At 49.1% G+C, this 131,835-nt stretch overlaps 5 protein-coding genes and 1 long non-coding RNA gene across 14 annotated transcripts in view; 4 read left to right on the top strand and 2 right to left on the bottom strand.

Moving 5' to 3' along the window:
• Nucleotides 1–46,810: 46,810 nt before the first annotated feature.
• Nucleotides 46,811–73,579, bottom strand: MFSD11 (major facilitator superfamily domain containing 11). Its single transcript, XM_072781723.1, has 13 exons — nucleotides 73,128–73,579; nucleotides 72,528–72,583; nucleotides 71,333–71,440; nucleotides 69,914–69,993; nucleotides 69,699–69,795; nucleotides 68,444–68,502; nucleotides 67,570–67,714; nucleotides 62,930–62,970; nucleotides 55,772–55,837; nucleotides 54,065–54,190; nucleotides 50,962–51,136; nucleotides 50,152–50,287; nucleotides 46,811–49,523 (listed from the first exon to the last, which is right to left on the bottom strand). Exons 1-13 carry the CDS (start codon nucleotides 73,221–73,223, stop codon nucleotides 49,359–49,361), a joined length of 1,350 nt encoding a protein of 449 aa, XP_072637824.1. The 5' UTR covers nucleotides 73,224–73,579; the 3' UTR covers nucleotides 46,811–49,358.
• Nucleotides 73,580–74,325: 746 nt separating this feature from the next.
• Nucleotides 74,326–78,149, top strand: SRSF2 (serine and arginine rich splicing factor 2). Of its 5 annotated transcripts, XR_012009327.1 has the most exons (5): nucleotides 74,326–74,828; nucleotides 75,042–75,352; nucleotides 75,630–75,733; nucleotides 76,386–76,483; nucleotides 76,988–78,149. XR_012009327.1 is itself a non-coding variant. In XM_072781726.1 (3 exons), the coding sequence occupies exons 1-2, from the start codon at nucleotides 74,467–74,469 to the stop codon at nucleotides 75,343–75,345; spliced, it is 666 nt and encodes a 221-aa protein (XP_072637827.1). In that variant the 5' UTR covers nucleotides 74,326–74,466; the 3' UTR covers nucleotides 75,346–75,352; nucleotides 76,386–77,436. The 5 variants fall into 5 exon arrangements, 2 of the variants coding, with proteins under 2 accessions (XP_072637827.1, XP_072637828.1); XR_012009326.1 differs by lacking the exon at nucleotides 75,630–75,733; XR_012009325.1 differs by having other exon boundaries at nucleotides 76,386–78,149.
• On the bottom strand, nucleotides 77,662–82,822 carry METTL23 (methyltransferase 23, arginine). Of its 3 annotated transcripts, XM_072781730.1 has the most exons (5): nucleotides 82,423–82,822; nucleotides 80,093–80,197; nucleotides 78,436–78,673; nucleotides 78,265–78,349; nucleotides 77,662–78,114 (listed from the first exon to the last, which is right to left on the bottom strand). In XM_072781730.1, the coding sequence occupies exons 2-5, from the start codon at nucleotides 80,174–80,176 to the stop codon at nucleotides 77,949–77,951; spliced, it is 573 nt and encodes a 190-aa protein (XP_072637831.1). In that variant the 5' UTR covers nucleotides 80,177–80,197; nucleotides 82,423–82,822; the 3' UTR covers nucleotides 77,662–77,948. The 3 variants fall into 3 exon arrangements, with proteins under 3 accessions (XP_072637831.1, XP_072637832.1, XP_072637833.1); XM_072781731.1 differs by lacking the exon at nucleotides 82,423–82,822 and having other exon boundaries at nucleotides 78,436–78,579; nucleotides 80,093–80,194; XM_072781732.1 differs by lacking the exon at nucleotides 82,423–82,822 and having other exon boundaries at nucleotides 77,715–78,114; nucleotides 80,110–80,194.
• Nucleotides 82,823–83,063: 241 nt separating this feature from the next.
• On the top strand, nucleotides 83,064–93,901 carry JMJD6 (jumonji domain containing 6, arginine demethylase and lysine hydroxylase). Of its 3 annotated transcripts, none has more exons than XM_072781724.1 (7): nucleotides 83,064–83,362; nucleotides 83,784–84,172; nucleotides 84,846–85,132; nucleotides 86,538–86,673; nucleotides 88,006–88,144; nucleotides 89,013–89,140; nucleotides 90,348–93,901. In XM_072781724.1, exons 1-7 carry the CDS (start codon nucleotides 83,234–83,236, stop codon nucleotides 90,382–90,384), a joined length of 1,245 nt encoding a protein of 414 aa, XP_072637825.1. In that variant the 5' UTR covers nucleotides 83,064–83,233; the 3' UTR covers nucleotides 90,385–93,901. The 3 variants fall into 3 exon arrangements, 2 of the variants coding, with proteins under 2 accessions (XP_072637825.1, XP_072637826.1); XR_012009324.1 differs by lacking the exon at nucleotides 90,348–93,901 and adding an exon at nucleotides 87,140–87,233 and having other exon boundaries at nucleotides 83,097–83,362; nucleotides 89,013–89,429; XM_072781725.1 differs by lacking the exons at nucleotides 89,013–89,140; nucleotides 90,348–93,901 and adding an exon at nucleotides 87,145–87,233 and having other exon boundaries at nucleotides 83,097–83,362.
• Nucleotides 93,902–95,157: 1,256 nt separating this feature from the next.
• MXRA7 (matrix remodeling associated 7) lies at nucleotides 95,158–121,853 on the top strand. The gene is made up of 4 exons (XM_072781729.1): nucleotides 95,158–95,440; nucleotides 109,862–109,979; nucleotides 113,780–113,876; nucleotides 120,794–121,853. The coding sequence occupies exons 1-4, from the start codon at nucleotides 95,159–95,161 to the stop codon at nucleotides 120,906–120,908; spliced, it is 612 nt and encodes a 203-aa protein (XP_072637830.1). The 5' UTR covers nucleotide 95,158; the 3' UTR covers nucleotides 120,909–121,853.
• Nucleotides 121,854–129,621: 7,768 nt separating this feature from the next.
• The window catches only part of LOC140607202 (uncharacterized), a 10,395-nt gene continuing 8,181 nt past the window's right edge, over nucleotides 129,622–131,835 (top strand). The window contains exon 1 of the long non-coding RNA XR_012009323.1: nucleotides 129,622–129,854. This is a non-coding gene — a long non-coding RNA (uncharacterized lncRNA). The remainder of the gene's footprint in view (nucleotides 129,855–131,835) is intronic.

Below are 131,835 nucleotides of genomic sequence, written 5' to 3'. Positions count from 1 at the left end.
TTGGACATGTGTCTGCCACTGCGGAGGGAGGCGGTCAGCGGCTCCTCCCCACGCACCAAGCCAGGGCAGCCACCTGAGCCAGACCCAAAAGAGCACTTGGACAGAAACAGCACCTGCTGGACCCGACATTGACCAACACAGACATGGAAGCAGCTTGCTAGGAAGAGGCCCAGGCTTCAGGCCATGTGTATAAGGACAGGGATGACCCCGAGGATCTTTCCACCCCTGGCAGTGATTCTGCAGCCTGGCTTTGAAGAGGAGAAAACCTTTGTCTTCAGCCACTCGGCCCAGGTCCTGTCCCGCCTGGGGCCCTCACCCGCATCCCCTCTGCTACCCTACCTCCCAGCCCCAAGGCTGAGCCATTTCTCACCAGCGGTGACTCATGCTTCTGCTTTTCTTGCTCCTTCTTCATCAAAATTCACCTGTCCTGTGTTCCATTATCTCGCCTTGCTCTCTGCTAATGTGAAAACCGATGATGAATTGGTGTTGGCGGATTAATGCGTTACTCCGGCTAGGTAACAAATTTGCATTGAACAAGGACATGCTGACTGTGCCTCTGTGCAGAGGAGTGACGAATGGTGGTGGGAAAAGGCACCGTGGCAGGCTGGCCCCGGAGCTCTGCGAGGGCAGGGGTCTCGACCAGGCCCACACACCCGGACACTAATATAAGCCCTGATGTGGAGGTGAAAGCCTTATCTATCTACACTTGGGAATGAAGTGGTCCTTCCCATTGTGTGTCCCCCCCATAAGCTCGGGGCATTTGTGCTTTTGGTACTTCAGGCCAAAGGGGAAGAGAGACCCAGCGCTGTCTGGTTTGGCTCAGAAGGTAGGAGTGGGTCTCCTGCATCCCCTCTGGGCCTTGCCCTCTAGCACGTGGGCTTTGAGGTTGGCAGGGGAAAGTGCCCCCTGCCATTTGATGAGCAGGCTGTGGCCAGGCAGGGACGCGTGGCACAGACAGTGGAAGATTCTCTCCGAGCCAGACCACCCAGCCGCCTCCTCTCAGACTGTCGCCCTCTTGGCGACCTCTCGTCTGCAGGAGAGATCCGCGTAAGTGGTCCTGTTTGCTGTCTGTTGTAGACATGAGGAGGAAGTTTCTGAATCCATAGTCCTGCAACCTCGGATACGCTCTCTTTGTGCCTCAGTTTCCTTGGCAGTCAATCCGGCCCTTAGAGCCTGTCTCCCAGGAGGACGTGAAGATGAGCCTGTTGATGCACATAAGCAGCCCACTGCCTGGTGCCTATGAGCCCTCACGGTGCGGCAGTTATAATTTTTCCTGTTACCGTCTACCTGCAGCGGATGCCACCCTTTCTCTGGGCATCCACCTCTGCAGGCCAAAAGGCAGATTACTGATGATACAGGCAACACTGCCTGAGGCTGTTTCTGGCTGTGGGAATACGCTAGGATACGCAAGAGCAAGACAGAAATGCCAGGAAGCGGTGCTCCAGAAGCAGCCCTCGAGGAATGAACAGATACCCATGTCACTCAGGTGGGATGCCAACATAACCGGCTGGGATGGGGAACCACTGTTCTAGAATAATACCCATGGCCTTCTGAGAAGGAACCAGAGTCACCCTAAGCAAGCTAGAAGAGATCAGGGGAGCAGGAATTGGGGGCATGTTGCTGGGGGGCACATCCAAGGAATGATGCGACAGGTCATACCAGATTCCAGAAACATCCCCTCTCCACTCTTTTTCTCTCTCAGAGGCTACAAACAGAACCATGGGCCAGCCCATTTGGGCATCAGGGCACAGACTGCAGCAGCTTGGGCACTCTGAATGTGGCACTTCCTGGCTCTCAGCCCAAGGCCTGCCCGGAGGCTGAGAAGCCCAGAGCAGCAGGAGGCCCTGACCAGGCTGGAGGGCCTCTGTCCAAAAATGGGGAGTAGGACTCAGGAGGAAGGGATTTGGGGGAAATGGGTGATGCACTCCCTGGCAGGGTGTCATACTCAAAATATCCAGGGATAGGCCAGGCACAGAAGGGAAGGGGCTCTAGTAGTCTCCTAGGCCTAGCACAGGCGGGGCACTTAAAACAAGAACAATTAATTCTCTCCCGGTTCTGGTGGCCAGAAGTTCTCAATCAAGGGTTTGGCAGACTCGGTTCCTTGTGCTGGCCCTGGGGGAGAGTCTGGCCCAGGCCTCTCTCCTGGCATCCGGAGGGGGCCATTGATCCTTGGCTTTCCTTGGCTGGCAGCTGCATTACCCAGTATCTCCTCCATCATCACGTGGCCTTCTCTGTGTGTGTCTCTCTGTGTCTTCTCCTCTTCTTAGAAGGACACCAGTCACTGGATTAGGGTCCACCCCACTCCAATATGTCCTCATCTGAACAAACTACTGCACAGATCCTATTTCCAAACAAGATTATGTTCTGAGGTTCCAGGTGGTCCTGAATTGGGGGTTGGGGGGGGGCAGGGGCACCCTGTTCAGCCTGTTACAGGGACCTAGTGGGAAGGGGCCACAGTGGCCAGGCAGTGCCAAGAACCAGAGGTCCTCAAAGGGGACATGCACCATTGCTTTGTGTGAATACAGGCCCAGTTATTTCAAGAATCAGGAATCTGGACTTCCCACGTGCAGTCACATAATTGTAAAATGTGGACACAATATTTTTAGAACATTATGCAAGACCAATAAAATCCACCAAAGGGCGGCCATCCGGGTCCCCTGGGGTGTCAGCCCAGGGCAAAGCAGGGAGCCCACCAGCCCTGCCCACCCAGCAAGCCCAGCTTCTCTGGGCCAGCCCCCACTGTGAACAACTCCCCCCCACCGCCACCCCACCTCACCCCCGCCAGGAAGATCAACACTCCAGGGTGCCTTCAAGGGCCCCCCCCACAGGGCCCCCACCCCCTCACCAGCCCCCCTGAAGCCTCTTGGGCATCAGAGCCTTGACTGCCATCCCCACCTCCTCAAGGTTCAAGGTTGCTTCTGAAGCTCACAGACAGGGCCTGGGTGGGAAGAGGAAAGAAGGAAACCGTTCACGGTGTTTGAAATCCTCACTTAATGTGCTCCGACTGCCGCCGCAGACAGCACATTAAGAGGCAATAGGCCATTGTCCTTCGCCGGAGTGCGGAGCATTAATAATGTCATAACAGCATTTACTGACACTGGGCACAAATCATCAACGGCCTCACCGGGTGGGAACAAGCAGCCCCACACAGACGCCAGCCGCCTGGAGCCATGCAAGGAGGCCGAGAAGTGGGGAGAGCTGTTTCTCCAATGCATATTTCATGCTTTCTGTTTCACAACATTTAGGCTAATCCTCTGATTGAAAAGCAGCGTCTGGGGTTTATTTTTATTTATGCCAGAAGGCCACTCTGCCACACAGCTTGTGGGAGCTGGAAGCACAGCTATGGTTCTTTCCCTGTTCTGCAGGGAAGTTAGGGGCTAATGTCTGTGTCTGTGTCTGTGTTTTGCATGCATGTGCGTGTGTGAGTGTGTGCGCACGTGTGCGTGGGGGCTGGGAGGCAGAGAAGCCAGGGACAGATGAGACAGGGGACCCTCCCATGTGGCCCCATCCCAGAACTGGGGGCACAGGCGACGTCTTCATTGAACATAGTCATGAGATCTCATTGACTGAACATCTACTATGTGCCAGGAAATGCCCCAGGGATTTTAGATACGTTACTATGTTAAAGTCGCTATTTTACTTAAATTTGTTTTAATAGGGCAACTTGGAAAAAAAAAAAAAAAAGACCCTTTGTCTTTCTAGACAATTTCCCCCTAGACCCCAGATCAGTGCAGGAATATGGGAGCAGCCATGCAGGGTTAGCAGGACCGTGGTCTCCCAAAGATGGTCACGTCCTGATCCCCAGAATCTGTGATTATGTCACATGACAGGGCAGAGGGGGATTTAGATTGCAGATGGAATTAATCAGCTGACCATCCTGGATTATCTGGATGGACCTAATGTAATCAGGGTCCTTAAATATGCAAGGGGGAGGCAGTGTCAGAGTGCTGAAACATGAGAAAGATCGGACTGGCCATTGCTGGTTTTGCAGATGGAGGATGGGACCACGAGCCAAGGGATGCAGGTGACTTCTAGAAGCTTAAAAAAAGCAAGGAAATGGACTCTCCCCAGAGCCCCCACAAAAAAATGTAGCCCTGTCCCAGGTACTCAAAGTACTTTTGTCCTTGGCCAGAGGAGGAGTCAACAAGACCATGGGGCCCCGGGGCTCTAGGGCCATCTGTCCCCCTGAACAGCTAGGACCTAAACCTAGATGGCAGGAGAGCTTCTTGCAGCCAACAGGGTCTGTCCACCTGGCGTTGATGGCCCTGTTCCCCTAATTTGATCCATTTATCAACCAGGTTCAATGTAGTCCTCAAGCCTGACCAATGGAGATGAATATACTCTTTCTTCCTGTCTCTTAGAGAAAGCAGGCACTGAGCCGGGGGACCAGAGGTAGGCTCAGACTTGCAGTGGGCTCCTTGAGCCATGCTGGCACCCCCTCATCTGCGAGCCACCCAGCCTGAAGATGCCGCAAGGCTGAGGTTAATGACAGACCTTGCCGTTTCCTCGCACATTTCGAAAATAGTTATTTGTAGGCATTGTTCAGAGTTTGCCCCTAGGTGCTATTTTTGTTGACTGTGGTGTACCACTAGCCTGCTCGGGGTAGGTGTCCTGTTGACGTTCCCCCCACTTTGCCCCTGGAACCCAGGAAAGCCAGGTCCCCAACGGGCAATGAACAGAGACACGGGACAGCAGCGTGCACTTGGCCAGGGCACCCAGGACTCCTGACCTTCCAGAATCCGCAGTATATGGACAGAGCCCTTCCTGCTGAGCTGGATCTTTCTGGCTTATGTTCTTTTCTTTTTGAAATCAAAGTGAAAATTCACATAATATAAAATCAGCCACTTATAATTGTACCAAATACACAATCCGGTGGCACTTAGCACATGCGCTTTGTTGTGCAAACACCATCTCTGCTTTGTTCCCAAACACTTCATCACCCCAAAACGAGAGGAGAGCCCGTATCCACTAAGCAGTCACTTTCCATCCTGTCCTCCCCCAGCCCTTGGGAGCCACTGATCTGCTTCCTGTCTCCGTGGATTTGCCTATTCTGGATATTTTATATAAGCAGAATCATACAACACGTGGTCTTTGGTGACTGGCTTCTTTTGCTCACCATTTTTTAAAAAATATTTTTTATTTATTCATTTGTGAGAGATGCAGACACACACAGGCAGAGGGAGAAGCAGGCTCCATGCAGGGAGCCTGATGTGGGACGCGATCCCAGGTCTCCAGGATCATGCCGGGGACCAAAGGTGACGCCAAACCGCTGAGCCACCTGGGCTGCCCCACTCACCATGTTTTCAAGATTCATCCATATGGTAGCATGTATTAAAATGCCATTCCTTTTTACGGCTGAAAAATATGCCATTGTGTGGATGGACCACATTTTGCTGATCCATTCATTCGTTGATGGACACTTGGGCTGCTTCCACCTTTTGGCTACTGGGAATAGTGCTGCTCTGGCTCTCCCTCCTCTTCTTCCTCCTCCTCCCCTTCCCCTACTTATTCTCCTCCTCTTTCCTTCCTCCTCTTCCTCTTATTTATTGTACTTAAGATTTTGTTTGGAAAAGTAATATTTGCATGTGGTAAAAAATTTAAAACTATCTCAAAGGCTATATGGTACATCATCTCCTTTCCTCCCCTGCCCCCTAGCCATCCTCTGCCCTCCATGGAGACAACTATGGTTACCAGTTTCTTGTGCCTCCTTCCATTCTGCACAGTGTTTGTAACCACAGCAATAGAAAACAGGCACCTATAACTCTATTTATCTCTGGAAGGTTTGCAGAAGGTAATATTATGGAAGAAGTATTTAGCCAGAAAGGGGGCATTCTCTCACAGGCTAGAACCTCCCTCAAGAAATACTCCAAACCCTGAAAGCAAAGACCCTGTTATGGAGGATTAGTTAGGAAAATGTATCCAGGGTGGTAGAAATGTTATGAATACAGCTGTAAGTTAACAGCCGGCAGAGAAGAGAGAAGAATAACTAGTGGAGGGGGAGCGTGTCGAGGCAGATTCTGCTATCCCCATTCAACAGCTCTGTCTAAAGTACGATGGAAGTTTCTCTGGCAGAGAGCAGGGCAGCCGGGGTCCTGGCTGGTCGAAGAAGAGGGGGAGCTGAGGTTGGGTCAGTTGTTGTTAGGGAAAGAAGACTAGGGCAGGTGACATTAGCCATCTGAGAGGTCTCACTAGGTCCTGGCTGCTATCTCTAGAAAGTCCTGCTTGCAAAGTTGGTTTGGAGCTGGCATCTGGGCACTGAGCCCTTGAACCATTCCTTCCCTAACTCATAAGGATGCTTTAATGTGCCTACACTTGTTTGTACAAACAATGTGGTTTATTTTTTTTTAAGATTTTATTTATTGATTCATGAGAGACACAGAGAGAGAGAGGCAGAGACACAGGCAGACGGAGAACAGGCTCCCCTTGGGAAGCCTGATGCGGAATTCAATTCCAGGACCCTGGAATCATGCCCTGAGCCGAAGGCAGATGCTCAACCACTGAGCCACCCAGGCGTCCCAGACAAGGTGGTTTATCATGAACACCTGCTTTGCTTAAAGGAGCCTGGAATTTTGGCAGTTGCTCAGCAGAGATGCTGACATGACCAGTCCCTGGAGCTGAGTCTTTAATGGGTATCCCTGGGCAGACACATCGCATACATCACTGCGTCCTTTGTTGCTCTGTGCCCCTCACAGGAGCAGGGGAGCATCAGAAGCCCCCACACACATTTCTTGGGACTCTGCCTGCATCTTTTTCCTCTGCTGATGCTGTGGCGTATCCTTTTGCTATAAAAATTCCTTAGCTACAGGTACAACTACGTGCTAAGTCCTGCGAGTCCTTCCAGTGAATCGCCAAATGTGGGGGCAGTCTCAGGGACCCCAAAACCCCAGGGAACTCATGGAGAAAGAAGGAGACTAAATGGGAACCCAATAAAAACTGTCTGGATCCAAAACAGGAATAGGTTTGTGCTATATTTATGGGTTGCCTTGGCTGCCAGTGGTCTGAAAACTTAGAACTCCTTTAGCAGAACCGTCATGGAAACTGGAAGGGGCTGTCCAGGTGAGGGCTGCAACGGCAGAAGGCACAGTAGCACCTCAGAAGGGCATCAGTGGGGCGCCTGGGGGGCTCAGGCGGTTAAGCATCTGCCTTCGGCTCAGGTCATGATCCTGGGGCCCTGGAATCGAGCCCCGTGTGGGGCTCCCTGCTCAACAGGGAATCTGCTTCTCCTTCTCCTCCCGGCTCACGTGCTCTCTCTCTTTCTCTCAAATAAATAAATAAAATAGGGGATCCCTGGGTGGCGCAGCAGTTTGGCGCCTGCCTTTGGCCCAGGGCGCGATCCTGGAGACCCGGGATCGAATCCCACGTCGGGCTCCCGGTGCATGGAGCCTGCTTCTCCCTCTGCCTGTGTCTCTGCCTCTCTCTCTCTCTCTGTGTGTGACTATCATAAATAAATAAAAATTAAAAAAATAATAATAATAAAAATAAATAAATAAATAAAATTAAAAAAAAAAAAAGGAAGGGCATCATAGGGAATCAAGCCCTCACAGCACTGTTCAGTGCCCCAGTGAGTTGTCAGGCATGAGGGAGACAGCCTATTCTTGGGGGACACCCAGCCATTCTCCACTGTTAGGATAGGAATGCCCCAGGGCAGAAATTGTGTCATCCACCCACCCCCCGCATGGTAACTTTGGGCAGCTCCAGGCCACGGGGCCTGACCACAGCCATTCTCTGTAGGCCTTCCCTGCCACCCTCTTCCAGGGCTGTGGATTCCAACCTGTCCCACGGAAGATCTTTCTGGTAATTTGTCTCTGCGGCTGTACCCCTTCCTGCCTCTGTAATATGTTTGGTCACCTGTGATCCCTCTTGAGGGGGACTCCACTGGGTAGTGCACTGTCCAGGGTGAGACTCACCTCCTCTCCTCTTGACCCACAATGCACATAGGGCATCACAACTTGGCAGCGACCTCCAGAAGGTCTCCAACAATGAGAGTACCCGGCAGGCATGACTGTGACCGTGGGGAATGGTGGCCACAGTGTGACTCAGAGTCCCAGAGAGCACCTGGCCTGCGGGGTGCTGGAGCTCGTCCATCCAATCTCTGCTTCCTCACTCTCTCATCACAGCACAGATTGTTTGGGACAGTCACAGGCAAGGAAATGCAAGGAACGCAAGCCAAGCTCGGCCGCTCCGGCCCTGACCAGAGATGGATTGATTTTCTGACATCCCTATAGAATGCCATGCTGTCAGAGCAAAGGCAGCAAAAGCAAAAATAAGCAAGGGCGCCCACAGCAATTCAAACAGCTTCTGCACAGAGAAGGAAACAGTCAACAAAGAGAAAAGACAACCTAGACAATGGGAGAGAATATTTGCAAACCACACATCGGATAAGGAGTTAACATCCAAAATACACAGGGGACTCCGACAACTCAAGAGCAAAAAAGAACATTTTAAAACTCAACTTAAAAATAACACAATTTAAAAATGAGCAAAGGACCCGAACAGACTTTTTTTTTCTTTCAAAGAAGACACACAGATGGCCAACAGGTACATGAAAAGGTGCTCAGCACCCCTCATCATCAAGGAAATGAAAATCAAAACCTCAATGAGACATCGCCTCAGGCCTGTTAGGATGATCAACATCCACAAGACAAGAGATAACAAATGTTGGGCAGGAGGTGGAGAAAAGGAAGCCCTGTGTGCTGCTGGTGGGAATGCCAATTGTGGAAAACAGGATGGAGCGTCCTTAAGAAGTTAAACATTTCTACCACATGATCCAGCATCCCACTTCTGGGTGTCTATCCAAAGAGAATGAAATCGCTGTCTGGAAGAGATAGCTAACCTCCCATGTTCACCGCAGCGCTAATCACAATAGCCAAGGTATGGAAGCAACCTAAGTGTCAATCAGCGGATGAAGAGAAAGAAAATATATCTACACACACAGACACACACACACAATGGAATATGATTCAGCCTTTAAAACAGAAGGAAATCAGGCCATTTGCAACAATATGGATGCACCTACGGGGCGTTACACTAAATGACATAGCAAACAGAGAAAGACAAATACTGCATGGTATCGCTTATATGTAGCATCTAGAAAAGAACAAGCAAGAAATTGAATTCATAGAAAGGGAGAGGGGACAGGTGGATCCCAGAGCCTAGGGCGTGAGGAACAGGGAGAGGTTGGTACAAGGTACAAAGTTCCAGTGGTAAGATGAGTAAGTCATAAGGCCTGAGAATCTAATGTATAACCTGGTGACTATGGTGGATAATACGGTCTTGTGTAGTTGAAATTGCTATGGGAAGATAAAAAGTTAAGGATTCTTACATAAAAAAAGATAAACAGGGGCACCTGACTGGCTCAGTTGGTTAAGCGTCTGCCTTTGGTTCAGGTCATGATCCCGGAGTCATGGGATTGAGCCCCGCATCAGGCTCCCTGCTCAGCGGGGAATCTGCTTCTCTCCCTCTCTCTCTGCCCATCCCCTGTTTGTGCTCTCACTCTCTCTGTCAAATAATTAGATTTTTTTAAAACTTAAAAAAATAAAAATAAAGAAAGTAAACGTGAGGGGATGAATTTGTTAATTAACTGGATAATGAGAAGTCTTTCACAATGTGCACATACATCAAATCACTACACTACACACTCTAAAAATATCACCATTTTATTTGGCAATTATACCTCAATAAGACTAAAAAAATATATATGTATATCTTGATTATGGTGTCAGTGACAAGGCAAATACATTGGTCGACACACTTATAAGTTGTGCATTTTCATTTTGAAAGCTGTATTTCAATAAAGTTGATTTTTTTTTTTAAGAAAGCAAGCAAGAGCATACTGTGTGCTCCATGGGGTGGAGGGGGTGTAATTCAGTCTTAACGCTAAGCCTGATCGATGTTTCCCATTTGTACACATGCCAACATGAGACGCACAAAGGAACACACGCTGTATGAGGATTCCCGCGGGCACACCTCACACCCGCCCGCGTGGACCAGCGGGGCTGCATAACTGAACCTCTCCCCCAGATGCCACTGGATGTTCCAACACTTTAGGCCAGGCCGGAGGAGAAAGCCCAGCTCCATCTGACCACCTGGCCACAGGTGGGTCCTAAAAGCCTGACCCCTCCTGGGCCTGATCCAAGGCTGGATCAGTCTCCTAGGGCCACCCTAACAAAGAATTGCACACAAGGCGGCTTAAATGACAGAAATCTATTTTCTCATACTTCTGGAAGCCAGAGTCTGAAATCAAGGTGTGGTCAGGGTTGGTTTCTTCTGAGGCCTCTGTCCTTGGTTTGTAGGACCTTCCCAGGTTCTGCTCTCTGTGTCTTTGTCCTAATTTCTCTTCTTACAAGGACATGAGTCATATTGGATTAGGGCCCACCCTAATTATCTCATTTTAACTTAATCTCTTCTTTAAAAAAAAAAAAAAAAGCCCATCGCCAAATACAGCCACATCCCCAAGTGCTGGGGGTTAGGGCTTCAATAGGTGAATCGGAGGACGGGCACCATTCAGTCCATAACAGGTGCCCACTCGAGGAAACTCTCCCTCCCCCCACTCAGCTGCAGAGGGTTAAAGTGAGAAGCCAAGGATGGGGGCTAGGGAGGGGGGAGTGTATGCCTGCATTAAGCAGATTAAGGGGGAAATACTGCTCAGAGGCTCAGCTATAATTAGAGAAATTAAAGTCAGGGCTGACGAGAGCAGGCACTCTCTTGCCTTATAATTAGGATGAGGCTGCGCTCACAGAGAAGTCTGGGTTTGCTGCTATGGGGCTCTGTGATAAGGGGAGGGGGCAGCAGAAGTAGGCAGACCCCAGCCAAAGACATTCACATTTGGCTCAGGACAGACCTGGGTCAAGAGGAGACACATCCCGAAGCCCCTGGATGACCCCTGGTCAAAGCATCCTCCTTCCGCCTTCTAACAGAGGAGAGCTGGGCACCAGCTCCAACCTGGTGAGGGTAGGTCAGCCCTGCTCCCCAAGAACAGCTGAATTCACTCCCTGAGCCAGAAGAGGAGGTGTTTGTGTTTTAATTTTTTTAAAATTCAATTAATTAACATATATTATTGGTTTCAGAGGTAGAGTTCAGTGATTCAGCAGATGCATGTAACACCCAGTGCTCATTACATCACGTGGCCTCCTTAACGCCCATCACCCAGTTACCCCGTCCCCCCCCACCCTTCTCCCCTCCAGAGACCCTGTTTGTTTCCTATGGTTAAGAATCCCTTATGGTTTGTCTCCCTGATTTCGTCTTGTTCTATTTTTTCCTCTCTTCCCCTATGATCCTTTAGTTTGAAGAGGAGGCGTTTGAAACCTAAAGATACCAAAGGACGAATCCAGGCACCCTGGACCCCCTGGGTCTAGCAGGAAATACTCCCAAGGATGTGTCTGGTGGGGGGTGGGACCAGGCCAAGTAATCTAGCAGAGTGGGACCCCCTTGCAGGAGCCGGCATGAGCAGCAAGTCCCAACTTCAGCTTGGGACACCCATGATGACATGGACATCTCTCACTCAGGAATCCCAGCCACTGCGCTTCCTCCTACCCTCTGCCCAAAAGAGGGGGAAAAAGGGGGAGTGTCCAGGGGTGGTGAGAGCAGAGCCAAGCCAGCAGGGGTGAGAGTGTGTGAACTGGACCCAAGGCCACTCAAGTATTTTTACTGGGAGCACAAAGATGAGCCAGAGGAGCTCAGGCTTAGGCAGGCAGTGTCCCATCTCAGAGCCCTGTGTGTTCTCTAAAGGCCATAGGCTGTGTTTGGGGGACAAGACCTCCCTGAGGAGGTGAACTCAGACTCAAGTGAGAGGAGGAGACCATGCAAAGGTGGGAGGAGCGTCCTGAGCAGAAGGGGCCCTGGCTGTGAGGCTGAGGCTGGCCCAGAGAGGCTGCAGCACTAGAGGGGGGCTTAAAAGGAGGTGGGGGTGGGGTGAGAAGCAGGCAAGCAGGATCACAGGTGGGGCTTGGAGGCCATGGCCCAAAGGTAGATTTTCTGGGGCCTTTGGAGTTGCAGGGAGCAAGGTTCTAGGATTCTTGCCCTAAATGGATAACTCAGGCTGTTGGGTGGAGGAGAGTATGCAAGAGAGTCGGGGAGACAGGGAGGCCAGCTGAGGTGTCCGGAGGTGTTGCTTGGGGAAATGTCTGGAGGAAAGAGCCCATCTCAGGGCTGAGATGTTTAGAGCAAGAGAAGGAAGGAAGCGAATATGCCTCCTGAGCGTGGGGGCTGAGCAGTACGGTGCTTGGGGTGGCTTATCTGAGACAGGGGACTGAGATCAAGAGTTTTGGCACAGTAAACGGGGTGTGCCTGCCAGGCACCCTGCTGGGCTGCCAGGAAGGCAGCCCGAGATGCTTCTGGAGCCCAGAGCAGGTGTCAGTGCAGGGAGTCGAGATCTCGAAGACAGCAGCAGATGTTTCAAGAGCCCTAGGGTAGCACAGCCCAGAACCAGGGTAGCCACAGCCACGGTGGCTAATTACATTTACATTAATTCAAATGAAATGAGAAGGAAACGTCAGCGGCCGGCCACTCAGCAGGTGCACACGTGGCTCGTGGCTCCCGCACCCCACAGTGTGGACAGAAGACATCTCCTCCCCACCACTGTAGAAAGTTCTATGGGGCAGTGCTGGGAGGCGGAGGGGACAGCCAGGGGCCGAGTCTGGAGCAGCCAGCCCTGGGGACCACGGAAGGAGGGCGTGGCCAGCAAGGGAACCCAGTAAACGTGGTGCCCTGGAGGCAGGAGTCCTTGGGCCAGAGGCCAGCCCCCAAAGCCCAAAGCCGATAGCAGCAGGTTGGGGAGAGAGTGGGAGGTGCAGCAGTGTAGCCAGAAGGGGGAAGAAATGGGCAGAGCACAATGCCAGGAGGCAGGAAGGACGCTCCGGTCAATGTGGTCATTAAGGAGGCAGGACGGGGAGCAGGGACAATGTCCAGCAGCTGACGATGCCTTTTCCCAGGTGTCCTCGAGAGGCTGGGAGTCAGCAAGGGCAGGGGCACCCTGTCCCACTCCCAGGCTGGCTGCCCTGCTCTGCTTTCTGCTGATCCCAGACCCAGGTTTTACTGGCGCACTCCCGAGGCCACGCTGAGCTCTTCAGTGGGGACACAGCTGCTCCCAGGGGTCTAGGCCACCGGAGCCATTTGTGCAAGGTCAGGGCTTGTGGAGGACCCGCTCCCAGCCCCGTGCCTGGCAGGCTCTGAGCTGCTTGAGCTCAGGGCAAAGGGGGGTCCCCAGCCCCCAGCAGGCCGAGCGGAGCGCAGGGGCAAGCCCTGGGCAGGGGTTCTAAGGCCGGGCCCCTGCTGCCTCTTGTGGCATCAGAGCCATCACCCCACAGATCGCCCCGGGGAAGCAGCCCAGGTCAGCCGAAGGCCCCACCGCACTCGTACCCCTGTTCCCACAGTGGGGATCAGGCCCAGTGTGTGAGCTTGCTGGGGCTGCTGCACAAAGTCCTGCGGCCTGGGGATGCCTAACCAGGCCTTGATTCTGTCGAGCTCCTGGAGGCTGCAAGTTCAAGGTCCAGGCGCGGGCAGGGTGTCACCTTCTCACCCCTTGTCGGGGGCTTCCTTTTTCCATCTGTGAAATCAGGATAATACTGCTTCCCAGATAAGTGGCTGGATAATTATATGATATATTATTTTTAAGATTTTATTTATTTATTCATGAGAGACACACAGAGAGAGAGAGAAAGGCAGAGACACAGACAGAGGGAGAAGCAGGCTCCATGCAGGGAGCCCGACGTGGGACTCGATCCCGGGTCTCCAGGATCACACCCTGGGCTGAAGGCAGCACTAAATTGCTGAGCCACCGGGCTGCCCCATAATTATATGATATTATGTCAGCGGTTCTCAACCATTTTGTCCCAGAATCCCTTTTACCTTCTTAAAGATGATTGAAGATCCCAAAGAGCTTTTGTTTATATGCATGATATTGATCAATATTAACTATATAAGAAAATAAAATTGAGAAATTGTGAATTTTTGTCTAACTCAAAAATAGTGAGTGCAATGCAATAAACTAGTGTATGTTACCAAAAGTAACATTTTTTAGTGAAAAAAATTCTAGTTTCCAAAACACAATTTTAGTGAAAAGAAAGGTATTGTTTTACATTTGTGCGATTCCCTTCTATGTCTGGCTTAATGGAAGCCAGGTGGATTCTGGTGTCTCTGCATTTGGCCAGTTTCAAAGGAAGCGTGTAAAGAATGCCTCATGGGTGAGATGCCTGGGTGGCTCAGGGGTTGTGCCTCTGCCTTTGGGCTCAGGGTGTGATCCTGAACCTGGAGTCCCAGGATCAAGTTCCACATCGGGCTCCGTGAGGAGCCTGCTTCTTCCTCTGCCTGTGTCTCTGCCTCTCCCTGTCTCTCATGAATAAATAAATAAAATCTTAAAAAAAAAAAAAAAAAAAAAAGAAAGAAAGAAAAGAAAGAAAGGCTCATGGGGACCCCAGGTTAAGAAGGGCTGGTGCATGAAGGCTCTGGCACCCAATGTCCAGCAAAAACAGGAGCCATGAATAGGCGGGTGCCCTGGGGTTTGGGTCCCTCATGGATACTGACCCTGTTGCTAATTCAGCCGCACAGAGGTGGCCTTATACCAGGTCCCAGAGACAAAGGGAAGTGACAAGATTAGAGACAACGGGAGGGTCGGGAGGTTGATGAGAGAGGATAGAATCGACCTAGAAAAGCAAACTTTGATTTGCTAAAAATATCCATCGGTTAGGCAGCTACCCCCCCCCCCCCCCCCCCGCAGCTGCCCCTCCCAATTCAAATCCACAAAAAAAGCCAAATGCAAGGCGCCAAGCCAGGATTGAGATCGTGCAATTAGACCATTTAAGACAAGCTTTCAAAGCTCAGACTCCCAGACATTTCAAACACACAAAGAAAATGTGTGCTCTGCGGACACAATGAGAGCAAATCCTTTTCCCTTTTTTTTTTTTTTTTTGTTCTCCTTCCCTATCCCTGCTCAGAGGCAAGCAAAGGAAGAAAATAAGTGCAATTCAGCACAGATGAGACAAAAGTTAAGTTTAACAACAAAGAGACTATCTTTTAGGGAGGTGCAGAGATGATTCGGCCACATTGCGGGGAGGGGATAGTTTCCCCCAGGGAGCAGCACCCTGGGGTGCCCACCCGCCTAACCCCTGGGTCCACAAAGGCCATGGGATGACAGAGGCCAGGTGGGGTAGGGGCGTACCTGAAGGCAATGAGCTGGAATCCAACCATTCTCGGGGCGAGGGGTGGTTCTCGCTGCAGCTGCAGGGATCTGTGGGGGCAGCCTCAGGTTAGAGAAGACCCGTTTTTGGTCAGGGATGGGTGACTATCCTCCCAAACCACCCTCAAGATCTCTGCAGGAACAGAATTTGCAACTGGCTATTGGAAGAGCATAATCCAATCACTGCTCAGAGACACTTAGTCTTGCCCTGGCTCAGAATGGACCTGGTGCCTTGCTCTCCATCTTAAGAGGCCACCAAATGTCAATCAGTTACTGTCCCTGCACCACCTCTAACCCCTGTTCAACGACAAACAAATTCTTGTTAAGAAGGATGCTTCTCCTCCATCCAAGACTCTGGGCCCCAGCCTCCAGCGGAAAGGGACATTTTGTAACTACACTGGATGGTAGCTCCCGCCATGCAAGGCAAAAGCTTCCAGAGGGACAGTTTGGAAGGCTCTCTGCTCAGCTGTCATAATAAAATACCACACACTGAGTGGCTTAAACAGAAAGATATTTTCTCACAGTTCTGGAGGCTGGAAGTCTGAGATCAGGGTACCAGCATGGTCAGGTTCTGATGAAAGTCCTCGCCCCGGCTTGTAGACGTCCGCCTTCTCGCTGTCCTCACATGACAGGGGGAGAAAGCAAGCTCCCTGGTATCTCCTTTACAAGGACAGTACTCCCATCATGGAGGGCTCCGTCATCATGACCTCATCTAACTAATTACTTCCCAAAACCCCATCTCCCAATACCGTCACACTGGGGGTTAGCACTTCTCCATGAAATTGGGAGGACACAAGCAGTCCATAACACTCTGTAAGGCTCCTTCTCCACTTCCCCCCCACAGAGGGCCAGGCTCTAAAACTCACTGCAGAGGAATGGACCAGGGCTGTCACCGGGGAGGGGGCTCCATCAATGCAGCAGGCCCCCTGCAACAGGAGGTCCTGACCGTCCTAGGTTCCCTCCCTATCGGGAAGCATTGCTTCGGGGGCTGGGGAAAAGAGAGGAGAGACTTGATATTCCATGTGACCCTGGAGTGTCTGTCATTGTGCCAGCCTCTCTGCATAAATCATTTAATCTTCACACAACCTCACTAGTAGGTGGTATGATCCCTGCTTTATAGACGGGAAAACTGAGTTCTCACAGCTGGGATGTGGGATGTCAAGAAGCCAGGACCCTAAAGGGTCTGTCCTACCCCCAAACCACGTCCTTTCCACCACATCACACTCCCAGAAGAACCAGAGACTTCCCCAGGTTGAGGGGGCTCCCCCAAGGGGCAATAGATTATTGAGGTGGGAGGGGAACAGACGTAGAGTCTGGCTGATGGTCCTGACCAGAAGTGGTCATTCTTGGGGGCGGGGGGGCTTTAGTTAAATTGAATTTAGCACAGCCTGTGAATCCTTTGGATTCTAAGTTGCTTTAAAGTACACACTTGTTGGGCAGCCCCTGTGGCTCAGCGGTTTGGCGCCGCCTGCAGCCCAGGGTGTGATCCTGAAGACCCGGGATTGAGTCCCGCGTAGGGCTCCCTGCGTGGGGCCTGCTTCTCCCTCTGCCTGTGTCTCTGCCTCCCTCTCTCTCTCTCTGTGTCTCTCATGAATAAATAAGTAAAATCTTTAAAAAAAAAAATACATACTTCTTTAGGAAAGAGAAGAGGCCTGATTCCTGCTCACCCTCCCTCAGTGGCCAAAGGAACTGATGTGGGCCGCTTGGTGAGGGTGTCCCCTTGGGCCAGAGCTGAGGCTTGCCACATCGTTTTCACCAGCAGTGGAAGTGGAGAGCACGCTATGTCCTAGGACCTTGATGACACTAGGGGAAGTGTGATCACAAGGCGTTAACGCAGGTCGGGCCCAGCTGCCTCCGAAGACAGTCGCACTCCCCTTGCCTCTCAGGCACAGCCCCCATCTGCAAAGTACAACCACTGGCAAAACATGTTTTCATGCTGACATGATAGAGCTGGCATTTTCATATCCACTCTGCTACCTGCTGTTACATATAGCTGTAATTTGTGGTTTTTAACTGGATGCTCTATCATCGACAGAAGCAAGTTGCTCACAAAGTGTAAAATTTGATAAAGTCAAATAAATTAATAGACCGCAGAGGAGGCCTATCCCTTCCAGATAGCCAGAAAGAGAATGTTCCCGATCTATTAATGTGTGGGTGTTAATAGCTCCCCCGACACGTGCACGTTCCCATAAATAGTGGAGACTCTAGGAAGCCTCCAAGATGGCCCGAGCAACCCTCACCTCTGCGTCCTACTGGGATCTCCTTTGCTTGAGTGTAGGCTGGACCTAATGACCTGCTTCCAACATATGGAATATATGAAAGTGGTGGGATGTCACTCCCAAGACTGGGTTACAAAAAGAATCTGTGGCTTCTGTCTTACCTGATCCTTTCTTGCGCTCTGAGGGAAGCTAGCTGCCGTGTTGGGAGCCGCTCTATGAAAAGGCCCGTGTGTCAGAAAACTGAGGGCAGCTTCTGACCGGTAGCGGGCAAGGAGCTGAATCCTGCAGGCAACCTTGTGAGAGAAGGTTGTGGAAGTGGATCCTCCCCCAGTCTAGCTGTCCGACGAGCAACCAGCCCTAGCCAGCACCCTGCCTGCAGGCTTCATGAGCTAAGCTGTGCCCAGATTTCTGACCTCCAGAAACTGTGAGACAGTGTTTGTTGTTTCAGATCTCTACGTTTTGGGGTAATCTGTTATATAGAGCAGCTATCTAATACACAGATATATGTACGTGCACCACATCACGAGCAAGACATACACTCCCTCCCCCCGCAAAAAAACCCACATATGAGTACAGATGTCTACATCAAATCTTCAGGGTTAATTGTTGCATTGTCATTAATATTAAAACCTTCCAGGGGCAACCGGGTGGCTGAGTCTGTTGAGCGGCTGCCTTCAGCTCAGGTCATGATCCAGGGGTCCTGCTCAGCAGAGAGCCTGCTTCTCCCTCTCCCTCTGCTCTCTCTCTAATAAATAAATAAGATCTTTTAAAAAATTATTAAAACTTTCCAAATTCTTCCAAAGTCAGAGGGAATCACTTGGCCTGAGGCAAGAGGAAAGGAGGGGTAAAGGCAGATATCCTTCACTTTCAGATTTCTGAAGCCAGGAAGCTTGGCTTGTCCAACTCACCTCTGATGACTCTCCGTCTCCTCCCTAAAACTTAGCCTGTCTGGGGGAACTTTAAGTAACAGCCAAAGAGGTCTCTACCCTGCCTACTGTGGGACATATCATTTCTATTTCTAATTTAAGCTTTTAAGGATAATTTGAATTTGAATATCTTAAATGCATGAGAAGAATCAGCCTGCAAAACAGACTCCTCAATATTTCATTAACTCAGATCCAAGCCAAATTACCCTGGACAATGCTTGCCTCCCCTTAGCCAGGCAAGTTGCAGGCATCAACGTGGAGAGGGGAGAGATGACCTCATCCGCTCCGCCCAGACCCAAAGCAATTACCCCTGCACCAGGTCCCACTAGCTTTAGGATTAACTCCATACCTCTGGTGATACATTTGAGTGTTCACTATCCTGAAAGCAATTAAGAAAAAAAAAAAAAGGACAAAAGCATTACCATAACTACAGTTTGTCTTTTTTTTTTTTTTTCTTTTTTTTTAGATTTTACTTATAACAGAGAGACAGAGAAAGCACAGCAGGCAAAGGGAAAAACAGGCTCCAAGCTGAGCAAGGACCTTGATGCGGGGCTTGACCCAAGACCCAAGGATCATGACCCAAGCTGAAGGCAGACACTTAACCCACTGAGCCACCCAGGTGCCCAACTAGAGTTTGTCTTAAAAAGAGCCCCACCATCCAAGGAAAAACCTGTATGGGTGCTGGTTCACCATATGCACCTGGGCTCACCTTGGCTAAGTGTGGATCTCAGACACAGCTTGGAAACTGAGTGTGGGGAAGAGAGCATGAAAACAGTAGACCCTGTTTTTATGAAGGGAGGGCCAGCAGCCTTGAAAGAGAAACTGGCCTCGGCGGAGCCAAGGGTCTGAGAGCCTGGGGAGAAGCTAAAGGGGTGAATGAAGGGGGCACATGAGAGGCGGCCGATTGGGAGGACAGCCCAGCTCATCTGGAGCATCAGTTTCGGGACTGAAGGGGCCACCCTAGAGATTCGGAACCATGTCCCCGGCCCTTCCCAGCACCGACACTGCCTGAAGTGGCCGGCATTGCTGGGGAGGGGGTTGCCCGGCCTGGCCCTGCAGCTCCCACGTACACAGCAGCACAGAAGCACAATGTGGCTGCTCGTGGACGACAGTCACGAAAACTCACGCTGATCCTCCACAGCCAGACGACGGGGCATTGCACAAATGCCCCTGAGCACCCAGGTGCACACGGCCCAGAAGCCCGTGGGGACCCGCACCCACATCCAGATCTGCGCTGGGTGCCCCAGAACCTGGCTGGGGTGACAGCTGAGCCCCCAGGACCTCCCTGGAAAGGTGGGCCCTCTTGGAATAAGACAGAGAGGAACAGGAGGCTCCGTGGGAGGGACTTTCTAAAGAGCTCCCCTGTTGACCGCCCGGGAAGGGCATTTGCCTTCCAGCTTTAAGGATTAAGCACATCTCTGATGATACAAAGGAGTATCCCTGAGGCTTCCCGAAATGAAGCTGTTCAAAGCCTCTGAAGGGACCAGCTCCCCGCCTCCGCCCCCGCCCGACCCCAAACCCCAGGCTTGGAGCAGCACCCCCAAAAGAAAGGCTCTGGGACATCAAGAATAAGAACGTCGCAATGATTGTTTGCTCCCCTGGAAGCTGGTAAATAATTCAGGAGAAATGCTTTCTCCCGTTTTAATTAATCCACACAGAATTTCATCGGCAGACATGCACATTCACCCCGGCCAGGAAACAGCAGGTGCCGAGCCTCATTACCCAGCGCTTGATGCCGGGCTTGCAAATAGAGACTTCACAGGAAGAAACCCTCCATCGCACTGAAAGGATGAGGCTGCCCTGAGCAGGAGATCTGGGGGCTTCAGAAACACTGGGCCTCACTCCCCACCCCACGGTCTCGCCCTCAGAGCAGAGTGGGGAGAGAAGGAAAGTCTCGCTCCCCTTCACCTGGAGGACCCCCCGCCTGCAGAAGAGGCAAGGCGCACCTGCTGGTTCAATCCTCCCACCGCACCCCAGTCTGCGATCGTGGTGCAGCTGAGCCCAGAGAAGACATGCCTCGCTCAACGTCGTTAGGCAGCTAGTAGGGGTAGAGCCAAGACCCACCCAGGTCTGTTTGCCACTGCAGATGTGAGAAAGGATGCCAGGCACTTGGTCAGGCCACCTTTTAGGGATTCCTGGTGATGTGGGACACAAAAGCAGAAGAGAAATTATGAAATTTCCTCACTATCTACAGCCCATGGACAAGTCCTTGAAATAGGCAGAGTGACCTTCCTCTAGGGACTCAGCTGCTTCGATGTTCATACTTTGCTGAGGGCAAACGGCAATCCTAGCCCAACCCCCAGGACCCTGTAAGTCCACTTTAACTTATAAAAATTCCTTTGGAAGCTTCCTTTATCTCTAACCCACCGAGATACACGTTGACAATCATCCCCCAAGCACATGGCCCACCGATGTACATCTGAAGGGTCGCATGACTCTGGTTTTATTAGACGGTAATAAATGACCCTTTCCCCACAGCAGCTTGCCCCCCTCAAGGTCCTGGGAACCTTGCTTCCAAAATTCCTTAAAGGTTTACCCTCTCCCTAACCCCTCCCAACTTGAAAGGATATAATGTTCCACTCCTCACGACCCCAGGGCAACTCTTTCTGCCCACGGGTCTTGTCCCTGTGCTTTAATAAAACCACCTTTTTGTACTAAAGACGTCTCCAGAATTCCTTCCTGGCCGTCGGCATCGAACCCTAACGTCTTCCCTACATCACTGGGAAGGTGCTGGCAAAGGTCATCCAAAAAAGTGACTGCCGAGTAACCCCTGAACTGAACCCAGGCACTCAGAAGCTCCTCCTGCCCCTCCTGTCCATGGAATGTGGGTTCTGCTTCCCTCTCCTGCTCCCAGAGGCTTCTCCAAGGATAGTCTTGAGATCCAGATGTTGAGGACACCTGTACACTATATATGACTGAACCCAGTTTAATATGGCAGGTGGGTACAGGGACCCATTCATCTTGCTGCCACACAAAACAAACCTCTTATGAAGTTCCCTTTGCTTATTAAAACTGCCCCCTACCAACCTGGAGTGGCCTGCTTCTCTTTGGTTCCTCCCTGCCCTCCACATCCAGGATGGCTTCAGATTACACCCCACAAGCTCCCTAGAGGGTTTCAGATCAACAAAGCGAAGGACAGCTCAGAAACAGCAGTGGCTGCTCACCAAGCACATTCACTCTCTGAATGGTGACCTCCCCCAAATGTATCCACTCCCTGAAACCTGTGCATGGATCCTTATTTAGAAAAAGAGTCTTTGCAGATGTCATTAAGCCAAGGTCTCAAGCTAATCCTAAATGATCCAGTTGGGCTTACATCCAAAAAGTGTCCTTATAAGAGAAAGGCAGAGGGAGATTTGGGAGGGAGAAGGAGCCACGAGAAGACAGAGGCAGAGACTGGAGGGACTCAGCCACATGCCAAGGACCCCTGGAGCCACCAGAGGCTGGAAGAAGCAGGAAAGGACCTCCTGGAGTCTTCAGATGAAGCGTGCCTCTACTGGCATGTTGCTTTGATGCCTGCCTTCCAGAACTGTGAGAGAATAAATTGCTGTTTCTTTAGGCTACGCAGGTTGGGGTACTTCCTTATTGCAGCCCCAGGACACTGATGAGCCTCCCAGGCTCAGCCTCCTGAGAGGCCAGGAACGGCTGGACCCATGGCCATCCAATGGCACGGGCGAAGGGCCCGCCTCGGCTGGCCAGCACGGAGAGAGAGGAGCCCACCAAGGGAAGGCAGGTTGGTGCTGAGCTCAGGGAAACAAGAGGAAAGGGGGACCCCTTCGAGGGGGTGCCAGGAGGCTGGAGGCAATGCTGCAGGGAACCGACAGGAACTCAGAAGGGCAGTGAGGCTGGATAAAATTTAGGTGGGGTGGGAGCAAATCAGCCCAATTTCAGGACAGGCTGCTGTTATGCTCCACCATCTGGGAGCCACAGAGAGGGAACAGGAGGGACAGGCAGGTGTGCTCACGCATGCACGCACCTGTGTGACCACCTGCATGTGGGTGCGCACACACATGCAAGGAGGGCAGGGTACAGAATATCAGGGTATTAGGGGAAAGTCACCAAAAGAGTAATTTGACCTTCTTCTGGCACTTGCCAAATGTACTTTATTTTTCTCACATTTTTTTTTTAAGATTTATGTATTTGAGAGAGAGAGATCATGAGCAGGAAAGGGCAGAGGGAGAAGCAGACTCCCCACTGAGCAGGGAGCCAGATGGGGGACTCGATCTCAGGACCCCGGGATCATGACCTGAGCCGAAGGCAGCCGCTTAACTGACCGAGCCCCGCGGGCACCCCTTTGTCATATATTTTTGACAAAATATACAATTTTTGAATACTTTCAAAATTTTCTGAATAGAAATATGCAATTTCAGTCTATGGGAAACATTATGACAGTTCACCCCTAAATATATCAGTGTACAAAATATAAGGACACCTTCATATACGTAATCAATTATAAAGATAGTTTTGTACATAATCAAAACGCTGTAATCATGCATTAGAGGGTTAACAATAATTTCATAATGTCGTCCAACGATCTACCGAATCATCTAATACCTCGTCCATAGCCAAACGTTTAAAATTTCCCAAGAATATCTGTTACAACTACCTATTTTCAAACTGCTGTCTATTCCGGGTTTATGAATTTCATTTGATTACTCTTTAATCTCCTTTAGTCTGTAATAACATCCTCCCGTGTTTAAAAAAAAAATGTTTTTGTTGAGATGCGATTCACACAGCATTAACAATTTTAAAGTGTTCCATCCAGTGACATTTAGTACATTCGCAATACTGTGCAATCATTTGACTTTTAAAATAAAATTTTTTTAATTGAGGGATTTTTTTTCATCTTAAAAGTACTACGTGCTCAATTAAAAATGCAATATATGCAAGCAGTATCAAGGGCAGAGTGTTTGACCCTGAAATCATTGAGACTGGATGCCCCTGGAGCCCCCCCCCAGAAGCCCAGCCCCCCAGAATGTAGACAGCACCGTGCCCTAGATCCTTTCGCCTTCCTCTCTGGAAAACCCACTAGCCTTTGTCCCAAGCCGTGAATGCCACTGGGTAAAGATAGGGTGAAAGAGCTCCTCAAACAACTCACTTAAAATATAAACATCCTCGGGGCACTTGGGTGGCTCAGTGGTTGAGCATCTGTCTTCTGCTCAGGTCGTGATCCCAGGGTCCTGGGATCGAGTCCCACATCCCTGCAGGGAGCCTGCTTCTCCCTCTGCCTGTGTCTCTGCCTCTCTGTGTGTGTCTCTCCTGAATAAATAAATAAATCTTAAAAAAAAAAAATATATATATATATATATAAACGTCCTCAAAAGCCCTTAAGGCATGGAGGTGGGAATTCCAGTTTACCGAAAGCTTTCCAGTCACGTGTCGACACCCACATCCTCTGATGTTCCCTTGTCCTAATATCCAGGCTCATACCCCAGGGCCGATGCCCCCAGCTCTCCTCCATGCTTGCATCCCTAGGACTCAGGACCCAGCTGGTCCTTACCCCAAGCACCAGGTCTGCAGAAGCAAGAAATAGGAGGCTGAAATGGATGGCTTCAAAGGTCCTGTGCAGCTGTGACATAATGTCATCTGGTCTTAGTGAAGTGCCCTGAACACCACGGGGTTTGAACATCGCTGGAAAGGATGCCCTGTGAGGTTTGAACATCCGCTGGGAGGTCTGCTGTTCCCAGCACCAGAAAATGAGGCAGGATAGGGACAGACCTTTTGGCAGCTCACCTGCTGGATCCGGAGCTTGGGGGCCACAGGCCGGGGTGACCCCACCACCTTTCCGATCCTGACCCAGCCCTTCCAGACCCATCATCTCGGGATCCAGTGGCAAAATCCACTGTCAGGAAAGATCAGCAGCGGGTCAGCCTTGGTGTGCATTTACCCACGTGCTCCCTCTCCTGGGAGGGGAAGGCGATTTAGTGCAAAGTGGCCTCACCCCCCACCCATTTCAGTCTCACTAAACAATGGGCATAATGACCCCGTGTAGGGGCCACTCTCTAGCGCTACAGAGAAAACTGAGGCTCCCCTCCCCAAAAGTTAAACTGCTTGCCCAGGATGTCATCTAGGAAGTGGCGGAGTATAATGTGAAGCCAGGTCTGCCTGTGTCTGAGTCCCCACAACCAAGTGGTGGTGAAGGAGGGCATCAGCCACCTCCATTCTGACTTTAGTCTGTATTTTCTGATCAAGTTCTCCTCTCCAGCTGATCTCCTAACTCAGGCAAAAGGCCCTGTGGGCAAAGTATCCAGTGGTGGGAACAGAAACTCAAGCCACAAGGATGGCCCAAGCCAGCAAGACCCCCGTGACTGTCCCCAAGACAACGATCAACCTTTCACCGCCCGCCTGCATGTCCCCACTCACCTTGGTCCCACACTGTCCTTATATAAACCTAGAAGTGTTTTCAGCACTTTGGGCACCGTCTTTGAAATGCTGTGCTCATGTGGGGGAGGCCTCACTGGAATAAATTCCTTTCTTGTTTCCCCACGACTCGACTCGTCTCTCTGCCTGTGGATTTTGTCAGCGGCAAGAGGTGGAGCCCAGTCTGCCTGGGACCCCCCAGGGCCAGGTGCTCATGCTACAGTGGCACAGGGTGAGGATCATCACCTCAGCAGCCCTGAATGGCCACACCCCTTCCCGCCCTGCTCCTGGACAAGGGACCCTCCCCACATCTGCTCCAGCAGCAGGTGTCCCAGGAAACCTGGCACCCCAGGGACTACGGGCCAAATGGTTTGTGCTGGAGAAGCAGCTCTGGAGCAAGTGTAGGCTGGATGTGAGCAAGCTGATTTTCTCAGCTTATTGCTGATTCCATTCTCTCCTTATATCCTTCTGGATGCCCCACTGCCGCCTGCATGTCAGGAACCTGCCCTCCACCTCAATAAAATCAACCCCCATCCTACCAAGTGAGAGAAGTCAGAGAGAGACCATATCCAACAGGACAGTTAATCTTAGAATCTTAAAAAAAAAAAAAAATAATAACTTAGAATCTTGGGTAAAAAGAGTCCGCTGCAAGGTCAGTGCCCCTTACGCCCTCACCCACCCACCTGAGTGCAGACACTGGAGTGTGTTCAGGGAGGAACTGGTCTCCTCTCACTGCAGCGAAGAGAAAGAGACTTCCGGGCGCCGTTGTCTTTCGCATGTGGAGCCAGGGGAAGCTTGGGAGACCGAGGTAGGATGGTAAGCCTCCCAAGACCCTCACCTGGGGCTTTTCAGTCCCCTCTGTCTGGGCCTATCATTCTCCACCCAGAGGAAGCATCTCAGAGCAGAAGGGATCTCTGTTGGCTCAGAACTCGGCCCCAGGTTAGAGCAGAAGAACTGAAGTCTCTCCTTCGGAGCGGGGCTCACCTGTGCCAGCGGACCCCCTGCCAAAGCCAGCCAGCGGCCTGAGGGATGAAGCTGCAGCGGTCACGGTCTCCCACAGGAGGAAGTAGGAGCCCCCAGCCTCTCTCCGTAACAGTCTGGGACCAAGCAGTTCTGCAATTATGGCAAGATGAGAAGTTATCAAAAGATAAAATCTATTCCCAGGAAATCAACAGAGGACTGAGCACCAAGTAGGATCAACGGCACAGAGCCTCGGGGACTCTCCAGCTAATGACATTATGTCATCAGCCCTCGGGGCGTAAGCAGCCCAGTCCAGAGAAGGCGGGAGGAAAGGCCCACACGGGGCCGGGGGTGGTCACCAGAGTGGAGCCGATGCGCAGGCCCACTGCAAGGGCTCGGGGAGAGGTGTATGAATTTTTCCAGGTCAACCATAACAAACTGGAGGGCTTCAAACAACAGAAATGTGTCCTAACAGGGTTCTGGGGGCCGGAAGTCTGAGATCAATGTGTCCACCAGGACCGGTTCCTTTGGAAGCGCCAAGGGAGCATCTCTTCCTGGCCTCTCTCCTGGCTCCTAGACGTCATTGGCAATCCTGGGCGTTTCCGTGGCTTGTGGCTCCATCACTCCCACTCCCACTCCCGTCTCCGTCTTCGCACACCTTTCCCCTCTGTGTCTCCGTCTCAGATTCTCCTCCTTTCCCTTAGAAGAAACAGCCATCGGATTGGTGACCTCATCCTGAGATCCTCAAGTTCATCTGCCAAGACCCTGTTTCCAAGCGAGGTCACATTCACAGCTTCCAGGGGCTAGGATATGGAATATCTGAGGGGGAGGGAGGGACACCATTCAACCCACTACAGAAAGGTAATAGGCTCATCCTAAAAAAGAGAACAGGGAAATTCACCTAAGTCGCAGTGAGGACGGCCCAAGCTGGTTGGCAGCCGAGTCTTTCTGCGGCCAGGTGTTGAGGGAAGCCGTCACGCAGGTGCGGGGAGGGTCAAAGGACCTGGGTTCCCATGCTGTGTTCACGTAAGAAAACCCAGGGGACCTCGGAGAGCACGCAGGGCCAGGAAAAGCCCCTGAATTCCTCCTCGGGCTAAGTGCTCTGCCATATGGGGGGTGGCAGTGGATCAGGGCCCCTCCTTTGAGCCTATGTTTGGCCCTGTCGCCTCCTCGAGGCAACGTGCAGCCATGCTAAACATGCCCAGGCAAAAGTACACACATTCTTGTTCTCCCGTACTTTCTAGGAATAGTAGAGTTCGGGGGAAAACACAGACCCTTGGTTTCAAATGAGTTCGTGTATTGGTTTCAACTGTTACTTTCCAGCCTTCCTGTTTGTGTTTTCTTCTTAGGTCAAGGGCAACAAGAGCTAAATGAATCACCCCTCCTGGAGCTTGTACGTTATTATGTTCTTAGGCAAAACCACTTTCAAAAGAGTAATATCTGGAAAGGTTTTCAATTTTCCACAAATTGAGTTATCAGTGCCTTCCAAGGAGGGAATGAAAGACAATCTGTGAACTCGGGGATTTAAATAGGAACATCTGAAAACGGCCACAAGCCACAGGCCCATGACAGATGCCTCGCACCAGCCCAGAGGAGATCGTGCAGAGGGAGCCAGGAGAGCCCAGCAGAAGATTCGCGGGAAGGCAGAGGGGAAGTTCACGGTGCATTTGCATCTCCTCCCCCAGCTCAATTCCTCTTCCATCCAGGCCCTCAGCACCCGCCACACCAAAGGAGGTACCCACCTCCGGAGCGGACCATCCAGAGCAGGGTGCCAAAGGACAGGAGCCCCATTTCCACACCTGCGCATTTCTTTTCCTGCACGATTGCCAACAGCACAGTAATCCCTACGCACCCCCAAGCTGGAAAGAGACTGGGTCTGCCCGGTGCTTGTTAATTTTGCAAGTAGTGCAGGATTGGAAGGTTGGAGGCCTTGGCTGAAACTTTTGCTCAAGCCTTGGAACTTAATTTGAAGCTACTGGCTAAGGGCTTCTGGTGTTTGGTGACCAGGGACATGGAAACAAACAGAGGTGGGCCTGGTCCAGCGGGGGCCTCCACCTGCAGAGGAATCAGTCTGTCCTGGCTCACAGAAACCCTCCCCACCATCCTGTGCAATCGCACCCTATTTTCAGATGAGGAAATTCGGTCTCAAGAGAGTCCATGTGCTGCTTCCAGGCCCCCAGCAGGGACCAGAGCCCCGGTTCCTCATCTGCCTGTAAGACTAAGCAAAAATCCCAGGAGGAAAGAAAGGAATTAATGAAGAGAGCGCCTGGCTCATGCTCCAGCACCCAGAGCTTTGCCTGGCCTTGGGCGATGTAGGACCTGCTAGATAGGACCTGCACCCCAGCTCTAGCCTCTCCTAAATCCTGTTGGGTTATTAGGCAGATGCCACCTTATTCCACCTCAGCAGACCACATTCATATCCAACATTTGCCAAGCTCCCTGAGGTTCTGAGAGGGCAGGGCTCAACCACCTTTGCTCCCTAATGTATCACAGCTGCTTGGTATTTGCTGAATTTATCCCAGTGAGCGTGCCTTAAACCTATATTCATAGAGTTGAGAGGATTTTCCAATGACCTGGTTGCACTCCTTCACCTGTTCCTCCTTCTAACAAACAATATACATTTAACAGGTAACTGTCCAAAGTTACAGGTGCCAGGTGAGGCTTCATGGGAATGACACCTGATATCTACCAAGCCACATGTCCAGTCTGCGGTCTGCGTTAGAAAGGAACTGTACGATGCCGTGGTGACGGACACGTGCCATTGTGTGTTTGTCCAGACCCACAGATTCTTCAGCACCCAGTGAGCCCTGATGTTAACTGTGGGCTTCAGGCAGTGATGACGAGTCACGGCAGGTTCATCGATTGTAACAGATGTACCCCCAGGTGGGGAGGTTGATGGTGGGGAAGGTTGTGTATGGGAGGGGGGCAGGGCAAGGAATATATAAGAACTCTCCACTCAGGACGCCTGGGTGGCTCAGCAGTTGAGCACCTGTCCCTGGCTCAGGGCATGATCCTCCGTCTCAGGATTGAGTCCCACATCGGGCTCCCTGCCTAGAGCCTGCTTCTCCCTCTGCCTACGTCTCTGCCTTTCTCTGTGTCTTTCATGAATAAATAAATACAATCTTTAAAAAAAAAAAACACTCAATTTTGCTATCAACCTAAACTGCTCCAAAAAATTAACTTTTTTTTAAAGATTGTATTTATTTATTCTTTTTTTTTTAATAGAGAGGATTTTTACCACTTTTTTTTTTTTATGATAGTCACACAGAGAGAGAGAGAGAGAGAGAGGCAGAGGGAGAAGCAGGCTCCATGCACCGGGAGCCCGACATGGGATTCGATCCCGGGTCTCCAGGATCACGCCCTGGGCCAAAGGCAGGGGCCAAACCGCTGCGCCACCCAGGGATCCCTGTATTTATTTATTCATGAGAGAGAGAAAGGCAGAGACATAGGCGGATGGAGGAGAAGCAGGGGCCATGCAAGGAGCCTGATGAGGGACTCGATCCCAGAACCTCGGGATCATGCCCTGAGCCAAAGGCCGATGCTCAACCACTGAGCCACTCAGGCGTCCCATAAAAAATTAACTTGATTAAAATATTTTTTAAATTTTAAAGTAAGGCAGCCCGGGTGGCTCAGCGGTTTAGTGCTGCCTTTAGCCCAGGGTAGGATCCTGGAGACCCGGGATCGAGTCCCACGTCGGGCTCCCTGCATGGAGCTTACTTCTCCCTCTGCCTCTCTCTCTGTGTCTCTCATGAATAAATAAATGAAATCTTTAAAAAAAATTTTAAGTAAAACCTAATAAATTTATGAAATCAGTGAGTTTTTGCACAACCCGATTCTCGTGGTAGATGGGAGGACTCCCACATTTATGCCGTCCAACCTGCATTTGACAGACCCCCATAGCACAAATCCTCAGGAAGAAAAGTCCAAGGGGCTCCAGGAGAGAAGCACTGGGTGCTGGCTGATGGGTGCTCGTGGTCAGGGTGCCAGGAAGGGGGTGCAGGTACAAGGCGGGCTCCCAGGGCCCTTGCATTACTTTGCAGCCTGACTTCCGGTACCACAATCGTATGAGCCAATGGGTTGGAGGTTACATCAAAATCCAGGCCATCAGCTTCACATGGGCCCCTCCGGGAAGGAATTTAGTAGAAAGCCCTGGCTCTGTCAGGACATAACCTCCTCCGCCAACAAACAACTGGGAGGGATGCCAACAACCAGGGCGTGCTCCCACCCTCAGAAGCCACAGTCCAGGGGCGCCTGGGGGGCTCAGTCAGTGAAGCATCTGCCTTCGGCTCCAGTCATGATCCCAGGGTCCTGGGATCGAGTCCCACGTTGGGGGTGGGGGGAGTCCCTGCTCAGCGGGGAGTCTGCTTCTCCCTCTCCCTCTGCCCCCCACTCATGCTCGCTCTGTGTCTCTAGTGCTCTCTCCCTCTCTCTCAAATAAATAAGTAAAATATTTTAAAAAGAAGAAGAAGAAGCCACAGTCCAGCTGAGGAAGAACAAGGAATTCCCACTGGATTCACGTCTAGGGCTGCTGTGACAAACTGCCGCAAACCCACTGGCTTCCAACAACACAGATTTATTCTCCCAGAGCTCCGGTGGTCAGAAGTCTGAAATGGGTTTCACAGGGCTGACTCCAAGGTGTTGGCCGGGCTGTGTTCCTTCTAGAGGCTCTGAGGAGACGGTCTGTTCCTTGCCTTTTCCAGCTTCTAGAGGCCGTTTCTGGGCTCAGGGCCCCTTCTTGCATCTTCAGCATCAGCACTGTGAACTCCTACCCCTCTCCCCGCCCCCTTCCTTGCCTGGCTCTGAGCCTCCTGCCTCCCTCTGACAAGGACCCTGTGATTACGCGGGCCCCACCCAGATCCCCCAGGACGATCTTCAATCTTCGCATCTCAAGATCCTTAACCTCATCACAGCTACGGAATCCCTTTCACAGGTCCTGGGATTTAAGACCACGGACGTTTTGGGGGGCCGTTATTCTGTGTACCACCTCCACCAACCTGACAGATTATATGGAGATGATTAATCTGACCCATTCTCAGCAAGGCCAAAAGGCCTTCAGCCTCAGCTGATTTTTGGCAACTCCTAGAACAGAGGCTCTTAGTGGGAGGGGGTAGGGACCATTTTGCCCCACAGGGGACATGTGACAATGTCTGGAGATACTTTTGGTTGTCACAACTTGGGTTGGGGGCAGTGGGGGTGCTTCTGACACCCAGCAGGGAGAGGCCAGGTATGCTCCAGAACACAGAATGATCCAGCCCAGATGGATCAAAGGGGCCAGGGCTGAGAAAACCTGCTCTAGAATCAAGAAAAGGACACATTTGAGGGCAAGGCTCCAGGCCACGGGAGGGCAAGAGGCATCCCACGGCTCTGGGCCGGCCCCCAGAGCTCCCCTCCCGGGAAGGCACAGTGCTTGCACACTGCAGACACTCAAAGGCACGAAGGTACAAAGGTGCGTTGTTGCTTTGAAAGATTTGTAATCTCGTTTTTTCTTTGCATGAAATGAAATCCACTCTGGAGCACCCTGCTCCTCCTGCCCCTACCCCGGAGTCATTTGTCATCCTCACCCCCTGGGACACTGGCAGGGAGCGCAGTCAGATTTTCCATCAGCAGCCTCTATCATTTTTTCCCCCTGTTTCCAAGTCCAAGTGTTAATACTCGCAGGCTTGACTGGTTTTAAATTGGCTTTACTGTGGATAGCTTGCCGTTTCCAATAACACAGAGAGACAAGTGGTAAAAAAAAAAAAATCTGCACAGAAGACCATAATTTGGGAGATGAAGCTGGACAAGACTTGAGTCAGCACATGTTGGACCTGCAGGCCCTCTGCACCTGCTCAGTGCCCCGGCCCTACACTTAATTTCAGAGGCACCTGGGAAGTTTAAATAATTTACTCCTTCCTCGATGCTTCTGAAAGCTTCCTAGCCCACTCATTTGGTGATTAATATGAATCCCAAATTCTACTGGACCGTCAATAAAACCGGGCTTCACGTGGGGCTATACTCCCCATATCCCAATAAGGCAATGTTTCCACAGGCCTCTCTGAGATGCTAAGTAATTAAATTCTGTTGGACTGGATCAAAGAAAAGAGATGCCATATGCTCTCAATTCAGCTTCTAGAATTCTGGTTAACCCAACAATGGAGTGGGCACCCAGACAAAGGCTATGATGAGAGGTACCCAGGCCAAGCCTACCAGAGAGAAGCCTGTCCTGAACTTGCTGTACCCCTACCTGCCCTCCTCGATGGGAGCCCCCACCTCTCTGTGCTTAGTTCTGATCCATAATATGGGGATACCTATCCCTCTCTCCAAACTCCTGTGCTGAGCTCTTGGGAGGCACATGTCAGAATGCACTGGAAAGGGTCCTACAAATTGAGGTTATATAAATGTGAAGTCTTATTCCATAGATAAGGCAGGGCCTGGGGGCCTGACCCACACAGAATTTTAAGGAGAAAATGCAGCTCAAACCTGAACTTTTTTTTTTTAAGATTTTATTTTTTTATTTACTCATGAGAGACCCACAGAAAGAAGCAGAGACATAGGCAGAGGGAGAAGAAGGCTCCCCACAAGGAGCCCGACGTGGGACTCGATCCCAGGGTCTTGGGATCACAACCTGAGCCAAAGGCAGAGGCTCAATCACTGAGCCATCCAGGTGCCCCTCCTCATTGCAATTTTGTGACTTGCTCTTGACCTGGTATAAAACTTAACCTTGCCATTTTGCATCTTTGCATGATAGCGGGAATAAGCTTTGCTCCTTGGGGTGTGGGAAACAAAGGCAGAAGAGAAATTATGAAATTTCCTTACTACCTACAGCCCATGGACAAGTCCTTGAAAGAGACAGAGTGACTTTCCTCTAGGGACTCAGCTGCCTCGATGTTCATACTTTGCTGAGGGCAAAAGGCAATCCTAGCCCAACCCTCAGGACCCTGTAACCTATAACTTTAACTTTAACCTATAAAAATTCCTTTGGAAACTTCCTTTATCTCTAACCCAAGATACATGTTGACAATCATCCCCCAAGCATTTGACCCCGCATCTGAAGGGTCTCATGACTCCAGTTTTATTAGACGGTAATAAATGACCTTTCCCCAACAGCTCGCCCCCTCAAGGTCCTGGAACCTTGCTTCCAAAATTCCTTAGAGACTTACCCTCTCCCTAACCCCCTCCCAACTTGAAAGGATATTATGGACCACGCCTCACGACCCCAGGGTAACTCTTTCTGCCCATGTTCCTGTCCCTGTGCTTTAATAAAACCACCTTTTTGTACCAAAGAGGTCTCAAGAATTCTTTCTTGGCCATCGACATCGAACCCTAACGTCTTTCCTACGTCACTTGCACTTGGGGTAAGGCACGTGTGTCTTAGCAAAGATAAAGCACAATGCCAATATAAGCAGGAATGTCCCCCATATCTAACCAGTCAAAACCTAAGTCCTGCCACCTTCCCATGTGGCTGTGTGGTGCTCACACTGTAAGGGAGCAACGCCTTACCATCCCTTCATTACCAATATCTGCGCGAGTCAGAGCTGATGTCCAAATTTTCCCCAGGTTACCCTTGGTTGGGATTGGGAAGTGATGCATGTTTACAGGCGTGAGTTTAAACGGGCCAATGAAAAGAAAACAAACCTGAAGATAGGAACAGAGGCTGGACAGGCCCACTATCTTGAAAACAGGTCACATCTGTATTCATAGATCAATACTTAATAGCCCAGCATGAATTCCATCAATAAATGCTGTATTCATTCGCTCCCCGCTGTGCTCCAGGGAATAGATCTTCTCGTGGTGTCCGGAATTTCGTTTCCTGTAAACATTCTAAGACGTAAGACAGGAGTGGCTGTGTAAAACAATCTATCAGTGGCAGTCATGAAAGTATCTCAAATTTCAAAGTTCATCTCTTTTGCATGTGGCTATCCGACTGTCCCAGAGCCACTTGTGGGAAAGACTATCCTTTCCCCGCTTGAATTGTCTTGGTACCTTTGTCAATTGACCATAAATATAAGGATTTTTGGACTCCCTATTTACCATAAAGATAAGGATTTTTGGACTCTCAATTATTTTACATGGATCCACCCTTCTGCCAACGCTGTACTGTCTTGATAACAGTTTCTTCAGTGCTAAGTCTCAAATAAAAAGGCAAAGTACCTCCAACTTTGTTTTCAAAACTGTTTTGCTGATTCCAGGTTCTTTGTATTTCCCTACAAATCTTAAAGTCAACTTGTTGATTTCCACAAAAAATGTCCTGCTGAGATTTTGAGAGTGATTGCACTGAATTTTTAGACCGATGTGGTGAGAGTTGCCTTCTTGATGAGCCCAAATCTTCCAACCCATGAACGTGGAGATTTTTTCCATTTATTTAAACCTTTAATTTCTCTCAAAAACACCTGATAGTTTTCAGCAAATAAGAATTGCATTTTTTGTTAAATATATTACTGTTTTATTTCTTTTGATGGTATTGTGAATGAAATTGTATTACTTTCCTCTGCAGATTGTCCAATATTAGTATACAAAATACATTTAGTTCCTACATAGTGATCTTGTATCCCAACCTTGCTGAATCCATTCATTCTAGTAGGTTTATGTGTCTGTGTGTGTTCTTGGTATTATTTATATATAAGATTATGTTAACTGTGGTAGTTTTGACAATCTGGATGTCCTTTTGGGGGAGAGGTCTTATTGCAGAAATGGCAAAAGTGTACATTTTGCCTTGATCCTAATCTTAGAAAAAGAGCTTTCAATCTTTCGAATTAAGCATGACGTCAGTTGTGGGTTTTTCCATTGATGCCTCTATTAAGTTGAAGACGCTCTCTATTCCTACTTCAATGAAAGTAGTTTAGTTTTTGTCTCTTTGTTTTTAATCATGGTGTTGGATTTTGTCAAGTGCTTTTTATGTAATGTGAATGATCATGCAGTTTCTGTCCTTTATTTCTACGGTGTATTACTGTGGTATAATGAAAAATACATATAGGGGAGGGGGCTCCTGGCTGGCTCAGTTGGTGGAGCATGAAACTCTTGATCTTGGAGTTGTAAATTCAAGCCCCACATTGGGTGCAGAGATTGGTTTAAAATCTTTTTTTTAAAAAGATTTTATTTATTTATGAGAGAGAGAGAGAGAGAGGCAGAGACACAGGCAGAGGGAGAAGCAGGCTCCATGCAGGGAACCCAACATGGGACTCGATCACAGGTCTCCAGGATCAGGCCCTGGGTTGAAGGCAGTGCTAAACCACTGAGCCATCCGGGCTGCCCCTAGTTTAAAAATCTTTTAAAAAATACCTATATAGGTATATACATATACATACATATACATATACATATACATATACATATACATATACACACACACACAGCCTTTGTTCCTTGTTCCCAGCACAGAACTCCTAAAACCCTTGGAATTTCCTGAGTGCTAAGAATGTCTATCATTACCGTAATGAGCCTCTTCAGATCATACCTGACATTATGCTAATGAGGTGACTCTGGGTGGGCCCCTTGCATAGCTTTAAGATGGAGGCTGGTTGCCAGAAGAACCAGCCACTTGATTAGATGATTGGAACTTCAGCCCTACCTCTTGCACCTCCAACAGGGGTAGAGGAGCTGGAGGTTGATTAATCACCAATGCCAGTGACTTAGTCATGTCTACATAATAAAATCTTGATTAAAAACTCTTGTACAAAGTTCAGGGGGCTTCCAGGCTGGTGAACACATTGATGTCTAAGAGGATAGCATGCCCAGGTAGGACATGGAAACTCCAAGCTTCTGTCCCATCTCACTCTTGTACATCGCTCCTATACAGCTATTCCTGAGTTGGGTCCTTTATAATAAAACTGCAATATTAAGTATAGCGTTGTACTGATTTTATGAGTGATTTCTAGTGAATTATCAAATCTGAGGGATGGGTTGTGGGAACCTCTGAATTTGTGCTCAGCGAGGCAGAAGTGTGGGAGCCTTGGGGACAGCCAAGACTTATGGCTGGGATCTGAAGTGGGGGACTGAGCCTTCAACTTACGGGGTCTGTGCTAACTCTGGGTACTTAGAGTCAGAATTGATTTGACTGTATGACATCCAGTTGATGTTGGAAAATTATTAGTGTTGGAAAATGACACACATTGATTTTTGGATGTTAAACTAATCTCGCATTCCTAGGATAAATCCCACTGGCCTATGGTGTGTAATCTTATATGTTTGTTTTACCTGGAGTCAGTCTGTATGTTGGCCTTTATGTTCATGAGGAATACTTGACTATAGTTTTCTTGTGATGTCTTTGGGTTTGGTATCAGGGACATTGCGGCCTCATGGAATGAGTTGGATTCCAAATTATATTCTATTTATATTCTATATTATATTCCAATTTATATTCTATGTTCTAAAATAATTTGATAATTTAAAGAGTTGATAAAATTCACAGATGAAATCGTCTGGGCCTAGAGATTTCTTTGTGGGAAGAGTTTTAATTAATTAAATTTCTTTATTTGCTATTGGTCCTTTCACATTTCCTAATTCTTCTTGAGTCAGTTACAGTGTCTTTCTAGGAGTTTGTTCTTTTTACCTGAGTGGTCAAATTCTCCTTCTCCTTCTAGGGTTAACTTTCATTCATATGCCATATATTTCAGGGGTGCCTGGGTGGCTCAGTGGGTTAGGTGGGTTAAGTGGGACTCTTCCTGAACCTGATGGGTTTTGATTGCTTTCAACTCAAAATAATCTTCATACCAAAGTGGCTCATCTTGGGGAGACCTGCCCTTGGCCCCTACATCTATCACCCTATCATACATTTGAGATGGGTTTGGTATTTATAGAGATACAAATATAGGAAACTCTACGTATGCATACCTTCTGCCCTGGAACATACAACACACTTCAGGTTACCTCACTGCAGTGGATTGGCTCTGTAGCAATAAGAAAAGTTTATAGACAGCTATACATTGCATTCACTGTTCTACAGCCAGAAAACAAATAATGATGTACCACTAATGCACTTTTTTTTTAGATTTATTTATTTATTTATTTATTTATTTATTTATTATAAACATAGAGAGAGAGAGAGAGAGAGAGGCAGAGACACAGGAGGAGGAAGAAGCAGGCTCCACACCGGGAGCCCGACACGGGACTTGATCCTGGGACCCCAGGATCGTGCCCTGGGCCAAGGCAGGCACCAAACTGCTGAGCCACCCAGGGATCCCCCACTAACGTGCTTTTTAAAACAGGTTATTATGTGTGTAATTTTCTTTCTTACAAAAAGGAAAGAAAGAAAGAAAGAAAGAAAGAAAGAAAGAAAGAAAGAAAGAAAGAAAGAAAGGAAGGAAGGAAGGAAGGAAGGAAGGAAGGAAGGAAGGAAGGAAGGAAGAAAGAAAGAAAGAAAGAAAGAAAGAAAGAAAGAAAGAAAGAAAGAAAGAAAGAAAGAAAGAAAAAGAAAGAAAGATGGGCAGCCCCGGTGGCGCAGCGGTTTAGCGCTGCCTGCAGCCCAGGGTGTGATCCTGGAGATCCGGGATCGAGTCCCACATCAGGCTTGTTGCGTGGAGCCTGCTTCTCCTTCTGCCTGTGTCTCTGCCCCTCTCTCTCTCTCTATGAATAAATAAATAAAAATTCTTAAAAAAATAAAAATAAATAAAAAAGAAGAGAAAGAAAGAAAGAAAGAAAGAAAGAAAGAAAGAAAGAAAGAAAGAAAGAAAGAAAGAAAGAAAAGAAAGAAAAAGACTGGGGCACCTGGCTGGTTCAGTCAGTAGAGCACATGACTCTTGCTCTCAGGGCCATGAGTTCAAGCCCCACACTGGTGATAGAGCTTACTTAAAAAAAAATAATAGTGTGAAATTTCATAAAGGGAAACCTCACTAAAATGGAGGAGTCAGGTTGTCCATTGTAGACCCAATAGGAAAGGATGAACAGGAGTGCCAGGGTGGCTCAGTCAGCGAAGCATCTGCCTTCAGCTCAGGTCATGATCTCAGGGTCCTGGGATGGAGCCCTGAATTGGACTCCCTTGCTTGGTGGGGAAGTCCACTTCTCCCTCTGACCCTGGCTCCCCCTTATGCCCTCAATCGCTCTTTCTCAATTACTAAGTAAAATTTAAAAAGAAAAAGAAAGAAAGAAGAAAGAAAAGAAAGAAGAAAGAAAGAAAGAAATTAGAAAGAAAGAAAGAAAGAAAGAAAGAAAGAAAGAAAGAAAGAAAGGAAGGAAGGAAGGAAGGAAGGAAGGAAGGAAGGAAGGAAGGAAGGAAGGAAGGAAGGAAAAAAGGAAAGGAAGAGTAGCGCAAGTCCTCAGAAAAGTTAGCTACTACTTTATCAGGACCAGCAGGAGGAAGGTTTCCTCCTCACCGAGCAACAACTCAGCCAATGAGAGACAGTCACAGCCCAGCCAATGAGAGATCGTCACAGCTCAGCCAATGAGAAGCCCTCATACATCTAATTCCCAGTTTACGCCAATGGACTTTTTGTTTACAACAGCCCTCCCAACGACCCCCTCTCCACTATAAAAGAGCCTCCTCTTCTTCGTTCTGTGGACCTGCCTGGGGCTTGTGTGTCCTGTGAAGCAATTCTTTGCTCTTCCCAAATAAACCTATCTTTTGCTGGTTAAAATGACTGGTTTTATTTATTTTTAAAATTAACAAGAGCAGCAACAATCCATTGTGAGCTGGCTACTACTTATACATGAATGGCCCAGCCGTCCAGAGACCACAGTACAAAGGCTGCTTAATTAGAAAGGATTTCATAGGTGACCATTATCAAGGCAATTCTTCCCTCTCTGTGCCAGAAAGAGTGGTTTCTTACACTTTTAAGTTTTTAAGTGTAAAGCATGCTTTTGGACCTTTTTACCTCCTTTAAGGACATGGCTTCCATCCTTTGATTCCAAGGAAATTCTTTTAGCAAGAAACTTGGCAAGAAGAGAAAACAAAACTTAAGGCTGCAGGAGTGGCTGGAATAGAAAGAAGGCAGGCGAGAGAAATTATGGGATATGGGGTGTGAAATGATGCATCTGATCAGATAATAAAATGGACTGGGGTCCTGTACCCCCAACAGATTTAGGTGAGTTAGCTTTGGGCAGAGTTGGGGTGGGGATCAGTTTGCACCAAGATTTAGGACACAGAGGTGTGTTTCTGTGCTATAATTGGGAATTATGAAGATTTTCCCATCTGTGTCCTGCCTTTTAAATATTCTCTGAGGTTCCCGGCAGCCCAGGTGGTGCAGCAATTTAGCGCCGCCTGCAGCCAAGGGCGTGATCCTGGAGACCCTGGGTCGAGTCCCACATCGGGCTCTCTGCATGGAGCCTGCTTCCTCCTCTGCCTGTGTCTCTGCCTCTCTCTCTCTCTGCATCTCTATGAATAAATAAATAAATCTTTAAAAAAAATAAATAAATATTCTCTGAGGTTCCTTCCATGTCTGCATCTTAGGATTCCAGGGCTGCCCTCTGAATCTGCTGTTTCCATATTTTCAAAAGCATAATAGGACAAGAACTATTCAGTTGCTAACTACTTACCCAGAGTCACCTCATAGCTCAGATCTATACTAGTTGTAATATAATAAGAAATATATTTGGCCTTCCCAGTTTTAACACAGAGCTCGGAGATCCCCTAGGATATCCTGGGTGATAGAAGTGTCTTTTGTTATTCATATGAGCCCCTTTGAGCACTTCTGAGTTTATGGTAATGAGGATAATTAGGATGGGGTCCCTAGGTAGCCTTAGGATAGGCTGCTATCTGAAAGACCAAGTACTTACAACATGTGCCTGGTATGGTTAAGCACTTGGTATATAGTAGCGAAGTCTGTAAACAAAATTAGTCTTGGAAAGTCCAGTCTTGGAGGGCATGATGGCACTGTGTGAACATGCTGGAGCCCATCGAGGATATCAGTATTTAACATGAATAGATGCGAATAATCATGCCCTGTTTTTGCTATTTACCTTTCACTATTTACACTTTCTCTTTCAATGATTACCCTGATGTAAAAAGGAATTAAATGACAAAGCAGATCTCTCAGGAAAGGAAACAGACTGTATACCAAACACAGCAAAACTTATTTATTCTGCAAAGTAACGAGACAGGCCAAAATGGTGCCTAAGTCAGAGAGAGGGTTTGCTGGTGCCAAGGTGATGGCTGTAGAAGCTGCTTTTAGGCAACAGACTTGAGCGTTGTAAAGTTGAACAAGGCAAAAAGACCCATGGCGACCACCGTGCTGACTACAAACAGGCTCATTATGCCATAGGCCCTAACTGACCAATGGGCTACTTACAACCAGGCACAGTTCCTGAGATTACCAAAAAAGGGAAAATCCCATTCATCCCCATACTCCCTCACTCCGCCCTATAACTATAGCCCCTCACCACCTCCTCCTGGCAGTCTCTCCTCTGCTGTCCTGCTTGCTGCTCCCTTGCTGTGTATTCAATACATTTCTATCTCTTTTGTTCTGCTTGGGGGAATTCTTTAGCTGGCACCACGGGTCCCCATCCAATCAGGATGCCCCATGATGACCTCCAGTCTAAAGCAAGTTCTGGATGCAGAATAAATCATTTCTCACAGAATAGAGCACACACAGTGTGGCTTTGGGACCAGCTACCTTCAGGAGGAAAGAGGGTCCAGAAGCCCCTGCCTGGCTCCCTCTGACAGCCATATCAATTCGACAGACTACTTACCAAACATGCCAGCTGACAGCATTTGCTGTACTCCTCTTTTATTTGAATGGTTGTAACAACATAAAAGAAGTAGAGAAAAAAACATCTGCTTTTTTCTCAATATGCTCTCACAGTGTCTACAAGATGAGTCATCAAAAGATTTTGCTTTCAGTTCATGTGACAATTATCCCAAAAGATCCCTTTTAAAATGTAAAATAGAAGGGGGAAAAAAGTCAAACAAGCTTAGAATATAAACAAAGAAGATTGAAGAATTGGGAATATCTGACAACATTTTAAAGAAGAAAAGAAAATAAGAGGACCTATGAATTGAAACGCAGTCAAAAAGAAATGCCCAAATGAGTCTCTTTTGGATTTGATGTCTCTAAAACGGCAATCAGTTTTTTCTTTAAATTATCTGTCTCTCTTCTCACAGAATTAGGGCAGAACTACTCCTGATAAAAACATCAAACCTTCCAGATTGAACAGCAGCTCAGAAAACCAGCAGTCACAACCAATGACACCAGTGGTCGCAGCCTGTCCAGACTATTTGTATACAAAGTTGAAAATCATGTCGTTTGAAAGCCACTGTAAAACATTATAGTTTCTTGGCCTACCAAATTAACAAAAACATACTTGCTAGTATTGAAATTTAATATATTATGGATCAACAGGAAGAAATCACACTCAAGAGAAGAATAAGCAATAGGTAATTGGGAGAAAATATTTGCAAAAGAAACATCTGGTAAAGGACTGTATTCAAAATATATATATATATGAAAAAAAACCAAAGACCCTACCCGACACTTCATCAAAGAAGACAACAGATGGCAAATACAAAGATGAAAAGGTGCTCCTCATACTGTGTCCTCAAGGAAATGCAGTTTAATCTGCATTTAATCAACAATGAGATGCTGGTACACACCTACCAGAATAGCCAAAACCCACAACACTGACACCACCAAATGCAGCTTAGGATGGGGAGCAGCAGGAACTTTGGTGCTGGTAGAGATTGCAAAATGGCGCAGCCACTTTGGAAGACAGTTCGTCAGTTTCTTACAAAACTAACATACTCTTACCATACGATCCGGCAACTGTGCTTGTTGGGATTGCAAAGGAGTTGAAAATTTATGTGTACATGAAAACCTTCATAGGGATGTTTACAGAAGCTTTATTCATAATTTCAAAACCTAAGGTGCATACACCATGCTGACAGGTAAACTGAGGCATAATAAACATGTTAAGAGTTTAACAAAAATCTGCTTGAACCCAGCAGCATCCGATCTAGCAGATAGAAAGGTGCTCTGAGGAGCTGTACAAAATGAAAGACTTTTATAGGCAGCAGGAAGCAGGAACAGGGGAGTTATAGCAGACCAAAAAAAAAAAAAAAAAAAAGCAGGTTGGTTATTGCAAGGTTATTTTCCTTTAGGGGATGGTACGGGTCCATCAGGCGATTCCTGATCGACTAGTTTAAGATTCCATTTCTGGGAGAGCTGAAACAGTAATGGTGAAGGTGACTTGGGACTTAGCATAAAGGAGTTCATTTGGGGCCTGGTCTGGTCTTGTTTTTAACAAACCAGACAAGGGAATATTATTCAGCGCTAAGAAGAAATGAGCTATCAAGCCATGAAAAGACATGGAGAAATCTTAAATGCATATGACTAGTTGAAGAAGCCAATAATGGAAAGGCTACAGACTGTGTGTTCCCAACTAACTACATGACATTCTGGAAAAGGCAGAAGTCTAAAGACAGTGAAAAGATCGGAGATTGCCAGCAGGGAGGATAAATAGGTTAGGGAAGGATAAAGAGGAGGAGCACAGGGGGTCTTTAGGGCAGTGAAACTACTCCATGAAACTACTCCATATGACACTATGATGGCAGACACATGGTACATTTGCCCAAACCCACAGAATGTACAGGAAGGTGAACCCTCATGTGAACAATGGACTCTGGATGATGATGATGTATCAGTGGAGGTTCATTGATGGTAGCCAATGTGCCACTCCGGTGGCAATGTTGCTAGTGGGGACACGACGCATGAGTGGGGTGGTGGTATGGGAAATCTTTGTACCTTCCTCTCAATTTTTTTCTGAACCCAAATTATGCTAGAAATTAAAGTATATTTTTATATCCAAAAATTAATACTAACCATCTATTTCTTAATTCAATAAAGTAAAACACTGTTAAAGAAACAAGCAAAAAGGAAATCACATAAAATTTTAAGAGTCGGAGTATTTCCATGGAACACGTTTCCATATTTCTTAAGAAAATATAGACAGTTCTCTTCCTCAGAAATTGGAGTTGTAGAGAAGAGTTGTCTGTATATTACTTGCTGGGAACCTACCCAAAAGAACCCAACCAAACAAGCCAAAGTAGTTATAGTTTAATGAGACATTAACTTTTCAAACCTAATTATCTCTTCAGTGTTACATCTGTCCCACTCTATGGCTGGAATTTGATCCACTTTCCCCAAGACTCCCTTTTCTTGGAGGACCGGAAGTAACAGAAGTGGACACTTAGGTCATATTGATGAGGGAGCAGAAGGCAAGTTGAGGACAAAGCACAAGGTGACAGACACTCCACAACCTCTCTCCCCCTCCCCACCCTGGGTGGGATAGGTGTGAAGTTCCTCCAGGAAAATCCCAACTGTCTTAATGCTTTGCTAGAGGGAAAAACAACCTTAGCTTGATAATAGTATCCTGAGGATCATCCTTAGCATATCAAAGTCCTTTTGGACACCTTTTTCTCATCTCCTCCAACTCCCAGGTATATAATCAGCCATATCTCACAAACTTAGGGCAGCACCTCTTTCTGCCCATGGGTCCTGTCCCATGTTTTAATAAAATCACCTTTCTGCACCAAAGATGTCTAAAGAATTTTCTTGGCCATTGGCTCCAGACCTCACTGATATTCCAAAGCTGCATCAATATTACATAGAATATTTTTTTCAATTACAAAATGAGTGTCCCAAAGGGCACCTGGCTGGCTCAGTTGGTAGAGCATGTGACTCTTGATCTCGGGGTCATGAGTTTGAGCCTCACATTGGGTGCAGACTTGACTTAAAAAAAAAAGGTGGGGCGCCTGGGTGGCTCAGTAGTTGAGCATCTGCCTTTGGCTCAGGTCGTGATCGAGTCCCACATCAGGCTCCCTATAGGGAGCCTGCTTCTCCCTCTGCCTATGTCTCTGCCTCTCTCTCTGTGTCTTTCATGAATAAATTTTTAAAATCTTAAAAAAAAAAAAAAAAAGAAAGAAAAAGAAAAGGTGTTGGGGCACCTGGCTGGCTCAGTTGGTTAAGCATCGGACTCCTGATTTTTGGCTCAGGTCGTGATCTCAGGGTTCTGGGATCAAGCCTTGCATTGGGCTCTGCACTTAGTGCAGTCTGCTTGGGCTTCTCTCTCTTCCTCTGCTCTGACCCTCTCCTTGATCATACTCTATCTAAAATTAAAAAATTAAATTTTAAAAAGGCGTTAAAAATGTGTTAAAAACAAAATAAAAAACCAAAAACCAGGGTCTCAATTCGAGGAAATAAGACACACATAGTCTATTTAAATGCTTTGATTTGTAATTAAACATGATTCAAGAACAGCAGTGAGGTTTCTAGAATCATTCAAATCCTTGCTATCCTGTTTTTTGACATTTGTTCAAATGAGGCAGGCCTAGAAACGTTCAGGACAGATCATCGTTCTTGAGGGCAATTCTAAAGTCCCCTGATACGAAGCCTTTCTGGGAAGTGTCAGGATGGGGGAAATTGGAGAGTCCCACCTATTAAAGTCAGGCTTATAGTTACTTCTCAAGTACAAGCAAGGCAGAGCGATTCTAAGGATTGTGACCCTAAAAGAAACATCTGACATTAAACCGGGGGGCCAGTTCATTTCAAGACCTTTCCCACTGTAGGCTTTCCTCTATCATTAGTGAGGAATAAAAACTATCTCAACCCTGTGTATAAGACCCTTCTGAACACTGCTTTGGGCTTACACGTGACAGGATTAGCACAGCAGGCCTGAGACCACTGTCCCTGGAAGGCCGCCTGCAGACTTGCACGCAGGCTCTCGGAGCATTTCTAGCCACCGGTTAACTGGTAAGGGCGGCTCCCTGTGCCCCGTTGGGGCAAACCATGTGGTCTCTCTGAGGGTCTGGCATCTCCAGATGTGCCAGGCGGAGAGAGCCCGTGTGACCTGCACCCAGTGGAAACCTGGGGGGCTGTGTCCCTGTGGGCTCCGGGCAGGAACACTGCACACGTTCTTGCTGCTGGAAGAGGGAGCTCTTTGCGTTCCCTCAGGGGTAAAGAGGGCATCAGCCACCTCCATTCTGACTTTATTCTGTACTAATTAAGTTCTCCTCTCCAGCTGATCTAACTCAGGCTAAAGGCCCTGTGGGCAAAGCATCCCACAGAGGAACTGGAACTACCTGCCCTGAGCCAGCAAGACCTCCCTTGACTGACCCCAAGACAAGGATCAACCTGACCTTCACCGCCCACCTGCACATCCCCACCCACCTTTGTCCCACACCATCCTTATATAAACCTAGAAGTGTTTTCAGCACTTTGGGCAGTCTTTGAGACGTTGTCTTCATGTGGGGGAGGCCTCATTGGAATAAATTCCTTTCTTGTTTCCCACCACTCATCTCTCTGGCTTTGGGTTTTGTCAGTGGCAAGAGGCTGAGCCTGGTCTGCTTGGGACCCCCCCAGGGCCAGGTGCTCGTGCACCCCTGCACCCTGCTACAAGGGGAAGGAGTGTAAGGAAGCCTGTGCCTGGATTCCTCCAGAGTCTGCCTGGCTCTTTGTCCCGTGATCCATCCTTACCATGTCACCATAATTAACCCGAGCCATGGGTACACTGATAAGCTAAATCCCGTAATTCCTTCCAATAAATCTTCCAATTTAGGGGTGGCCCTGGGGTCCTCCAAAACACAAGCACTCATGCAGTTCCCCTCAGTTGTAAAACACACATAAGGGGATCCCTGGGTGGCTCAGCAGTTTGGCGCCTGCCTTTGGCCCAGGGCGCGATCCTGGAGTCCCGGGATCGAGTCCCATGTCGGGCTCCCGGCATAGAGCCTGCTTCTCCCTCCTCCTATGTCTGCCTCTCTCTCTCTCTATCATAAATAAATAAATAAATCTTTAAACCCCCCCCCCCCACACACACATAAAATGTACATTAACCATTTTGACGTGCATAGTTCGGCAGCATTAAGTACATTCACATGGTGCAACCATCACCACTGTCCAAACACAGAACTCTTACCTTCCCCAGAGGACACGCTATACACATTGTCAAAAAAAAAAAAAAAAAAAAAAAAAAAAAATTCAACTGGAGTAAATTTGAAGATCCACTTGGCTTTATTAAGAGATGCACGAATCAAGCAGCATCTTGTCGCCATACCAAGTAGAGAGTTGCACAAAGGAAGATTTGTATAGGAAGGAGGGTAGGAAAAGAAAGTTGTTAGAGAATAAAAAAAAAGGAAAGGACTGTTTGAGGCAAGATCACCTTCCCTTAATGGAGGGGCAGGGGGTCTTACCACGCAGATTCCCTATCTTCCTCTGTGGTTTGGAGAAGGCCCACGTAATGGATCACCTCACTGATGCTGATCAGAAAATTCCTGACCATTCAGATGACACTGCAAGGAACTTAGGTACTAAGTCCAGATTTGGTGACTTGGCTTAAGTGACACCATTTTGGGCCTATGGTTTTCTAACACCGTTAAACACATTTCCTCGTTCCTCCACCCACCCAGGCCCTGCCTGGCAACTACTATTCTTTGTGTCTTTATGAATTTGACTGTTTTAGGTATTTGACGCACATGGAATTATACAGTATTTATCTTTTGTGACAGGCATGTCTCACTTAGCCTGGGGTTCTCAAGGTGCATCTGTGCTGTAGGTGTCAGCGCTTCACACCTTTGCATGACTGGATAATACTCCACTGCGTGAACAGACCAATTTTGTTTATTCACTCATCTGCCGATGGGCACCTGGGATGTTGCCACCTTTCGGCAACTGTAAATAATACTGCTATTAACGTGATAGTACAAGTATCCCTTTAAGTTCCTGCTTCCAATAGTTTTGGGTACATACCCCAAAATGGAACTGCTGGATCATACAGTAAATTCCAGTTTTAGTTTTTTCTGTAACCACCCTGTTTTCCATAGAGGCTGAGCTATTTATTGTTGGGAAGACTCTGGGGTGTGGAGAATTCTTCATGCTAGTGGAGAAGACATTTGTGATTCAGTCAAGGTCGTTCAAGGTCCCACCAAATTTCAATATATACCTTATTAAATTTTCTTTTTTTTAAAGTTTTTTAAAGATTTATTTATTTATTTATGATAGACAGAAAGAGAGAGAGAGAGAGAGGCAGAGACACAGGAGGAGTGAGAAGCAGGCTCCATGTCCATGCCGGGAGCCCGACGTGGAACTCGATCCTGGGACCCCAGGATAGCGCCCTGGGCCAAAGGCAGGCGCCAAACCACTGAGCCACCCAGGGATCCCCTTATTAAATTTTCGATTAAAGAGCAGTGCACCCATATTTATGCACACACACCCCCATGTGAAAGCAAGCTAATACTTTTACTTTGCACAGATATGAAGATAAAATTATTTGACAGAGTGTACAAGTATAAAAATTAAACTCTTTATTTCATTGTCACATTTTAACTCAAATATGAAAAAAACTTAAAAGATGAGCTTATTGTTACCCATCATCTAAAGATCCCGCCAAGATCGACACTATTTATAGACATTAAAAATAAAAAAAAAAAAAACTGAGTAAAACCAAAATTCCAGGAAACACAATGTGAGTACAGAACTTTGAGTATGATTGTACGTATCTGTGGGATGCAGTCATGTTTTTGACTATGAATCTCATCCTATTTCATTTCCTTCTTGACAGAGTTACCAGGAATCCTCCTAGTGGAGACAATATGCTACAGCTTTCTTGGAGGAAAGTATGCTGTGTCATTAACAGAAGCTACTTAACCTCTTGCCAGCCTCGTTTTGCAGATCCATTATGAGCAAATGGAGCAAGAGCCCAGGAGGAGGAGTGATGTGGGAATGCGGGGCCCACTGTGAGCTTAAATATAAGAGAGTTTAAGCCTGGTATGATAAGCAGCCTCGTAAGATGGTCCAGAGAGAATCCTTGACTCCTGGTGCTAACCCCTTGTGTAATCCCATCCAGAACTAGTGACTTGCATCTAACAAAGAGAATATAGCAAAAGTGATGGGATGTCACTTTTGAGATTAAGTTACAAAAGACTGTGACTTCTGTCTTGCTAGCATTCTCTGGCTTTTCTTGCTTGCTTTCTTTGATGAAGACAGCTTCTATGTTGTAAGCTGCCCTGTAACAAGGAACAGAGGGTGGCCTTTGGCCAACAGCCACGAGAAACGGAGATCCTTAACCAGCAGCCTGCAAGGAGCTGACTCCTGCCAACAACTGCAAGAGTGAGCTGAGAAGTGGGTCCTTTCCCAGTTGAGCCCAGCCCAGCTTTGGGAGAGATCCTGACCCGAGGATCTAGCCTAGTGACACTGATTCCTGACTCATGGAACTTTGAGTGTTTGTCATTTTAAGTAGCTAAGTTTTGGGGTCATCTGTTATACCATGATAGAAAATACACCTGGGTAAGCAGTCACGTGTTTACAGAGACAATAAAACCATTTGTATTAATTCTGCAATAGCATTTACAAATTATTTATACAGGATCAACAAACAACTGAGTTTATCTATCTCAACTTTGAAAAAGAAAACCAAAACTTTATACAACCTGGAACAAGAGTTTGGTGCTCCACACAAACTAAATTTCTCTAAGGAGTCTAGGTAACTACAGTTTCCTGACTCCCTGCAGTATACATGCCATCAAGTCTGAAAATCACATGCTACTGAATTTCTTCAGATTTGTAGGCCAACTATAAAAATCTCCAAATTTCTATTAGGTTTAAAAAAAAAAATAGAAAACAAGGTATTAGCTGTCCTCCTGGCTGAATTTACCTTGCTCTAAAACTCATCATTTGTACAGGTAAATATCTTAGGTAAAAGTGAGCTCTCCCATTCATAAGAAATGTCCAAATAGGCAAATCCAGAGACAGCAGGGTAGTGTTTGCTAGTGCCAGGCCAGACAATGGGGGATGACTGCTAAAAGGCAGGGGTTTCTTTCTGGGGTGATGAAAATGTTCTAGAATTAGATCATGGTGATGGCAGTACAACCCTGTGAATATACTTAAGAAGAAACATTAAATTGTACACTTCAAAATGGTGAATTTCATGGTTTCTGAATTATATGTCGATTAGAAAGAATTTGTAAAGCAAGCTCCTACAGAGGAAAGTGAACATGTCCATTTAAACATCCCTCCAGACAGTTATGCTGTATCCCCAGACACACATGAGGAATGGTGTCTGCTCTGTGACAGAGAGCAACCTGCAACCATGCAACAGCTTACATGTACCTCCTTTCCCCTTTTTTTGCATTGCATCTTCTAGGAAAATACTAGCAAAAATCCTCTCTGGTAAATATGTGTTGTTGTTGTTTTAAAAGAGTTTTTGTTCGTTTACATGTTAGATTCATTTTTAAAACTTTAGACAATTTTTACCTCATTTTATAATTAGCTACTCCTTGCTACAAATGACAAGGTAGGAAAACTCATCAAACCAAAATGTTAAAGAAGGAAGAAAGTGCAAACCTTTTCAAATATTCCACTAAGGCATCTCACAATTTATTGAAATGTCGTTCACAGACACATACGTGGGGTGGGCATATGCTCCCTATTACTACATAGTAGCACACACCCATGCCCAGCAAGAATCTTCATCTGCCATACGGCCTAGTGTTCTGAATCAGGGCAGGATCTTTCAATGAGAACAGGAGGGCGAAGAAAACATTTACACTCTAGAACATGATTATAAGGAACTCGACACATAGGAATTGAAAAACATTATCTCTGAACGATTATAACTGACAGAACAAGTTTCCCTTATTCTGCTTGTTTTAAATAGATAATATCTGTAAACTTGAACACCAACCCTGGCAGATTGAGCAGTCTTAATTCTCTGATCTTCCTTCCTGAACAACATCCAGCACTCCGCGGAAAGGAAAGGTGGCTTCTTCAGCCGAGTTTTCGCTCCGCCACGCCACCAGAAGCCGCGCCCCACCTCTTGGGCGCCCCAGGGTCAAATGCTTCGGTAGTCAGAGCCCCGGGCCACGATGGCGGCGGCGGCCCACTCCACGGAGAAAAACGAAATGGTCCCAAAGAACCCAAATATCACCATGACCAGGAGTTGCCAGTGAAGGAGAAGGTAGTTACTGTAGAAGAATGCCACGGCCGCACAGATGGACTGAGAAGAAACAAAACAGGTCAGAAGATGTGCACAGAGGACCCCACCGTGCCCCAGCGAGCCCTGCCACCCTCGGCACCGCCCAGAGGGAACTCTGTCAGTCACCAGCTCACAAATGTGCAAAGGCCAGCAACAATCAAGTAAGCGGCAATCTGGTATTGAAAACAGTATTTTGTGGGGCGCCTGGGGGGCTCAGTCAGTTAAGCATCTGACTTTGGCTCAGGTCCTGATCTCAGGGTCTTGGGATCGAGCCCCACATCAGGCTCCCTGCTCAGCAGGGGGAGTCTGCTTCTCCCTCTGCCCCTCCCCCAGGTCATGCATGCCCACTTGCTCTCTGTCTCAAATAAATAAAATCTTTAAAAATAAATAGATCAAATAGGATTTTGTGAGAAACTCGGTAATGAAATAACATCACCCGGCCAGAAACCTGTTTATCTACAGGACAAAGGGACTCTGGTACTTAGACAGAAAGGCTCTAATCTGAGCACTGAGACCAGAATGAAAAATATCTTACACAGCAGGGGAAAGAAAATCACACCCCTCGCTGCTTCTGAAGTCCAATCAGAAACGCTTTAAAGGATGCCCCGACTCTCATTTGGGAACGATCAAGAACACAGTGTTGGCGTACCTGCACAAATTTGAAGACTGCAAAGGCTGGCGCACTGTCTTCAGAGTAGAGAAACCCTAAGATACTAAGCAGCTGGGTATTGAAGCAGCTGTCCCCAAGGCCCAACAAGAAGCTGCAGAAGATGGCAACTTCTTTGCTGCAGAAGAGGAAAATGAACTTAGGAGGAGCACTCTTAACAATATTTGTTAGAGCCGTCTCAAATGTAAAAGCAACTCCCTCATTAGAGCATTTCACTCACACGTTATAAACACTAAGAAACAAGAAGAAATACCAGACTCCATGGAGTAACAATTTATGCTCAAATGCACTCACCGTGACAGTCTGAGCAAACTCTGGTCTATGAACTATCTGGGAGCAGACAAAGGGTTCGGGCAGGGACGCCCTTGCATGGTGGATCTGGACATAAATTCTACATCTATAATGAACTGGAGTGGAGTGGAAGAAAGTAAGATCCTCAAAACGGACATAACCAACTGTGAATGGACGGGACGGCCTACCCTCTCCTCACTGTTCTTCACTGCTCAGAATGCAGACCTATAAAATCACATCAGATACTTATATGCTCTGTCATAGATCAAGAAAAAACACTGAGTGGGCTGAAAGGTTAAAATCGACAATTACAAAAATAACTTGGGATTCTCTATGAGCTCCTGCTTAAACTAATTCTGGCTTATTCATTTAACATTTGACAGATGACCTTATAGAGAGAACAGACTTTCAGAAAATGATTAACTGCTCCATTCTGAATATCTAGCCACCCATTACCTCCCACCCTTCTTTAAATTACTAGAAAAATGACAGTCACTATACCTGGATTTGATGTAAGCACTGCTATCGGTTCCTTCAACAGGAGCAATAGGGGCATCCCCAGGCATATTGAGAAATATCAAATAAAAAGCTACAAAATGCACCAGGATGCCCAACAACACAACTGGATTTCTACCAAAACGATTATTCTTGCTCAGCAGGCCAAAGAGGCTTCCACCTACAGAACCAACGAAGTAGAGAAGAGAAAAACCCAAGGCCAGATTAATAAATCAAAATTTTGGTTCTCTGAAAAAAAAAAATAATTAAAACAGATAAGCCAACAATTAATTTAATCAAGGGGAAAAGCACAAATATTAAAAATAAAAAATAACCATTGAAACAGAAGAAATTTAAAAAATCAGAACAGACTTCTGGGTCAGAGGGGTAACGAGGAATGGATTTACCACCTGCCAAAAAAAGTAGTACCAAAAATCTGAAGCAATAATTTTGAAGATACGAGATACCAGACGACAAAGGGCAATAATTTCTCAAAGAGGAAGTGAAGGAGGTAAGCCCAGCTGCAGGTCTAGAGAGAAGCTTAGCTGGGCTGCAGGGAGGGAGAGTGTGGGCAGGTGGACCCATAGCCCCTGAGTGGAGGACATGGGGCTGAGAGTCCAAGGATACCTAGGTGGCTACAGAGTTCCAGAATGGGCTATCAGAAAGGAAAGCTGCACAGAGACAATTCTAGAAATCTACAGCTCTGAGGCTTCCCTAAGTGCTGACTGGCACATACTGTGAGTAAATTAACAGAGGCCCGAGAAAGAACAGTCCAGCAGGATTAGATGTATTAGTGCCACACTCTGGGCTGGGAAAAGTGCCTCATCCCCCTGGCCAGACAGGATATCTTATGACTCACAGGCACTGTGCACAGAACGGTCTTCCCTCAACAGCGAGGAAGATTTAGCCCTCGTCTGAGCACTTCTCTGGTCCTGTCCAACAAACCTTAAAAGCAAGCCCTGAAAGAGTCATACTGTTTCCAAGTAAATGAACTGTAGCCAAGAATAAAGCTCACGAATATTTATAAGAATATAAAAATGTCCAGCACCCCACAAGGTGAAGTTCACAAAGTCTGGTATCTCAAAGTACCTTCTTTGCCTAGTACCTCAGGCAAAGAAGCAGGAAAGCAGGCCCCATTGAGGAGAAAAAGCAGGCAAACGTGGAGTTATCATATGACCCAGCAATTCCAGTGCTAGTTATATATCCAAAGGAAGTGAACACGTACCTTCACATAAAAAATATATATACATATGTGTCCACAGCAGCATTATTTATAATGGCCAAAAAGTGGAAACAACCCAAATGTTCATCAAATGATGGACGGATAAATAAAATGTGATATATCTGTACAATTAAATATTGTCCACTGATAAAAAATGTATTTTTTAAAGTATGTTTTAAAGAAATGAACATTTCTTTTTTTAAAGAAAGCACATTAGCAGTTGCCTGCAGAAGGGTAAGAAAAATGTACTAAAATTAGATTGTAGGGATGACTCACAACCTGTGACTATACTAAAAAACACTGACCCACACATACACTTTAAGGGGGTGATGTATATGGCATGTGAGATACATTTCAATAAAGTTGTAAAAAATTTTAAAAACAACCCAGAACGATTACAGATACTAGAATGGGCAAAAACATCACAATAATTACTATAACCATATTCTACATAAACACCTGGTACGGCTCCAGGTGTGGGCAATAAAGCAGGGAAAGAAAAGGCTGTCTGCTCTTGTCAACATGCTGATCACCGAGGGCCACTCCAAGGGTCCTAGGAGGGTTTATTGTCTATGTTCTCCCCTAAGGCCAGAAGCTCCATGTGGGCAGGGAGTCTCAGTCATACAATGGAGGCATAAGTATGTGATGAATTGGTAAGTTCCTCCTACAGGATGGTATCCAACACACTGTTCCAGGGATCGAGCCAGTGTGGCTGACGGACGAATACCTGCACGCATGCTGAGCACCATGAGTGGGACGAAATGTTCAATTACTACATTGTATACCCGAAACTAATATCATGCTGCATGTTAACTAACTGGAATTTGAATAAAAAAACATTAAAAAAAAAAAAAAAGGAATACCTAATGTGGTACAGTAAAAATCCATGTTGGTCTTTGCCTTGTCCCTCCTCCTCCCTGGCACAGAGCTCCTAGAACCCTGGGAATGTCCTCAGTGACAGGCGTGTCTTCTGTTTGTTCTCTATTACTCTTTCCCGACCATACCAGAGCTTATGCAAATGAGATGATTGCTGAGGGGGGTTTAGGGGTGGACTTGCTAGCTTCAGGATGGCTGCTGGTTGCCAGAAGGACCAAGATTTACTTAGAGGGTTGGAACCCTCAGTCCCAGCCCCTAAGCTCAGGGCAGGGGAGAGCGTTGGAGATTGAGTTCAATTGCCATTGGCCAATGATCTCATCACCTTTGCCTCTGTAATGAAATGTCGATAACCACCCCTAAATGATGGGTTTGGAAGAGCTACCCTGATTGGTTGGTTGAACATATCCACATACTGGGAGGGTAATATATCCTGACTCCATGGGGACACAGGTTCCTGTACTCGGGACCCTTCTGGACTCTGCCGTATGTGCCTCCATCCGGCTATTCACTTGTATTCTTTATAATAAGCTTTAACAGTAAATATAGCATTTTCCTAGAGGTTTATGGGAACCTCCAAATTCGTAGCCAAGTCAGACAGAAATGTAGGTAGCCTGGGAACCTGGGATTCTTGGCAAGTGGCATCTGAAGTGAGGGCATCTTTATGGGACTGAGACCTTGGGCCTATGAAGTCTGACAAAACTCAATACTTAGAAGTTCGAAGTGACTTGTCTCACTGGATCTCCAGTTTGTGTCAGAGATTCAGAAGATACTTTCCCTAAGTATTTTAAGAAAAAAAGCTGGAAGAGACTGTATGTTTTCCTATGTATGGTTTTGTCTGTGAATTATATGGCAAACATAGTTTTCTTAGAACGATGATCATAAAAAAAGACATACCTGTCTGGGTGAAAATAAGCAAGGTAATTAAAATTCAAGGGTAAAGAGGTGAAGTACACTTACAATATCTATAACTACAACAAAGTGATTTCATGCAAAAACGCTTTTTTAACAAACCTAAGATTTCTCCAATGCCAATGAAAATGCCAGAAAGTCCAATGAGGCTCTTCTCTTCTGTTCCAAATTTATTTACAGCACCAATACACGTTCCGTAGACACCAGAAAAGAAAGTCAATTCCAGACCTAAGGAAAAAAATCAGATTTAATTATATATTCACAATCTCCATTCCTGGTTTTTCCTCATGGCTGGCAGAATTATATACGTACACAATAAAATTCATTCAGCCTGACATGTTACTCCCCCCAAGCAAATCAGTTTTATGCTATCTAGCTGATGAAATGGAATTAACCTCAAAATGGCAGTTGCCATGTATTTCAGATAAAAATACACAACTCAAATAAGCAAAGATAGAAGAGTGTCTTTGCTCTCTGTCTTAACTCTTCTGTTAAGTCCTTTGGGCACCTGGGTGTCTTCAGTAGGTTAAGCACCCAACTCTTGATTTCAGCTCAGGTCATGATCTCAGGGTCCTGGGATCCAGCCCCACATGGAGCTCCAAGCTTACTGTGGAGTCTGCTTGAGATATTCTCTCTCCCTGCCCCGCCCCCGTCCCTCCCCCAGAGACACACACACATGCTGTCTCTCTCAAATACATAAATTAATCTTAAAAAACAAAAACGATTCTCTGTGTGGAGATGGATGGACAGAGGGCGGCACATATGTAAAGTCTGTACTAGTGATTTCTAAAGTGTTTGTTACCCTTATTAACAGCTCTCCAAGGTTAATAGGAATGTAGGTTTGGCAAACCAATGCATACCATCCACCTTGCTTAAAGGCACAATGTTTTCATTAAACTCTTTTTCCCAGAAAAATAAGTTTTAATAATTAGGGTTAAAAAATTAAGACTAATCAGTAGAAGGTCTTCTACATTCCTCAATGCTACAAAAACTTTCTGAATTTTAAAGATGTTTACCATTTTTTCTATTTCTCAAAAAAAGATGCTCATACCTATAAGGCAAATAAAGGCAAAAGTAATCGCTGGCACATTATAGCACTTTTTTCCCTTAACACTTATTTTTTAATTTACTTTTTTTTCTTAACTTTTTAAAAAGAAACCAATCTCATCATTCTGAAGATCTGAGAGTGCTCCAACGACCCAGGGTAAACCACAGAGCTCATTCCACTTCATTAGGAAGTATATGAATCTATAAAAACTCACAAGGTTACTCAGGATTATTTTTTGTAGTGTTCCATTTTGCCCTAAAGTCATCAGTTGTGCCTCCCAGGGTTCAACCCTTGTGCAGAATCCTCCTACACTGAACTTGGGCTGGCCCTGTGATGTGTTTTAACCAATGAAATGCAGAGGAATAAGGCTCTTGCCAGGGCTAAGCCTGAAGAAAATCTGGTAGCTTCTCCTTTTGCCCTTTTTGGTGCACTTGGCCTCTAAGCCATCTGGCCTTCCTGCCAGGTTGGAAGGAAGGGATCATGTGGGAGGGGGTCATGCAGCCACGGAGACAACGTAGACACAGAGACGGAGAGACCCCCAGCCTTGCACTTGACCCCTTCAGACATGCAAAGGGAACTATTGGGACATTGTGGCCCCAGCTGCCTCTAATAGGACCCATAAGAAACCTCGATTAAGACCATCAGAACCACTCAGCTGAGCCCTGTCAGTACACAGAACTATGGGAAAGAATCACGCAGTGGTTGTTTTCCACCCTTTGTCATAAAGTAGCCACAGAAAACCCCATCATTAATCCCATTACCTGTATAAGCAGTTGTAATGCTAAGGAGGAGCATCTCCTTGGTGACACACAGCTTAAGAGATTTTCCTGTAATAAAGAAAACAATTCAGGAGTGCTTAATTAGATCGTACTTACTCAAACAAAAATCCTAAAACATTTACTTAACCCGGACACCCCTTGTCAGTAACGCCAGTAGACAAATACAGTGGCACTGAGGTTAAGGATTCAGATGCTGAAGAGATGAACAAAATCTGCCCTGTAAATAATGTGTTTATTTCAACGGCTTCAATACATTCTAGAGTGGCCTTTCCCCCACCATATTCTCCAGCTTGAATTAAAAGAAAAACAAAAACTAAAAACCATGGAATAGAGAAAAGAAATAGAATCAAATAAAACATGACTCTTTCAACAGACTTGACCAAGGGTTAGCCTAAGGGAGTCCATGGCTGGCAAAGCAATAACATCTCAGAGGAACGAGAGGGCACAGAGCGACTTGAAGACTGGACTCCAGATCGTCACCGAGGGAGCTTGCTGACCGCACAGAGGCTGCCACACCATTTCCTGTGATTCTCAGTTCTCTGGATCTGAGGACCGAAACTTCAGTTCTGCATATTTGCTTATGACTACTTTAACATCTATTTTTATGCTGTTTGATATGGTGGAAATCAGCAAAGGAAAATGCATGTCTAAAAACTGCACATTTTAACTATCTCTTTGAACCTGCTTACATTTCATAATTTAAGGCCACAGATTTAAACTACTCCTAAGTGAATAGCGGATCCAGGTTTTTTAGTTCTTGCTCAATTGCTGACTACAGAAGTTACACAAGACACAAATGCTCTGTCCTGAATTTCGCCACATGCAGAAGAGGGTATTTTTTTTATCTAACCTCACTGAAATGTAGTAAGACTAAATGCAGTATGACATTTTCACCATTTTCACGAAAAAATATATGACCAATATGAAGTTTATTTTTATTTTTTTAAAGATTCTATTTATTTATTTGAGAGAAAGAGAGTAAGAGAGAGCACAAGCAGGGGAGGGAGAAGCAGGCTCCCCACTGAGCAGGGACCCTGATGTGGGGCTCAATCCCAGGACCCTGGGATCATGATCTGAGCCAAAGGCACCTGACTGAGCCACCCAGGCACCCCTGGTCAATACAAAGTTTAAAACAATATTTTTAATTTTAAAAAATGACATTAGCAAACCATGTTTGTTTTTGGATAATCAGAAGATTTTGTTTTATAGATTTTATTTATTTATTCATGAGAGACACAGAGAGAGAGAGAGAGAGGCAGAGACACAGGCAGAGGGAGAAGCAGGCTCCATGTCGGGAGTCTGACGTGGTACTTGATCCCAGGTCTCCAGGATCAGGCCCTGGGCTGAAGGCGGTGCTAAACCACTGAGACACCTGGGCTGCCTAATAATCAGAAGATTTACAAAAAGGAATTTTAAAACAACCTAGAATAATACTATTATGGTGACTACCTATTGTCATACATTCGTCCAAACCCATAAAATGTACACCAAGAGTGAACCCTCATGTTAAACTGTGGACTCTGGGTGGTGATGCGATGTGTGAATGTAGCAGGGGCATCAACGGTGACAAATGCGCCACTCTGGTGGAGGAGGCTGTGCATGTGTGAGGGGCAAGGGAGCATTGGAGAACTCTCTTCCTCAATTTTGTTGTGAATCTACAACAGCTCTAAAAAGATGATAGAAACAACAACACAACATCATCTAGGTACAGAAATAGACAAAATGATCCTAAAATTCATACAGAAATTCAAGGGGCCCATCATAGCCAAAACGATCTTGAAAAAGAACAAAGTTGGAAGGTCACACTTTCCAACTCCAAAGTTTGATAGTCATCAGCGGAGCATGGTACCAGCATAAGGACAGACACATGCATCTAGAAATAAACTCTTACATTTACAGTCAATTGATTTTAGACAAGAGAATCAGCACAATTCAATGGGGAAGATCAGTCTTTTCAGCAGGACAACAGGTGGCACGGGCAGAGGAATGCAGTTGGACTCCTACCTCACAACATACACAACAATGAACTCAGAATAGATCCCAGACCTAAATGTCAGAGTGGAAACTAAAACTCTTAGAAGAAAACAGGAGCAAATCTTTGTGACCTGGGGCCAAGCAGGACCTCAGGACAACAAAAACACATGCACAAGGTAAAAATCAAAAGGTAAATCAGTCTTCTTCAAAAATTTAGAACTTCTGTGCTTTAGGAGATACTATCCAGAAAATGAAAAGCCAACCTAAGGAATGAGAGAAAATATTTGCAAACCCTATATGAGACTTTTATCTAGAATATATAAAGAATGTTTACAACTCCATAATAAAATGACAACCCATAAAAAATGGGCAAAGGACTCGAGTAGATAGTTCTCTAGAGACATGATGCAGATGACCACAAGCACGTGAAAATCTCCACACCCTTAGCCATCAGGAAAATGCCAATCAACACCATGAGACACCACTTTACACCCACTGGGACAGCCAGAATCAGAAAGACAGATAAGGACTCAAGGAGGTGGAGAAACCGGAACCTTCAGACACTGCTGCTGGGAGCGTAAAATGGTGCAGCCGCTCGGGAAAACATTTGCTGGTTCCTTAGAAGCTTAAACAGCAACCACAGACAGAGCAATCCCATGACTCCTAGATACACACACAGAGATGTGCAGATGTACATCCACACAAAAACCTGTACACGGATGTTCACAGCAGCATTATTCATGATGCCTACAAACACTCCATTCTTTGTAACATGCCATAACATGGATGAGCCTCAAAACCACGACCATAAAACCAAAACCATAAGTAAGAGGAACATGTCACAAAAAAGCACGTATAGCACAATTCCATGTATATAAAATAATATCCAGGTCAGGAGAGGCAAGTCTAAAGACAGAAAGAGGGTTAATGGATGCCTAGGGTGGTTAATGGATGCCTAGGGTGAGGGATCGGGGTAGTGGAGAAAATGGGAAGTGAATGTTAATGGGTATAGTAATCTCTTCTGGGGTGAAGAACAAGTCCTATAATTGACTGTAGTGATGAATGCCCAACCCTGTGAATATACTAAATGCCAACGAGTTGTACACTTAGATCGTACAGTCTGTGAATTACATTCAATAAACCTATTCTATTAAGAGAAAAAGTATAATCTAACAGTTTAATGGATTTCCTTCCAGATTTTAAAAAAAAAACTTAATAGAAACAAAATTCATTATATATACTATTTTAAAATTTGTTTCCACATAATAAATATTTTCTAACATTCATCAAGATCATTTTAATGGCTAGAATAATCTCTTGTATAGACGCACTGATGCCTTGTTATGAAATATTTCAATTACTTTCAGTTTCTCACTAATACAGATATCTTAGCCATTAAATCTTGACAAAAATTCTTAATTATTTCCTGAGGATAATCCTATTAGTGGAATTGTCAGGATAAAGACACAAACATTTCTAAGGCTTCTGATATTTGCTGACAGATTGTTCTTCAGAAAATAATATATCTTCCTATCAGCAATGTGGTCTTATGCCTATAAGTACATACTCCCGATAACATGGACAAATATTTTTATCTTTTAAAATTTGATGGAAAACTTTCAAATTTCCATTTCTCATTCTTAAGCAAATGTCTTCCCTATCATTTTAAGTCTATTAGGTTGTTGTTTTTTAAGATTTTATTTATTTATTCATGAGAGACAGAGGCAGAGACACAGGCAGAGGGAGAAGCAGGCTCCCCACAGGGGGTCTTATGTGGGACTCGATCCCAGAAGCCTGGGATCACATCCTGAGCTGAAGATGCTCAACCGCTGAGCCATCCAGCTGTCCCCCATAGGTTGTTGACAGTTAGACGTTTTATATTTTAAGCAACCAAAGGGCACCTTTTCTCTTAATGTTTGCATAAGTTGCTTTTACAAGGCTTTTCTCTAACCGGTTTCTTGGATTACTTTTCTAGTTTCATTTTTACATTGAATCCAATTGCATTGGAATGCAAGAAGATATAACATTCGAGTCTATTTTCCTATACACTCCACTCTCTAACTTTATTTAAGAATCTCTTTTATTGTATTTGTAGTGTTATGGACATGGGACTGATTCTAGAAACCCCACTGCTCTTTGTATTCCAAAGTGTTCAAATGAATTCATGATAAATGTTAATATTTATTAAAGGAAAGTTCTCCTTTTCAAAAACTCTCTTGGCTGTTCTCAGTTATTTTTTTTTTAAATATATATATATATTTTTTTATGATAGTCACACAGAGAGAGAGAGAGAGGCAGAGACACAGGCAGAGGGAGAAGCAGGCTCCATGCACCGGGAGCCTGACGTGGGATTCAATCCCAGGTCTCCAGGATCGTGCCCTGGGCCAAAGGCAGGCGCTAAACCGCTGCACCACCCAGGGATCCCTAAAAATATTTTTCTATTTATTTATTCATGAAAGACAGAGAGAGAGAGAGAGAGAGGCAGAGACACAGGCAGAGGGAGAAGCAGGCTCCATGCAGGGGGCCCGACGTGGGACTTGACCCCGGGACTCCAGGATCACACCCTGGGCTGAAGGCGGTGCTAAACCGCTGAGCCACGTGGGCTGCCCCTATTCTCAGTTATTCTTCCGGATGAACTTCAGAATTGTTTCCTCAAGACCAAAAAATAAATTTTTAAAAATTTTCTAGAATTGGAGCACCTGGGTGGCTCAGTGGGTAAAGCATCTGCCTTTGGCTCAGGTCATGATCTTGGGGTCTTGGGATCAAGCCCCAAGGAGGGCTCCCTTCTCAGCAGGAGTCTGCTTGTCCTTCTCCCTCTGGACTTCCCTCTGCTTCCACGTGCACCCATTCTCTCTCTCCCTCTCCCAAACAATAAAATCTTAAATTTTTTTTTTCTAGAATCCCATCAAACATATGCATTTGGTTAAAAAATGAAGTGCTCTTGGGACGCCTGGGTAGCTCAGTGGTTGAGCATCTGCTTTTGGCTCAGGGCATGATTCTGGAGTCCTGGGATGGAGCTCCACATCGGGCTCCCTGCGTGGAGCCTGCTTCTCCCTCTGCCTGCATCTCTGCCTCTCTTTCTGTCTCTCTCATGAATACAATCTTAAAAAAAAAAAGAAAAAGAAAAAGAAATGACGTGCTTTTCAGATAATCAGAAGCCTTTTCTGTACAACATGCACCAGAGCATCAACAGAGGGAATGTGATGATTAATAAAAAATGAAACACAGCTCCCCACCCCACAGACAGATTATTTAAAGCTTGGACAGTCTGCTTCCTGTCTTCTCTTTGGCTTGTTACCTCATTACCTCACACTCCTCCCAAGGGCCCAGGAACCAGCTCCTAAATTTTCCTGCCCTGTAGCACCTTACGCAACTTGCCTCTTTGGCTGTTCCTTCTTTCTCCCCATTCAAACTAGATGGTTCAACATCCTATCACTCCAGCACCCAGTGGAGCAACCAACTAGTTCTATGGTGAAACCATGTGGCCTCTGCTGTGTTAGTGCCTCATTTTACAGAAAGAGAAGTTGAGACGAAGTTCATACATCCAGGAAAGACACCCTGAATCTGGTTAGTATGAACAGGCAGCCAGGGAGATCGGGGGTTTGGTAGTGGTGTGGCGGAGGCTGCATCAAGCCTTACCAAGGCTGGACGGATCATTTCATAAAACTGGAGGTCATCAATCTCCCTTTCCTTGACTCCGTGGCTCACCAAGTAAGCCAACGTGGCTTTCTAGGCCAAGAAGGGAACACCAAGGGAAAATCTATGAAAGGGCTCACTAAAAAATATTAAACAGCATCATAAATAGCTAAATTGAGATTTCTGTGGTTTGTTTTGCTTGAGCCCTTTCCCCTTTGGTCCCTCTGATCAATAACGGGACTTGTGACAAATGCGTTTCTAGGCCTGCAAAGCTCAAAGCTGGACCTTTGACTGTGGTGACCTCCCATCTTGTTGGGAGACAGTCTGGCTACATCCTTTTAATTATACTGTATCATTACAAATGTGTTCTGGAAACATAAGAAATACATATAATAAAAGCCTGATTATGGGACAGCTAAGTGGCTCAGTGGTTGAACATCTACCTTTGGCTCGGGGCATGATCCCGAGGTCCTGGGATCGAGTTCCACATCAGGCTCCCTGCAGGGAGCCTGCTTCTCCTTTTGCTTATGTCTCTGCCTCTCTCTGTGTGTCTCTCATGAATAAATAAAATCTTAAAAAAAAAAAAAAGTCTGATTAAACAGCCCAAACAATAATATACTATACATTGGGAACTCAAGACTACCACACCCATAAGCCTTTTCTAGAAAATGAGGAATTCTTGACTATAAGTTGGGTGCTTTTTGTCATCTGACTTAGGCCATGGCTGCTTAGAACAAGAATTGGCACTCTAGCCCAAGGCAACCTATAGTCTAGCCACAAGCACAGAAGTGTATAAGGCCCAGGAGCCTAACTGAAACAACATGACCCCAAAAAACTGCATCCCACTAGATAGTCATCAGATTCTCTCTCTTTGGGAGACAAAGAGACTAAGAGAAGCAAAGAACTGGCCCATATCAGGCCTTATGAGAACTGGAAGCCATGCTTGCTGGTTTCAGAAGGAACAAGATGGCCATAATGGGAATCGCTGGCCTGGCCTGTCACAGTTTGGGCTCAAGTCCCACCTTAGCCATGTACTAGCTATTTGACCCTGGGTAGATAATTTCTCTAAGCCTCAAACTTCTCTTCTATAAAATGGAGAGAATGGTAGGCCTGTGTTCTAGGACACTTACAGAGTGGTTTTGAGAATAATACAAAAGAAACGTAGAGGGAGGTTTAGCGAGGAAGAACCCTCCACAGACAAGCCTAGCTGTTCTTCCCAGTGAGTTCTAAGGAGATGGTTTGTGTGTCCTCACTGGCTGGTGTAAATTAGCTCCAGCCCCCAAGCTCTCCGCACCTCCCTGTACCTCCCTCACAGGGCCCTAGGCCAGGCAGTCAGTGTACCATCCGTCCTGTGCGGCCCCCAGTTACAGAGACACTGACTGAGAAAACTACCGCCCTGCAGTGGGGCATACCTGAAAACACGAAAACCCTGGGGGATCGTCAATCCAGAGTTACCAGGGAAGGGGGTAAAGGCAAACGCTGCAGGTGTTCCTGAACAGGTCTCGCATTTCAGACACAGAAAATACTTACTAAAGGCATCTACTGCTTTTCCCATAGTGCTCTGGGCAGACCTGAAAAAGTAAAACAAAAAGTGTTTTCTTCTGAAAACTGAAAAGAGAACAAAAATGCGATATTTTCATTGACATTCATCAAAGTTCTGTTCCCTGCATAGTCTGGCAAATATTTCCACTGCCTGCAATGCTCCTCGCTCCAGGGTGTCCCGATGGGACCCTGTCCTGGCTTCAGAGAATGAGGTGAAAGTGCCACCTGTGTGGCTCTTTATTAACAAACACCATTCTCTCATACTAAGTTGACAGCACAGATGCATGCCTGTCCTTTGCAGAAAGGATACTTCTGGCGGAACAGAAATCTCCTCCACCCTGCTATTCTCATACTGTAAAAACAGTTTATAAGAACTCCATTTCCCTCTATTCTGACTCCTTCAAAACTCAGTTGTGCAGTGTGAAAACTCTTCAAAAGCAATACCAGCACCTGTGCTCCACAGCTGGGTGCCAGAGAAGCTACAGGTCAACAACATGGGCTTCAGGGTCTGCGCTGTGCTTTGCCACTTACCAATCATACGGTTTTAGACAAGTTACTTCATGCCTCTAAGTTTCACTTCCCCGTTTATAAAATAGGGGCACTACCATGTAACTGGAAGAATTTAAAGCGGCCATGTAGTTTAAGTATAGTTGTTAACTACGATTACGGTAAAGATATTTTTTTTAAAGATTTTATTTATTGATAGAACGAGAGAGAGCATGAGCACTAGGAGAAGCAGATGGAGAGGGAGAGGCAGACTCTCTGCTGAGCAGGGAGTCTAATGCGGGACTCGATCCAGGACCCTGGGGTCATGACCTGAGCCGAAGGCAGACACCCAACCCACTGAGCCATCCAGGTGCCCCAGTAAAGACATTTTTTAAAAGATTACAGCCAATAGGGTAATACTCATTCCTCTGCCATCTTTACATACTATTATTCACAAAAAAGAAAAAAAAAAGAAACCTCATGGAGATATAGGTGACTTATATATATGAATTAGCGACACAAAAAGGTAGTCTGTTTTAACCAATAGGAAAACCCTTTCTTCCTCACCATAAAAACTCACGTTTTCCCTGGAAGCAAAAACTCTGGACTCCCAAGTAACCGACAGTTCTCTTGTAGTTGGGGTAGGATCAGGTGTAGGATTGTCGTATTTTACGTTTCGGACCCCAGATAAATAAGTAGGAACTGTTTTATATACTCTATAGACTATGAAAATACAATCAAGCCAGCCAGAACTCAGGTGCAAATCACTCCCAATTCAATTCAGTGAGATATTAAAGGGAACCATTTCTAGAATCCTACTAGATGGTCCCTGAGGCCTGCAAGGATGGAGGGGGCAGAGTGAGATCACTGTCAAGCCCTCTTAACACCCTCCCATCTCACTCCTAGCTTACCTCTTTAAGGTCTCAACTTTGAAGGGTAGCAGAAGGTGCCACCACAAACACGCCACTTTGGTATATGGATTATGTGAAGCTGCAGGCACTCGAAAAACAGCAAATGTGGGGACAGGCTTTCTCTAAATCCCCTCATCTGCCTCAAGACAGATCCTCCAAAAGCAACTCAACTGTTATACATCACCTCTGGGAGTTTCATCAAACAGGAAAGATTGACTCTTGTCACAAGAGAGGAGACCAGATATCAACAGTGTGTCACAAACTATCACGTTTCCCATCTAGTCTCCTAAGGGTCTATTCATCTTTCCAACAAATCATCTACTCTCCCTTAAGAGGCCTGCATCCCTCCTCCCCTTTCCCTATTTAGATGGCATATAAAATCTAAATTCTAAGCCATCCTGGAGAATTACTCATTTTCCCCTGGGTTTCCTTCATGTATACACGAGGCATATGTGCTAATAAACCTCTGGGTACTTTTTCCCTCCTTAATCTTTATTACAGGGGTCTCAATTAAGAACATAGGAGAGTGAAGGGAAAAAAAGTGTTTTTTAAAAGATTTTATTTATTTATTCATGAGAGACACACAGAGAGAAAGAAGCAGAGACACAGGCAGGGGGAGAAGCAGGCTCCATGCAGGGAACCCAACATGGGACTCGATCCCGGGTCTCCAGGATCACACCCCAGGCCAAAGGCTGTGCTAAACCGCTGAGCTATCCGGGCTGCCCAAGAGAGTGAAGGGAAAATTATCTTTCATCCCCTACAACCTAAATATTACCTCCTCTCTTTCTCTCCCTCTGCCTCCATCTCAAGACCCTGAGATCGTAACCCGAGCCAGAAATCAAGAGTCAAATGCTCAACTAAGCCACCCAGATGCCTCCCTTAGATGGCTTCTAATCACACTAAGAATAGAAGCTGCAGGGACACATAGGTGGCTCAGTGGTTGAGCGGCTGCCTTCAGCTCAGGGCGTGATCCCGGGGTCCTGGAATTGAGTCCCACGTCAGGTCCCCCGCAGGGAGCCTGCTTCTTCCTTTGCCTGTGTTTCTGCCTCTCTCTGTGTCTCTCATGAATAAATGAATAAAATCTTTAAAAAAGAAAAGAAGCTGCTGTCCTGCCATAGTCCTGCTCCCAGAACTAACTCTCTGTCTACTGCAGATGATCCTACTTCCACTCCCTCCCTGTGCTGAGTCCCACGGCCTCCCTGCAGCCCTGGCACTCACCACACTCCTTCCCACCACCTGGCCTTGGCAATGGCTTCAGTGAGCCACCTAGCCCTCCATCACCACTCCTCCTTAACACTTACTTTGCAGTTGTACATGTGTATTGTCTATACCCCCTCTAAAATTAAGTGGCACAAGAACGGGGACTTATCTGTCTTGTTCACTGCTGTACCCTCAGGTTTAGAAGGGGGCTGGCACAGAGTCTGCACTATTTATAGAATAAAAACAAGGAAGCTTCAAGTCTGGGAAATAATTCAGGAAGAGAATATGCTAAAATGACTGAGCAATACTCCTCAGCACTGTACCTTACAGTTATATGATCCACTGTCTATCCACAAAGTTCCTTGAAAACAAGGATGGGCTGTTTTTGCACAGTACCAACATCCGACATTTACTAAACCAACAGGTGTTTTAATTTTTGCTGAATCTGTGATATTCCTCTTCAAAGATTCCTTTCCCAATATTTGTTAGTTTATGATAAAAACCATATACACATGGTTTACATTATATATACGTATCATCTTAATACATATACATAAATACAAACACATTTAACCAAAGATTAACACCTCTCTTTTGCTTTAAACAAACTTAGTGAAATTTTGAATGCTTAATGATCCCATAGCTGGACAATTTTAGGCCTTTTTGAGAATGACAAGGTGACACAGAATGCTCAATGCTGTTTTAACAATAAATGAAAAGCTATAATGGGTGCCTGGATGGCTCAGTGGTTGAGCATCTGCCTTCAAGCTCAGGTTGTGATCCCAGGGTCCTGGGAATGAGTCCCACATCAGGCTCCTTGCGGGGAGCCTGCTTCTCCCTCTGCCTGTGTCTGCCTCTCTCTCTGTGTCTCTCATGAATAAATAAAATCTTAAAAAAAAAAAAAAAGCTATAACATCATCTTCACAATTTACTGATTCACAAAGCAAAAACAAAACTGGCAAAGATTTCTCATTCCCCGTTCCTCAGACCTCGATACTACCCGCAGAGATATCATCTGTGATGTTTTAGTTTTACTTATAATTAAAACAGGCTCAAGGTAATGTACAGTGTTTTTGAAGAATAGAGCACTGTATACCTGTTTCCCCATTTGGACTACTCTGGAAGAGCATCCATGTAGGTTAGTGAAAAAACCCATCACAGTACAGAAGGGCACGGGTGTGACTGAGGATCTTCTGTGACAGCTGTGGATAGCCCCGTCACTCACCTATACCACATGCATGGGGACATCTTAGGGCTGGACCAGAGAAACCATAACTAAGGGCAAAGACTGTCTTCTATTTAACTCTATAAGCCCTTATCTTTGTATATTAAAGCACACAGGAGGCCAGCTGAATTGAAAGAAGAAACTGAAGCCCAGAGAAATAAGGGGATTATGGCTAATGTCCAGGGTCTGACAACGTGTTAGCCACAACCTGGGGTTCTGGCTCAGATCTCCTGTAAGCTTTCCCCTGCCTCTCCCTTCTTTTCCCTTCTTCCGCCCCACAGCTCCCCATCTTCTTTCTCATATGACTGGCTTTAAAACCTCTCCCTCAGGGCGCCTGCCTGGCTCAGTCAGTAGAGGCTGCAACTTTTTTTTTTTTTTTTTTAAGATTTTATTTATTGAGAGATAGAAAGAGAGAGCACCCATGCACGTGTGTGTGCATGAAGGGGGCAGGTAGAGAGAAAATCTTCAGCAGATCCCCCCTCCCCGCTGAGCAAGGAGCCCAAGGAGGGGCTCAATCCCATGACCCTGAGATCATGACCTGAGCTGAAATCAAGAGTCAGATGTTGAACCCCTTAACTGGCTGAGCCACCCAGTGGCCCTGAGCCTGCGACTCTTGATCTCAGGGTTGTCAGTTCGAGCCCCACGATGGGTGTGGAACCTACTTAAAATAAATAAATATAAACAAAGCTTTTATCTAATGTCTGCCCAATCCTGGATGAGTTAGGGCCACAAATGGTTAGTAATCTCTACACTACATCCACTCAGAATATATTTTCAAATAAAAAGGAATGTTGCCAACTTCTTACTCATTGACTTCCAGGTCCTGGTCATCAGAAGACTCATCTTCTCCCAAGACATTTTCAGAATCTGGCTGTCGAATGAGAAAGAAAAGAACTGTCCCCACAAGGCTAATCACTGTCAGGGCAATAAACACTGTTCTTCGATCACTCTCTGGAGGAAGAAGAAAAAAAAAAAGCAGATAGCACTGGACACGCAAACAATTCCAGACTTAGCATATGTTCAGAGGTGGTTTAACACCATCCTAGAATTTCCTTGTTAAATGTTTACTTTATTGCATTAGTGAAAATCTCAAACAAGAAACACCACCACCCAGAATACCTCCACCTTTGTCTTACAGTTAAAGAAATACTAATAAGCCAAAAGAAAAACAGCACAATAAAGTAATCATTCTTTTAACCAAAGAAGCATACAGACAAAACAAGGGTTCAAAAGTCTAACAGGTGGGCAGCCCGAGTGGCTCAGCAGTTTAGTGCCGCCTTCAGCCCAGGGCCTGATCCTGGAGACCCGGGATCAAGTCCCATGTCGGGCTCCCTGCATGGAGCCTGCTTCTCCCTCCACCTGGGTCTCTGTCTGCCTCTCTCTGTGTCTCTCATGAAAAAATAAATAAAATCTTAAAAAAAAAAAAAAAAGTCTAACAGGTGACTGCTCATACATAGCATAACCTTCTCTTCTACCTTGAGATGCCGCCTGAAGTGTAGTCGTAAACTAAAACCCTAGCTTAATAACATAAGAGAAAAAGTTACTAAACACTGAAATCTGAGAGGACTTAAGGCAGCAAGGTTCATTAGGACCATCTGAACAGAGCAATAATGGATATTTTTGGAGAAACTATTATTATCCTTTGACATGTGTGAATAAAGCGAAGCGAGTAACACAAACCTGATATTTGAGTTTTTCCTTGCCAAGCAAAATATATGTAGAGATTTCCAAAGAATAAGCTGGAGGAAGAAAAGGAAGAATAGAACGCTGAGGGTTTATTTCCATATTTATAGTCTTTACAGCAGTTTTTCCATCATTTGTTAAAGAAATTTTTAAAGCATATGTGACTTTAAAAGTATCTACCTGTCTTACATCATTTAAAAGTATCGACTCCACCCTCTTTCTGAAAAAATGACCCAGATGGAATTGTTTCCTTCCACGTGATGGTGACCTGATTCAGAACCACCCTTCAAAGACTTGACTCGCTTTGAAACATGTGATTTATTGGGACCTGGAAATGACTACTTGGAAACAAGGTTATGCTACTTCTCAAAGGCTATATTTTAAAGAATCTATGGGGAGAGGGAATCCATGATTCAGTTACCTGCATCTAATTAGATACTTTAGCATACTTTCCCAGAGAAGGAATCATTCACTTACACTCTGGTTTCTTAATATACACCCCCTTACAAATGAAACACCCGCGTTTATAAAGACATATTGATACCACAATTTTAGGCAATATCCACAAGGATAAATCCTCAGGACAGATACAATGACAGAATGACAGTTTTTGTTTTTTACTGAGGATATATATAATATGCTGTATCATTCAGCATTGATAGAATTAATCTCACTTTTTTTTTAAGTTCATTTATTTTTAAGTAGTCTCTACACCCAATGTGGGGCTCGAACTCATGACCCTGAGATCAAGAGTCATATGCCGCCCTGACTGAGTCAGCCAGGCACCCCTCACTTTTAAATTTTAATATATTCGTTAGTAGCTACCAGATGCAGCTCAGTGGGAAGGATGTGGTCTTTGGAATCCAGATAAGGATGGTTTAAATCAGATCAGTTACTTCACTTTTAAGCCTCTGTTTTCTCATCTGCAGAACACAGATAATACTACTACTGGTCTCATGAGGCAGTGAGGATTACTGAGATTTAGTAATGAAGCCAAAAGTCCCTGCCTGAAACATAGCAGATGCTAAGTACGTTATGGTTAACATTTTTTTCTCCGTACTAATCATGAATCCCAGTGAGGCAGATCCATGCATTTCATGCAATTCTGTAAAACGTTAAATCTGCATCATATGCAGCTAGGAACTCAAGTTACCAAACACGGAAGACAGGAATTTTCAACACAACAAAGATCTAAAAAAAATGCTGAGACAAAAGAATTAAAGAAAAGACTGAGCTGCAGAAGGATTATTACCTAGATTGTAAGAGTGCCCAGAAAATTCCACTGTTTCTCCCAATTGTGTGCTCATCTGAATTTATTGTCAGGCAATTTCCTTGTGCTGTCCAAAGCACTGAAATTCAAACCAAAAGTTTGTCAAGGGAATGAAATCACTTAGCTTCACACACTAAACACACGATATTCTTAAATAAATTCCAGAACACAAAGAAAATAAACATCGAGATGCTTACCGGCAGCTGCAATTCCAATGAAAACAGAAGCTGTGTAGAAGGACCATGGGAGAGGCTGGATAAAAACGGCAATGTACATGCTAAAATGTAACAGGTCAACGCATTACGGTCAAACAATACCTCATACAGAATGCCAATTATGCCTTCTAGGAATCGATTCTGAGGATTCTCTTTTTTTTAAAAGTCAACCTGTAAATGACTTCTCCAGTGTTGCGGGGACGGGGGGACAAATTTCACCTACTCATTTCTTAATTCACTATTCTGAATTTGTGAGATCGGACATAGAACAAGGGTTTGCCACGGGCCTTTGCCAATAGTTCAGCACGTGCTGGGACTGTAGTTCTATGACCCAGAAAAAAAGCTTAAATTATCTCGGTTGAGGGCGGCCCGGGTGGCTCAGCGGTTTAGCGCCACCTTCAGCCCAGGGCGTGATCCTGGAGACCAGGGATCGAGTCCCATGTCAGGCTCCCTATATGGAGCCTGTTTCTCCCTCTGCTTGTGTCTCTGCCCCTCTCTCTCTCTCTCTCTCTCTCTCTCTCTCTCGTGAATAAATAAAATTTTTAAAAAGTTTATCTCTGTTGAATTCCTGTTAATCAATTTGATATAAAATAAGATTATTCCATGGGAAATCCAAATTTTTTCAACTCTCATAGAAAGAGATTTTGAGATGCTATTCCTATTAATAGTAAAATCACAGCAAGTATGCACACACGCCATCACATTAAAACAATATGGTAATCCCTGGGCATCAAGGAGAGAACCAAATCCCTAAAATACTGCCTGCATTCGGGACACCTCGGTGGCTCAGCAGTTGAGCATCTGCCTTCGGCTCAGGGCATAATCCTGGAGTCCCACATCAGGCTCCCTGCATGGAGCCTGCTTCTCCCTCTGCCTCTGCCTCTGCCTCTCTCTCTCTGTGTATCTCTCATGAAAAAATAAATAAAATCTTTAAAAAAAAATACTGCCTGTATTCTATTCAATCCAAATCAGCAAATATATATATATATATATATATATATATATATATATATATATATATATCTTTTTTTTAAGGTTTATTTATTTATTTATGATAGACACAGAGAGAAAGAGGCAGAGACACAGGAGGAGGGAGAAGCAGGCTCCATGCTGGGAGCCCAACGTGGAACTCGATCCCGGGACTCCAGGATCACGCCCTGGGCTGAAGGCAGGCGCTAAACTGCTGAGCCACCCAGGGATCCCCTATTTTTTTTTTCTTTTAAGTGACCTCTGCACCCAATGTGGGGTTCGAAACTACAACCTGGAGATTGAAAGTTATGTGCCTTTTTGACTGAGCCAGCCACACACCCCCAAGTCAGCAATTTCTTATGAAAAGTTTACTATATGCTTGAAAGGCGCTGAGGGTGTTTGAATTAAATGAAAGAAAATCACATTACTCACCTGTAAAATAAACCACTTGCAAACATAGAGAGCTGAGGTCCTACAATGGCCACCACTGATGGTGTAATCAAATTGGAAGCGGAGAACACTCCATAAATAATTGCCATGCTGTACACATAAAACATTAAAAGGAAAAAACAAAACTCTTGAATCACGGTCTCAAAAGTGCATTTTTTTCAAATATACTTAGCATCTATAGATTTTTCTTTACCATAAGCATTGATTTCTTTAGCCAGAATTAACAATAATGCTATCAGTAAGCTGAACCCTACACTGAAGTTTTCACTTACACAAAATCCTTACGTCTCATCAAATTTCCCTTTGAATCAGCTTGCCTTGGACAATACGCTTTTAGTGAACAAGTAAATTATGACAGCTAACATAGAACATATAACAAACACAGAGCCAACTGTTTTATGTATGTTTGGAATTGGAAGACAAAGCTCTACAAAAAAAAAAAACTGTGGTATTATTATCAATCATCTAAAAAAAAAAAAAAAAAACCCAGAGGTTAGCATCCCTCTATTCTCAAATGTCATATACAAGATTAGGTTTAGGATACGTAACAAAGAACCAAATAAGAGCTGTGGGGAAAGGGGGAATGGTCAGCATCTTATAGTTAATGACAGAGAAATTAAGAAACCCGTGTTTATAGCCATGTGTGCATTACATTCCCAGCTTCAATCATATGTACTGACTCATGAAGGCCTTTTAACTTTTCATTTTCTCTATGTCTAAAACTGGGACAAAACATCTCAACAAAAATCTAAAAGCTCCCGGTGACAGTATGTTAATCGTTACGAAATTACAAAGACGGGAGGACTAATGTTTCAAGAACCCTATAAAACATGCTGTTTAGGATTGAGAAGATGTAATTATGACAATACTTGGGTGTTTGTTAAATGCCAGGCACTGTGCCAAGAGCTTTATATGCATTACCTGAGCAAGGAAACGGGGCTCAGAGAAGCCACTGGCCTAATGCAACACGGTCTTATGTCCCGAAACCAGGATTCCAAACCCGGTGTTTAATTCTTCATGAAATCTAAACTCATCACCGTTATTGCGTTCTCCCAAGCAGCCCAGATGTGGAGACAAGACAACTCCTAATTCAACCACAGTATTAAGGCCGGAGATTCTGAAGATTTGGGGGGACTACTGTCATACATGAAGTAAAACCAACCATAGAGTACAATACCTGGTATATCCACTGCCGTGAAAATCTGTGCTATTTAAGCTCCTGATGACGGTTTGCTGCGTGGAAGACAGAGCTCATCAGTGAAAACATTCTGCAGTCTCCCTCCCCACCAAAGTTTGTCTCCGAGGATGGAGAAGGAAGCACCTGGCAAAGTGAAAATCAAGATACTCCGTGCTTCCCGTTGGGAAGTCGGCTAGGAGACAAGCGGAAAGAACAGGAAAGGGGCAAACCGAGGCCCGGGGAGCGCGGAAAGCTGGGCCGTAGCTACGCCTTGAGGCTTCCTTCTCCTCAATTGTCCCAGCACTAACGTGGACCTTAATGCAGGCACGAAATGACAGGTCAACCTGCAGACCCCAAGTCAGGTCAGAGGAATAAGCGGTAACTGCTCGACACCCTGACCCGATGCAATATTTACTACAAACCATCTGACACGTGAAACCAAACTGAAGCACAGAAAGCCAGGACAGGCAGGTGGGAAGATAGGAGGTGCAATTTCAGCGCGCTGCTAGGTACGATGACTGTTTATTATTGGGGTTTTTTTGGGGGGGGGGGGGCGTTAGGAGAGGCACTTCGGAAGACGGAGAACAAATCCCAACTCACCGCCACATTCCCACAAGTTTGAAAGGCGGTGAACATAAACATAAAGGCAACTCCTAAAATAATAATGTTGAAAAGCTTTTTGGATTCCGGGGACATTGTGGCTCGGCTGGGCCGGAGGTCAGCAGCTCCTCGGGGCGAAGCCGCTGACGATCCTGGGGAAGGAGACGAGGCGGTGACAAGAGGCGGCAGATGCACGAGCCAGGCTGCCAGCGGTGCGCGTCCAGCTCCCGGATCAGAATCGCGGCCCGAGAGTGGACTCCTCGCCACGGGCGGCTAGGACATTCCCAGGACCCGATCCGAGCAGGGGCAGGCCCGCCGCCCCGAGAGGCGCCAACCACTTCGCGGCTCCAGGTGGAAGGGCCTGCCCGACGGAGGAGGGGGCCAAAGACGAGGTGCAGCGGCCGGCGCGGCCCCGCCCGCCCGGCCGGCCCTGACTCACCACGGGTCAGGCGACCCGGTCACCTGACCGCAGCCTCCGCGCCCGCCGCTCGGCCCGCTGGGAAATGTAGTCCCGCCCGCCCGAGGCACGCAGGCGCGCCGTGAGGAGGGGAGCGGGGCCGAGCCCGCGCGCCCCAGCGAGGGAGGGGCTGTTCAGCGGAACCCGGCGGAGGAGTGGGGAAGCGCGGGGAGGGAGCCCGGCGATGTCGTAGCGGGGTCCGAGAACGCTGGAGACCGCGGGACAAACGGGGGGGCGGGGAGGGAGGAGAAGTAGCCCCTCTGGCAGGGGCGGGAACCTTCTGCGGAGGCCCGAGCAGAAAAGCTGCGTGGAGCTCGGATACTGCCCTGAAAAGAAGGCGGGGCCTGGAAGGGGAGCGCTTCCTGTCCCTCCTGCGGGAGCAGCGCCCGTGCGGCCTCGCAGCCGGAAAGAGCGTTTCGCGGGCTTTCCAACTGCCCGCAAATTCCGCTCCCCCCTCCCAGCCACAGTGACTCCGCGCTTTTCGGCCCGCCCGCCGGGCTCTGCGCAGGCGCGTCGGGCAGGGGCGGGGCGCGTGGCCGCGGAGTTGCGGGGCGGGGAGGGGCGAGCCAATCAGGGGATTCATTTCCGGGTGGCGCGGGCGCCATTTTGTGAGGAGGGATATAAACGGGCGCCAGGGCCGGCCGCCCGCCCAGTTGTTTCTGTGGTGGAGGCGGCGGCTGCGGTGGTTCGCTCGCCTTTCCCGTCCACCGCGCCCGGTCCGGCCTCTCCCAGCGTCTCAACCGCGCGGAAGCCAACTGCCAGAGGCGCGGCGTCGAGCCGGGCTAGTGTGGGGAAACCGCCGCCTCAGCCGAGCGCGCGGGCCCGCCCAGGGCGTTACTAGGTCGGCGCGCAGTCGCGGCCCCCGGCCGGCGCTCCAGAGCCATGAGTTACGGTCGCCCGCCTCCCGATGTGGAGGGCATGACCTCCCTCAAGGTGGACAACCTGACCTACCGCACCTCGCCCGACACCCTGAGGCGCGTGTTCGAGAAGTACGGGCGCGTCGGCGACGTGTACATCCCGCGGGACCGCTACACCAAGGAGTCCCGCGGCTTCGCCTTCGTCCGCTTCCACGACAAGCGCGACGCCGAGGACGCCATGGACGCCATGGACGGGGCGGTGCTGGACGGCCGCGAGCTGCGGGTGCAGATGGCGCGCTACGGCCGCCCGCCGGACTCGCACCACAGCCGCCGGGGCCCGCCGCCCCGCCGCTACGGGGGCGGGGGCTACGGGCGCCGGAGCCGCAGGTAAGCGAGCCGGGGGCACAAAGGTCCGCGCGGACACGTGGCGGCGGCGGCGGCGGGCGGGCGGGCGGCGGGCGCGGGGCCGTGGCGGGCGGCCGGGAAATGGCGCCCGGGCGGCGCGGTAATGGCGGCGGGGCGGGCGCAGCACGCGGGCGGGGCGCGGCCCTGGCCCCGATGGCCGCCCTGACTGACGCCCGCCCGCCCGGCCGCCCGCAGCCCTCGGCGACGCCGCCGCAGCCGCTCCCGGAGTCGGAGCCGCTCCCGGTCCCGCAGCCGCTCCCGCTACAGCCGCTCCAAGTCTCGCTCCCGCACTCGCTCGAGGTCGCGGTCCACGTCCAAGTCCAGGTCGGCGCGAAGGTCCAAGTCCAAGTCGTCGTCGGTGTCCAGGTCTCGCTCGCGCTCCCGGTCCCGGTCCCGGTCCAGGAGTCCTCCGCCCGTGTCCAAGAGGGAGTCCAAGTCCAGGTCGCGCTCCAAGAGCCCCCCGAAGTCTCCCGAGGAGGAAGGAGCGGTGTCCTCTTAAGCGAATGGTAATGTCAATGGGGATCCGAGACGCACGGACTCGAACTCAGATGGGGTGTGCAGGAGCTTGTTATGATCCGTGTTAATATAAAGTGGCTCCTGGTGTCGGGAGTGCGGCTGTGAGCTAACTCAGCTTTGGGAGTAATACTGAAGAGAGGGGTCTGCAGAGAGGATGTGCATAAAGCTTAGATATTAATGGCTGTTTCGTAAACTGTTTGAGACCTATTAATGAAAATGACTATTTCTTGCTGTTTTTATCCAACGTCTGCATTTTCCCCTTTAAAGCTGCGGTCTCCTGTTTGATAAAAGAATATTGGCCAGTATTGCAGATTTTAACTGATTTGGCTGATCCTCCAGGGACCAGTTTCTGTGGGCGTGTATTGGAGCAGGTTTGTCTTTAAATGTTAAAGATGCACTATCCTCTTAGCGAAAACGATCAGTTCAACTATTGTTGTACTGACTGGGACTTCATATTCTAACGGATGTGGCAAACGAATTGCAAAAAAGAAGCAATGAACTTTCGGAACCCCAAAAAAGTTTACAGGTATTGCACTGGGTGGGGAAAGGATAGTGTGTCTTTAACTCTCAAATTGTTTGGTCCTATTTTTTAAAAGGAAAGGGCCCTAAGTAGCTCAGATATTCTCAATTGCCAAATGTTTCATTTGAAAACTAAAGATTTATCTTAAAATAGACTGATTTTCTGATTTCAAGTTGTTTTTGTTTGGATACCGTCCTTTTTCTTTTTTTTTTTTTTTCTTTCTTTTTTTCCCCCCTTTTCCTTTTTCCCTCCCTTATCATTTTTCACCTTGGTTATTTGGCCAAGATTGCATAAACACAAATTTGTAAAAGCGGATGGTAGCCTTTGTGAAAATTTCCTAATTGGGCCTTTAAAAAACTGATAATGGCTGGGTGGAACCTTTCCGTAACCTACTTGTTTCACCAGAGCCTTAGTAAGTACATGCCTGAAACTGAAACCATGTGCACTTTCAGTCACTTCACAGTAATGGAGGGTAAACTGAACTTTTCTCTTTTCAAACCTAGATGGGTCAACAAGCAACATAACAGAAGACTTGGGGGAGAAGGACCGCACACTCAGTCCATCGAAGAGTCCTTGGAACAAGCAACTGGCTATTGAAAAGGTTATTTTGTAACATTTTGTCTAACTTTTTACTTGTTTTAAGCTTTGCCTCAGGTGGCAAACTTCATTTTATGTGCCATTTTGTTGCTGTTATTCAAATTTCTTGTAATTTAGTGAGGTGAACGACTTCAGATTTCATTATTGGCTTGGATATTTGAGGTAAATTTTCCTTTTTGTTTATATAGTGCTGACTTTTTTTGTTTGAAATTAAACAGATTGGTAACCTAATTTGTGGCCTCCTGACTTTTAAGGAAACGTGTGCAGCCATTACACACAGCCTAAAGCTGTCAAGAGATTGACTCAACATTGCCTTCATTCCTTAAAATTAAAAACCTACAAAAGTCGGTGTAAATTTGTTTGTATATGTTATTTACCTTCAGATCTAAATGGTAATCTGAACCCAAATTTGTATAAAGACTTTTCAGGTGAAAAGACTTGATTTTTTGAAAGGATTGTTTACCAAACACAATTCTAATCTCTTCTCTTGTGTATTTTTGTGCACTAGGCGCAGTTGTGTAGCAGTTGAGTAATGCTGGTTAGCTGTTAAGGTGGCGTGTTGCAGTGCAGAGTGCTTGGCTGTTTCCTGTTTTCTCCTGATTGCTCCTGTGTAAAGATGCCTTGTCGTGCAGAAACAAATGGCTGTCCAGTTTATTAAAATGCCTGACAACTGCACTTCCAGTCACCCGGGCCTTGCATATAAATAACGGAGCATACAGTGAGCACATCTAGCTGATGATAAATACACCTTTTTTTCCCCCCTACCCCCAAAATGGTAAATCTGATCATCTTCATGTATGAACTTAAAATACGGAAAATGTTAAGGAAGCAAAATGGTTTGTAACTTTGTAAGTACTTATAACATGGTGTATCTTTTTGCTCATGAAAATTCTGTACTATAACCATTGTTTCTGTAGTTTAATTAAAACGTTTTCTTGGTGTTAGCTTTTCTCAGAATATGTCTTGGTCTTTTTTCCCCCTCCCTTTATTTGAAAGACCTGTGACCTGTGCAATTTACCTTGTGAATTGTTACTGACTGTACAGTATGAAGGTGAAATGTTTAGTAGTTGACTTTTTTCCCCCTTAAGTTAAAGTGGAAATGCCATTTCAGCACCCATAACCCCTAAAATCAATGCTCTAGGGTAGCACTTCTCTTGAGGTTGTGGATACTCCCTTCTTAGCTTAATTTATGGCCTGTTTTTATTTTTTATTTTTTTAAAGAACAGCCCAAGTCGTTTCTTGTTTGTTTTCTTACAGGCGTGTTAATTTTTGTTTTCATGGCTTTGTAACCCACAAGTGTTGTCTAGGTGACCCATCACAATCTTTAAGGCTGACAGATTTGGACCATCTTCAAATCCAATGTTTTTTTTGTACACCCAAGAAGTTAAAGTGGTCTGAGTCTAGTTGGCATGCCAGGTTGCTAATTAGTATTGACGTCGTCCCAGAACAACCTGTATGTAGGTGGTAATTCAGAGACTGTCCTTTGCAAAGGAGATGACCAGCATTTCAACCGTATGTCTTCCTGGAAGGGCAGATTCTGCTATATCTTCCTTGTCTGCATCAAAAGACTCCAGAGGAATGTGGACACATTTCATATCCCACTTGTAGAGCAAAGCTTCAAGTGACCAGTCAGCACTGAGAAAAAAAAATAAATTGTTTTTTTAAAATCATGCTTTTCCTGTTTTGCTTCAGATATGTTTTCATTTTGTCCTTAAAGTAGGTTATTGCATGAGGAGTAAAGTTTTAATAAAATTGAGAGAGTAAACCAAGATGATGCAGGCTTACCTTCTCACCTGGTAAGTAGACCACAGTTGGACTTTGGGGTTCTTCTGCATCAGAAAGTAGACTGTAGTTAAGATGTCTTCAAAATCTGGGAAGAGAGGACTCTTTAAATGGACTTGTACACATCACCTCTTTAGCCAAATGTACTATTGAAAACCAAAAAAGATTTATTACCTTCTGGTTCAAAGAACACATCAGATGCAAGAATAATATCTTGTGGTGGTAGAGCCAGAAGATCCTGAGACACATGGCCCCATGTCAGTCCAATGACACGCACCTGTGGCAGGTTATTCATTTCACAGCTTTGCCGGCAGATCTCTAGACAGTAAGGCAGCTCTGAACTGTCTGACAGGATTACTTCAGCACCACATTTTGCAGCCATAATTCCTGGAAGGCTCACTCCAGCTCCAATCTAATAAATTTATTAAAGGCTAGCATTTCAAAGTCCTGCTTAGCATTTCAGGGAATTTAGGATCTTAGTTTGCTAAGAACAGCGTCCATGAGGAGCTTGTCATAATCTATAAAATGTGCCACAATGAAGTATTGCTTTACTAGATGAAGCTTATGCTTTTCAATTGTAGAACTTCTTGGGGGATTCCTCTTAATTGGCTGGGAAGGTTAATTCCCATACAGGGCCCTGTATTCTGCAACTGACAGTATCGCTTTCAAAGTCTGTATCTGGCAGCTTAATTGCTTAATAAGCCCTAGGTAGTTTGGGACACATGTTCTGTCATTTTCAGTTCTCTTAGCTGTCTATAAAGGAGCTCCTAATTATAGGACATGGGGTCTCAAGGTTTGATGAGTGACTTGCATGCACACCTGGCCATTACGGTTGTTACTACTCATTTTAACTGCTTTTATATGGCTATAACTTGACAGGTCTGCAACATGGCTTCCTACAAGGGATTTTCTAGTTGGGCCTTCAAAGTGACTAAGGAATAACCAAAGAATGCCTTTATTAAGTATTGTCTCTTTGGTTAAAACATAAGCTTCCCATTTTCCAGTTCTGAGGATAAGCATAGAGATTCTCAATCTCCCCAAATTGCCACTGATGGGAGGGTCCCTGGGTGGCTCAGTGGTTGAGTGCCTGCCTTCCACCCAGGGCGTGATCCTGGAGACCAGAGATCAAGTCCCACATCAGGCTCCCTGCGTGGAGCCTGCTTCTCCCTCTGCCTGTGTCTCTGCCCCTCTCAATGTCTCTCATGAATGAATAAGTAAAATCTTGTAAAAAAATAAATTGCCACTGATATTCAGGCCAGAAGTGCACCAAGTGCCTTCCCACTGCTCATTTATTTACATGGTTTTGCAAAAGTTAAGAGGTGTTACTAAGTTTTGGATTTATCCTCAGCCTTCAGATTTAAGTCTTGTACCATTTCTGCAAACTTGACAATTTCTCCAACCCTTTAGCAGGTTCCTGTCAGGTGGAGTGAGAGAAAGCTTGGGGATACTCAAGATTTCCAAAAAATGGAAAAGGCTACTTTATAAGAAACTGCATGTGTCACAGACCCCCGATTACCCTACTGGGTCACCCTGGAAAGATTGCCTTAATGACTGCTTCCATGCCAAGATTCTAGAACTAAGATTAGTCAATGGGCTTCACTTAGAATAATGGTCAGCATAATGTAAAGGGCCAGATATTTTAGTCTCGATGGGACTCCTGTGGTCTCTGGTACATGTTCTTTTGTTAAACAACCTAAAATGTAAAAAGCATTCTTCACTCAAGACTTACAAGTTGGTCAAATCACCCAATTTAAAAATATTTAAACAAAAGTAACAAGCACATAGACTTAAATCTGAACAGGATTTCAGGAAACCTCAAGAGCACTTGTACCTCTAAGACAGCCTTGCCCGGCAGAGATCTTCTGTGAAACCACAGGTACTGAGCCAGGACCACCGCACAGGGCCAAACATACATCCCATATTGGAGATGGAGGACCTGAAAAGAATTTTTTGTATGCCAAAAATAACTCCTCTGCTGGCAGTTGGAATATTTTACAGTCAGAATGCCCAACACTGGCATCTATCACAAAAATGACAGTTCCCTGCTCTCTAGTTCACATCCCAGGAGGTATATGAAACTGCAATACCCTGTGATAAGCACTCTTCATACCCTCATTCGTTCAACAAACATTCATCCAGGCACTTGAGTGGTTTAGTGGGCTAAGGATGTAACTTAGGTTAAGGGTGTAAGGCTCGTAGAATACAGACATCCTACTGGGAAAAGACAAGCCATAAGTAAGCAAATACATTCTTCATTGGTGATAATGCTAACAAACACGAAAACGTGATGTGAGATAGTGGGGGCAGGGAGCAGGAGATAGGGGTGGGGAGACAGTGACCACAAGCTGGCTGTCCTAGATAGGGAGAATGATACAGGCAAAGGCCCTGAAGCAGGAACTAAAAAGCCTCTGGCTGGACCACAGAGGGCGCCGACTGCTGGAGGCAGGGAGGCAGGGTTGTGGTAGGTCAGAGGGAAGGCAGAGACCAGACCAGTGGGGTCTTGCAGGCCATGGGAAGTTCAGCTTTTATTGTAAGGCAGTTAAGAATGTATAGGGACGCGTGGGTGGCTCTGGTAGAGCGTCTGCTTCGGCTGGGGGCATGATCCCAGAGTCCCGGGGTTGAGTCCCACATCGGCTCCCTGCGGGGAGCCTGGCTCTCCCTCTGTGTCTCATGGAAAAACAAATATTTTTTTAAAAAATGTATCTGGGGCTTATAATCACGCATTGATTTGGTATGCTAATGAGAGACAATGAGGCTGGGAAGACTTTCAACAAGTTTGAGTGCAGCTCAGTCCTGGAGTCAGGAAGGCAGGCAGCTTACACAGCCTTTGGAGAGAATCGTGAGAGCACAGTATTTAGGGAGGCAAAAAAACGGCTCACACCTTGGCAATGAGCCTGCCTGAGTTCAAGCGCTGGATGTGTAACTTACTAGCTGTGTGACTGCACCCTGTCCATGCTTGTTTCCTCACCTGCAAAACACTATCTCCTCGGGTGACTTGGAAGACTCAGTGCTAACCTAGTATAGCACCCAGCACAAAACAGTCAAGGTGAGCGGTTCTTAAACTGCAAAACTGCAAGTCTTTCCGTTTTCTAGAGCAGAGGGTGCTGCTAGTGGATTGGTTGGAAAGGCCGCTGAAGTGGTAAAAGCATCAAAGGCGAAGGAACTGAAGGTCCAAATTCAAGCAGTCAATTCACTCAACAAAAATATTAGTGCCCTGGAACACATGGGTGGCTCAGTGGTTGAGCATCTGCCTTCAGCTTAGGTCACGATCCCTGGGTTCTGGGATCCAGCCCGGCCTTAGGGGAACCTGCTTCTCCTCTGCCTGTGTCTCTGCCTCTCTCTCTCCATTTCTCATGGATAAATACATAAAATCTTAAAAAAAAAAAAAAAAAAAAAAAAAGGTTAGTGCATGGGCACTGGTACTAAGCGTAGCAAGTGCAGCCTGAATAAAACGCCTGCCCTGGTAGATTTTACCCCAGATACAATTAAAGGATTTCTAACCAAAGCAGTGAGTTTGCAAGATTTGGGTGTAAAAGGGTCTTTATTCTCACAGGGAATATTTCCACCTCCTAAACTTGGAAAGAGATCCCAGTGGGGTATTTCAACACGACGGCATTTAAAAAACACCAGAAATGGTTTTCGCTTGAGACTTCACCTCCTCTTAGGCGGTTTTTTTTTTTTTTTTTTTTTTTTTGGTCTTTAAATGGTTTCTGCTCATGCCTCCCTCATTAGACTGCTGTTAAAGTCGAAACATTGCTACCTCCAAATACTTTAAAAATCCGGATGCATAAGGTATTACTTCTATTATTACAGATTATAGAGTTTGGGGACAGCTGTGAGCTGACAGGAGCAAGTGACGGTCGGCCCAAGAAACTTTATTTGGACAGTGAGGGTGGACTCTCCGATCCTTGGTAAAGCTGAACTAAGAAGCCCTTTAACAAGACCAAAGGAAGCATTTGGTGTCCAAATGCCCCTTTTCTGGCAAGGCCCCCCAAGTGTCTTACTTAGGAGACTGCCAAGGGCTTCACACCGCAGACCTCCCCGCCCTGAGGAGCATCGCCCCAACCCTCCCGACGCCGCCAGGTCGGCTGGACCCGCTCCCGCCCCGGGCGCCCCCGCAGAGGACCCGAGGCGCCCCCCGGCGGCACCCGCCGCACGCACCTGCGGGACGCGGACCTCCAGCACTGCCCCCTCTGCCCCCAGGCCCGGCTCCTCCGAGAACCGAAAGCGCTGGGCCCGGGCCGCATGCCCTCGGAGGTCACGCTCGCCCAGCGGGGAGTCGGGGGCCCCCGGGCCGGCCGGGAGCAGCGACGAGCGCCGGGCTGCCAGGCTGCGCGCGCGGGAAACCCCGAGGCCGGCTGGGGCCGTCTCACTGGCGCCACGTGGCCCTTCGCGGCCCCCGTCGGGTCGGGGCAACTCGACAGGAAGGGCGGGGAAAGCAGCCCTCGGGCGGGGATGCGGCCACGCGGTGAGAAGACACGGGGACGCCAGGCAAAAACGGACACGGAAGACAGGCGACCTCAGCCGCTCGCCCGCCGGAAACGGGCCGCCGGCGAAGCGCCTCGCCTCCGGAAGTGACGCGCAGACCGGAAGCGGGCGCGGGAGAGGCGGGGCCGCAGTGAGGCGGCTCCTCGTTCGGCGCGACCTTCCCAACATGGCGGAGAGCCGGCGAGTGTGAGGGCGGACCCCGGAGGCGCCCGGACCAATGGCTCACCGCGAGAGGCCGGGGGGCGGGGAAGACGGCAGCCGCGTGCCCAACCCGAGGCCCGGGAGGTGGTTGGGGAGTGAATTTTCTGGAAGGCGACTTTAAAGGCGCCAGGCCGGAGCGAAGGGCGTTTGGGTGCCGCCGCCGCCGCCGCCGCTGCCGCCGCTGCCGCCGCTGCCGCCGCCCGGGTCGGGGAGGGGGCGCGTTGCAAGTAGGAAGCGAGGCGCTCCGGGGCCGTCGCGGGAGCAGCTGGGGACCCCCCGCAGGATGAACCACAAGAGCAAGAAGCGCATCCGCGAGGCCAAGCGGAGTGCGCGGCCGGAGCTCAAGGACTCGCTGGACTGGACCCGTCACAACTACTACGAGAGCTTCTCGCTGAACCCGGCGGCCGTGGCGGTGAGTGGGCCGGGGTCGCGGGCACCTCCGCACGGCTGCGCCCCGCCCCCCGCCGGTGCCCAGCGCGGCAGCCCCGGGTCCCCAGGGGCTCGCCCGCGCCCCGCGGAGGTCGGGGTCCTCGGGCCCGGGTTCCAGGGCGGCCCCCTTCCTCCCGCGCCGCCGCCCGGAGGCTGACCCCGTTGGCCGTGGAGGCCCACGAGTGGGAGATAAGCCGTTTCCCCTGGTGGGGCGGCGCTGGGTGCGACGTGTCAGTCCACTCGCGGGTCCTTGTGCCTCCCCGCCCCCCTCCACGTCCCCAAGGTAAGCCAGAACGAGAATCTGGCTCCTTAGGTATGTCACTGCTAATTAATCCTGGGGGACGCCTTTTGCTGCCGCCGGACCTTTTTTTTTTTTTTAACTGGGTAGGTCTTTTCTGGTTCAGGATAACGTGGAAAGGGCAGACGCCTTACAGCTGTCGGTGGAAGAATTTGTGGAGCGCTATGAACGACCCTACAAGCCCGTGGTTCTGCTGAACGCCCAAGAGGGCTGGTCTGCGCAGGAGAAGTGGACCCTGGAGCGCCTGAAAAGGAAGTACCGGAACCAGAAGTTCAAGTGTGGCGAGGATAATGACGGCTACTCCGTGAAGATGAAGATGAAATACTACATCGAGTACATGGAGAGCACTCGGGATGACAGCCCCCTCTACATCTTTGACAGCAGCTACGGTGAACACCCTAAAAGAAGGAAACTTCTGGAGGACTACAAAGTGCCCAAGTTTTTCACCGATGACCTCTTCCAGTATGCTGGGGAGAAACGCAGGCCGCCTTACAGGTGAAGTTACCTGGCAGTGAGGCCGTTACAGTCTAACGTACAAGTCTAACTTAGTGTGTGTCACCTGAGCTCAGTCAGCTGATCTTTCTCCATAGCAGTGAGTGGTTCTCCTGGGCTGCACATGAAGCTTATTTAGGGGGGGTGACTGCTGCCTGCGCAGGTCCTACAGCCACAGACTGGTTTCACTGGTCTGGGTTGCCACTTGGGCATTAGGATTTCTGAAGGCTCCCCAGGTGACTCAAACGTGCAACCAAAGTTAAACTAACACTCATCTTTGAGGGAAGTTTTAATAGTTAAAGCCCAGTGGTAATAAGCCACATCAGTGATTTTTTTTTTCTTCTGTTATGGAGCATTTCAGACATTCAGCGTTTCTGCGTAGCAGGATTTTTGTAGTACCTGAAATAAAGAGCACATTGGGGGCACTTGGGTGGCTCAGTTGGTTAAGCGCTTGTCTTCAGCTCAGGTCATGATCTCAGGGTCCTGGGATCCAGCCTCACATTGGGCTCTGCACTCAGTGGGAAATCTTCTCTCTTCCCCTGCTTGTTCTGTCTCTCTAATAAATAAAATCTTAAAAAAAAAAAAAAAAGCACAACATTAAAACTAAGAACTTGTGATTTTGTAGTATGTGAACAGTTAAGTTACTCTTTGTATCTTGGTTGTTTTCACTCCTTAGGTGGTTTGTGATGGGGCCACCACGCTCTGGAACCGGAATTCACATCGACCCTCTGGGAACCAGTGCCTGGAATGCCTTAGTTCAGGGCCACAAGCGCTGGTGCCTGTTTCCTACCAGCACGCCTAGGGAGCTCATCAAGGTGACCCGTGAAGAAGGAGGGAACCAGCAAGATGAAGCCATTACCTGGTTTAGTATCATTCATCCCCGGACACAGCTTCCTACTTGGCCACCTGAATTCAAACCCCTGGAAATCTTACAAAAACCAGGAGAGACTGTCTTTGTACCAGGTATAGATGAAATGAGAGGAATTACATTCTTTGATTTCATTTTTTTGGTCATTTGGGGGCACAAGGGTATATATAGAGAAGGAGTCAAACAAGTCCATCTGCATGCTGATTCTTTTTTTTTTTTTTTTTTTTTTTAAATTTTATTTATTTATGATAGTCACATAGAGAGAGAGAGAGAGAGGCAGAGACACAGGCAGAGGGAGAAGCAGGCTCCATGCACCTGGAGCCTGACGTGGGATTCGATCCCGGGTCTCCAGGATCACGCCCTGGGCCAAAGGCAGGCGCCAAACCGCTGCGCCACCCAGGGATCCCTGCATGCTGATTCTTAATGAACTCCCTGATGCCCAGCTTGGACAGTGATGTGCTGCTGTGTTGTCAAGTGGTTAGGGGGCTACTGTCCCATTTTTCTTGTAACCTGCAGATACGGTGCCTATTGATAAACTTTATGTGAGGATTATATTCATTTTTATGCCTAGCAGTTTTCTGGTGTCCCTGTGGATGTGCAGTGACTTGTGCATTTTTCTGTAAATTGAGTTTTCAATACAGTGTGGCACTGGCCAGTTGAGCCAGGAAATAACTTGGGGCCAATGCAGCAAGTCCCACACTTGAAAACTGTTAGTTTTGGTAGATTAAGTGTTAAGAGCAAGGGTATTTAATTTTTCTTTTAAGATTTTATTTATTTATTTATGAGAGACACAGGCAAAGGGAGAAGCAGGGGAGAGGAGGGTGGGGGGGAATGGGTGACGGGCACTGAGGGGGGCACTTGATGGGATGAGCACTGGGTGTTATTCTGTACGTTGGTAAATTGAACACCAATAAAAAATAAATTTATTATTAAAAAAAAAAAGAGGGAGAAGCAGGCTCCCTGCAGGGAGCCCAGTGTGGGACTCGATCTCACGACCCTGGGATCACGACCTGAGCTAATGGCAGACTCTCAACCACTGAGCCACCCAGTGCCCCACAAGGCTATTTGGTATTATAGGAGGTAGGTGTTCTCCTCTTAGAAGCCAAAGAACTTGCTGCCTTTACAGTTTTAATCACCGTTTTGATCACCGTTTTGAATTAAAAGGGGTCAACACACTTTTTCTGTGAAGGGCAGAGAGTAAATATTTTAAGCACCGTGGACCAGACAGCATCTGTTCCAACTGCTCAGCTCTGCCTGTGGAGCAGAAAAGCAGCCGTAGACAGTCCAGAAATGAACAGGCATGGCTGTGCTCCAGTAGAACTTTATATAAATTGCTTGTGATTCCTGGATCAGGAGAACCATTGACCACTCTGGGTCTGATGTTTCTGAGTGTCTACTCATCTCACCTATAGATAGGAATCCTCTATTCATGAAGCTTATGTTATTTGTGGTTGTGTATAGACCCAAACCCTGCTTAACTGTTTCCTCGTTGGATTTCAGGAGGCTGGTGGCACGTCGTCCTTAATCTCGACACCACCATTGCCATCACCCAGAATTTTGCCAGCAGCACCAATTTCCCTGTTGTATGGCACAAGACGGTAAGAGGGAGACCAAAGTTATCGAGGAAATGGTATAGGTGAGAGACATTTTTTTCTCATTTCTGCTTTGTTCCGATTCCTACCCCAGAGGTGAAGTGGAAGGAGTCCACTGCTGCAGTAACGTGTGCTGATCTTAGGCCTGGGAGAGCTGGGGTACAAAAGCTCACGGGCAGAGGAGAGTGGGTCCAAGGTCAGGACTAGTTCTCAGGATGCTTGCCAGCCTCGAGGTGTGACAGGCTAAGACTCTGCATGTTTGATCAGTCAGTCAAAACGTGGTCATAATTGGGATTGGTCCTCATTTTCTGTTTCTTTTTTGTTTTCTGCTTTGGTTTTGTTTTGTTTTCCCCAAAGCTAGCGCTAGCAAAGGAAGCCTTTTTGTTTGGGTTTTATTTTGGTTCATTCTTTTTCTTACTCAGAAGCATTATTCCCCTTTGAACTTATTACCTTCAGTTCTTGTGAGTGAGGTGACTGCCCTGGAGACTTAGCTCCTCTGTTTATCCACAGAACAGATACAGCACGGGCAGCGGCAGTGCAAGCCACCCCCAGCCACCCCGTGCCACTGTGTCCCAACCCTGACCTGGAGGGACCAGCTCTCGGGGTAAGAGAGGGATCCTGGCTTGGTCAGTGCTCAGCCTCCCTGCTGAGAGGGCCAGCAAGGGTGGTGGCTTTGTTCTCCCCGGACTCTCGGGCACCTGAGGCCCACTTACTCCATCCCATAGGCCGCTGTGTGCTGTGATAGGGTCATTTTAAAGGCCTTAACCATACAGCTGGTCTTTTGTCCCTGGTTAGAGTGGATGCCAAATCAGGTCCCTAAGGGGAGGGCTGCTGCCTCTGAAAGTCCAGTTCAGTTTTATCTTCAAGTGAGGGGGACCCTCTCTGTTGCTTGGCACTTCTTGTTTCTCACAAACCTAATTGTTGCTACTCTTACGAATAGAATTTAACCAAGCCCAACTGCAGTCACTCAGTGCTGTGTCGTGGAAAGGAAGGGTTTTAAAAATCAGCTAGGAAAGGTTCAGGAAAACAAGGAAGAGAGACTCTTTCTCCCAGGTGGGGGAAAAATAAAATAAGACTAACTCAGGGCAACTTTGCCTCACACGTTGGCAGCACGGCTGGCTCCTATGCGAAGGTCGTAGTAACTTGTGTGCAGCTAGTTCGCCTTTTCAGAAAAGCCTGAGCAGCATGTTTAGGGCTTTTGTTCCCAGCCTGTGGATTCGTGTGTCCTCACCACTGTCCAGCACCCATTCTGAGCCAGGGCACCTGACATTCCCAGGTGCTTCTGAGAGAGACAGGCCTCAGCGTTGAGTCCGGGTTGTTGTGCGCGGGCTTCATTGCCGGTCCCAGCACTGGGAACAATGTTTCTTGTCTCTCAGGATCTTGAAGCAAGAGCACCCCGAGTTGGCGGTCCTGGCCGACTCTGTTGACCTTCAGGAGTCCACAGGTATTGCCTCGGACAGCTCCAGTGACTCCTCCAGCTCCTCCAGCTCCAGCTCGTCGGACTCGGACTCCGAGGTGAGGCCTTGCTTCCTTCCCAGGCCTTCAGGGCAAGGCGCCCCGGCAAAACCAGTGGTGGCTCTCCCTCCTCCTGTCTGGGAAGGAGAAAAGCGTGAACATTTTCCGCTTTCTTCCAAGAACTTCGACCGCCACCATCTCTGCCACGTGGTGAATTTTAGCCGTATTATAGCCTTGTGTGTGTGCACACATGCGCATATCCTTGCAGTAGCCTCAAGAGATAAAAGGAGTACTTGGGGATTTCGTTAAGTGAACCACCCAGGATCACATAGCTTGTGAACGGCAGTATGGGGATTCGAACTTGGAGCATTGTCACCTCAAAGCTCATGTTGAGAATTGTCCCTGTGGGTGTCAGTTGTAAGCCTGGCAGCTCAGCAAATTCAGTGGCTTGTTAGAAGCTAACGTCACATTGGGGAAGAGGAACCTGTGCCCTTAGCAGATGAAATAAATTCCTGTCATAGCACTTTGCATAATCGGTTGATTTGGGGTTTTGCCAGGGGGCAAGTGGGGGGTGAATGTTACATGCTGTTACTTCTTGCTTCCCCCCCTCGGGGTCTGTGCAAGTGCAGTCAGAGTGCACAATGCAATCTCCAAATGCTGTCTGTAAAATGTTCTTAGAGCCTTGATTTCAAACAATCCCTCTGTTGGAGACTGCTGGAAAGACACCTGGTACCTGAGGGAAGTTGCAGTGTTTGGGGAGGAACACCAGAGGGAGATGGATATTTGGACTGTGTTGCAGAGCTGTCATAAACGGCCGCTTCACTCTGGGAGGGCACGGACAGCATTTGTGCTATCTCTCGAGGTTGGATGTTTACAGACAAAATGGGTTGCATCTAATTGAGTTCCTGTTTTTTTCCCCTGTGTCCAGTGTGAGTCTGGGTCTGAAGGTGATGGCACAATGCACCGCAGGAAGAAGCGGAGGACGTGCAGCATGATGGGAAATGGGGACACCACCTCCCAGGATGACTGTGTGAGCAAAGAACGCAGCTCCTCCAGGTGACCACGCACGGCTGTTGTCTGTGTAGAAGGACATGCCCCCAGCGAGGGGCAGGGCCCTGGGGAGGGCAGCCTTCTGAAGCTGCAGACAAGGGGAGGGCCGGAGAAAGCCAGAGAACAAGGATGCCCTCGGAATAGGAGTCCGTTCACTTAGCATTTGCTGCAGTAGCTTCTTTCTCTGCTACCAATGCAAAGTAATGTGGCTTATTTTATGCATAAAGGCAAGAATCTATGTGGATGGTGCCAAGGAAACCCTTAACATTATTTAATAAAAATTCAATCCATTTTACATCCTTGAAACTTTTGTCCTTGGAGAATCCCAGAACCTCCCCTGTGGTGTTGTGGGAAAGTAGTGACTCCACTGGTGTGTACCCTTGATGGGGAAGTGGTGGTTACGGCCTAAGTGAAGGTACCCAGTGTCTCCTGAGAGCCTGAGGTGTGGCCTCCTGCTTTTCCCCCCACTTGCCATTGTCGCTTTGAGCACTCACATCAAGTGAGGCAGCCGTGAAGAGCTCAGTTATAGGAGGTTTTTGTCACATCTCCCGTGTCTCTTGATTTGCACCAGATTGGGTCTAAATAATAGTGAAGCAGTCCCTCTGCCAGCATGTGCCCTTGCAGGGGTACGTGATGGGCTTACAGTGAGGTCTGGAGCCAGAGCCCCTTCTCATTTGCGAGCCGCAGTGTGCCAGGCAGTGGCGGTCAGCAGGAGGGTCCCGGGAGGAGTTCAGTACTGAAGCTTGTGCGGCTCCCAGTGTCTGAAGGCCTGGCCTGCCTGCCGCGGGTGGCGTTCCTGCTGTGTTCTTTGTGTGTCTGAGCAGCTGGCTGTTTTCTCACCTGTCTGAGGAAAGCTGGGGACCTGCATGCCTTGCTGTTCGTTGTCCTCTTTCTCCACAGTCAGGCTAGAATTCTGCAGGAAGTTCAGGTGTCCTAGTCACAGGAATTGATGGGACTAGACTATGCATTTCTGAACCCGGTTCTCTTCACAGCCGTTGTTAGATTTCTCTTCTTGCTTTTTAAAGATGTTTCTGTTATAAATTCCCCCCACCGGCGAAATGTGCCTTTGTAACGTGTAAGAAAAGGGTTTAGGGACAGCCCTGCCCTGAGTTGCACACAGGGTCCTGGGGTTCTGCTTTAACATTGCCTTCCAGCTTCGCACCGGCTGTGCTGTCTACATGCTGATTACAGGCAGTTGTACTTTCCTTGGCAGGATTAGGGACACTTGTGGAGGCCGGGCTCACCCCTGAGCAAATAAAGAGACTCTCCCTGAGGTGGCTCCTGTGTACGCTGTTGGCGGCCACCTGACTCAGTTTTCACGTCTTCTGCTCCCACCTTCTCCTTTGTCTTCTTTGAATTTGGATAATCCTTCTCTGGTCCAAGCTTCTGTCTTCGGTCAAATGGTGTTTTTACTGCTTACTAAGAATAGATGGTCAAGAAGTGTCAAAACTCAGCAAGCTCAGTGAAACACGAAACACTGAAGGCTGCCGTGCTGTTGGGTGAGGAGGCCTATGCTGTCTCACTTACACCACGACCTCGAGGCTGCAGGGCTGAGATCCCTTGAGTATCTCACTGCGTGTGATAACCTCCCGACGTGGGTAAGGAACCTCTGCTCTCCGAGAGCCGGCTGTGCACAAGCAGGCCCCGAAGGGTGAGTGGACTTGGATTCGTGTGTGAGCCAATTACACATAAAAAGTGCCGCGCATGTGCCACTTCCCTGTCACTGTCCCAAAGCCGCACTCCCTGGCAGTGACCCAGCCAGCAAGTGCAGTGCCGCTCACTGCTGCGAGCGCTGTCTTTGGACACATTTCCTTCTCACCACCATCAGAGAGGCTCTTAAATTTAAGCAGTGTGTTCGTATAGTGTATTTTGGGGGAGGGATGACATATCAGGGTTTTTGTTTAGGAACAGTATGGGAATGGTGTTTGGTGTGTTTTATCACAGAATTTAAATTATGAATAGGGCCAACTTCTAACAGATGTGTCCTGTTCTTTCCTACCATGTGATCCATAAGGCAGGAGCTCTCTGTAAGAGACTTCACGATTAGTGCCCTTATTTGTTTGACCAGCAGACGAGAGGTGGGTGGCTTGTGCTACATGTCTGGAAATAAATCCATATATGGTGCTTCCAGTCTTTGGGATCTGTTTAGGATTCTAATAACTCTGGTATGAATACTTGGGATTGACCAGCAGTTTCCATTACTTGCTCTCTCAACTCACCTGCTTGCCTTAATTGGTCCCTAAATTCATCTAAATTTAAATAAAAGTAAGGGGGGGCTTGTCAAGGATATTTCCAGTGGAGAGGACTGAGCAGCATGTCCTGTTCTGGATGGGAGTGTAGGTAAAGGCATTAGCAGCCAGAGGGCAGCAAGAGCTCTCACTGGGGAGTGTTTGGGAGGAGCAGAGGAGTGTGTGCAGACATCCTGGAGTTGTATGGTTCCTCCCTCAACATGGGTATAATCTGGGGAATTCAGATCTCTTCTGTGCAAAAGTCCTATTTTTAACAGACTGATTATCATTTCATGACACTACCTCAGTCACGTGGCTTTCCTCTAGGAGGCTGATCCCTTATTTTGCCATAGTCAGTTCTCATTTGCGTTCTCAAATGCCAATCCAGATGTGTGGCCAGATTGGATGGAAAACATCTACTGCCTTCATCGGTGCCTGTCACCTGCCCCAACGTGCTGCTCTCCTCTTCCCCACCAGGCTACAGGGGCTTAGGCTCTTGCTTCCAGGGTCTGTTTGGGTGTGCATAAAGTCAAACCCCAAATTTATCATTTCTTTGTGTTAACAAGGTGTTCCTCCGTCTCCTTTTTCAAATTTTCTTGCCATCTTCCAAAATGGTTTTTTCTTTTCCCTATATTGCTAAGGGGCTGTCACACCTTCTCAAATCCATACCAACTTCTCTCTGAACTTCAGTTTAGAGAAGAAAAAAAAAAAATCTAAAGGCCATTCGCCGCCAGGGGGCGTGGTAGGACACTTTTGCAGTGGCTGGGATGCCGAGGTTAGAAGTTTGAATTGGAGAGATGAGCCTTCCCCAGAGGCCAACGGTGTTCCTGTTTGACAAACCATATCCAGAAATGAGGGCTCCAGCCCATCTGACAGGCCCGCAGTCACCTCACCGGAAAGCATCTGGATCACACGGGTTACATGCTGCCGTTCGGCTCTTACCACCCCGTGAGTGACCATGGGGCAGGGCAGTCTTTATTTAGCTATGCCAGAGATTCAATACCTTCCCCCTGCCCACCTCCCAGCCCCGGCCCCTTTTATCGTCCCTGTGGCCCAGCCAAGCACACCATTATGGAAATAAAGCAGGGATGAGTTGGGGAAACCGTGAGAGAGGAGTGCCGTGATGACTGGATGCTGGGGATGAAGTAGGAAATGGGAACCAGGGGCCCATCTGTTCTGGAGTTAACCTTTTAACCCACCTGGCCTGAGCTCCCCCTTTGAGTGGTGTCAACAGCTTAGTAAGGGCAAGAACACAACATGAAACTTCTTAGGGATTCTTCTGCCAACTGAAAACCAACAAGCTGGCTCCTGGAAGAAGGGCTCTTGGACCAGTAGCTACTGATAGGGAGCAGGGTTCATGAAGACAGTGAGGGGCAGGGGAGGCTCTGGGCTTTGGGAACAAGCACCAAAGACTTATCATCATCCTGAAGTATCCAGGCTGCACACAGGCCTCCCTGGGGTCAGTAGTAGTGCTGGGATATTCAGGGTGACACCTTTGAGGGGAGAGCCACCGAACAGGGACGTTGTTCCTGTTTGGCTCAGGCTTACAGATGCCCACTTACTAATCATCCAAGCATTCAGCCTGTGTTTGAGTGCCAGGCACTGTTCTAGGTGCTGGAGATGCAGCAGTGACAAGCTCAGGTCCCCCTCCTTATGGAGCTGAAAGACTGAGTGCGCCATGCATGGTTCCCAACGGTCGCTGGTCAGAGTAGGTGGTGTCAGGCACATCCATTTCCACGACCAGAAAAGTAAGTTCAGACCTTACTAAATTCAGGTTTATGAGACCTTCATAAAAGAACATAATTAACATCATAGCTATGTTCTCAGCTTAGTGTTTGGTTTCTCTCTAAATTAGCTGAAGATATTTAAGGATTGGCAAGAAAGTTGCTGGTATAAGTGCTTTATGAAGTTACTAGAGGTTCAGCCTGGATATGATTTAGGACTTTAGACAAGAGTGTGAGATGGAATAGGAGTTTTCCAGTAAATGTTGTAAAAAGTGCTTTCTAGGACGTAGGCGTGTACGTGCGCAGCTATAGGTTCCTTGAATTGTGTGTAGCGTTTCCACAAATAAGTTGTCATGTGCGTGCTGGGTACTGCTGATGGTTTCCTGTGGAGTCTGGTGTCTCCTCACACTCCCCCCTCCCTGCCTTCTGTCAAGATGTTCCACTGATGTTACATTATATACAGCAAAACGAGATGAACCTCGCACCCCAGCCCCCTTGGGTGGTGGCTCTTGACTTTTGTCTCATCATCCTTAATTCAAAAACTTGAGACATCTAGCCCCCACTGAATGTCCCATGAGAACTGGCCCGGCCTGCTGTCTCCAAGGGGACTGGACAGTGCAGAAGAATTGGGACTGTGCCGAGTCCTTGTGCCTCTTGCAGCTGTCACCTAGACACCCAGCAGCCTGCTGCGCCTGCTTTCATCTCGCCGGGGGCTTCGCCACCGGATGCCTGTGGCTCTGCCATTTGATTGGTATTTTTAACTTTCACTTGGATGAAACTTGTTCATCATTTTAAATAAAGCAACTTGATTTGGAGTTGGGTTTTTTTTTTTTTCCTTGTTCTTGTTTCTTTTCATTATTCATCTGATAGTGAATACAGAATGTAACTAAGTTAGTACAATGGGCCCTCTTAAAAGTATACTTTCAAACAGTGAAGGCAGGGGACAGAAAAGAAGGCCCTCTTTGGCTGAAAGTCACCCCCATCCCGGGGGTGGGGGTGGGGGGCAAAGGCCATAGCCAAGACAGGAGCCCATTCCACATTTTATAGCTACAGGGCATTTTTCATGAACCACCACTGAAATTCCTTGTGCTGGCACCCCTGACTATGATGTGGAGCAGCAGGACCAAACTCCCCCTCTTCCTGGAAGCCTGCAGTCATAACTGGAGCTCAAGAGGAAGCCTGAGCACTTACCGGTGTCTTCCACTTCAACAGCTGTCCATCTAGCTTCCTGGCTTACACCAGCTATCAGCTCAGGCACTGTAATTTTTCCAAAAGCAATAAATGTATCCTAAGCAGAAACTGGCACCCTGTTTTTTCAACTGGTACCTGACAAACTGCCCTGTGTTTACTGGAAATGGGAAAGACAATTTTTTGGTTACAGCATATTTATCTCAAACACAGTGTTCAGCCACAGAGCCCTGGAAGGATCTGGAGAAACAAAACCAGTAAACTTCCCTTCATTCCACCCTCCCAAACACGGAGGATTACTCCCAGAGAAGTCAGTAGGGGCCCTTGAAGCTGAATTCCAGAAAGCAGCCTTTGGGGGGCAGCCACGTTCCGGGGAGGCTTGTGTTGGAGGCTGCTGGTCTCAGGCCGGAAGGGGCATTCGCCGGCCAGGAACTGGAAGTGCCCCCCCGCCCCCCCCCAAAAAAAATGCTGTGGCCGAGAGTAAGCGGGGTTCACGTTCGCTGTTCACCGTCTTACAGGCCAGTCGGGTGCCAGGGTTTGGGTGAGCCTTCCCGGCCTGTCGGGGCCTCCGCGTTCCCCAACCTGCGCCCCCAGAGGGCTGGAGGCGCGGAAATGATGCTGAAAGTGACCAGAAGCGAAGGGCGCCTGAGAAAAGAGCGTTTCGAGCTGGTTTCCAAAACCAATCTGAGCGCAAAGCGCCAGGCCCGCCCGGTGCGGGCGGCGCGGGCCTCCTCCGGCCTCGGGAGCGCCGCCCCGGGGTCGGGGGCGCGGGGGGCGCGGGGGGCGGGGCGCGGCGGGGGCTCCGCCCCGGGGCGGGGCGCGGGCGGGGCGCGGCGGGCTTCCTCGGGGTCCCCGCGGGCGGGCACTCGGGCGGCCGCGGCGCGATGGAGGCGCCGGCCGAGCTGCTGGCCGCGCTGCCCGCGCTGGCCACGGCGCTGGCGCTGCTGCTCGCCTGGCTGCTGGTGCGGCGCGGGGGGGCCGCCAGCCCGGAGCCCGCGCCCCCGGCCGAGGCCCGCGGGACCCCCGCACCGCCCGGCCCCTGCGCCCCGGAGCCCGCGGCCGCGCCGGAGGGCCCGGGGGAGCCCGAGGGCCCGGGGGAGCTCGCGGCGGCGGCGGCGGCGGCGGCGCCGGTGGAGGCGGAGGAGCAGGCCGCTGAGGCCAGGCAGGTACGACCCGGCCCTCCCGGGCGCCCCTCCCCACCCCGGGGCCCGCGCCCCCTCCCCCCGGCTCGGGCGGGGCCGGGGACCGGGCCCCACTGCCCCCGCCCCCGCCCCCGCCCCCGGGAGCGCGGAGCCCGCGAGCAAACTCGGGAGCATCCTCCCCCCAGAAGTGCCGGCAGCGCCGAGCCCGCTTGAGTTGTGTGCTGCGTCCTGCTGGGGTTCCGCTGCCCGCTCCCCGCTCCCCGCTCCAGGCTCCCCGACTCGGGGCACACCCACCCCTCGCCCTGCACCCCTCCGGCCCACGGCGGCCCGCATCCACGTGCATGCGGCTTGTTTCAAGGTCTGCAGTAATGAGAGTTGTCTCGATAACGAAAAAACAGTCATACTTTGAAAGAAAAGAAAAAAAGCTGCCTTTTCTTGGGAAGCCAGTGTGAAATCCAGACTCCAGAGCCAGTCTCCGGTGGGAAGCGCATAGGGCGGGGCGGCCGGAAGAGGCCTGGCACAAATGCAGTCATTTTTATTGTCACACGTGCTTTGGCACTTTTCCCCTGGGGTTGCAGATAAGCCTGGCCTGGATGGAGCAGAGGAGCAAGATACAGCCCTCCTACAGCCGGGCTGAGCACCCCCAAACCGCCCCTCCTGCTTCTGCCCCACACTCACCCTATGGTTCATCATCAGCTCCGTTCTGACCACTTGCCTGGCTTCAGGACATCCAGATAGATGTGCACTCATCCCCCCTGGCCCCATACACTTTTTCCAGGGCTTCTCTTCACATTCGAAACCTACTTGCGGGCATGAGACCCACATTTCCAGGATTTGAGCACCCTTGACCCCTACAGGCTACCACCCAGGGCCCTGAGTCCGTGGGATCAGAATGCCTTGTTCTTACTCCCAATCCCCTCTTCTTGCACTGGAGGAGGCCTGGAGCAGTTGAAGCCGTGAGCAAGCTGCTCTGGTGCCTTGTCCGTGTGTCCACAGCACCCTACTGAATTTTGCTGGACACTGCAGAGAACCCTTGAGGGGAGAAGGCAGTGAGGCTGGGCCAAGGCTTTTCTCTTTGCTGAGTAAGTGTGTGGGACCCCTCTGAGCAGGCGCTTTGTTTGACAACTGGGTGACTAATTGTGTCATTAGAGCGGATTCTAACCAGCCGGAGGAGGGCTGTTGTATTCCTCCCAGGGAGGACAGACTGCTCTAGTGGAGGCCCAGTTGCTCCTGCTCACCTGGGCCATGGTGACCGCAGGTAGGGTTAGGGCCTGTGCTGATATATTAGGTTCGCTCCCAGGTTTGGGATCCCGCCTGCACTCACAGCCTCCTGGGAGAGCAGAGAGGAATGGGCCTTTCTCAGGAGCCATTTGCTCTCAACCAGCCCTGCCCTACCGTTTACACAGTGCCCTTTCCCACCCAGCAGCAAGTTCTAGATTGAAGTCTTCGATGCCTGTTAGTGGCGCTCAGTAGGGTCTTGATCCTCTGGGTTACAGCACTCCTGAGAGGGCTTTCTACGAGGCCTGTGGGCCCTCAGCAGTTCGAGATCTGGTGGGATGGGGTCAGTGTTGTTGGTCCCGAGCAGCCCCAGCACAATCTGCCTCTGTCAGGAAGACGCTCTTCCTGTGGGGGTGCGTGGGTGCTTGGAAGGACAAAGCACGTCAGAGGGGTTCACGTGCAGGGCAGCTGCCAGATGACTCTGAGAGTCTTGTGTCCCTACTCCCCATGCGACATCCTGTCCCAAGACCATCCCAATGTAAGGGTTATTTTTAAGTCCATATCCTCACTCAGGACTCTGGCCCTTCCCTTGTGGGTTCGGATCCCCAATCCTTGCTGAGTTGCTGAGCTCCCCCCTCAACTCCAGCTGACAAACGCTAAATCATGGCTGGGCCTCAGGCCCTAGGGTCACGTGCGGGGGGTGGGGGACACATACCCCTGTCCCCTACTACTCTGCCTTCCCAGTGGAGAGATTATCCCTGAAAGAAGCTGCTAAGAAATTATCTGAAAATGCACAGGGGCATTTTCTAGAGCAGGTCTCACTGCTTTTTTCTGATTATCATATTGGGTAGAAGGACCCTGGGGAAATGAGGCTGAGGGGTGGGGGCGGGGGGGTGGGCAGCCACCTTGCCTGACTAGTGGTGCTTCTTCTGATCCAATCATCTTTCTGCCCTGCCAGGCCTGGGAGGCCCAGGGCAGCTGCTGCCTCTGATTCACAAAGCTGATTATTGAGAAGGATCCCAGCCCAGGGAAGCAGCCTTCCACTGCGGCTGCGGGTCACTGGGAAGGGTCCCCATGGTGCTGCGGGACAAAGTAGCATAGTGAGCTGAGACACTGGGCAGCCACTGAAGAAACGGGGAAATGGAGGGTGATCAGCCGGCCAGGTCGGGGAGGCTAAGCAGAGGGCAGAGCTCTATTAGTAGAACCTCTTTCTTGTCATATCTCCTAGGGGTGCGTGTGGGGGTGGGCAGTCTGAGGAAGCATGACAGGCATGCCCCCCCCCAGCAAAGATTCATGGCCAATAATGTCACAAAAATAAGAGCTGGTCCCTTTTAAGGCCAGGAAACAGTGCTTTTTGGTGATGTGTAGGTTGTGATTTTCGGATCACCACGCTTCTTATCTAATGGAGGTGTGGATTCCAGCCAGGCTATGTCATAGGATTCCCAAACCGTGGTCAAGGTGAAGGTCAAGGGTCCCCCGAATAGTACTAGAGTTAAGTCGGTGCCATAACCCAGACTTCTTGGCATTCGGGTCCTCCCTCTCTGGTCAGCAACCGACTAGACACAGTATCACCAAACACAGAAGAGGCAGGGAGACCTGTCTCAGCTGAAAACTAAAGAGACAAGACGGACAAACATGATGCATGATCCTTGAATGGGTTCTGGATTGGGGCGGGGGTGCGGAGCATCCTGCAGGTAACTTGCAGATCTGTACAGAACATCTTGCAGATAACTGGGATATGTTTCAAATGAACCGGTTATCAGATCATTTTGTTGTCTCGATGCTCAATTTCTTGCATGTGATGCTGGCGTTGTGCTTCTGTAGACCCGTGGCCTTGTCCTTGGGGAGATTGCTGTGTGCCCAAACGTTCAGGGAGGACCCGTCATGATTCTAATAGTTACACGTACACGCCCACACAAGAGAATGGAAAAATGGCAAAATGTTAACAACTGGTGAATCTAGGTGAAGGACGTACAAGTGTTCATTGTTTTATTCTTCCGATTTTCCTGTAGGTTTGGAATTTCCCAAAGTACAGGGCTGGAGAGTACACTTACGGTGATGAGCGCCGAGAAATGTATAAAATTGTTGAAACATTATATTGTTTGCCTGAAGCTTTTATACCACTATATATTCATTATACATGGAAAAAAAAAATACAGTGTTGGGAAAAAGAAACCCAGTGGGGAATTTCTCAGGAAAGGGCTTGGTTTCTCAGACACTCTGGCTGTGTCAGTCTGATTGGGCTGCGCAGCCTCACCCGGGTGTCCTCACTGTGCAGCTGGGCCCTGGTTCACCTTCTGGAGTTATCCTGCTGTTAGGTCTACAGCGTGTCTCCTACCCTCACCATCCCTGTCGCCACAGGTCTCCCCACCCCGACCCCTACAGAGGCCACAGAGTGATTTAGGAGCAGGTGACTCCCCTCCCCCGCCGTCCATCCTGACCTTCGTGATGCCAACGTGTCCCCACTTTCTGTTCTCTTAACAAAAAGCACAGAAGCCAGTGAGTGAAGGGCCAAATAGAGAGTTGGCAGTTGTTCATATCAGTTTGGAATCCTGTCTCCGTCAGCTCGGGCTGCTATAACAAAATACCAGAGCCTCGGAGACCTAAACGGTAGACATGTCCTTCTCCCAGCTCCGGAGGTTGGCAAGTCTAACATCAAGGTGCCAGCTAACTCGGTTCCCAGGAAGAGTCCGCTTCCTGGTTTTCTGTGTCCTCACGTGGTGGACAGAGAGCTCCCTGGTGTCTTCCTCTTCTTATAAGGACAATAATCCCATCCTGGGGGCCCCTACTCTCAGGACCTCATGTAACCCTAGTTTACCTCCAAAGGCCCCACCTCCAAAAACCATCACACTGGGGCTTCTCGGGCTTCGACATACAAATTTGGGGAGGATACAAACATTCAGTCTGTAATAGGTCTAGTGATTTACTGCAAAGGACACTGGAAATAGCCCACACATCCATTAATTAGGACATTGGATTAATTAGCAAGTTGGTAGAAATATGTAAGGAAAAGCTCAGAACACAAAACAGTGTGTTCACGGTAATTACAGTGATGAACATCACCAAAGAGGGGATGATGCACAGAGCTGCAAACAAGAGTTCAGTGTTCAGCAGTGCAAGAGAGTATTTTATGCGAAGTCGTTTCAGCTCATAATTTTTTTTTTCCCACGTGAGAAAGAAGTCCAGGGACTTTCCTCATGGCTAAACTTTGTTCTTTCTTCCCGAAGTAGTCTTGTTGGCACCCAGAAAATTTAGCTGTCGGTTAGAATTTTCTACTCTGTGGGAAGTAATAAATTTTTAAAGAACATACCTTAAGGAAAAAGCTGCCTAGCTTTGCAGGGTTAGAAAGAAGACGCGGAGCATGCGCCCTTTTACACAGACCCTGTTTGTTGCTCTGTTCTTTCCCGGACCGTCGGCCTAAGCCAGAGTGTGGGAGGGCTGAGTCGGCCCTAGACCGTGGGTGGATGTGCCTCCTGAGAAACGCCCAGTTCCCAGTGGCTGAGGCATTTTGGGAGCAGCTTGAGTCCAGCCACGCTTGGTTTGCCACCGTTAGGGACAGATGAATGAACCAGGACTTTGTTTTGGGGTATTTTTTTTTAAGATTTTATTTATTTATTCATGAGAGACACAGAGAGAAGCAGAGACATAGGCAGAGGGAGAAGCAGGCTCCCTGCAAGGACCCTGATGTGGGGCTCAATCCCAGGACCCCGGGATCATGACCTGAGCCAAAAGCAGATGCTCAACCACGGAGCCACTCAGGTGCCCCTGAACCAGGACTTTGATGGGGTTCAGAAATCTCCTAAAAGGGGTGCTCTGTATGGACTGAGCAGCTTGCTGGGATTGCTAGTCCTGGCTGCTTGGTCAGAGCCGAGAAAGAGGTCTGGGATGCTGCACCAGGGTGCTCCTGCCCTCCTACCTGGCAGGGAAGAAGGATCGGTCAGGTTCTCCTGGCCATAGTGGGTGAAAGAGCAAATGAGATTAACTGGTTCAAAGGAAACCCAGTATGAGAATTCATGGTACCTATTTACCTAATATTTTTCCTCCAGGGGCACCTGGGTGGCTTAGTCAGTTAAGTGCCCATCTTTGGCTCAGGTCTGATCCCAGGGTCCTGGGATTGAGCCCCACATCCAGTTCCCTGCTCAGCGGGGAGCCCACTTCACCTTCTCTTTTTTGCCATTCCCCCTGCTTGTGCTCTCTCTCTTTCTCTGTCAAATAAATAAATAAAATCTTTAAAAAAAAATTGTGACTATTCTGAATAGTCATAGGACTTGGGGGAAGCCATATAACCTCAGTTTCCCCAAACTGAAAGGATTGAACTGAAACGAGCTCTGACCTCTCCTAGAGCTCTCTGCAATCCATGCTTATCTGCTTTCCAGTTACCAACTTCTGTTTCAAGGCCTGTGCGTCCAGGGGTGGGTGTGTGCATGTGTGTGCCCGCATCTAGTATTTGCAAGTAAGAACTCCTTGCATCATTATTAACGCTTCGGCCAACCTGACCTCTGGTTGAGACAACCCTGGGCACGTTCTCAGCCAGAACCTCATTCTGGGACCTTGGTATTAAGAGTGTTTCTCCCGGCCAGATGCTTCTGTGCCGAGGACTCAGTATCTGAGATCAATCCCAAGACAAGCAAATACCTCCAGCGCAGTGGTGTCCTGTGAAGATCAGTAAACCCTACTCTGGGGGTCAAGCCATTCTTATCATTATTCTTCCTAAAGTCTTGCCAGTTTCTGTGGCCATGGTTGAGGGCTCCTTAGAGACTTTTTTTTTTTTTTTAAGATTTTATTTATTTATTTGTGAGATACAGAGAGAGAGAGAGAGAGAGGCAGAGACACAGGCAGAGGGAGAAGGAGAAGCAGGCTCCATGCAGGGAGCCCGACGTGGGACTCCAGGATCACACCCAGGGCCGAAGGCGGTGCTAAACCGCTGAGCCACCAGGGATCTCCTCCTTAGAGACTTTCAACACTAGTCACCTGTCTTCTGTTGTTGTCCTTAAAGTTGGTCATGGTCAGAGTTCTTCTTCAGCCTGGTTGGCCCCGAACACGGTGGTCTCATGTCCCCCGCCCCCATCGTTCTGGTCACAGCAGTCCGCAAGCTCTCTGCCCTATGCTCAAGCGTCTCCATTTATCACCACCTCCCGCCCCAAAATGTAGACACTAAAATTCCACCTAATCCTTGCTGATAAGGGGAGAATGCACATCGCTGCCCCGGGGTGGTTTTTTACGAAGCATTTGATGCCCTCCAAATCCTCTTTGTAGGAACAATGCCAAAAACCGTTAATCTGATAGGATTGGATCTGGCATGCTTGGCCATCGGAGCAAGAGAGTGTGCCTAGGGCTTATGAATGTGCCCTCAACTGGGATATGAGGTTGGAGTCCAGGATGGCCCTTTTCGTCTGGACGGCTGAACTTGGCCCCCAGCCTGGCTCCTCCTTGCCCTGGGGCGCTGTGTGCTGGCACAGGGAACACCAGGTCTCAATCTCTCCGCCCCTCTCCCCCAACCCCAACTCAGGAGTCCGCGTCTTACCCAGGACTCTTGCTTTGTTCTTTGTCCGTGCTGGAAACACTCATGCTCCTATCAAGTGGAGGACTCACTTCTAGACCTGTCTTCCAGAACACGCTGGCCTCTGCCCTTCCCCTGATCCATAGCTGATGGTGCCCAGCCGCTCCCTGAGCCCCACCTCATGTGGCCGGCTGCCTCCTCGACACCTGCCCGGGGTGGTCCAGTGAGCCCCTGAGACCACCGTGAGGCCACCCTGTCTGTTAAGACTGTTCTGGACAGGTTCCCCCCAGAGACCAGCCCCATGTTTATAACATGGAAGCCACAGCCACATTCTCCTGCTCCAAGCCGTGTGGTGGCCTCCGTCACATACTGAATAAATTCCGAACTCTTACCACGGCCCCAGTGGCCGGCTCTGCCTCCTGTCCCAGCTGTCCCCTCGCCCCCTCCAGCACAGCCACAGTGGCCTTCCCAGTGCTCAGACGCACCGGGCCTGCGCCTCCTCTGGAGCCTTGGGACAGGCTCTGGGCCCTGCCGAGCAGACCCTTCCTGGCCTAGACTCTCACACAATGGCTCCTCTTCACCTTTCAAGTGTCTGTGTCCCCGAGCACCTTTGAGGATACAAACTGGCAATTCATCAAAGGTTTTATCAGCTAGAATTATGTCTTGGGGCAAAGGACATCAGATCAGTGGTTTTCTTACATTTTTTTAAAAGTGCTAGATCTGTTTTGTTCTTCTTTAAGCCTAGATGGAAGTCCAGTGCATAAAGCAAAAGCAGAACTTCCTTGGGGTGGGGTGGGGTGGGGAGCGGATCTTGGGCCCTATATTCCCACTCCCCCCTTCTTACAGCAATCCGTTCGGTCGCCCCCACAGAGCTCCAGGATAAAAACGAAGCTCAAAACCATCCTTGCCGGGTCCTGTGAACCCCAGAGGACCCCACCCAGACAGAGGAGGGAGGGGGACCCAGAGGTGAACGGGGAAGGGCAGACCATGTGCCCAAGGCCTTGTTCCCAAGGGTGACCCCAAGTTCCAGCCCGCCTGCCCATGGCACCCGCCCCCCCATGGGCTGGAGAGGAAAGCACCTCTCCATTAGAGACCCTGACCTCACGGACTGGAGGCATTAGAGACCCTGACCTCACGGACTCCAGAAGCCCAAGAACCTCAAAGGCCAGGGATTATTTGAATTCAACACGGCAGCTGTCATTTTAGAGTTTTCGTGGGAAAAAGCCATCGTAAGGCTAGCATTTTAAGATGTTCTCAGAGCAAATGAGTTGCAGGAGATTAAGTAAGGTCAAGGACATGGTGCCGTATTGGGCACCGAGTGATTGGCAGGAGCGTGGAGAATGAGGGTGAGTCCAGACTTTTCCAGGCGGGTGGTGGCGGTAGAGAAGTCAAAGCGGAGAGGAAGCAGCAGGCGTGGATCCCCATTCCCAGGCCGTGACGAAGTGTCCAGGATGCTGTGACCGCAGAGAAAAACTGGCGAGTTGAGAGGGGCCAGTTTAGGATAAGAAGACGTCAGTCCGTTGTCTCGGGGGATGCGCCTTATCCCGCTGCAAATATGGATTTAGAGGGTTGGCCGGAGCGTCCTCTGCCTGGAGCTGTCACTTAGGCGTGCGGTGGCTGAGCTGTTAGACACGCGGGTGGAGGGAGCCGCCGTGACCTCTGCCAGCCTGCCCTCCCCCCCACCAGCCTGCACAGGCGCCCCGGGAGCTGGCGCCAGCTCTGCGCCCTCTGCTCGCCCGCAGCTGCTCCCCTCCGAATGCAAAAGATGAACAGCCTGATTGCCTAATGGAATCTTTCTGGAATGGGGGTTGGGGGGGAAGAGCCCTGTCAGAGCCTCTCTGCCTGCGGTGGGAGCCGGGCAGCAGCCCCTGCACCCTGCCCGTTCTGGGTGCCCACCCCAGAAACCTGCTGCAGACGTGGTGTGCAGGTGGATGGGGCCTGGCCCAGGCCGCGGAGAAGCCGTGGGGGATCGTGCAGGCCCCTTGAGAGCTCCCTGCTCTCCCTGTTGGCTGCTGCAGGGGAGGGAGGGACAGACGTCCCCGTGGAGGTGGACCCGTGGGCCTCTAAAATCACCCTGGGTTATCCAGGGGGCCTGTTGTGGCACAGCCGGGCTCAGCCATGGTGCTGCTCACAGGGGCCAAGCAGGTCCTGTGTGCAGGACCCGGGGCCGAGCCATCTCCTCAGAGAGAGGGAAAGATATCTGCTTCTCTGTCTGTGTCTGCCCCCCTCACCCTCTCCCTCCCTCCCTCCCTCCCTCCTCTGCTTCAGCGCCTGCATCAGGCCTGGATGGGCCAGGGCGGCCATAAATGGCAATGTGCTGCCCGCAGGCTCGCACTGGCTCCGAGAAGCCTCCCTCCTTGGCCTCTGGGAGCCCCTGGCCCCTGTGCTCTGCCTCCCCCGAGCCGTCCCTCCACTGGAGGAAAAGGCGGATTTGGAGAAGTGTGTCGGGACCCGGGAAGTGAGAACTTGGGCCCTGTCCAGTAGTGGAATGCCGGGACTCTGGTCAGTGAGGTGATGGGCTCGGGTCCCGGCCCGAGACCGCTCTGGGGACCAGCCAGGATGACGGTAGCTGTCTCAGAGGGCGTCACCCATTCACAGCTTCACGAACCTGATTTCCTTTCCTTAGAGCACGGTGTGTTGGTTTGCTAGGGCTGCCATAACAACGTTCTGCAGACGGGGCGGCTTAGAACACCAACGTTCATTTTTTCCAGAACTGTGAGGTCCAGGCGCGGGCAGGGCCGGTCTCTCCTGGGACCTCTCTGACCCTGGCCTGCCGGTGCCGCCTTCTCGCCGCGTCCTCATGACACCCCTGGTGTCTCTTGCATGTGTCCCCTTCTTACACATCTCCTCTTTGAAGGACACCGCTCAGATTGGGTTGGGACAAGGCCTCACTGGCCTCACTTTAACTTAATTCCTTCTTCAAAGGCCTTCTCTCCAAATGTAGTCACAATCTGAAGTACCAGCAGTTTGGACCTCAGCTTGTGATTTTGGGAAAGACACAGTCCAGCCCACAACACACAAGGACCGTGCAGCTCTCTCAGGACCAAGGGGACCAGTGGTGACATCTGGCTGGCTTGCGATCAGCGCTCTGAGCAGCTGTGTGGTTGTGCTGCAGCCCAGCTCCGTGGGAAAGCAAGCCCAAGGGTGGAACTCCAGACCTCAAGACCCCCAGGGGATTGCCTGTGGCCAGGGGCAGCCAGCCCTTCGCAGATTCATTCAACAAACACAGAGCCGATGGCCAGAGTTCCTTAACCTCCCAAGTCAGGCCTGACATCTCTCACCTGCACTTTTTTTTTTTTAATTTTATTTATTTATTCATGAGAGATACAGAGAGAGAGGCAGAGGGAGAAGCAGGCTCCACGCAGGGAGCCCGACGTGGGACTCGATTCCAGGACTCCAGGATCACGCCCCGGGCCGAAGGCAGGTGCTAAACTGCTGAGCCACCCGGGAATCCCCTCTCCCCTGCACTTTGAAAACGCTTCTTGGAGTTTCTCCTGCCTCTGATCTTGCCCTCGTTACCCCATTCCACTTCCTGCTCCAAAAATGCCAGCCTCTTCCTCTTTCTCCCCATTTAAAAGATGCTGGGAGCCCATTGTCACCTTGTCCTCTCAGAGATGGGGAGGCCGGGGTGGAGTGGCCTTGGAACAACCACAGCCAGGGTCTTCTCCGAACCCTGGGACCAGAGCTCCCTTCTCCCCAAACAGAGTCGGGCCATGGGTCACATCTGCATGCTGGTCCGTTGCAGGAGGGGGTCTGTCCTGAGGCAGTGCCCCATCCCCCACCCCCCACTTCCACCTCACACCCCACACCCCACCCCTGGGCCCACAGGCTTCCAGGGGTATCCTCCAAAGGAAGGGGGTTTCTGTACAGACAGAAAAAAATGAGTGGCCAATTCAGCACTGTTTTCCAAACTTCACAAAATCTAAAACAAAACAAAACAAAAACAAAAACAAAAACTCTTTTAAATTGCATCCCCGTATATAAAGTCACAGAAGCACACCAGAAATTTTATAAATCGGTATCTCTCTCTACCAGACATGTAACACTATTTATCTTCCATTTAATTCTGGGATGCAGGGGTATCCCCAAAGTCTTGGTGTAGTTTTAGGTTTTAATAACTTGAGAAGTGTAAATGCTACAAAGCTACAGCACACGTCCGTTGAATATTTACTTATTTAAATTCTTCTTATGCTTAGCTACCTGACATTTGAATGCCAAGTTTTCCATTTTAATTCCTTGTGTGTGCCAGAGTCTGGATGGGTGGGCAGGGGGACGAGTCCTCTCCCCCGGGCACCTTGGTGAGCTGGCCAACCTCCGTTAACGTGATGTCCAAGCTGTCAGGTGTGCATCAAATCCTCGCAAGATCGAAAGGCTGGAATCACAAATGCGATCCCTCAGTTACTGAAGCTCAGGCCATGAGTATTGTTTTCAAAGTCCAAAAATCAACTACAGCCATATCTAGCACCAGACTGTGGTAATTACATGAATTTGAATGAGAAACGTCAATTTATTTAACATGTAAATAGCCTCTCCAGGGTCGTTTTCTTGCTATGTTTGTAGCATTCATGCTTCTGAAATTATTAAAGCTGAAAATGACACTAAGACCTGGGTTGCACATTTTTTTAAAATACCGGTAGCAACCTCTCAATTGCTTTCATAACCCGCCAACGGGGTCACAGCTACAGCTTAAGAAGCAAAAAATAAAAAAATAAAATAAGAAGCAGCACACTAAAATAAATAAATAAATAAATAAATAAATAAATAAATAAATAAATAAATAAGCAGCACACTTCAAAAGTCAAGTGCAAGATTCAAAGTTAGAGCAGCCTCTCCCCGGGAGGGTGTTGGCAGGTCAGCCTTTGCTGGGTGTCCCTTGGGGACAGTGGGGTGTGCCTCAGCTCTTGATTTTCTCACCGTGCACGGCCATTATTTGTGCAGATGTCTTTCCAACTGGATCATGAGCTCCTTGAGGAAAAGATTGTGCTCGTATCTCTTTTATCTTTGTGTCCGTCACACGTAATGGGAGAATCGGCCACCTCTCTAGTCTCAATATTGGGCTTATTTCTGGGGTCCAGCCCTGAACAGGTTAAGGGCAGTTGTCTCTCTGTTTTCTCCTCTTCCTTAAAACACACACACACACACACACGCACACACGCACACAAAACCTCACTGACTTCACAGTTCAGATACCCCTGTGTAGCATTTTTAAAATATGTCGAGTAATTCATGCATATTATTAGAAAATCCAAATATACTGAAATGAATCAAATGAACAGAGAAGTGCTGCCCTTCCCCCCGAGGTAGCCCTTCCCCCCAAAGGTAGCCACTGCTAACAGTGCCTTGCGTGTCCTTCCAGAAAACATTTCCTCAGCGTTTGGAGCGTTTATGTGCATCTCCATTCTTATATTTATACCAAGAAGGTTGCCCCTCTCACACTGTGCTGCTTCTTGCTGCTTCCTCTTGGTAACTTATCCTGATGCATTTCTCACATCAGTCTGTACAGTTGCCTGCTTTTTAAAGCACTGTGTTGGGGACGCCAGCTGGCTCAGCGGTTGAGCGTCTGCCTTGGGCTCAGGTCGTGATCCCGGGGTCCTGGGATGGAGTCCTGCATCGAGGTCCCCTCAGGGAGCCTGCTTCTCCCTCTGCCTGTGTCTGCCTCTCTCTGTGTCTCTCATGAAAAAAATAAATAAAATCTTTAAAATAAATAAAAGCACTTTGTTGCATGGCGTATCCACATTGTGATATATTTAAACTGTTAACATTGTGCTGCACACATTAGCCAAATATATCTAACTCTAATATATTTAACTCAAAGTCACGAACATGTCATCGTTTCCAGTTTGGCTTCTTTTCTGCTGCACATAATCAGAGTCCTTGTATAAAAACCTGAACAGATGGTTTTCTAGTCCAGAGCAGATCCCTAGAAGTGGGTTTGCTGGGTCAAAGGGGTGTCTCCTTTTCCTGCCTCCCCTGAAGAGGCCTGCCCCCCTCCCCACAGACGCTTTGCTGTGCAAAATCCAGGGGGCATCTGGACAAGCCCCACGTACTGACCGGCGGCGCTCAGGGCAGCGTGGCTCACATCTCGATGGTGCAGAGCTTGATGGACGCTGCTAAGAGGAGAAGTCCTGCTCCTGCCTCCCACCCAGCTCCTCCTGGCTGCACTTTGTGTGATCCAGAGAGCAAGAAAATGACAGGCAACTCAAGGCCTCTCAGGGTTTGCCACTCATGACCTGCTGTTGGGCTTGTGCAAACTTGCAGGCCAGCTTCGCTCGCTCTGTTCTATGAGGGAGCCTGCTGCCAGCCCCTCCGAGCTCCTGCGGAGGCTGCACCTCTGGGAACTGAGTCCCAAAGGCCTGAGCGTGCCACCCTCTCAACGCAGGCGGCTCACTCCTGTGTGTGCTTCCCTCTCATCAACCTGCGGGTTTGTGCATATTGGCTTCCCGTCACAGTTCCCCGGGTCCCTTGTCCCCACCACGCCCTCAGTCCCTGTGGCTGGAGGATCCGCACATCCCGGTACCCCCCGGGATTCCTGCAGGTTGAAGTCACTCCTTCCTCCCAAGAAGGCCATCTTGGGACACTCCTTCCAGCCATCCGTTTATTGAGTCCATTTGAGGGAGAGCGCTGGGCCTGAAGGAGGTGGAGCTCCAGTTTGGGGAAGATAGATGCTGAAACTGTTAGGGGTAGAAACGCAGTGCCAGGGGCATCAGGGTGGCTTAGTTGGTTAAGCTTCTGTCTTCGGCTCAGTTCATGATCTCAGGATCCTGGGATCGAGCCCTACGTTGGGCTCCCAGCTCAGTGAGGAGTCTGCTTCTCCCTCTGCCTCTGCCCCCTGCTCATGCTCTCTCTCAAATAAATAAAAATCTTAAAAAATATACTTTTCTCAAAAAAAAAAAAAAGAAAAGAAAAAAAGAAATGAGGTACCAGGAGGCAGAGGTGGAGTCTGCACTCACCAGCACAGCTTCTCTGTGACGGCCCCGCCAAGGTGGGCCCCAGGTGCTAGCCTTCCCCGGGTGCCCCTCCCTGGTCCTATCAGCTAGAGTGGCGGGTGGGGGTCCCCAGTCCCCTTACCAAAATGGCATCCAAAGGCTTTGACAAGGGCAGCCCGGGTGGCTCAGCGGTTTAGCACCACCTTCAGCCCAGGGCGTGATCCTGGAGTCCTGGGATCGAGTCCCACGTCGGGCTCCCTGCATAGAGCCTGCTTCTCCCTCTGCCTGTGTCTCTGCCTCTCTCTCTCTCTCTGTGTCTCTCATGAATAAATACATAAAATCTTTAAAAAAAAAAAAACAAACAAAGGCTTTGACAAACACCCACCTGGAAGGGGTGAAAGGACTGAGGTTTAAGGTCAAAAACACAGCTCCCCAGCGGACAGACTCCCCCTTGTCGTCTTGGCCACACAGCGTTTTCATGGAGATTATGTGGATTCCACCGCTGGTTGATGGTGGCCCCCACGGGGGTCCTCCTGGCCTCACCCAAAGAACAGGCACCTGTGCTGTATGGTCATGCTGGCCCTCAGCGGCTCCTTCCTCTCCTGACGTTCCGCCCACCGCTGCCCCATCTCCCGGAGGCGGGCCCTGGTTTCTGGTCCACCACTGCTGCGGCACATCCCTCCTGCCAGTGGGCCAGGGTCAGGTCGCTTTCACCGAGGGGTCAGGCACCTGGATGACCCTATCAGAGTGAACCACCCCGAGCTCTGGGCCCCAGGTGCTGAGTCTCTCCTTGTCTTGCAGGAAGAGGAGCCAGAGCTGGAGCCGGAGCCACAGCCGGAGCCGCAGCCGGAGCCGCAGCCAGAGCCGGAGCAGGATGGCCCGGAGGGACCAGCCCAAGCAGGGCCTGAGGAAGAGGACGGTGAGTGGGACCCGGCCTCCAGGTGCAACCCCCTGCCCTGTCACCTTGGCTCTTTCTGTCCCCTCTTTCCTGTCTCTAAACTGTGAGTTGTCTTCCAATACGGAGGACCCATCATGCCAGAAAACCAAGCACCCTGACCTTCCACTTCCTGCCGCACCTCCTAGCTCTGCTCCCAACACTGTGCATTTCAGTTTCTCACTGAACCTCTCCCTTATGGAGACAAAAGCCACTCACAGGCCGTTACCCAGGTGTTCTACACGGCGAAGGCCCCACGGGAGGAGACGCCTGATTTCCAAGCAGCTCAAGTACCTGGCCAGCCCTCCCTGCCCTCAGATCCTGGCTGGCCAGGGGTAGGGGGCAGGAGTGACCCTGAGCATGAAGGAAACTGGCCAGTTAGAACCTGAGCAGGTGGAAGGCAGTGGGGTTGCCCTGGGCACCCACGGGGGCCAGTGCCCTGAACAGACAGAGAGCCAAACGCGGTGTGGGTTTCTGCTGGGTCCTGTCGTGTTTTATTGCTTTAAAACAAGCAACAAGAAAGCAGCATGTCAACATTTGTTAAATCTATATGCAAAGTACGTGGAGGACTTAATACTTGTACTCTTGTGTGTGTTTGAAATACTTCATAATTTTTTAAAAAGCGAGACTGTTGCCGTGACTTTCAGCCGACTGCTGGCAGGGGCAGTGGAAAGAGTGGGTTGCAGGAATGCAATGACCTCCGCTGGTGTGGGTGTGTGGGCGGGCGGCCGGCTGCACTGGGGGGCCCACAGCTCCCCATGAGGTCCCGCAGGTCCAGGCTCCTGTCAGTGCTGCCTCAAAAGAACAGGGAAGGGCAGGCAGCTGCAGAGGCTCGGGGGCTGGTTCTCCCCAATCATCTGCAGGTTTAGAGATGCATGGCACCTGTGCCTGGGGTCTGTCCCTGCCTCGTGGCCCCCCTTACCCCCCGCCCCAGGCAGCTGCAGGGATGCCGGAAGTCAGGATCCTGTTAGTGACTCGGGGACCCAGGAGCTGTGGCTGCTAGAGGCCCTGCCGTGGCAGCTAGAGGCCCTGGCCAGGACAAGAGGAGGATCACCAGCCTCCCACCCAGCCATGGGCCTTGTCATGGGCCCTCTGTCCTTATCTGACTGCTGCCCCCGGACACCCCCCATCCCCCAGCCGCTTCCTGTGAGCTCTGACAAGGCGAGGGAGGGGAGGTTTAGGGCCCCAGCTGTCAGAGGAAAAGAGGCGTGGGCCCCCAGCCCCTCTGCAGTGAGCGGCTCAGCTCTCGGGCTAATTGATTAGTGTCGCCAAGATGCCCTCCCTAAGCGACTTGGCAATTCACAGAAGGCTACAAGAGGAAGTCCTGCTCCCGGGAGGCTCTCACATTGAAACCTCCTGGTCTAGCAAAATTGGATGCGACTGTGGATCACTTGGTACACCACATGTGATGTGATTAAGTGAAAGGCTTTTCTGCCTGGCCCGGAAAACATAAAACTAATCAGGCCTGCCCCCTAAATTGAAACCTTGAGTAGTGCCCAGCTGGCAGAATTTTTTGTTTTATTTTTCTAAAACATAGCAACACAGTGACCTTGATGTTGAGGTTAATTGGTTTTCTTTGTCCGTTGCCTCTTCTCGAGGTCCAGAATCGAGTGTTGGTGTGTTGGCTGTGAGCTCATTCTGAGACCGCAGCTCTGTGTCAGGCTTTTTTTTCCCGCCCCTCTGGCAGGCTTTTCAGAGCTTTCCGGATAACCAGGGACCCAAGCCCCTCCGACAGCAGCTCTGAATTACTCAGCAAAGTGCCCAGATCCCCAGATGCAGGCAGTCCATACCTGGTGCTGTTGGAAGCTCCTGGTTCTGCGGGCCTGCAGGAAATGGTACTTTCCAGCCCTTTGCTGGTCAACCTGAGCAGAGCTCAGCCTGGAGGAAGAGCTGGCCCGTGGGGGCCGCGGTCTCTGGTGAGAGGGGGTGGGAATGGATTCCCGGGTCTCTGCACCAAGCCTCATCTCACCCGGAAGAAGAATGAAGGCCCCTCAGGATGATCCGGCCCCTTTCTCCACCACCCAGTGCCACTGGCTTCCTTGCTTTGCTGGGTCGGTCTCCCCAGACACCACAGGGCTTGCTCCCTCTCAACTACCACCTGTAAATCCCCTCCTGATGCCACTCCCAGCCTACCCCCAGGGAAACTTCCAAGCAGCCCCCTCGCTGCCCCACTCCCCTGTCCTTTCTGCAGAGCACTCGTCACCAACTTCTAACTGTATTTTACTTATCTTTGCTTACTATATGTTTTATTCACTGCTAAGTCCCCAGCACCTCACACAGTGCTCACTAAATATTTGCAGAAAGAATGAAGATCAAATGAACTCTTGTACAGATGTAGTAACTTCTTCCTAAGGCAAAGCTTCAGCCCCTGGGCAGTTAGCCGGGGTGAGGGAGCCACAAGCGGACTGTGCCCTGGGAGCCGGCCAGCATTCTCCTCCTGGGCGAGGCTTTGGAGAGAACAGGGCCCTCCTCACATGACATTTGGGTTCTGAGTCTGCATCCAGAACCTTCTTCCTTCGGCCCAGAGAGAACCTGAATCCAAAGGGCTACGGCCTCCACCCTGGACCCACATCAGCTTGTCTAATCAAGCGGGACAGGTGCCAGCTGGAGGTCAGGGTGGCCTGGGGCAGGATGCGGAGGTGTTCAAGATTCCTGACATTGGAGTGGCAGAGAGGTACACTCTCTAGAACAGGACTGAAAAGGACTCCATGTGTGGGAGGGTGATTTGCTGGCCTTCGCATTTCCCTCACTCAATTCTGTACGCCTTAGTGGAAACTAGACAAAACCAGCCATTCAGTCCCTGTCCTGGGGACGGCCAGGGGTTGCCTGCCCTCCACCTGCTGGGCTGAAAGACCACTTAAGGGCATAGCTTCCCAAGGGGACTCTCTCCTCCCGGATGCTCAGCCCAGGGCTATGCCCTGCAGTGCTTTTCTCCTCCGCCCTACAGCCTGTGCCTGTGTGCCCAGCACCTGCCCTCGCTCCCTGTCACTCCGCTTCTCTGCCCAGACCTCTGAGGTGCCCGCCTAAGGCCTCGAGATGGTTTGTGTGTTCTCAGGCAGCTAGGAGTCCGTTCTCTGGGACTGGCAGGTCCCTATTCAGTAACATGTACCGATTTTGATGCCCAAATTCAAAACTGTGTGAAAAACGCTACATCCCTCCCATGTCCTACTGTAGGCTGGATGCATTGTTTCAGATTTCTAATAACCGGCAGGCACCCCAAGCCCCAGAACCCGGAGGATCTCAGCAGAACGCTCAGGAGTCCCTGTGCCTCCCGGGGGCCTGGGACCCAAGGAGATGCAGGGGACGTGGCCATCACATAGTAGTGATGGGGGGCTTCAGAGACGAGGGTAAAGCATCCCCCAGACAGCATCTCAGCGGGAGCCTTTGCCGGAGAGGGGCAGCCGGGCAGCTCTGCGGGCAGCTCAGCCGGGTCTTGGGGGGTGCCCGTCACTGGCTGGGTAGAGCTGCAGGCACCGTGTGAGGAGGGGGACTGATTTCTCTCCAGCTGCTTCATCTTTGTCCCTGTATCCCCATTTCAAGTTCCAAAGAGCTCCTAAGCTGCCGTGGGATTTCACAGAGTGTGGGAGGAAGCCCTGCCGGGTGGAGACAAAAAGTCGCAAGCTCCTGAGGCCTGGCAGCCCGGATGGCATGGGGTGGATGCAGGAGAGGATGGGGCCAGGCAGCCAGCCCTTGGAGCCAGCAAAAGGGAATGAGGACCCCAAGCCTGTGGGAGGCCCCCCTGCGCTCAAGGCCTGCGCCGGCTCTGACCCGTCTCCTCTCTGCAGGGGGAGAGGTCTTCTCCTTTAAATACAGCCCGGGGAAGCTGCGGGGGAACCAGTACAGGAAGATGATGACCAAAGAGGAGCTGGAGGAGGAGCAGAGGTAGGCTGCACACCTTCCCCGCGGGAGCCCCCCCCCCCCACGCTGTCCTGCCCCTGCCGGGCCCTCCCGAGGGGGGAGCCGAGCTGAGCAGGAGAGGAGGCCCGCCTCTGGCCAGCCTCCTGCCCCACCCCCGCTACTCCTTTATTTTGGTTTTTGGGGTTCTGTCCTGCTCAACCAGCCTCAGTTTCCCCAGAGACGGGCCCCTTGGGGAGCCCGGGAAGAGGGCAGGGCGGCTGAGCCCCTCCCCTGCCCACCTCGCCCCACGAGCCACCCGGGAGGAGCCTGGAGCAGAGCCGGCTGTTCCCTCACACGTACAGTTCATGACAAAACCGATCCATCACTTGGGGACAGGGTGCGATTCTTCCTGCTCATCCGCTCGGCAGCTCCCCTGCCCCCATCGCCCGGCGTCGGCGTTTGTTCTGCTCCACGGAGCTCCCACACAACTGCACGCCTAGCTTCTCAGCTGTAGGACTGGGCACCCCCCCACACCCCGCTGGGCACCCACTGCACACCGCGGGCCTCCGTCCCCGAGTCCTCTCCACTCCAGCCCGCTGGGGTGCTGAGGAACGCCCTGGAGGCAGCAGGACAGCTGTGCCAGGCCACGGGAGAGAACGGTGGTCGGACTCCAGCGGTCCCCCCACGACCCCCCGGTTCAAACTGGAGTCTCAACGGGAGCCCAGGCTTGTATGCTTGTGGTGACCCCCACCTGCTCCTTAGCACAGGCTGGGGTCCTAGGGTCACAGAGGACAGGAGGTTATTCGAATGCACAACTCAGCCACCCTTTTGGTGCCGCTGGTCAAGCCACTGAGGGTCCCTCGAAAGTCAGAAGCCGCTCTGCCCAGACCCCCATTTCCCCTCCTGCAGCTGCCACCAGCTCTTCCAAACCTGGCCTGGAAGGCTCTTCCCCTGGGGCGGAGGGGTGGCAGCCTGGGCCCAGCCTGAGGAAGATCCTGAGCAGGGGAAGGTGGCCTCCAGGGGAGCCCCTGGCCCCCCACTTGGTGCTGGTGACACTGCCTCTGGGTGTGACCCAGTTTGCTGCCTTTATATTTCAGGATTGAGCTGACCTCTGACCTCACTTCCCTGTAGCAAGTTCCTTAGGTCCTGAGCCACACATATTCTTGCAAATCCTTTTGGTAAGGAGATTGACTTCTCAGACCAGTGGTGCTTCCCTCCTCCTGTCTGTTAACGTGTCCCCAACACGACTGGCGCGGTCTAAACCTCCCCGCTCCGCCGCCTCCATCATCAGTTGATACATTGTGTGCACGGTGCGGTCTCGCTCTCCGCCAGCACGGGGGTCGCAGTGTGACCGGGTCCCTCTGTCCGGGCTGCGGGGTTCTGGGAGCCCAGAGGACACAAGTCCCTGGTGGGCCTCGTGGACCGGCTGGTGGGGAGCTAGCGCCCCCTTGTGAGGCTGAGGCAGAACTGTCGTCCCCCAGGGGAATTGCTGGGTGTCCCCCTGCCACTTCATCCCAAGCTGTGGGACAGGCAGGTTGTTCTGGTCAGAGGAAGGGGTGGCAGAGGCAGTGCTGTTCAGTAAGCTCAGACTGACCGGAACACAGCCACTCTTTAGTTTTCCTGTTGCAATGGAGACCACGTGGCGCAGAGGGCCCAACAGAGTCAGTATCGGGCCCTCTACAGGAAACGTTTGCAGGCCCTGGATTAAGGATGGGGAGCGCTGGGTGCACCTGCGATCCCGCGAAGGTCCCCATGGACGGAGCCAGGTGCTCGGGCAGGTGCCTGTGGATGTGAGGAGTCAGTGAAACCGGAAGGACCGGTTAGGGACAGATGCCAGGCCTCAGGCGGGGGTAGGGGGTGTCAGGTCTCCAGGGTTACGGGGCTCAGAGCAGGCACCCCAGAAAGAGGGAGGGGAAGGGGAAGTCCCTTCTCTGTTATGTTCAGACAGCAGACCCTGCATCGCCCAGGAAGGTCTTTCCCGCCAGGGTCTTGGGGGACCTCTGGGGCACCGAGTCACACTTGGCTACTCCGTGGGGTGGAGACTGTGCCCCAGGGCAGCCCCAGGGTGAAGGAGGCTGTGCCCCAACTTGAGATGAAGGGGCTAGTGGACTTCATGGCCCTTAAACACACGGTCCCCGCAGAGTGGAGCTGGAGTTCACGTTCATTTTCATTCCTGTCCTTCCCCAGCATGCTCCCCACGGCTGCTGCACGCATCTGCCTGCTGCCTCCTGCCCCTGCATGCGCCCCAGCCAGCTCACGTGGCACTGCATGGGGCCCCGTGACTCGCACACCTCTTGCAGCTGCTTCTGTCCCTCTCGTGGTGATGCTTGGGGTTGCAGAGGCTGGCGAGTTTGGCTCTGTCTCTCCATCTACAGCTGGGTAGTTCCCGTGTGGCCCCGGGAGAGCCGGCGGGTGCAAGCTCGTTCTGGTCCCAGCTCGTCCCAGCTCGGTCTAGGAAACTGCCCTGGAATTCTAGTATGAAAAAGAACACGTATCTTATCGTCAAATCACTAAAGCCACAGGAGCCAAGTATGCTCTCTTCTTTGCCTGTCAAATTCCTTCCAACCGAACTCTGCCTGTTTCTAATCCCTTTCCTGGCACTCTGAGTCCCAGTTGAATTGCAAGCTAGTTCACCAAAAAATGCTGCAAATCCCTGACTTTAAATTAACTCAGCCACCAGAGCAGTGGTATCCAGAGCCCAAATCCTTAGCGGTCACATGGTCCAGCATCCCCTAAAGCCTCGCTTTACAAATAATTTTCAGGGCCTAGCACTTAGGAAGCAGGACTAAAATCAAGACCCCAGATCATTCCTCTGCGTGTTTCAGTGGACAGTCCCACCCTTGGAATTGCTCACAGATTCAGGTTCCCTGGGCACAAGAGGCAGATAAATGGTCAGGGTTGCAAATCCAGAGCTGGTGGCTGCCTAAGGAAGACTGCTCGGTCACTGCCTGCCCCCTCCGCCAGGCCTTCTCCTGGGGCCCAGGGCTCTCACAGGCGTCCCTGGCGTTGCCACGCCTGCCTGGCTGGTGGAGGGTGCCTTCCCACCGCAGCTTCTCTGGGAGGTGCCATGTCCAGCCTCAGTGTGTGGCTGGGACAATGGGCTTTGCAGGCTGCTGATAGAGCCTCCAGCTCCCAGAGCTAGTGAAGCTGGGGAGCTTGTCAGGAAAAAGAAAACGCACCCCCGTCCCCTCCTCTCCTGTGTGCCGTCTGTTCTTCCCACCTCCTGGTCCAGAGGACAGTGTAGACCAGGCTGGCTCTGATAGATGGGAACCTGGGATCCCAGCGCCCCCGCTCCATTCTGAAGGTCCACAGAACGTCCTGACCTTTCTGGAAAAGGACACGACTCTGGTGGAAGGTGCCTGGTGCAGCAGAGCAGGCAAGGGTGGGAGGCGGCCCGGGAGCCCAGGCTGTGGGACATTCTGGCATCCACAACCTGGTGAGTCCATGGAGCATTTGCCGGTATGAATGTCTAGAAACACGCGTGACTCTGACCTCCAGAAGAGGGCGCCGGAGGGACAAAATTGAGGGCCTGCGTTCCCTGGAAGAGACTGCGAGCTTCTGGGTGTCATTTAGAAAAGGTGTGTGTGCATCCTAGGGTGCTAGTGTCCCCAGAGGGAACAAAACCCCACCAGCGGGAACAGGAAATAGTTGAGTGTGACAGGACAATCTCAGTGGGGGGGGGGGGGGCAAAGGTCAGAAGCACCCAGTATGTGACCTAGAGTCGGCCCCGCCTCCCCGCCCAGGGTCCAGGTCTGCCCCCCTTAACTAAATGCCTCCCGGACTCAGGACTCAGAATGGGGTTTGGCAGGCTGCTGAGGGCCAGTGCCGGGTCAGGCGGGCTCTGGGGAACAGTGTCCTGCTGTAGCCTGGCTTCTGCAATCCCAAACATCCTCCTCCTCATCCCCATTCCCCCTTCCTCCCCCACCATCCGTGTAAGATGGAAGAAGTAAAATAAATGATCTTTTCTCCCTATTTCTCTTTACAGAACCGAAGAATAATGAAGTTATCATTAGCCTCCTGCTAAAGGCTTTTCCTTTTGGCATCTAAAAAGCTTGAGAGATAAAATGGAAATCCCCAGAGCGGAGCCATGCAGGCTCCCGGGTGCCTCTGGCCTGCACAAATGTGCTGGGACCCAGCCCCTCCATCAGGACCTGTCCCTCAGCGGGGAAGGTGCCGGGAGCGCCTTGGCCCCCCGGGGTAGAGATGCTCCCCCCTATTGGTGTGCATTGCTTGGTTAAGCAAGGGTTTCGTAGACTTGGATTTGTCTTATCACCGTACCCTGCTTTCCCCTCGCCCTTCACACCTGTGCTATCACCAATGGCAGCCACCTTGTCATTTTAAAACCAGCAGAGCTTCATCCCCGCCCCGCCTTTTCCTTCACTGGAGCCAAATTGTGAAAGACTCTGAGGCCTGCCAGACCAACGAGGCAAAGCTCCTGTGCTGGCTACCTGGCTCAGGGATGGTGGACGTCCTCCTTTCCCTGGGGGCCCACTTCCCTCTTTCCATCTGGGGGGCTCGGGTGTTGGGGGTGAGAGAGGAGAGTCGCAGCGGCAGCAGTCCTATTACTGGCCCCACAGCGGGGAACCAGCGCCAGCTATCAATTTGTGTGGCCCTTAGACTTCATTTAGAGGAGGCTTGAATCCGCCCCTCTTGTGGCTTGAGAGGCCTTTTCACTGACGGCTCTTCCCAGCGCAGCCGAACCTCCACCTCCGCTTTGGCAGAAGCAATAAGACTAGTTTGCTTGAAATAGGTTTCTTGACGATTATGCCTTTTCCTAGAAGGTTTCATAGGTAAGTTAGAATTTCACCAGATAAACGAGGTCAGCCCCAGACCCGTTTCTTGGAATTTTATATTGGACAATATTTATACTATACCAGCCTAATCTGCAGTTTTTAGATGCGTTGGTTAAAACAGATTTTTTTTAAAGCAGTAAGTTTATAGAAAAATTTGTTCCATTTAATGGAAGGCCAGGATGCCACCCCCTGGGCCATGTTACATTCCCAGCCACCTTCTCTGGTCCTAAAATCAGGTTCAGAGGTGTAGTGCAGAAAGGGCACCGTGTGCAAGCCTCATCGAGCCACGGGACGAGTAGATCTACCCTGGTTAGCACACGTGTCCCCACGCAGCAATAACAGCAGCCTCATCCAGGCTGGGATCTTACTGATACAGTAAGTAGGTGACTCCCTCCAGGGTAGTTCCCTAACTAGTTAGTTGTCTGGAATCCTGAACGTGGCTTGTAGGCACCAAGCCTCATCATGTACTCCCGATGGCTTGGATCTGTGTGTTCAGCCTTTGTTCAGCCCAATAAACTTTGAGTAGATGACCTCGGTTACTGTGTGTTTTTTCAGTTTTGCTGTGTTTTTAAGAAACAGTCTCCTCTGAACCCATTAAAACATGAGCTCGCTCTCATTTTGATGCCTGTTACTCTCTAGCAGAGGAGGAGTCCTAGGTCTACCCCAATGCCCAAGCGCCACAGCCATCAAAAATACCTGAGAATCTGTGTGCATGCGAGGTGGGGGGTGGGGGGTTGTGATTCCATCCAAGTTGCTCAGCACACACAGCCTTTCAATTCACGGTGCTTTCTTCGGACTGTAGGGTACAGAACACCTACGGCAGGCTCCTTCTCCTCCACACGGGAAACAGACTAGAAATCGCATTCCCAGGGTGACCGAGAGAGGCTGGGATTCGGGACTTCAATATTTGAGTTTCTAGATGCAGCTCTAGCTAGAAAGCCAAATTCTGGTCGAGAAATACGGGGTCACCGCAGAAGGAATCCATTGGGACACATAAAAGACCAGACACTGGGACTCCACGCCACCCCAGGCAGCATTATGGGTGCTGGGTAGCCTGGCGGTCGTTCCAAAGCCCTGCCACGGGGGACACGCGGTGTGTGTATGCAGGGAGGGGCCTAGAGGGCCGGGTGCAGGGTGCAGCTGTCCACACAAACCACAGAAACCAGAGGCCAGCTGTGCTGACGGCACCGCACATGGAGCGGAACGGGCGAGCCCCAGGTCGCAGCTGCCCTCTGCGCTTGTGCCCTGTGCCCCACCCTTGCACCCGGTGCCCCACCCTTGCAAAATGTTTGCGCTCCTGGGAGTTGTCCCGTGCGGGTCAGATGGTGTGGCCGAGCCTCATAAAGATAAATACTTGGGTCCCAGCTGCCCATCCAGCGTGGGCCAGCTCTGTGGTGGGAGGGATGGTCCCCCCGCTGGCCATAAGGTATGTGGGCAGAGCAGGAGCAGGCGCCCCTTCCTCCGAGCAAGGAGACCCCGTGGGCACCTCCGCCCACACCCCTGCTTCTCAGCTGCTAATGCTTTCTGCCCTCACCCCTCACAACTGAGGCTGCTGCTAACACGTTCCTTCATGGGCTCGCTCTCGGGCCACTTAACAGAAGGGGCCTCCCCCCATCGACCCCCCTCCCCCAGGACGTGCCAGGTCAACGCTTGAAAGGGGGCCTCAGGGAAACCTGGGTGGCTCAGCAGTTAAGCATCTGCCTTTGGCTCAGGTTGTGACCCCAGGGTCCTGGGATCGAGTCCCACATCAGGCTCCCTGCAGGGAGCTTCTCCCTCTGCCTGTGTCTCTGCCTCTCTCTGTGTCTCTCATGAATAAATAAAATCTTTTGAAAGAGAGAAAAAGAAAGAAAGAAAAAGAAAAAAGAAAGGAAAAGAAACAAGAAAGAGGGCCCCCTGGGGGAAACAGAGGCACAGGATCCCACACGTTCACTTGGGTCCCCAGACCCGTGGGGCAGAACCAAGACTTAGAGCCTGCTTTAGGACCTTCCAGCGGAGGTGGTTCGGCCAAGCCAGCTCGTGGGTTTTGAGTGGGTTTTGCTTCTGTTTGACTTTCTCCTTCCTGGAAGGCAGGCACAGCAGCGGCCGAGAGCAGGGTCCCAGCCCCGGCGCACTCGGCGTCCCGCACCCTGCGCTGGAGCACCTTCTTCCTCTCTCCTCTCTTCCCCACAGAGTGCAGAAGGAGCAGCTGGCGGCTATCTTCAAGCTCATGAAGGAGAACAAGGAGACGTTTGGGGAGATGTCCGACGGCGACGTGCAGGAGCAGCTCCGCCTGTACGACATGTAGGCCGCCTGGCCCGCGAGGCCCTGTCCCTTGCTGGCCCGCCTTCAGTAGGCCGTCCCTCCGCCTTCAGTAGACCGTCCCTCCGCCTACGTAGCCGTAGAGGCGTATCACACATGGATTGCGCGGTTCCCACAATTTAGGCCTCATTTTACAGGAATCGGGATCGTTGTCCTCAGAGTTCGACTTGTTTGCTAAGAGAATGCTCCCCTGCTGCTCGCACCCATGCAGTTACGGAAGCTTCCAGAAAGCCTTCTGAAGCAGATTGAGGGCGCGGCAGGACCCATTGCCCATCTCCCCCATAGCACCCCTGAATCCTTTCCACACCAAGTGCCCAGTGGGGGTGGGGGTGGGGACCGTGCCAGTGGCGCCCAGCTGCTGCCCGCACCGGCTCTGAGCGTCCTTTTAGCAAAAACTCTAACTCAACACCCCCCTTCCATGCTGGAACAGATCAGTGCTCTCAGAGTTGAGACCCCCCGAGAGCTTCTCCCATTTAAGCGTGAGCCTTCCTTCACCCATGAGGAAGGCAGGCTCATTTGAGTTATTGTGTACCCAGAACGATGCTCGCTGCTAGAGAGAGCAGTCAAGGCTGCGACACGGTGCCCACCCTTAGGGGGACTACGGTCACCCAGAGAAGACACGCATATGCGCGCGGAGGGAGCATCTCCCCAGACAGCATGCAGTGCTGTCACCCCAAGGTGACCTGAAGAGACAGTGTCTGGGAGGCTTTAAGGGGTCAGTCCCCTCCCAGGGGTCAGCCAGCATGGGATGATGCAAATGCAGCAGCTCCCTGGGCTGCACGGGCCCTGGTTTCTGTTCACCCCATTAGCAGGAAAACTCAGAGCACGTGGAGTTGGGGGCGGGGGGGGGGGCATCTGCTAAAGAGAGGACCTATGAAGTTCTTACCAATATTTTGTATTTGCTGAAATAAAGCTAAGTCAACACAATGAACTCAAAGAAGCCGTGGCGTTTTGCGCACCTCACATTAGTGATGGTGGGGGCTGAGTTACTCTCCCTCCATCCTCCCGCTCGCTACTAGAATTCTCCTCGGGGACCTCCCGTCTGTTGCTATAATTCCTTTTTGCTTCCTTGTCCACAGTCTCCACAGGAGGAGGGTCTGCTCTCTGTTCTGTCCAAGTGTCGGTGGTTCTTTCTTTTTTAAAAATTAACTGTCACTGCTTTTTTTTTTTTCTTAAATTATGATTTTGGAGTTCTTTGCTCCCTTTGTCACCCTCCCCCCCCAGGGGGCCCTTCTACATCATTTCATCTCTCCTCCCTCTGAATGTGGGCTGCGGGCAGGGCCGCCTCCCCCAGGGCCGCTCTGCCCATCGCATCGCCCTGCTGCCATTTTATCGGCCTTCTTCTTCTCCTGCCTGGATCCTTCTTCTCTGATTATACCAAACAGGAAGGACTTGTGGGTACTCGAGTCAAAATTCTCATGGCTATGGGAGGTAAACTCAAGGAACTGTTGTAACCTTGGATCAGCTAAGATGTTCCAATGGCACATTCCAACTTAAGCCGGAGGGGAGCTGGGTCACGGAGGAGTCCAAAGGCAGAACAGGCCCCAGCTTGCAGTTCCCGGGGCTCGGTCTTCCTCCTGTTGTGGCCTTTTGTGGCCCACTGGCTCTCCTCGTGCTTGCAAGATGGCTGCAGGAATCCGGGGGTCACATCCAGATGCAAGAAAACAAACTGGCTCTGGCTTGTGTCTCTAGGAGTTAGGGAACAGGTGCACCTGCAGCCCCCCTCCCCCACCTCCCTTCAGGTCCCAGTTGGCCAGAACATGCCATGTGTTCACGCCTCAACCGATCTTCAGCAAGGCCAGCCATGGCTGGCTGGGATTCAGGCAGTGTCCCCTGAACACAGGAGCAGAGAACTGGGCCCCATCGGGAGTCTGTGAGGAAGGGATGGGGGACATGGTTACGGGCAGACGCCAGGACCACTGTGTCACCTGGTGGGGACTTGGGAGCCCCTGAAGCATGCTGCAAACACCACCCTGCACACCTCCCAGGCAGCGGTTGTTGCCCAGGCTCGACGTTGGGCCTCTGATGCTTCCGGGAAGCATCTCCTGCTGGCTGGGGCTGTGGGCTGCTCTGATGCCATCTCCAGATAGGCGCCCACTTGTGTTTATACCACCCGTCACCACATCTGCCTCCCCGGGGCACCCTCGAGTCCATCTGTGATCCAAAGAGTCCTCTCAGAACCCGCTTCAAATTGACGCGCGGGGACGCCTGGGTGGCTCAGCAGGTTGGGCGCCTGCCTTCGGCCCAGGGCGTGACCCCGGGGTCCCGGGATCGAGTCCCACGTCGGGCTCCCTGCGTGGAGCCTGCTTCTCCCTCCGCCTGTGTCTCTGCCTCTCTCCGTGTCTCTCATGAATAAATCAATAAAATTCTTTTTTTTTTTTTTTTTTAAACTGACGCCCGGGTGTCCCATCAGATACCAGTATGCTCCGGCGCAGGTCGATCCAAGCGCCCTGGGACATAAACGTGCCTGCAGATTCAGAACCCATTCCTAGAAGCTTCCTGGAGCCCCCGGGGTCGATGGCAAGGGCAGGACACACGACCACGAGGGAACACCCCACCCTGCACGCCGAACCCCAGAGCGGCCCTGGGCGGAAGAAAACGGCCTTGGTACCATGAGGGCCGCTAACGCGCGCGGGCACTGAGGGAAGGACGCTCCCCTGCCCACGGAGTGGGACTTCCGGAAGGCAGGCCGCGGCCAGGGAGCTCGCGGCCTCATCCCCTTCTCGCGTTAACAAGCTCCCCTTTGACAGACTCCGAGGCTCCTCGCCCCCGAGGCCCGACGGCCGCCCACTGCGACGCGCGGCGCAGGCAACACCCGACCGCGCGGCCTCCCGGCTCCTTGGCGCCCGCCCCGTCCCGACGCGGGAAGCCCCGGATGTCCGGTCGCGCTTCCCCAGTGATTGACAAGCGCATTTGTCCAATGACAAGGGCGGACGGGATCGCCCCGCCCACACCTCGCCGCGGGGGCTGCCGGGTACCCCCGCCCCGCCCCCGCCCCCGCAGGCCGCCCGCAGCTCGCGTCGGGATGTCGGGGTCTGCACCCCGGAGCTCGCGCCTGGCGAGCTGCACTGCCCAGGGCCGGGAGCCCCGCGCAGCCCCGGAGGAGTGCACCCGGCTCGACCCCCGCGTAGGGCCGCTGCCCCCAGGAGCCCACCGACCGTCTCCAGCACTCCCGGGCCCGCCCTCCAGTCCTGCAGCTGAGTTCCACACGTACACACCTTGTTCTTCACATTCCCGGTTACACCCGGGCCCAAGGCGAAATCCAGCTGAGCCCTCCGATTGCACGGCTGCCCGCGCCCGTGTTCCCCCCCCCCCGAGGGTGCCCTTGGTGTCACGCTGACCTTCAAGGTGGTGCAAGGTGAAATGAGACGCCTTCCCCACCTTCCCCACCTGTGCTTCCCCTTCGTTATGCCCCAGGCAGCTCAGCCGGATTTCCTAAAGCACCGCTGAGTAAGTGCAATCAAGGAGGACTCACACTTGATTGAGTTCCACACCCTAGCAGCCCCCCAACACACACACACACACCCCAGCCTGGAACCTTGGGGCCTGCCCGAGGCCTGGTCCTCTACATATGAGAGAGGGCCATGCCTCCGACCAGGCGGGTCGTTAGGGGTTACTAAGCTGTCAAGCCTGCACTCAGGGTTTTTTTTTTTTTTTTTTTTTTTTTTTTTTTTTTGCAAATCTCATCTTTCTCACTTCTGTAATGACTTTAATTACTTTTTGCTGAGCTCTCCAAAAGGGGACAGGTTGTATTGACAGGCTGTCAGTCCTTTAGCTCCTTCAAAGGGTTCTCGGATTCACGTCAAGCTCTGTTGGGTGGTGTCTTTGCTTATCTCGTAATCAGCTTCAGTGACACTGCCAGTTAATTTTCGGGACAGGAGGCAGCTGGCAAGGGGAATAAAATTAAGGAAATTGTTCTCAGAAGAAAAAGTGCGCCTAAAGTAATGGCAGCAAGAAGGCGAAGCTCTTAAGATTCCAATCAGAATATTGAGTAGTGTGAATTGGCACATTTATACTTTCAGACGTTTATTGAGCCCGTCTTCATGCAAAGCACTGTGCTAGGTGATGTAATGCTAGCCAAGCTTGAGTTGCTTTCTACTTTCAAGGCGGGGTGAGAGGAAAGTTCACTACTTTTTGGAGCATATGCTAAGTGCACGGTGCTGTGTGAAGTCTTCACAACAAATCTATGAAGGACACAGTAAAATTCTTTTATGGAAGAAGGAAACAGGACCTAAAAAATATTAAAGATGCAGCACCTGGGTGGCTCAGTCAGTTAAGCTTGTGACTCTTGGTTTCCGCCCAGGTCATGATCTCAGGGTCTGGAGATGAAGCCCGGCATGGGGACTCCACCCTCAGCAGGAAGTCGGCTTGGACTAAAGAACTCAGTAATTTTACTCCTAGGTATAAACCCAAGTGAAATCAAAATGTATGTCCACACTCACCAAAAAAAAACAAACAAACAAACCCCAAATGGTAATTATGAGAGGTGATGGAAGTGTTAGCTCACACCAGGGTAGAAATCATTCTGCAGTATATGTGTATTACATCAATGCATTATGCATAAACTTCCACAATGTTGTATGTCAATTATATCTCAATAAAGCTGGGGAAAAAAAACTATGTCCACAGAAAAACTTTCACAGGAACGTTCATAGCAGCATTATTCGTAACAGCTAAAAGGTGAAAACAATCCAAATGTCCATCACCTGGTGAATGGATAAACAAAATGTGGTCAATCCATATAATGCATATTATTCAGCCATAAAAAGGAACAAAGCAGTCACATGCTATAGCATGGCTAAACCTTGAAAATATGCTAAAAAAAGAAAATATTATGCTAAGTGAAAAATCCAGACGCAAAAGACCACATGTTGCTATCATTCAATTTATATGAAATGTCCTGAATAGGCAAATTTATAGACACAGAAAGTAGATTAGTGGTTCCCTAGAGCTGAGGGTGGGGTAGAAAGAAAGAGCAGTCACCACTAATGGGCACAGGGTATTTTGGAGCAGTGATGAAAACATTATAAAATTCACTGTGGTCATGTTTGCACAACTCTGTGAATAAACTAAAAGCCGTTGAATTGTTTGCTTTCAATAGATGAATTGGATGGTATATGAATTAGCACTAATAAACTAATGTTTATTGTATGCTTGTGCCTGGCTCTGTGATGAGAATGTTAAGTTCTGTGCAGTTTTGTCCTAATGAGAAAGTGGTATGTGGTAGGCTGGGTCCCCAGGACTCTGAAGGGGAGATCCCTGTGATCCCTGTACCAGAAGTTCAGGAGGGAGTGCTCTTGCCTCAACACCTGCCAGAGGAAGAGAGCCCAAGCCGACCCTGGAAGGAATTTTGAAGACTGGATGGCCATTCAGAGCTGACCTCATGGAGTGTCATGACCAGGCCCTAATGCTGCTATGTCCATCAGTCCTTGGATGCTGGTTGCAACAAGAAGGGGCCTGCTGTCTCCAGTGAAGTGCTCCCACACAGGGGCTGACGGGGGGGGGGGGGGGGGGATCCTCCCTTCCTGCTGGGGAGTCTGGGCGGCACATCAATGCATGCATAATGCACCATGATTATGATTTGCCTTTAACAGAAAAAGAAAATTGAGGCATAGAGAGGCTAAGTGATGAGCTCAACTAGTGCAGGTGAATGAACCATAGGAGACAGACATTGAAATCTCCTCCCACTGGCTGCAGAGCTGGGTGCCTGTAGCTGAACTGCCTCTGCCCTGAGAAGCCTTGGGTGGCTGGGATGAAGAAAGAACCACACAGTGCAGGGTACTGTACTGCAGAGAACTGCTCTGTCCAGCGGTGCCGCACAACCTGGCATGGTCACTGGAGCATGGACCCCTCTGGAGCCAACCAGGTGACCCATTTGAGAACCTCCTCTATACCCTACAGTCTTTTGGAGCAGCCCAAAAAGATATACAATAGAGCCACCTAGTGCTTCTGACTCCCCCTGCAATGGCCCTGGCAACCCTGCAGCCCTTAAGGTAAATGTGGAGGAGGACTCTCACGGGGGCAGTGAGCACACCAATATAGATATCAGACACTAAAGATGGGGTCAAACAGAGGAAATCATTTCTATAAATGCTGGAATTACTGTTTTTCACTTACACACTGTATGGGTCAGAGTTCATGCTGGTAATAGAAACTAGCTCTGGCAAATTTAAGAGGAAGGGGAATATGCTAAAAGGAAATTGGGAGCTCAAGTCCCACAAGGGCTAGAGGACCTGAACTGGGCCTGGGGCACAGTGATGCTTCCGGTACCCAAACTTTACAGTTAGCCTAACTCTTGGGCCAAGACCTCCTGGCTGGCTGCCCCAGGACCTCTGTTGTCTTCAGACACCTCTTCAAGCACCTTCCATGTTCTCTTTTCTCTTTGGGCTCAGCCCTCAGGGCAACTTGGAAATGCAAGGTAAATGGAAGTCTTAGGTAACTGCCCTGGTCTGCTATCCTTGCAGCCTGCCCTACAAGGTTGCCTACAGAGCAACCAGCCAACAGCACTCTTTCACCAGCTCTTTCTCTTGCCCTGTGTCAGTGTCTCATTCTATTTCCTCATGCCTGCTTCCTAGGGACACTTCCCAAATAAACCGCCTGCACCCAAGTCTCTCCTCAGGCTCTGCTTTCTGGGGAGCACAAACTGAGACACACACCCGGATACTAAAGGTACATAAACGGGCTGGACATAACCCCATTCTTGATAAGGTAGTGCTTCTCAGAGGAAGGGAGAGGATTGGAATTAGGAAGGTGAACAAAGAGAATTTCTACTTAAACTGTAAGGTTTGTACCTATAAAATACATGGAAGCGGCTCAGAAGAGTCTCCCCAAAGTGTTCCACTTTGGCATGTGGAATATTTTGAGCTAAAGGCAGTCAATCAAGACCTGCAAACTCAAGAGAAACTTTTTTTATTTATTTTTTTTTAATTTTTATTTATTTTTTATTTACGATAGTCACAGAGAGAGAGAGAGAGAGAGGCAGAGACACAGGCAGAGGGAGAAGCAGGCTCCATGCACCGGGAGCCCGACGTGGGATTCGATCCCGGGTCTCCAGGATCGCGCCCTGGGCCACAGGCAGGCGCCAAACCGCTGCGCCACCCAGGGATCCCGAGAAACTTTTTTTTTAAAAAAAGATTTTATTTATTTATTTGACTGAGAGAGCACAAGTAGGCAGTGCGGCAGGCAGAGAGAGGGGGAAGAGGGCTCCCCCATGGAGCAGAGAGCTGGATGTGAGATTTGATCCCAGGACCCTGAGATCATGACCTGAGCCTGACTGAGCCACCTAGGCATCCCAAGAAACCTTTGATCGTATCTTTACTACCTAGAAGAATTTAAACCAGAGATCTATCTCAGCATGAGAGTTTTTACAAAAATAAGTTTGATCTGAGTGACCCATCTATATGGCAGGGCAAGTATGTAATTACCAATTACCTGCTCTTCTTATTTCCTGTGAATCATCCTCCCCATCCTCCTTGAAGCCCAGGCTTTCATCCCATTCCATAGCTCAGGATTGCACGTGTACCTCATTTTATGCTTCTGTCTTTGAAACTCTCATGTATGTGGGATTCTCATACATATGAAATTAAATTTGATTTCCTCCTTTAAAAAAAAACTTACTTAAATTTAATTAATTAATATATAATGTATTATTGGTTTCAGAAGTAGAGTTCAGTGATTCATTAGTCTTTTATAATACCAGTGCTCATTAAATCATGTTCACCACTCAGTTATCCCATCCCCCCACCTCCCTCCCCTCCAGCGACCCTCAGTTTGTTTCCTACACTTAAGAGTCTTTTATGGGGATCCCTGGGTGGCTCAGCAGTTTGGCACCTGTCTTCAGCCCAGGGCGTGATCCTGGAGTCCCGGGATTGAGTCCCACATCGGGCTCCCTGCATGGAGCCTGCTTCTCCCTCTGCCTGTGTCTCTGCCTCTCTCTGTGTATCTCTCATGAATAAATAAATAAAATCTTTTTAAAAAAGAGTCTTTTATAGTTTGTCTCCCTCTCTGATTTCGTCTTGCTTTATTTTCTCCTCTAATTTTCTCCTATTAACCTGTGTCATGTCAATTTCATCCTAGACCAACCAGAAGAACCTATAAAGGGTAAAGGAAAAGTTTTCTTCCCCAATAATATGTAGCTGAAGCAAAAAATGACAAAATAGGAACATTTTAATTTAAAAAAAATTTTTAAGAGATACATAAAAAGATTTTATGTATTGGGGCACTGGGATGGCTCAGTGGTTGAGCATCTGCCTTTGGCTCAGGTCATGATCCCAGAGTTCTAGGCACAGGGAGCCTGCTTCCCCCTCTGCCTATGTCTTTGCCTCTCTCTGTGTGTCTCTCATGAATAAGTAAAGAAAATCCTTTTAAAAATTAAGATTTTATGTATTTATTTGAGAAAGAACAGAGCCAGAGAGAGCATGAGTGGAGGGGAAAGGCAGAGGGAGAAGCAGACTCCCTACTGAGCAGGGAGCTCAGATGCAGGCCTTGATCCCTGCCTTGATCCGGATCTTGATCCCAGGATCCTGAAATCCTGACCTGAGCTGAAGGAAGATGCTTAACTGTCTAAGCCATCCAGGTGACTCATATAGGGACTTTTTAAAATGCTGGGTGTTACCACCTTATTCTCATTAAGATAGCTATTATACAAAAACAAACAAACAAACAGGAAACAACTCCTATTATGCAGGTTTATTGGGAGCACTTAGGAACACCACTGCTTAAAGAAGAAGCAAAGGAAGCAGAAACTGGCAGGAAGAGAAGCTGAGCTTCCACATCGTTGCAGGGAGGCCTCAGCCCATCCCATAGGGAGTTCCAAAGCTGGACTGGCCTTCAGAGTGGTCCGGAGTGCAGGAGAAAGAACCAGCTCTTTGAAATTCCTCTTGGACCAGTCACTGAATACAAGTTGCTCCTGGGGAAGTAGCTGTAACCTTGGGTAAGGTAGTGCCTTTGGTGGGAGGAAATGTCCAGAAAATGATTTAGCAGCTAAACCCACAGCAGCTGTGGGGGGGAATGGCCCAGTCCTGAAAGGGAATCTGAGGAGCACCACAGCAATGCACTACACTCTTACCAGGTTTCACAGGGTGCAGTTTGGGGGAGGCCTAGCTGGGCTCTACACCTGCCTGGTTCCCCAGGGCAAAACATGTCTAGAACAAATGCATCTTCCTGTGGCTTTTTGTCTGTCTCTTATGATCTGTCTTTCTTCCTTTATCAAAGATTCCCACTCAGGAGGGGGAGTGGGGAGAAAGGATAGTGAGAAGAAGAAAAACCCATCCTGCTACAGGCAAATAGTAAAAATCCATTCTATGGCAAAAAGATGATCAAAATTGAAGAATCCAGTTTCACTGTGCAAACATGAGTAGAATTTAAATGCTTCTACTTATGTCCAAACGATTACTTGAGACTTGAGTATAACACTTAAAGCTTCTGTCCGGGTGCATGTGATTTTTCACATGTTCTTTGTATCATACTTGTTAGCAAGAAGTTAATCTGCTTCTAACGTTGTTCAAGATTTCTTCTGCTTTTTTTTGTTTCATCTTGGTTTCTGAAAAAGTGGATAGCAAAAGATTATATAGTCTAGGGAGGAGCAAACTGTGTAGCTTAAGAGAAGAATATCCTGAGGGTCTACTTCTTAAAACAACTTATGAACCTCAGTCCCAACTTTGAATTGAGACTTCACCATTTTCACTTTTCCAGAGTTTTCGTTGGTGAATTACTTAGATAAGGATGCCACAGGCATGTCAACCTCACTACTCAATGGGGGCACAGGTGGCAAAGTTAGTCTGTGTATTATAAAAATTATATAATTTTCTTTAGGGATGCGTGGGTGGCTCAGTGGTCCCACTTCATGGCCCCACGGGGAGCCTGCCTCTCCCCCTGCCTATGTCTCTACCTCTCTGTGTATCTCTCATGAATGAATGAATGAATGAATGAATAAATAAATCTTTTAAAAATAATAATAATTTTCTTTAAACAATTGAGCTTTTCATTCTACATTTGTGTTTAACTAGTTTCTTTGTAGAAAATTCAGGCACATGATCAAGTGAGACCAGGGATGTGAATTGAAGGAGAGACAGGCAGATGACATCATGAGTTGAATGACTTCAAATTAATTTTATATGACTGCAATCTGGATTTGAAGTCCAGTCAAATTAGATTTCTTTCCAATCAGCAGGGAAGTGCAGGCCACTCACCAGCAGGATCAAAATAGACACCAGACCACCAGGCAAGGACCAGAGAGGGACTCTGAACTGTGTTTCCTAAAGCCTTGACTGGTCGGAGAAAAGGGATAGTCATCTGAAGTAATGGAATCTAAATTGCAGTCTTTGGGCATAATTGATTTAAAGATTTTTATACGGAAAATTTCAAATATGCACAAACGTAGAGGAAATCAGGAAATAAAACCCTATGTGCCCCTCACTCAGCTTCAACGATTACCCACCCACCCTTTGCCAATCTTATTTCATCTCCACCCCTCACCCCTGGCCAGCCTTCTAAAGACAAGCGCAGACACTGTGTCGTTTCTCGCATAAATACATTAATATGCATCTTTAATAAAAACTATGAAAAAACCATCTTTATGTGCCATTGTCACCCTTAATAAAGTTAATAATTCCTTAATATTATCTAATCTCTGATTACCTGGTTTGTTCAAATCAGAATGGAAACAAGTGCCACACATTGCAATTTTATTTATGTACTTATTTTTATGGCATTGATTTGATAGAGAAACCAGGGTTTCAGGCTCTGTCATCTGCTGGCTCAGGCCCCCTTCACTCCCACCTCAGGGTTTTAAAGCTCATGGATGAGCACTAAAATGTCGGGTTGCCAGTTCTCCTGTTCTGCCAGCACTTACTAACTTGAGGTCTATAAAGAACTTCCCGTTATTGGTTTTAGGGTTTCCTTAAAACACAGTT

Source organism: Canis lupus, chromosome 16 (assembly GCF_048164855.1).
Source record: "Canis lupus baileyi chromosome 16, mCanLup2.hap1, whole genome shotgun sequence".
NCBI lineage: Eukaryota > Metazoa > Chordata > Mammalia > Carnivora > Canidae > Canis > Canis lupus.
This window is presented reverse-complemented; position numbering and strand designations above follow the sequence as displayed.

Bases quoted from the DNA above. Each gene is read 5' to 3' on its own strand.
- MFSD11 (XM_072781723.1), bottom strand. From the start codon at position 73,223: ATGTCCCCGGAATCCAAAAAGCTTTTCAACATTATTATTTTAGGAGTT. The intron at 55,838-62,929 runs GTAAGTATTTTC...TCTTTATTACAG, and splicing joins AAAAGCAGTAGATGCCTTTA to GAAAATCTCTTAAGCTGTGT. The intron at 54,191-55,771 runs GTAATGGGATTA...TTTTTTCCTTAG, and splicing joins CATTACAACTGCTTATACAG to GTCTGGAATTGACTTTCTTT.
- METTL23 (XM_072781730.1), bottom strand. From the start codon at position 80,176: ATGTATGTTTGGCCCTGTGCGGTGGTCCTGGCTCAGTACCTGTGGTTT. The intron at 78,674-80,092 runs GTACAAGTGCTC...TAAATTTATTAG, and splicing joins CGGGCAAGGCTGTCTTAGAG to ATTGGAGCTGGAGTGAGCCT. The intron at 78,350-78,435 runs GTAATAAATCTT...CTCTCTTCCCAG, and splicing joins TGTGTTCTTTGAACCAGAAG to ATTTTGAAGACATCTTAACT.
- JMJD6 (XM_072781724.1), top strand. From the start codon at position 83,234: ATGAACCACAAGAGCAAGAAGCGCATCCGCGAGGCCAAGCGGAGTGCG. The intron at 83,363-83,783 runs GTGAGTGGGCCG...TTTCTGGTTCAG, and splicing joins TGAACCCGGCGGCCGTGGCG to GATAACGTGGAAAGGGCAGA. The intron at 84,173-84,845 runs GTGAAGTTACCT...TTCACTCCTTAG, and splicing joins AAACGCAGGCCGCCTTACAG to GTGGTTTGTGATGGGGCCAC.
- SRSF2 (XM_072781726.1), top strand. From the start codon at position 74,467: ATGAGTTACGGTCGCCCGCCTCCCGATGTGGAGGGCATGACCTCCCTC. The intron at 74,829-75,041 runs GTAAGCGAGCCG...GGCCGCCCGCAG, and splicing joins TACGGGCGCCGGAGCCGCAG to CCCTCGGCGACGCCGCCGCA.
- MXRA7 (XM_072781729.1), top strand. From the start codon at position 95,159: ATGGAGGCGCCGGCCGAGCTGCTGGCCGCGCTGCCCGCGCTGGCCACG. The intron at 95,441-109,861 runs GTACGACCCGGC...CTTGTCTTGCAG, and splicing joins AGGCCGCTGAGGCCAGGCAG to GAAGAGGAGCCAGAGCTGGA. The intron at 109,980-113,779 runs GTGAGTGGGACC...TCCTCTCTGCAG, and splicing joins AGGGCCTGAGGAAGAGGACG to GGGGAGAGGTCTTCTCCTTT.